Below are 138,804 nucleotides of genomic sequence, written 5' to 3'. Positions count from 1 at the left end.
ACTGTCGTCCTTATCGGTCTGGAAGCTAGCATCGGTGTAACCTCTTACAACGAGCTCTTCTTCGCCTCCATATACCAAAAACATCTCCTTAGTCCTTCGTAAGTACTTAAGGATGTTCTTTACTGCAATCCAGTGTCTTTCACCTGGATCTGATTGGTATCGACTCGTCATACTCAAAGCATACGAGACATCTGATCGAGTGCATAACATAGCATACATGATGGATCCAATAGCTGACGCATATGGAATCCTATTCATGCGGTCCCTCTCCTCTCGAGTAGAAGGACTCTGAGCCTTCGAAAGGCTTATGCCATGTAACATAGGTAGCGACCCTTTCTTAGAATCATGCATGCTAAAACGCCGAAGCACTTTATCTATGTATGCACTCTGACTTAGGCCAAGCAGTCTCCTGGATCTATCTCTATAGATCTTGATACCTAGCACATAGGTAGCTTCGCCTAAGTCCTTCATAGAGAAACACCTTCCCAACCAAGTCTTCACAGACTGTAAGGAAGGAATGTCATTTCCGATCAGAAGTATGTCGTCTACATACAACACCAAGAAGATCACTACGCTCCCACTAACCTTCTTGTAAACACAGGGTTCATCTTCATTCTTAATGAAACCAAACTCTTTGATTGCATCATCAAAACGAAGATTCCAGCTCCTGGAAGCTTGCTTCAGCCCATAAATAGACCGTTGTAGCTTACAAACCTTTCCGGCACTATGTGGATCGACAAAACCCTCAGGTTGTGTCATATACACATCCTCGAGGAGCTTCCCGTTCAGGAAAGCAGTTTTGACATCCATTTGCCAGATCTCATAATCATAATAAGCTGCAATTGCAAGCAAGATCCTTATGGATTTAAGCATAGCCACCGGGGAAAAAGTTTCGTCATAGTTAACACCATGAACTTGTTTGAAACCTTTTGCCACAAGTCGGCCCTTAAAGGTAATCACATTACCGTCCATATCAGTCTTCTTCTTGAAGACCCACTTACACCCAATGGGTTTTGCCCATTCAGGTGGATCAACCAAAGTCCATACTTGGTTAGTGTACATGGACTCCATCTCAGATCTCATGGCCTCCAGCCATTTCTCAGAGTCAGGGCCTATTACGGCTTCCGCATAGGTTGTAGGCTCATCATTATCTATGAGCAATACGTCATTGTCTTGAGTCACGAGAAATCCATATCTCTCGGGCTCATGACGTATCCTACTAGACCAACGAGGCTCCCGTGTCACCTGTGTAGAAGATTGTGCCACAACAACTTGTGGTACTTGTTCTGCAACATCGCCCGTCGATTGGTCAATGTCATTTTGTGGTAGAACTTCCCCAAGTTCTAATTTCCTCCCACTAGTTCCTTTGAAGAGAAACTCTTTCTCAAGGAATACCGCAGTTCGAGCGACAAACACTTTGCCCTCGATGGGATTATAGAAATAGTATCCTCGAGTTTCCTTAGGATACCCCACAAAGTAACATTTGTCCGATTTAGGGCCAAGCTTATCCGAAGACAATCTCTTCACATAAGCTTCGCAACCCCATATTTTTAGAAAAGACATCTTGGGACGCTTCCCATACCACATCTCATATGGTGTCCTTTCAACTGATTTCGACGGAGCATTGTTTAATATGAGAGCAGCTGTCTGTAGAGCATATCCCCAGAAGGAGTCAGGTAAGTTTGCATGACTCATCAAAGATCGAACCATATCTAATAAAGTTCGATTCCTCCTCTCAGCTACACCATTCCACTGTGGTGTTCCAGGTGGAGTCAGTTGAGATAAAATCCCACACTGTTTAAGATAGTCAGCAAACTCATAGCTCAAATATTCACCTCCTCGATCTGATCGAAGAACTTTAATGCTCTTACCCAACTGATTCTCCACTTCATTCTTAAATTCTTTGAACTTTTCAAAGGATTCAGATTTGTGTTTCATCAAATACACATATCCAAATCTACTGAAATCATCAGTAAATGTAATGAAGTAGAGATACCCACCTCTAGCAAGCTTGTTCACTAGTCCACATACATCAGTATGTATGAGAGCCAGATGATCACTAGCTCGCTCACCTTTTCCGGTAAAAGGGGCCTTAGTCATTTTCCCCATTAAGCAAGGTTCGCATGTCTCGATCGATTCTAAATCAAACGAGTCCAGTAATCCATCCTTATGGAGTCTAGAGATGCGATTCTCGCTAATATGGCCTAAACGACAATGCCAGAGGTAAGTCGGGTTCGAATCATTAGATTTGAGCCGTTTGGTTTCCACATTATAAATAGGCGTATCTAGATCAAGAACATACAGACCATTACTTAAATGTGCACTGCCATAATATACATCATTCATGTACATAGAACAACACTTGTTCTTGATAGTGAAACAAAATCCCTTCTTGTCCAAACAAGAAACAGATATTATGTTTCTACTAATAGCAGGTACATAATAACAGTCGTTAAGATCTAATACTAGCCCAGTAGGCAAAACTAAGTGATAAGTCCCTACAGTTAATGTAGCAACTCTTGCTCCATTTCCAACTCGTAGGTCCACCTCGCCCTTTGCCAACGATCTACTGTTCTTTAGGTCCTGCATATTTCCACAAATATGAGCACCACACCCGGTATCTAATACCCAAGATGTAGAAGTAGTAGATACATTGATCTCTATAACATGGATACCTGAAGTAGAAGTCTCACTTCCCTTCTTCTTCTTCAACTCCTCTAGGTATACCTTACAATTCCGCTTCCAATGTCCAGTGTTGCCACAATGGAAGCAGTAATCATTCTTTGCCACCTTGGCTTTAGGCTTCAACGCACCCAAGTCATACTTGGATGCACCTTTAGCCCTCTGGCCTTTACTCTTGCCCTTACCCTTTCTTTTGGTCCCCTGGACCATTAGAACAGACGTCCCCTTACTGATATCATGCTCAGCTGTTCTCAACATGTTAAGCAGTTCAGGCAATGGTTTATTGTAGTCATTCATATTATAGCTCATGATGAACTGACTATAACTGCTGGGCAGCGACTGTAGGACTAAATCTGTGGCCAACTCTTGACCCAGAGGAAATCCCAGTCTTCCCAGAGTCTCGACGTACCCAATCATCTTGAGTACATGAAGACCCACCGGGCTACCCTCAGTCAACCTTGCCTGAAAAAGTGCTTTAGAGATCTCGAATCTCTCATGTCGGGCCTGCTCTTGATAGAGCTGCCTGAGATGCACGATCATATCGTACGCCTTCATGTTCTCATGTTGCTTCTGAAGCTCCGAGTCCATGGTGACTAACATGAGACATCCGACGTTTACGGCATCATCATGATGCTTACTATAAGCATCTTTCTCAGCTTGGGGGGCATCGTCAGGTGGTGGCGCAAGAAGAGGTTGCTCTAAGACATATAGTTTCTTTTCTTGGGTGAGAACAATTCTCAAGTTTCGATACCAACCAAGGAAATTATTCCCTGACAGTTTGTCCTTATCAAGGACGGATCGCAAACAGAAAGTACTAGAAGTGCTCCCTGCCATGGTAACTACCACAAAAAAATATGCAAAATAAGTATTATGACACTACAATATTTAATGAGGACTCTATTAAATATTGCTCCCTCTATTTATATCAAATCAATGACCCTGAACATTGATTCAGAGAATATCATTCTCATAGTACTTCAAGATCCATATCTCACCAAGCTCTGAGTCAGCGAGGGCTGATTCACCCAAAACTGGCTATTTAGGTAGGGAACTCACTTTCCCAATTGCATCACATGCAACTCTTGATTAGTTGGGTGAATAACTCCTTTATTCAAATCTATCGTGTAGATCGATGCCCAACTACATGCCTCTGAACTCCTAATCCTATTAGGCTTGCTCAGTTAAGTCCGACCCACTGGTAAACACCACATCTTACTAGGATAAATGAGGGCATCATGCGAAGGCAAGGTCTACACACTCATCGATCTTGGTCTTGACGAGCGTTACATGGTGGAAGGATATGGACTTAATATTTTGAGGGATTTTATTAACATTTAATCGATCTCACCATACACTATTATGTAACAATTACATAATAGTCCAAACGCATAACTATTATACTAACACAACTAGGACATTGTCCATGTCTAACAGTCATGCACCGCAAATATCAAACATAATCACACGAGTACCAAGCATAAAATCATATTTTATGCTATTATCTACTCAGATTCTAACTAGCTAGGCTCTGATACCAATTGCTAGTTCCACGGGGCTAACGGAAGCGTAAAAGGAACAGAAATTCAAAATTTCCTACCCGTGAAACTAGTTCCAAGACCTACTAGAAGAGTAAGAGTAAATAAAAGCGTACCTGGAATATTTAAAGTTGTCGACCGAGCGTCCCACGCGTGACGCCTCTACTGGTATCCACACCGACTTTGTCGACGAGTTTTCGAGATCGGCGGTGCTAGCGACCAACACTCGAAAGAAACACCTCGATGCGACACCCGAAATTTATTAGACTAGTAGGATTAATTCAAATTGAACAATTCAACTTGAATTTCCTTACACTTATACACGTACACCCATATACATGTATATATATATATCTCTTATATCTAAACATGCATGCTGCCCCTTTTATAAGCAATATGGGGAAGACAAATTCAAAGCCCCACCGATGTGGGATTAAGGAGAATCAAGGCTCCAAGTGACATGTGTAAGTCTAGGTGACATCATTTAATTAGTCCATGTGTATAGCTAAGTGTTATCATACAATTGGCCCATGTTTCTTTCTATAATTGGCTCCAAGTGGTTCCATAAAAATAACCACTTAGCACACCATTAAATCTAATAAATCGGGTCTAATTAATCGGCAAATTTAATCTCATTAAATATCCGATTAATCGGTCGCACCATAAATCATCTAATCTTTATTAGACAATTTTGTTGTTTCAAAATATCTCGTCAAGTTAGTCGTAGTGTGTGACCCTGTAGGTTCCCAATTACGTTGATAGTAATATCGAAATCTCTATTTTAATATTACAAACAGTGAGCGGCATCTAGCAATGCATCACTGTTACTCAAGTAATCGGAAAGTCAATTTCTCGACGAACCTCGTGACCTATATTACCGTGTAATATAATCCATTGTCCTCTATATCTCTATTGAGCCCAAGGCATGGTCGATGACATCCTTGTATGGCTTAATATCTCTCTTTCTTGATTTACCGGGTAAGTCTATCAGAGCAAATGAGCTCGATATCATTATATCGACTCATTTGGGTATGCATACACTTTTAGACTTAACCACCAAGTGGCCGTGAGATATCGCTCCCGTTTCGTAGGAGGGACAAATCCTATCTTGGTCACTCACATTCTTTTCCATGCTTTGTGGCATACCCAATAACTATCTTTATAACCAACCAGTTACGGTGGCGTTTGACAGTATCAAAATTTACGACATTACACGTAGGAATCCATGGTGACCTCAAGTCAAAGGACCATTACACTATAGTCACTTTGAGATATGCTAATGACAGTCACGTAACAACCCATGTAGCAATCTCATGGTGGGTCAGTCCAATACACATTACACTTAATGTATACATGTGGTGTGATTTGATATCTCCATATCCATGACCTATGAGATTTGGTCATCAATCAACACTCACACTAGTCTAACCGTATTACCGTTGTCCTAATTAACGATAATACTTTGACTATGGACATTTAGGAATAATGTTCAGTAATTATAGGATCTCACAATCAAGTCACACTTGATGCCTATTGAACCTACTATTCCAAGGACATTATTGTGTAAAATCATATTTAGCGCAATCTACACAATAACAGATATGCCTCGTTTTATAATGAAATAGATATCATATTACAAAACTGATTATAGATTGCCTCTAGGGCATACACCAATTCCCAACAGAGGGTGACCAGGAAGGCTAAGGCAAAATCGTGCCTTTATGCTGCAGTATCAGCCACTCTTTTCACCAGGATTATGAGGCTTCAGTCAGCCAAGGCGATATGGGACTATTTGAAGACTGAGTATGAAGGAGATGAGAAGATTAGAGGTATGAAGGTTCTCAACCTTATGAGAGAGTTCGAGAGGTTGCAAATGAATGAGAGTGAAACAGCGAAACAATTTGCAGATAAGCTTGTGGAAATAGCAAATAAAATATTGGTGTTAGGGACTGACTTAAGTGAAGCAAGGCTGGTGCAAAAGTTGCTAGTTTCAGTACCAGAAAGATATGAAGCAACCATTGCTTCGCTGGAGAATACAAAGGAATTGTCAGATCTGAAGTTTGCCGAAGTTCTAAGTGCTTTACAAGCACCAGAACATAGGAGAATGATGAGGATAGAAGAGCCAGTAGAGGGTGCATTGCAAGCCAAAGTGAAGCAAGGAAATCTTGCAAACAACCAAGGGAGCACAAGTTCAGATGCTGGAGATGGCTAGGGCGATTCAGATCCTTGTAAGCATTGTGGGAAAAAGGGCCATCCTCACTTCAGATGTTGGAGGAGACCTGATGTAAAGTGTAGAAAATACCACAAAATGGGGCATGTGCAGAGGATTTGCAGGGAGAAGCATCATCATTTTGGAGAAGCACAGACTGCAGAAGCAAATGAGGTAGAGCATCTATTTGTGGCCTCCTGCGTTACTTCAAATGCATCTAGGGATGGCTGGCTTGTAGATAGTGGTAGTACTAACCATATGACAGGCAATGAAGGCTTGTTTTGTAAGTTAGACAGATCAGTAAAGTCAAAAGTGAGAATAGGGAATGGTGATTTCATTACTGTTGAAGGGAAAGGAGATGTATTGATTAAGGGTCCTAGTGGTACTAAGTTGATTACTGAAGTGTTGTTTGTGCCTCAAATTGACCAAAACTTACTTAGTGTTGGTCAGTTGGTTAAGAAAGGATTCAAGGTAGTGTTTGAGAAGCAAGAATGTGTCATTGCAAATGTTGATGGGCAGACAGTGCTTGTGATTCCTATGAGAGATGAAGGTTTTTTGTTCAATCCAATGGACAAAAGGCATGTAGCTATGGAAAGTCAGGTTGAGGAGATTGAAAAGAATGGGAAAGGTGCTGCACAGCAATTGCAGATTGCACCTTAGAACACACAATTTGAGAAGCATATTGAAGCATTGTATTTTGAGGAATTGGTAGATGATCCACCTATAAGAGGCACCAGATCACTAACAGAAGTGTACCAAAGGTGTAATGTAGCTGTCTTTGAGCCAGCGTGCTTAGAGGAAGCCAAAGAAGACCAACGGAAAGGTACAATGCGGGAGGAGTTGAGCATGGTTGAGAAAAACCAGAAGTGGGATGAAGGTTCTGTCAATATGTACAAGGCAATTTGGTCAGGGAAGTTGAAGGAAAACTTAAATTTTGGTTTAGAAGAAGCTGCTCAATTGTTTAAGGTGAAGTTCTACTATTTTGGAGAGGTGCAGCAACGTAGAGGAGTTAAACTGGTGTACTGCAAAAACAAGGACCAGTTGGCTGATTTGTTCACTAAGTCATCTCATTGTTACAAGGTTGAGTGGCATAAGGAAAATATTGGAGTTTTGTGGCAGTCTCTGATCCAAGGAGGAGTATGTTGGAGATTGAATCAGCACTGCTGTGCTGATGTGGATTAGATCAGATCAGCAGACAGTTACTTATGGTTCTATTATGTGTCCTTTAATGTTTGGTCAGGTTCCTATTTTTTAGTAGTGCAAGGCATGTGTAATGTGGCAGTTACTGGTGTGTTAGAGGCAGTTACTTACTGCTGTGTTGTCTACGTTTTTGTGTTTGTACTCTATAAATCTGTATGATAGATCTTTAATGTAAAAAATAGTTCCATTCTCTCATTCTCCCATTCTCCCTGTGTGTGTTATTCTCTCTCGTTTCAGTTCTCTTTGTTTTGCAATAACTTGCAGACTCGTGAGACAAGTATGAGTTTTTGATTCCTCTGGTGAGTGAGTTAAACACCAAGAGTGTGTTTGAACTAAAAAGGGGCATTTACCTAAAATGACTCATGGTTTGCCCGTTTTGTCAAATCTATCCTATGTTTTTTTTGGTCAAATCTATCTCATGGTTTACTTTTCGCATCAAATCTATCTCGGCGTTATCTCTTCCATCGACATCTAACGGCCGTGCTGACGTGGCGCCTACGTGGCAAGTGTGGCCCACTATCTCTCCACGTGCCACGTCACGGATACGTGTATGAGAAATTAACTTACGTGCATGGTTTGTCTCAGGTACCTTATAGAAGTGTGATTCATCCATCAGCCCAAGATATCAATATACTAAACAAGCTCGCCAAGCTGATGCATATGCAGACAAGGGTTTTCCTGGTTCACATGACTGCTTCGCTCGGGTCTCAGATATTCTTGCGCGCGAGAAAGGCAGGGATGCTAAATGATGAGACTGTGTGGATTGTGACTGACAGGTTAACATCATTGCTCGACCCAGTCGGGCATAGAGCGATTGAGTCCATGCAAGGTGCGATAGGGGTGAGGCCTCACCTCCCCATGTCGAAGCAGCTTATACGCTTCAAGAAGAAATACCCAACCAATGAGCTTATCAGTGGTCTTCAATCTTCTCTACAGTAATATATATATGTTCATCAAATTAATCTAAGAGTTCAGGCCAATCTCTTGTTGCAATGTCACTTGCAAGTGCATTACAAAGATTCTCTCGGATAGAATTAAGTGTTTCCTCCCTGATTTTATTTCACCTGTGCAAAGTGCTTTTGTCAAGGGCAGGGACATAAGGGATAATATCCAGCTTGCTCATGAATCGGTTACGGATTATAAAAGGAAGGATGTGAGTCCTCGTTGTGCTATAAAAGCTGATATCATGAAAGCGTTAGACTCTGTAGATTGGAATTTCATCATTACTGTGCTGGAAGTTATTGGAGTGCCTAAACAATTTCTTGCTTGTATAAGGGTTTGCATTACTGGTGCACACTGTTCAATCTGCGTTAATGGCAGTCTAGAGGGTTACTTCAAGGGACAGAAAGGAGTTCGGCAAGGAGATCCTTTGTCTCCCTACTTGTTTGTAGTTGCTATTGAGGTCTTAATGAAGCTGTTGCAAATAAGAGACTTGCCTATCACCTTTTCTGCTCTAGAGTGAATGCTACTCATTTGGGGTTTGTTGATGATCTCTTGATGTTTTGTTAAAGGAGAGCTGCAATCTATTAGAGCTTTGTTGGATGTCTTTCATGAATTTTATTTCTGGTCTGAAATTAAATCCTAGCAAAACTGAGATGTATACTGCTGGGGTTGATCATGAAGTGGTGAGGAGAATGGTGGGGATTAGTGGCTTTAAGAGAGGTTCTCTTCCAGTGGAGTTCCACTTGTACCTGGTAGGATTTCAGATAAGGAATGTAAGCCTAATGTTGAGAAGATTACTCAGAGAATAAACACGTGGACAGCTAAGAAGCTATCATATGCAGGAAGGCTACAGTTGATTCAATCTGTGTTGCACTCAACGATAAATTTCTGGTGCAGAGCGTTTATGTTACCTAAGTAGGTTTTGAAGGTTGTAAAGGGAAAATGCAAAGCTTTTCTCTGGAAAGGAAAGGATGCTACTGCAAAAGGATCAAAAGTTGCTTGGGAGACAGTTTGCCTACCTAAGAAGGAAGGGGGACTTGGACTAAAGCAGCTTTATGCATGGAATCGCGCGTGTATAGTGAGGTTCATTTGGCTTCTTATTAGTGGAGTAGGATCTCTATGGATTGCCTGGTCAAGAGCTTACATAATTAGATAAAGGAATTTTTTGGTCACTTAAAATACCAAATTCCTGCTCTTATGCTCTCAAGTGCCGGTCTCACAAAACGTTCTAGAGTTTCTGCTATTATAGAGGAGGATAGATGGATTTGGAGAAGTAGAAGATCTCCTGAGTTGTTTGCAATTCAGGAAGGGTTACAACACATTAGATCCTGTAGTAGTTTGGAAGATAAGATCATTAGGTTAGCTCATCCTAAAGGGAACTTCACAGTGGCAGGCTGACGCAGTGTACACGCGAGTAACTAGTCACAGACCCGTTAATTCGTGCACGAATACCAGAACTACGACCTTCTATCATCTGTTGATTCTACGAGTACCAGGGAATATGCATCAAACTCGAATCAAATCCAAGATTGGGCAAAGAGCACGAAAGCTCCAATTTTTATTAACTGATCAAAAGACAAAACGTTCTTAACTTAGGGCTTACAAAGCTTAAATAGGGTCTAAAGAAAACCTAAATTGCACAAAAGAAATAAACTAGTTTGGAGCTACCGTGCTCTTTCGCCCATTCTCAGATTCGATTTGAGTTGGATATCGATTTCCTAGGAATTCGAAGAATCAATAGGGGATTGAAGGTCGTAGTTCCGGTATTTTGCCGGATCAACGGATTTGTGACAGGTTGTTAGCGTGTACGTTGCGTCAGTTGGTATTAGAGTCGCGTTCGCTCTTGGATCAGCGATGCCGCCCCAAAGAACGGCTAATCAATGTCATGCTGCAGAGGAGGGCAAATTGGATCAGAGGATCGAGCAGATCATTGATACCCGACTGAAGGTGGCGTCGGAGCGTAGGCTGGACGTGATTGTGGATCGCCTGACTGAGAGGATGGAAGCGTTGATGGAGGCCCAGCAGGAGGTCGAACCGAGGCACGGCCGAGTCCCTAATCCGACTGTGAACTTGGAGGATGTCGAGTATGATTCCTATTCTGAAGGGGACGCGATAGAGTATGTTGGGAGGGATCGTAGGGGAGGTCGGTTGTCGACCGCAAAAATAGACCAGAGACAATGGGAGACAGACCTTAGGACTAGTATTCCCAAATTCCAAGGGGCTTGCAGTCGAAGGAGTTTCTAGATTGTCTAGCGACAGTGAAAGAAGTCCTGGAGTTCAAGGGGGTTCCTGATGACAAACAGGTACAACTCGTGGCGACTTGACTGCGTGGTAGGGCGACAACTTGGTGGCAGCAGGTGAAGCATACCCGTAGCAGAATAGGCAAACCTAAGATCACGTCGTGGGAGAAGATGAAAAAAACATTTGAGGGCTGCCTTTTTGCCTTATAACTTTCAGCGAATCATGAACCAATGCTTGCAGAACTTGAGGCAGGGCAGTAGGTCGGTAGACAAATACACCGTCGAATTTTACCAGTTGGTTGCTCGTAACAAGCTTCAGGAAACCGAGGATCAACTGGTGGCGAGATATGTTGGCGGACTGAGAGTGCAACTACAAGACATGATCAATTTGTTTGACCTTGTTAGCGTGTCTTCCTTCTATCAAAGGGCCCTAATTGTCGAGAGGCAGCAAAAGCGAGTGGGCAATGGGGTGACCAATGGAGATGTTGCCGTTGCAGGAACTAGTGGGGTCGTCCAGGCTGGCGGTGGTAGTGCTGTTCCTGGAAGTCCATCGAGGCCTGCCAATATTGGGCCGAGCAATAGCGGAGCAAAGTGCTTCAAGTATGGAGAGCCCGGACATCGGCAGTCTGAGTGCAGAAAGGGGGAAAAGTGGGCGATGTTTATTCAAGAGGATCCGTCTGATGACATTGTTTTTGTAGCAGGAGGCGATGGAGAGCCCAAGTTCGACGAGGAGGAGATTATGATAGGAGATAGGGAGCCCAATCTAGTGGTGAAGAGGTCTTGTATGACCCCGAATGCTGCGAACGAAGACTGGTTGCGTAACAACATCTTCCAGTCCACTTGCACCATCGAGAGTAAGGTTTGTCGTTTCATGATAGAGTTGGGTAGCTGCAAGAACATTGTGTCTGTTAAGGCCGTGCAAAAGTTGGGCCTGCGTACTACACGGCATCCCAAATCGTATAAGTTGGAATGGCTGAGGAAAGGAGGTGAAGTAAGTGTTTCGAAGCGTGCTCTGGTTACTTTCTCTGTTGGCTCTCGATATAAGGATACTATTTGGTGTGATGTTGTTATTATGGATGCATGTCACTTGTTGTTGGGGAGGCCCTCACAGTTTGATAGGAGCGCGAGCCATGACGAGAGGACCAACAAATACAGTTTGATAAGGGGTTGAAGATTATATTGGTGCCGAACAGGGATGCCATCGAGCCCCGACCTGCTAATCCGGTTACTGGAACCAATTTGTTGTCCCTTGCCCAGTTTTAGGAGGAGTTGCATGATGCGGAGTTTATGTTTGCTCTCGTGGACATGGAGGTTGTGGAGGAGGGCATTGCGTTTGTTGAGTCTTTGCCGATTTTGAAAAAATTCCATGATGTCTTTCTTGAGGAGCTGCCAAATGGACTACCACTTTTGCGGGACATCCAACACCATATCGACATTCAGCCTAATGCATCCCTTCTGAACAAGCCACACTACAAGAGGAGCCCGGCTGAGCATGAGGAGTTGAGGAGACATGTGGAGGAGCTGGTATCGAAGGGGTTTATTTGGAAGAGTATGAGCCTGTGTGTCATCCCAACGCTTCTAGTACCCAAGAAGGATGGATCTTGGTGTATGTGCTTGGACAGCCGAGCCATCAATAAGATAACGGTCATGCATCGTTTTTCCATTTCTCGTTTGGATGATCTACTTGACCAGCTGAGTGGTGCCAGGATTTTTACTAAGCTGGACAAGAGCGGCTATCACCATATTCGGATTTGGGTTTGTGATGAGTGGAAGATCGCGTTCAAGACCAGGGAGGGGTTATATGAATGGCTGGTAATACCGTTTGGGCTAACAAATGAGTCGAGTACGTTCATGAGAGTGATGAATCAGATTCTGTGGCCTTTCATTGGCAGGTGAGTGGTTGTGTATTTTGATGACATCTTGATCTATAGCGCCGACCCTGAGCAACATCTAACCTACTTGCGCGAAGTACTCTCTGTCCTTCGACACGAGAAACTTTTTGCTGCATTGAAGAAGTGTGTTTTTATGAGGTCGGAAGTTCTTTTCCTTGGTTATATTGTTTATGCTGATTGTTTGAGAGTTGACTCGTCTAAGATCAAGACAGTTAGACAATGGCCTAAACCTGCGAATATTACCAAAGTCAAGAGTTTTCATGGTTTGGCCTCTTTTTACAGGTGGTTTATTCCCCACTTCAGCAGTATTATGGCTTCCCTAACTGACTGCATGAAGAGCGGCAGATTCAAGTGGACTGAGGGTGTAGAAGCGGCATTCCAGGAGATCAAGGAACATTTGACGATCGCCCCAATTCTTGTCATGCCAGATTTTCAACAACCTTTTGAGCTGCATTCTGATGCATCGAAGGTGGGGATTGGAGCAGTCTTGAGCCAGAACAGCAGACCAATTGCCTTCTTTAGCGAGAAGCTAACTGGGGCGAATGTGAGGTACAACACTTACGACATGGAGTTTTATACTGTAGTACAGGCGGTGAAACACTGGCAGCATTATCTTTTCCACAAGGAGTTGGTTTTGTATACCGACCATGAGGCCCTGAAACACCTCCATAGCCAAGATAAAGTGTCAGCCCATCATGCATCATAGGTGGCTTACCTAGAGCATTTCATTTTCTTGATGAAGCATAAGATCATAGTCACTAATCGCGTTGCTGATGCTCTTAGTCGGAGGCGTAGCGTTCTAAGCAGGTTGACAGTTGAGGTACTTGGCTTTAGTTCTTTTGCTAAATTGCTTGAAGTCGACCCCTATTTTTATGTGGCACTTGCTAGAGTTCGAGCTGGAGAGAGAACGAAGTACGTGTTGCAGGATGGTTTTTTTTTTCAGGGGTAATTAGTTCTATATCCCTTACTGTAGTTTAAGGGCCCACGTTATTCAACAGCTACACGACGAGGGTCATGTGGGGAGAGATAGGACCTTGCATTTGGTCCAGACATCCTATTTCTGGCCTACGATTCGTAAGGAAGTGGGGAAGTACGTGCAGAGCTGTACGGTTTGTCAAGTGTCCAAGGGTAATGCAACTAACGCGGGGTTGTACATGCCCATGTCGATTCCCTCATAGCCATGGGCGGATATCAGTATGAATTTCGTCATTGGCTTGCCCCATACCCATCGAGGCAATGATTCTATATATGTGGTTGCTGACAGGTTTTTCAAGATGGCACACTCTATTCCGTGCAAGAAAACCACTAATGTTGTGCGGGTTGCTCAGTTTTATTTTCAGGAGGTATACCGTTTGCATGGTCTGCTTGTCTCTATTGTGTCTGACAGGGACACCCGTTTCCTGAGCCACTTCTGGCGGAGCCTCTGGAAGATGGTGAACACCCAGTTGAACTTCAGTACGGCTTATCACCCGTAGGCAGATGTGGTTAACAAGTCCTTGGGCAATATATTGAGGGGTTTAGTAGGGGAGCACGTGAAGAGCTAGGACCAGAAGTTGAGTCAAGCAGAGTTTGCGCACAATCATGCTGTTAATCGTAGCACCGGCTTCAGTCCCTTCCAGGTGGTGTACTCCGTTACTCCCAGGGGTCCCCTTGATCTGTTACCCGTGCCGGATAAGACCAAGGTCCATGGGAAGGCAGCTGACTTCATTCACGGGCTACAAGAGATTCATGAGGCAGTGCAGAATAATTTGGAGAAGGTTACTGGAAAATACAAGACCACTGTTGACTGAAGGAGAAGGCACGTGGAGTTTGAAGTTTGCGATTTTGTCTAGGTTGTCCTTACCAAGGATCTTTTTCTGTCGGTGACTACACAAGCTCCCTACCAGAAAGATTGGTGGTCTTGTGGAGGTCGTAGAGAAAATCAATCCGAACGTCTATCGGCTTAAGTTTCTTAGCCACATTCGTACTGTCGATGTGTTTAATGTGAAGCACTCGATTCCTTACGCAGGTAATAGCTCGGACGAAGACGATACGAGGGCGAATTTTTTCCACCTAGGGGAGAATGATGCGGCAGAAGATGTGGCAAATCGGTACCTCAAGAAAAACAAGTTCTGACGACCCTGTCTCGAGGGAAACGGCGGAGCACTACTCACCCCATCGGACCTGACTAGACGTGATTTAGGCCAAATTCCATTATTTAGGGTCTCAGACGGGCAATTTTATGTTATTTGGGTGTTTTTGCAAATTTTAGGGAAATGTTTATTTCTTTCGTGTAATTTCATTTAATCCTATTTAAGCAATGTAAGCCCTAGAGTTAAGGAGTTGTTTGTTTTGGATCATCCAATAAAATTTGGAGCTACCGTGCTCTTTCGCCTATTCTCGGATTCGATTCGAGGTGAACGCCGATTTCTTAGGAAGTCAAAGAATCAATAGGGGATTGAAGGTCGTAGATCCAGTATTCTACGGAATCAACGAATTTATGACAGGTTATTCGCGTGTACACTACATCAGTCATGTAGTAAGAGCTGAGGCAAAGAAAGAAGACAGTTCTGAGGAATGCCACGGCATATGACCCTGCAAAGCTCCATGTGAAGGCAATTCTGAAAGAGTCCTCCTGATGCTCTGGCGAAAGTGGTGGTGTTAACACCGATCCCTTCGAACTGTTGCAACTCGGCCCACATAGCAAGGGATTACCTTCATAACTCTGCCTCATGAAAGTTGCAAATTGATTTTTCTGCTCAAGTATCCGGCCTGACAAATTGTTGTAAGAGACACTGAATGTCGATAGATTATAGAGCTCTACCAATTGTGGCGGTATCTCCCCACTTAGATTGTTGTGGGAGAGGTCCAGAGACTCCGCTTGGTCTAAATTGGAGAATGTAATCGGAACTGATCCAGTCAGATGATTGTGCGAGAGGTTCAGGGAATGAATATGACTCAAATAGCCAAGTAGGAGGGGATGGATCCGGACACATTATTGGAAGAGAGGTCCAGCCCTGACACGTGTTCCAAAACCTGACCTTTATATGATTCCAATCTATACTTTGACGTGAACACCATTTCTTCAAGATTGTCCACAAAATTAGCCAAATCAAACTCAACAATTATAGGTGTTTTTTCACCATAAACGTTACCCCAGGACATCGAAAATGAAGTAGATGTTAGAAATATTCCATCAGGAACTTGTGAACTCCCAAAGGCCAATATACTGAAACATGAAGGAATGCTTCCAAAGAATTTATTGTGAGAGAGATCCATTATGCTTATATTGCTAAGCTGGCATAGTTCCTGGGGCATAAGACCTTCAAAAGTATTACCCTACAGTAAGAGAACCCTCAGTTCTGAAAGAGAAGCAATCCAAGAAGGAATTCCACCTAATAACAGCATCATTGCAAAGATTCAACGTCTCTATCGAGGAAACGGCTCGAAGAAACTGTGCTAATGGTCCTCTGAGATTAATTATTTTCATATGCAAGTGTCTCAGAGTTGAAACATTGAAACAGGAAGGTATGCTAGGACCAAAATAATTTCCCGATAGGTTCAAAACTTCAAGTTGTAGCTTACTTAAGCTCAACGGCAAAGTCCCCTCGAAGGAATTATTCGCCAGTGAAAGGAAACATAATCCTCAGAAATCTCCGATTCAGTCAGATATAGTACTTGATAAAATTGTTACTACTCATGTCCAACAAATTTAGGTGCGGGCTATTGAGTAGCCCTGATGAAACCTCAGAGAACTGATTGTCAGCCAAAGATAGATGAGACAAGCGTGACAAGTCTGCTGCTCTTGGTAGTACTTGGCCACTCAAACTACTGTTTGCCCAAACCATAGTTTCTAGTGATCGACAACCCATTAGTTGCTTCGGTAACTCTCCTATGAATCTATTACTCGACAGGTCAATCATCATCAACTGTCTGGTGTGGCACATTGAAGAAGGGATTCTACCTTGCAGGAAATTTTTGGACATATTCAGGGAATTCAAGTTCGGAAAGATGGGGAGCCAAAGTAAGAAGGGAGCTCTCCCTCTAAAGAATTGGAGAAGACATCGATCAGAAGCATTTCATCATTGATGAGACCAGAATTCAAATCGAGGTTAACCAAGAAAGAGTTAGCCATAAGATAGAAGCCTTGGAGCTTTGTGTTATTCTCCAGTAACCAACTCGAGAACTGCACACCTAAGTTGGTGTACCTGAGTTCAAGTACTACCAGGTCATGCTGCTGCATTAGAAAACTGGGAACAAAACCATGCGGTTTGTTGAAAACTCAATTTGATAGGCGAAATTCAATTAATTGATGTGACGAAGCATGTGGAGCATTCTCTGTTTCCAGTATCAATCTATGGCTGTTGTCTCTAACATCGAACACTTTGAGCTTAGAGTTATTAGCCAATGAAGCAAAAAAAAAGAGCCTTCAAAAGCGTTCCTGGAAAGAGAGAGATATTCAAGATACCTGAGGCTGGAGAAGAGTGAAGGTGGAATGACACCTCTGAGATTGTTATCAGAAAGGCTGAGTGTATAGAGGGAGGTCTGTTGAAAAGGCACTGTAGGATGCTGCCCACGAATTCACTAAGATTGAGATCCAACTCCTCAAGGCCCGTGAATTCACACAAGCTTGTTTTACCTGCCACGAGTTAGTTGTGCTAATTAATTATTTTAGTCCTCCATATATGCCACAACGACCTTTAATGCTGCCAAAGTTAAGACAGTATTTTCGGAATACGTGCCTTCAAATATTGAGTCATTCGGATTATTCCATCCGATTGCCAGGTGTTTAAGAGATGTCATATTCCAAAGGATCGAGAGCTCTGCTCAATTGATAATTTTCCGAAAGATCAAGTACCTCCAGCTTCAACCCTGTCATACATATACATGCGTGAACAGAAATTTTTTACTTTGTAAAATTTAAAATAAATAGTCCACATTTTTTTTTACTGTGACTAGCAAGGTACCTTTAAGATGATGCAAGTGCTCCAATAAATTCATGCGTGAATCTCCTTGAGAGAAGGTAGCCCATCTAAGTCCGGGACTTGCTTCAAGTAATTGGCACTTAAATCTAGTGATCACAGATTCTTCAATCTTAAGGTGTTTGTAAAACCTACATGTATATCTATATATTATATATAGGATAGACAAAAAGTTCACAGATGCATGTTATACTGTCAAAAGGACTAGAAAATCAATGAAGCAATATATGCTTAGTGATCCTGCAAATCCTGAAAAACCTCAATAATAATTTAAACTCATGAACTTAAGAATTTATTGTAATAATAATTTAAACTCATGCACTTAAGAAATGATTGTATTGCACATCTGAAGGTAAGAGGCTTATTCAGTTTTTATGGTTACCATTAGCTATTCTATCTCAGTAAAAGGCAACCTCAGGATAGATAAACGCAAAGCTGTACACTTGTAATCAGCAGACTGCCTGCGATGGAAATAAAAAAATGAACTGCTATATTCTTTTATGTATTAAGATCACTTGTAATCAGTACAATGTTGTTTCCCAAACATTGACATGATAGAAAAAGATCAAAAGACAATGATGCAGTCAGGATAATAAGTTCTAGCGGTCGAAATCAAAAGATCCGGTAGTGATTGACAACGCATTAGTTGCTTCGGTAGCTCTCCTATGAATTTGTTACTCAACAAGTCTAGAGACTGCAACCATTGGGTTGACGTTGGGCAAAGTGAGGAAGGAATTCTACCTTTGATGGAATTCCTGGACATGTTTAAATTCGTTAATCTTGGAAAGATGGAACCAAAGTAAGAAGGAAGCTCTCCTTCAATAGAATTGGAGGACATATTGATCGTCTGCATTTCATCGTTGAAGAGACTGGAATTCAAGTTGTTTAAGTTACCAGAGAAAGAGTTGTCCATAAGATTAAGACTTGTAGCTTTGTGTTATTCTCCAGTAACCAACTCCGGAACTGTCCGCCTGAGTTGGTCTAGCTGAGTTCAAGTACTACTAGGTCATGCTGCTGCATAAGAAAACTGGGAACAAAGCCATGCGGCTTGTCGAAAATGTAGTTTGATAGGCAAGAGTCAACTAACTGATGTGACGAAGCATGTGGAGCATCCCCCGTTTCCAGTGTCAATCTATGGCTATTGTTTGTAAGATCGAACACTTTGAGCTTAGAGTTATTAGCCAATGAAGCAAGTGAAAACGAGCCTTCAAAAGCGTTCCCCGAAAGAGATATATATTCAAGAGACCTGTGGCTGGAGAAGAGGGAAGGTGGAATGGCACCTCCGAAATGGTTATAAGAAAGGCCGAGTGTATAGAGGGAGGTCATGTTGGAAAGGCACGGGGGGATGCTGCCCACGAAATCATTTTCACTAATATCAAACTCCTCAAGGCCCGTCAATTCACACAAGCTTGTTTTACCTGCCACGAGTTAGTTGTGCTAATTAATTATTTTAGTCCTCCATATATGCCACGACGACCTTTAATGCTGCCCAAGTTAATTAAAACAAAAGTATTTTCAGAATGCTTGCCTTGAAATATTGAGTCATTCAGATTATTCCATCTGATTAACAGGTGTTTAAGAGATGTCATATTCCAAATGATCGAGAGCTCATCCTCACTGCTCAATGGAGGATCATTCTACGAAAGAACAAGTGCCTCCAGCTTCAACCCTGTCATGCATATGCATGCATGAACAAAAAGTTTTTGCTTCGTAAAATTAAAAATAGAGTCTCTATTTTTTCTACCGACTAGCAAGGTACGTACCTTTAAGGTGACTCAAATTCTCTAGTCTATTACTGTGTAAATATATTTCCTTGAGAGAAGGTAGCCCATCCAAGTCCGGAACTTGCTTCAGGTGATTGCCACTTAAATCTAGTGATTGTAGGCTTTTCAATCTCAAGGTGTTTGTAAAACCTACGAGTACATATATATGTATATGTACATATATAGGTAAACAAAAAGTTGGCGAGTCACTCCATAAGAAAAGGCTAATACTACATAATATTAATTTTGAAGGGTTGGGAGGATTTATCAAAATATTATATCATAGTCGTTCTTTGGAAAAAAAAAAGAAGATAAATACTTTCCCGGCAGTATCATCATTCCTACATTCCTCATTCAATTACTTTTGTCCTATTTTATTAAACTTGTAAGTATTAAACTAGCTTGCAATTACTTAGGTCATATATAGATGGATCAAAAGCAAACTCAATATGGGTGAAACAGTACTTATAGTGTCGTAACTTATATATTGTTGGGGATAGAGTGTAATAATGGATATATATATATATATATGGGAGAATTATAAAAATGCTCTGCTAAATTTGTCTTTTTTTTGAAATCGAATCTTATAAGTTTCAATTTAATTTTTTCAGTCCTAAAACATTTGTTCCATTAGACATTTATAGTTTAAATTGTAACTACCCATAAACCAATATCGACGTAGATGTAGACAACATCGAATATTAAACGAGTGTCGTTAAAATAATTACATGAAATATATAGAAAATTAAAAATTTTGAAATAGAAAAAAAAATCCACAAAAGGCCCGTGTAGCGGGGCTAGGTGGTTCTTATTATAATTACTTTTTATTCAATTGGAGAAAACACAGGAGACCACCACCCGTCATTGAGGTCGGCGGAGGACACACTGGTTGTCACGACTTCAATGAGGGGTATGGAGGTTGTTGGTTGTGGCCACCACCAGCCTGATCAAATCTCCTTATCAAGAAACACAAATATAATATGGATATGTGGCCTTTCTCAAGAGCGTCATAGTATATTATATACATGATTTGATTTGAGGTCCGCCGGCAGGGTAAGGGGAGTGAGTGGGTGGAATTTTCCCCACTCGCGGTCGCCCCCCCTTCCCTTTTTGTTTTTTTTTTTTGTAATTTTTGTATTTTTTTTTCAATTTTTCCCTTTTCTTTTGTGTTTTCACATTGGTTCCAAAAAATGTACCACGTATTTCGATCAACGCGTTATGTCAAAAAATCTGATTGTAAGGTCGACGTGTTACACATTTCTTGTGATTTCATATCCAATCCCAAAAAATTTCACCTAATTCGATCAATGTGTTAACGCCAAATGATCAAATCGTTAGGCTGAAACATTATATCTTTTTAGTGTTTTTAAATCTAAGTCGAATAAGCTACCACGTAATATCGTCGACATGTTATGCCAAATGATCCGATCACAAACATTTTTTTTATTTTTTTGTAATTTTCATTTTCTAAAATTTCTCCATTTTTTTTAGCCAGCGTTTTCAAATTCGATTCGAGTAAGTACCACGTAATATGACCACGCGTTATACCAAAAAATCCGATGGTAAGATCGATAAGTTAAACCCTTTTAGAATTTTCAAATCATATCCCAATACGCTGACGAAAAGTAGAGACAACATTGGAGTCATCAGTTATTTTTCCTCGTAAGTCTTATGAGAAAATGATAGATCTTGCATTATTGGAAAAAGTCATAGCGGACCAACTTAATACCGTTCATGGGAGTTATCGTGGAATTGTCTTCATTTGGTTGAGTTGAGGGGACATTAATTGACAATTGATGTTCCAGTCAACCATCACATTCGCTTGTGGAATAAATTGAATTCAAGAATATGAAAAATCAAACATATAGAAATATAATAAGCATATCCGTATTACACACGGTCTCTCGTAACAATTTTTCTTTATCTGTTTAAATTCTTTTTAAGTATTTCTTTCATAATTTTACAATACGTACATAGAATTTTTAGCAATTTAAAATGATCTTTAATAATTAATCTTAATTAATGAAATTGATAAGAATTAAAAAAAAAAAAAGAGGAAGAAATGGGGAGTTGGGCGTGGGAGAGAGCAGCAATTCGGATTTGGAACCACGAGGAAAAAGAGAGAAGAAAAGCGAAAAAAAAAAAAGGAAGGAAGAGGTGGTGAATGGGGTTGGTTATTTTTGTAAATTTATAATCATAATCTAGATTTTATGAGTGACCAATCAAAATTTATGGTGAATGAACTTGAATTCCTTATTCAGATTGATATCTCTCGACCGAGAAATACCCATGAGACCGGAGGTTCATCAATTTGAGAGATTGATAAACATAATTAGTGTCGGCTGATTGAAATATGGAAGAAAAGCAATAGGCATGTTGAAACTCTGCAGCTTTCGTTCGAGCAAAGAAAATGATCATAAACTCAACCCCAAAAGGAAAAAAAAAAAAAAGAAAAAAAAAAGAGTTGTTTGGCTGATCTTCCTAGTTGAGGACGAACTATGGAGTGGGGAAGCCTTTGAAAAATTTTAGTGCTAATCTTAATTAACTCCTTTTCAATTTTAATCTTGATATTTATTATAATATTAATTCATATTCTCACGCATTCTTGTAAATTAAAAGAAGGTGGGCATGGCCAGTGCATATGTCTCGTATACAACAAAATTGACCAAAAAATAAAATAAAAATAAAATAAAATAAAATAAAAAGGAAAATTGATCATGTTTGACTCCTCTCAACCCACGGACTTCACTCGTCATTAGTGGATGGACCTGCTGACCAAGATGACGGTCCTTGACAGGGGAGTTGCTGCAATGCGGAAGAGCTAGACTATAATCGACAACAAGGTTTCGATTTTGGGCTCCTTTGACCACTGTCGTCCCTCCGCCCTCGAGTCCGCCATTCGCCGGCTCAGTTGCTCAATTATATCCCCCCAGATCAGTCTTCGAACTGTCGAGGATGGGAAGAGTGGAAAAATTTTGACGAACCAAATGTGTCCCTATACGAAATCAATGGTTCTAGGTGACATGTGGCTTTCCTTTCATTCGCCGGCTCAGTTGGTCAATTAAATCCCCCAGATCAGACTTCGAACTGTCGAGGATGGGAAGAGTGGAGAAATTTCCACGAACCTAATGTGTCCCTATACTAAATCAATCGTTCTAGGTGACATGTAGCTTTCCTTTCATTCGCCGGCTCAGTTGGTCTTAAATCTCGCTTCGAACTGTCGAATGGGAGAGTGGAGAAATTTCCACGAACCTAATGTGTCCCTATACTAAATCAATCGTTCTAGGTGACATGTAGCTTTCCTTTCATTCCTGGCTACTCGCGTGGAAGAGTCATACGTATACATATAAATATTTCTATATTTAATTCATTCCCCCAAGTAAAAGCCAATGCCTAGCCTGTCGTTCACTGTTATCAATGCGCGAAGGTTCGTGGCATGGAACCGCCAAGTTCTTAAAACCCTTTCTGTACGTCATCAATTAATTGATTACGACGACTAATAATTAAACTTTTTAGTTTAATTAATTTGCTAATTGTGTATAAAAAAACCTATAGATTTTGTACAAGCTATCGTAGATACTATATATGCATTATATTATATATAGACACTCTCGAATTAATGGTCAAGTCAATTTGCTTGGTAACTTCCAATATTCGTTCTATTTCATTGGCATATCAATTCATATTGCGAAATAAAAATAAGGACGCAAGCTATATATAATTACACACACATATTTTCTGCTGTGATAGTTTTCGTAATATTCACATCACATATATCTTCCTCGTTCTGATCGATCGTATGACAACAATGAGTCGGAGTTCGACCTTGGCGATTTTCTCTTGCATCGTCGTGCTAGTTCTTAATTCGGGTGGACCGGCCATGGCAGCTGAAGGAGACCTGTCAAGGAAGGAGAGGGTGAAAGTGGGCCTGCTTCTGGATTCTAATGCCACTATGGGGAGAATCGCCTCGAGCTATATCAATACGGCACTGTCGGATTTTTATGAAGCCCATCCTAGTTATCGTACGAGGCTGTCTCTTCACTTCAGGAATCCTCAAAATGATGTTGTTCTCGTAGCTTCAGCAGGTATACGATAATTTATATTTTGCATTAATCAATCTTCTCTTGATTCTTTGGGTGCCATCAAGTTAATGGATTGATCGCTTTTTGCAGCATTAGACTTGATGCAAAATGAAGAAGTGCATGCTATAATTGGGCCGGCGTATTCCTCACAAGCCAAGTTTGTTATCGACCTTGGAATCAAAGCTCAGGTTCCTATCATATCCTTCTCGGCCACTAGTCCTTCCCTTTCACCTACCCAAAGCCGGTACTTCGTTCGGACAGCTTATGATGACTGCTCCCAAGTGAAAGCAATAGCTGCTCTCATCCAAGCATTTGGCTGGAGAGAGATCGTCCCCATCTACGAGGACACCGACTATGGCAACGGCCTGATTCCCTACTTGACGGATGCCTTCCAAAATATTGACACTCGAGTAAGTACTATATATCATCGCTCCGGGGCTAAATTATATTCCTTGTGATTTTCAATGAAAGCTTTTTTCACTCTCTGGAAATTAACTATTCCGCGTCAATGTATAGATTTCGATTGATATGTATATTATATAAAATATATACATATATATGCGTATCATCCAGAGATGAATCTAAAAACCGACTTATAAAATTCTTTTAACTTCTTTATCAGACCGAGCACCAGCTGAATCTGCTTGTTGATTGTGTGTAGGTACCCTATAGGAGTGCAATCCATCCAACTGCCCAAGATATTGACATCTTGAAGGAGCTAAACAAGGTGATGACCATGCCAACTAGGGTATTCCTGGTCCACATGACCGCCACACTTGGGTCCCGGCTCTTTGTCCTTGCCAATGAGGCCGGGATGCTGAACGAGGAGAGCGTGTGGATCGTGACCGATGGGCTGTCTTCCTTGCTCGATCCAGTCGGCTCCACGGCCATGAGCTCCATGCAAGGTGTGGTGGGCGTGAGGCCGTATGTCCCCATGTCCAAAAGGCTAAAGAAGTTCATGGAGAAGCAATTGAATACTTCTCCTGGAATCTCCACCTTTAATGGTACTGAGACAGTCAATCTCTTCAGCCTTTGGGCTTATGACACTATTTGGGCATTAGCCAAGGTAGCCGAAAAGCAATGGACATCATCTGATCAATTGCGGTATGTTAGGCCAAGCACGAACAGAAAAATGGCAGCACTCAACTTCTCGGACACTGGAACCTCAGAGATGGGCCCTAAGCTTCTACAAGGAATCATAAACCTCAGCTTCCATGGTCTTTCTGGGCTTTTTGAGATGGTTCACGGGCAGCTCCAACCCTCTGGATTCGAAATCATTAATGTTCTTGGGAACGAGGAAAAGATCATCGGGTATTGGACCTCGAAGCATGGCCTCTCAAAGGTGTGTGCTCCATCAGTCCCATATTAAAGAATGTAAATTCCGTATTTTCGACTCATTGTTTCCTAGCTAGTAGGCCCTAAAAGATTAATTTATCTACTGCAACTACACAGACTCTGAGCAATCGCACTGAAGAAAATCGAGAGTACTACTCAACTTCCATGGATGATCTAAAACCAATTCTGTGGCCCGGAAAAACCCAGAAGGAACCCAAGGGCTGGGTTATGCCTCCCCTGAAGGATACGAAGATGAAGATCTCAGTCCCTTTTAAAACTGGTTTCAGTGAATTCTTCAAGATACACTGGGACCAGCGCACGGGTGTTCCTTCCTACTCCGGTTTCTCATATGACATGTTTATAGCTGTGATGGACGCATTGCCTTTCTACATGCCATATGAAATTGTTCCATTTATGAATGCAAGTAGACAGTCTGCCGGAACTTATGATGAGATGCTTTACCAGATCAAACTTCAGGTAATAACTACTATTTTTGGAGCTGAGGCCAAACAAATATACGTCTCTGATATATATGAAAAAGAGGCCAGGCAGGTTCAATCTTGAAAATAACGTCTCTGTGCATTACAGAAAGTCGACATTGTTGTAGGGGACGTAATTGTTGTAGCGAATCGCTCCAATTACGTGGATTTCACGCTGCCTTACTCAGAATCTGGGGTGTCGATGGTGGTCGCAATCAAGGACGATGAAAGGAGGAACATGTGGATCTTCTTGAGGCCACTGAGCTGGGCCCTGTGGTTAACCATTGGACTATCATTCGTCTTAACCAGCCTCATCGTCTGCTTTCTGGAAGGCCGCCACCAGAACGAAGACTTTGGTGGCTCCAGGAGTGAGCAACTCAGCACCAGCCTCTGGTTTTCCTTCTCAACGCTAGTTTTTGCTCATCGTAAGATCTCCGGAACTCTCATCTGACCTCCCCCTATATATTAATTAACTCATCATTCGTAAAGTCATGCTTGGGTACCGGACATGGAAAGGGCATAGAGAATATATTTTCGTCATATAAAGGACGCGTGAACTTTGTCTTGTTATTGATTGATTTCGTTCCATTCCTTATTCATTCCCTCATACCGAATAAGTAGTTAAGTGCTGCCCTCTCATCCACGTTCCTTTCCATGCGGCCTTCTCTGACCTGATCAGATGCAATACATACCTAAGGATTCGGTGTGTTGTAACCAAGAACTCTTTACATGAAACCACTAGGTTCTGATGTGTTCGATCCTTATTGGGCTTCCTAACCGGGAACCTCCTTAGTTCCTTTATGTGTGGGCATTCTACCGGCCTGATCAGCGCTATAATTCCTCAGATAAATGGAAGCACTGACATGACCAAATAATTTGTGATAAAAACTTGAAATTGTTAAGTTTTATTGACCCAGGGGAAAAGGTGGTAAACAATCGGACGAGGCTAGTCCTTGCAGTGTGGATATTCCTCTTGTTGATCATAACGCAAAGCTACACAGCAAGTTTGGCCTCACTCTTGACAGTTGAACAGCTGCAGCCACAATACGTGGATGTGCAAGAGCTCGTGCGAAAACATTACCATGTTGGATACCAAAAAGGTTCCTACGTCCGGGAATTCCTTGTTCGGGATCTCGGCTTCGATGAGTCAAGGTTGATTCCTCTCAACTCTGCCGAGGAGTACCACGAAGCGCTGTCTAACGGGATCGGGAATGGCGGAGTTGCAGCCATCTATGAGGAGACCCCCTTCATCAAACTCTTTCTCGGGAAGTATTGCAATAAATATATGATGGTGGGACCGAGATATAGGAATGATGGATTTGCTTTTGTAGGTTCTCCGTTCCTCCCTGTTATTTGTATAACTTCCTCATCTTATGCAGAACAAACATATGATGCTGACTAAGTTTAGGATTTAATGTGCCAATGTACATCAACTGTTAGGCATTTCCACGGGGGTCACCCCTCGTCGCGTACTTCTCGAGGGCGATCTTGAATGTGACTCAAGACAAAACCAAGATGAACGAGATCGAAAGGAAGAACCACCTGAGACAGAGTTCATCGTGCCAGGGTGAGGAATCAAACCAAGGCGGGGCCACAATCTCTTCGCACAATCTTAGCCTCGGCGTGGGCAGCTTCAGCGGACTCTTCATCATCACCGGTATTGTTGCAGTGCTCGCAGTTCTAGCTGAGTTGGTGAAGGGGTTCAGGACTAAGCATTCTCTCCGGAAAGGTATAGAGTGGAAGAATTCGAAGGTAGTTCCATTAACAAGTATTGGACAAGGCGACCCCAAAACCGGCCCTGCAAATACTACTTTGTCTGCTGTATGAATTATGATACACTCCGTACCACGAACTATATATACACTCCGATATATAAGGATGAAGAAAGAGGAGATAACAGATGATCAGCTGTTTCCTTGTACAGAAAATTAATCCGGTAGATTTGTCCAGTATTAATCGCTATCTAATGGGTAAGCGATTGGTTATCCCACGAGACATGCCAAATAGATCCATGATGATATGAAAACTTGTTATTAACTTCCATTTTCAGGCTTTCTTGATTTCTCGTGGCCAAAGTTTGAACTGCAAAAGGTCGGCCCAGCGAATCTTGTAACCTGTATTTTCTCGATTTCCATTATATTGCATAACCCGTGTTTCTTAGCAAATGATTAATAAATTGTCTTAATTGAGCAAGAGAGTATAGTGTAATGTAGGGGTACACATTCTCGCCCTAAAAATAAAGAGATTTGAGGTTTGATTCTTGTCAGTATGACTACCGGTGCTTCAATTTATTTAGCTTTTCATATTATTGTATTAGGCATGTGGCCTCCCTTGTAATGAAAATAAATTATCTTAGATAATAAAAACTAGTTGAAGACTCGCGCGTGGCGCGGACGATAATTAAGAAGCTTAAAAATAGAAATCTTGAAATATCAAAATTTATTTGTATTATTAAATAATGTAAAATTTGATCTTTATATGAATATTATATATATATATATGATTGAATTTTATGTAAAATTAGGAATTGAAAAAAAAAAGAACATCGGAAATTAATTTAGTACTTTTTTCATTATAATATGTAGAACTTGCATGAAAAACGATTTATGATAAGAAAATTAAAAAAAATAAGTTTTAGTCCTTCCAAAGTAAGAATGCTCGTATAAAATATGAGATAATAAGTATATTCCTTTGTCACTTTTACTAATATACATATACAAAACTATATAAAGTGGAAATATATGAAATATCTTTTCTCAATATTATACAATCTAAGATAATTATTGGATCATGTATCGAATAAAGGGAGGTTGAACTCAAAATATATACTTATAAATGAAGTTGATTATTGATAGCAAAAAAGTTATCGTTGTTATGACTACTCAAATCAAACTTAATAAAAATAAGGGTTAATAACAAAAAAAATATAAACTTTTCACATTTTAACAATTCTAGCACGAACTTTTTTCCTTAACCTAAAAATGTACAAACTTTCGATTTGATATCAATTCTATCACGGCGTCAAATTTTTCGTTAATTTGGACGAAATCAATGCCATACAGGGCATCGATGACCCCAATCGGGGAGAGGACGGTGGCGACCCCAATCGGGGGAATAATGGCCAAGATCGTGGCTCCACTCGCCGGAATCGAGAGAATCCCCAATTTGAGGGTTCTCCCAATTTCGGAGGGTAGGGGCATTAATTTAGACCAACCCCCCCCCCTCCCCGATTGGGGTCGTCGGAGCTCTATATGGCCTCGATTCCGTCCAAATTAACGAAAAATTTCACGTCGTGCTAAAATAGTTATTAAATCGAAAGTTTGTGTATTTTTAGGTTAAGGAAAAAAGTTCATGCCATAATTGTTAAAATGTGAAAAGTTGGAGTTTTTTTGTTATTAACCCTAAAAATAAATAAATAAAAATATCGAACTTAAAATTGATGAATGTAAGATCTCAATTGAATTATTATAAAATAAAAATAAATATTGAAGGATCTTCAATTACTAAAGCAACACCATAATAAAACTCGAATAAAGGTTTCATTAATTTAAATAATCAATATCGAAATAATTAATTTGAAATTTGCATTAAAAATTGATTCTACAAATCAAAATTCAATCAAAGAATAAGAATAAATAAATAAAGTTACCGAGCTTGAAGTTCACGGAGAAAATATTTTTATTAAATTATGAAATAAAAATAGAAAAGAAAAATTTAAGGTATATAAATCATAAAAGTCTTACAGTTACTGATGCAACGTCCATATTGAAACTAAAATAAAGATTCTATCAAAACAGTCAATATCGAAACAATCAATTTTGAATTGGCATAAAAAAATTCAAAATTCAACCAAGAAAAAGAAAAACTTAGAGAATAAAGGGGAAAAAAAACATTCAAGGTATATATAAATCAGAAAAGTCTTACAGTTATGGAAACGATGTCCATAGTGAAACTGCAATAGAGATCATGTCAAAACAATCAATATTGAAACAATCAACTTCAAATTTGCATTAAAAAATCCATTCAATAAATTAAAATTCAACCAAGAAAAATAAAAACTTGGAGAAGACCGAGGAAAGGAGGTTTAGAATTATATATAGAGATACATATGTGTTTGGTTCTGCTACCCCTTTTGCTTCCCCTGTTTATACATATATATTTATAAAAGTAATATTATCTTATGGTGATATATATCAAGATTTCATGAAATTTGAAAATCACCGTTGATATAGTATATAGTAAATTACATGCAAATTATAATGCCCTTATTAGGCTATATTCAATTATATATAATCTATATGTTCGGTTATATTCCACTAGTATGCCCCTATTGAAAATATATTCGTATATTTCACTTTCCCGAATTTTAATACATATATATATATATATATCTACTGTATAATTAATGATAAAAAAATTCCAGTTATATTCCACTAATATGCCCCTATTGAAAATATATTCGCATATTTCACTTTCTCAAATTCATATATATATATATATATATATATATATTCTACTACATAATTAATTATAAAAAAATTTCTTAATATATAAGTGATGATGTGACAAAACGAGAGAGCTCCGTTTCTTATTTTTAATGATGTGTCGGCGTGAAAATTGGACTTGGACTTTGTTTTCATATATATATACCTTAACCAACTGCTCGACATGAAGCATGAATCTAGACACATCTATCTGATGTATGGTCCATCTCGTAACTATATATATATATATATATATATATCATCCTATTTAATTAACCATACTATGGATGGACCACCTCAAATGAAGATATCAATCACAACCTTTTGTTTTAATTAACTATAATTAATGAAGACTATTGTTTATGGAAAATTATTTTGACATTCAAATATTAATTTGCCCATAAAAGTCCTCGGACAAGACTAGCTAGGTTTGTACTTGATTCATTCGTGGCATATAAAATATGGAATAATATATATAAGCCTCTATCTACCCCAATAGACCGACCTGCCTGAACTGGATTAGTCAAGTCTGTTGAGATTCTGATATACCAGGGTACTCCGAAAAAAAAAACTATATGGTATTAGATAAACGAATAATATATCAAACTTGAGATGTTATAATTAAGCGCCTTAATTTAATTAATTTACATGAAGCTTTCCAAGCAACTTATTACTAGAATTCTCTATCTCCTCTATAAGTATGTAATCAAGTGATTTGGAGTTAACGAGAAGAAAATACAGCAGAAAATCTCTCCTCTGTTCCAACGTTCCCTCTTCTCCGTGTTTTTCCCTTGTCCTTTTGCACAATACAGAGGCTAACACTAACTAACTCTTCCCGCGGTTTTGGAACGGACCTTCTCAATACAAACTGATTAAATTTTCGTGCTAGGGCAGGCTTGCTCCACACGTTTGACAATTAAGCTCTGTTGTTATGCCAAATGCAGCCTTAGATTTGATGGAAAATGAAGAAGTGTATGCCATAATTGGACCGGAGTGGTCCTCACAGGCCAAGTTCATCATTGATTTTGTTCTTAGCCACGAGGTCTTCCCTTTCCCCGGCCCAGAATCAGTACTTTATTTGAGCTGCATATGGTGATAGCTTCCAAGTGCAGACAATTGCAGCAATTGTTCAAGCCTCTGGCTGGAGAGAGGTTGTTCCTGTCTATGAAGACACTGATTATGGCAGTGGCTTGATTCCACACATCACGGATGCCTTTCAAGAAATAAACACTCGGGGTAATTTGCAAAAATCAGTTTCTTTGGGGCAAAATAATGTTGTTTCCTGATACATGTATGAGAAATTAACTTAAGTGCATGGTTTGTCTCAGGTACCTTATAGAAGTGTGATTCATCCATCTGCCCAAGATATCAATATACTAAACGAGCTCGTCAAGCTGATGAATATGCAGACAAGGGTTTTCCTGGTTCACATGACTGCTTCGCTCGGGTCTCGGCTATTCTTGCACGCGAGAAAGGCAGGGATTCTAAATGATGAGACTGTGGGATTGTGACTGACAGGTTAACATCATTGCTCGACCCAGTCAGGCATAGAGTGATTGAGTCCATGCAAGGTGTGATAGGGGTGCGGCCTCACCTCCCCATATCGAAGCGGCTTATACGCTTCAAGAAGAAATACCCAACCAGTGAGCTTATCAGTGGTCTTCTGTACAATAACATATATATATTCATCAAATTAATCTAAGAGTTCAGCCAATCTCATGTTGCAATGTCACTTACAAGTGTATTACAAAGATTCTCTCTGATAGAATTAAGTGTTTCCTCCCCGATTTTATTTCACCTATACAAAGTGCTTTTGTCAGGGGCAGGGGTATAGGGCATAATATCCAGCTTGCTCATGAATTGGTTACGGATTATAAAAGGAAGGATGTGAGTCCTCGTTGTGCTATAAAAGCTGATATCATGAAGGCATCTCTGTAGATTGGAATTTCATCATTACTGTGCTGGAAGTGATTGGAGTGCCTAACCAATTTCTTGCTTGGACAAGGGTTTGTATTACTGGTGCACACTATTCAATCTGTGTTAATGGCAGTCTAGAGGGTTACTTCAAGGGACAGAAAGGAGTTCGACAAGGAGATCCTTTGTCTCCCTACTTGTTTGTAGTTGCTATTGAGGTCTTAACTCAACTTTTGAATTAAGCTGTTGCAAATAAGCGACTTACCTACCACCCTTTCTGCTCTGGAGTGAACGTTACTCATTTGGGGTTTGTTGAGGACCTCTTGATATTTGTTAAAGGAGAGCTGCAATCTATTAGAGCTTTGTTGGATGTTTTTCAGATGAGGAATGTAAGCCTCTTGGGGAGAAGATTACTCAGAGAATAAACACATGGGCAGCTAAGAAGAAATCATATGCAGGGAGGCTAGAGTTAATTCAATCAGTGTTGCACTCAACGATAAATTTCTGGTGCAGAGCGTTTATGTTACCTAAGTAGGTTTCGAAGGTTGTTGAGGGAAAATGCAAAGCTTTTCTCTGGAAAGGAAAGGATGCTACTGCAAAAGGATCAAAAGTTGCTTGGGAGACAGTTTGCCTACCTAAGAAGGAAGGGGGACTTGGACTAAAGCAACTTTATGCATGGAATCGCGCTTGTATAGTGAGGTTCATTTGGTCACTTAAAATACCAAATTCCTGTTCTTATGCTTTCAAGAAGATATTGGAACTCAGAAGAAGTGCTTATTCTCTAATCAAACACCAGATTGAAGATGGGAAAAGGACCTGGTTCTGGTTCGATAATTGGCATCCCCAAAGTCCATTTTATGAGATTTTTCAGCAAAGGGGTGTTTGTAGTGCTGGTCTCACAAAACGTTCTAGAGTTTCTGCTATTATAGAGGAGGACAGATGGATTTGGAGAAATAGAAGATCTCCTGAGTTGGTTGCAATTCAGGAAGGGTAACAACACATTAGACCCTGCAGCAGTTTGGAAGATCAGATCATTTGGTTAGCTCATCCTAAAGGGAAATTCACAGTAGCTGGCACCTGGGAGCATATACGGTACAAAGGAACTCAAGTGGACTGGTATAAGCTTCTATGGTCTGCGCCAATCATTCCAAAACACAATTTTATATCGTGGCTTGCTATAAGAAACATACTTAATACTATGGACAGAATTGTAAGATGGAAAAGTGATGTGAATCCTGTCTGTGTTCTTTGTGGTTCAGCAGATGAGACTCGAGATCATGTTCGACTCCTCGCAACCCACGTACTTCACAACTAGTCATTAGTGGACAGATCCGCTGACCAAGAGGGCGGTCCTTGACAGGGGTGTTGCTGCAATGCGGAAGAGCCAGACTATAATCAACAACATGGTTTCGATTTTGGGCTCCTTTGACCACTGTCGTCCCTCTGTCCTCGAGTCCGCCATGTGCCGGCTCAGTTGCTCAATTAAATCCCCCCAGATCAAACTTCGAACTGTCTAGGATGGGAAGAGTGGAGAAATTTTCTCGAACCAAATGTGTCCCAAGACTAAATCAATCGTTTTAGGTGACATGTAGCTTTCCTTTCGCTTTCCTTCCATTCTTAGCTACTCGCGTGGAAGAGTCATACCTATATATATATATTTTTCTATATTTAATTCATTCCCCGAGTAAAAGTCAATGCCCAGCCTGTCGTTCACTGTGATCAATGCACGAAGGTTCGTGGCATGGAATCGCTAAGTTCTTAAAACCCTTTTCTTTACATCATCAATTAATTTATTATGACGACTAATAATTAAACTTTTTTAGTTTAATTATTTGCTAATTGTGTATACACTTTCTTGGCCAACAAAAAAAAACCTATAGATTTTGTACAAGCTATTGTAGATACTATATATGCATTATATTATATATATACACTCTCGAATTCATGGTCAAGTCAATTTGCTTAGTGACTTCCAATATTCGCTCTATTTTGTTGGCATATCAATTCATATTGCGAAATAAAAATAAGGACGCAAGCTATATATAATTATACACACACATATTTCCCGCTGTGATAGTTTTCGCAGTATTCACATCACATATATCTTCCTCATTCTGATTGATCGAATGACAACAATGAGTCGGAGTTCGACCTTGGCGATTTTCTCTTGCATCGTCGTGCTAGTTCGTAATTTGGGTGGACCGGCCATGGCAGCTGAAGGAGACCTGTCAAGGAAGGAGAGGGTGAAAGTGGGCCTACTTGTGGATTCTAATGCCCCTATGGGGAGAATCGCCTCGAGCTGTATCAATACGGCACTGTCGGATTTCTATGAAGCCCATCCTAATTATCGTACAAGGCTGTCTCTTCACTTTAGGAATCCTCAAAATGATGTCGTTCTAGCAGCTTCAGCAGGTATACGATAATTTATATTTTGCATTAATCAACCTTCTCTTGGTTCTTTGGGTGCCATCAAGTTAATGGATTGATCGCTTTTTGCAGCATTAGAATTGATGCAAAATGAAGAAGTGCATGCTATAATTGGGCCGGAGTGGTCCTCGCAAGCCAAGTTCGTTATCGACCTTGGGATCAAAGCTCAGGTTCCTATCATATCCTTCTCGGCCACAAGTCCTTCCCTTTCGCCTACCCAAAGCCGGTACTTCGTCCGGACAGCTTATGATGACTGCTCCCAAGTGAAAGCAATAGCTGCTCTCATCCAAGCATTTGGCTGGAGAGAGATCGTCCCCATCTACGAGGACACCGACTATGGCAACGGCCTGATTCCCTACTTGACGGATGCCTTCCAAAATATTGACACTCGAGTAAGTACTATATATCATCGCTCCGAGGCTAAATTATATTCCATGTGATTTTCAATGGAAAGTTTTTGTCACTCTCTGGAAATTAACTGTTCCGCGTCAATGTATAGATTTCGATTGATATGAATATTATATTATATATATACATATATATGCGTATTATCCAGAGATTTATCTAAGAACTGACTTATAAAATTCTTTTAACTTCTTTATCAGACCGAGCACCAGCCGAATTTGCTTGTTGATTGTGTGTAGGTACCCTATAGGAGTGCAATCCATCCAACTGCCCGAGATATTGACATCTTGAAGGAGCTAAACAAGGTGATGACCATGTCAACTAGGGTATTCCTGGTCCACATGACCGCCACACTTGGGTCCCGGCTCTTTGTCCTTGCCAATGAGGCCGGGATGCTGAACGAGGAGAGCGTGTGGATCATGACTGATGGGCTGTCTTCCTTGCTCGATCCAGTTGGCTCCACAGCCATGAGCTCCATGCAAGGTGTGGTGGGCGTGAGGCCGTATGTCCCCATGTCCAAAACGCTAAAGAAGTTCATGGAGAAGCAATTGAATAGTTCTCATGGAATCTCCCCCTCTAATGGGACTGAGACAGTCACTCTCTTCAGTCTTTGGGCTTATGACACTATTTGGGCATTAGCCATGGTAGCCGAGAAGCAATGGACATCATCTGATCAATTGCGGTATGTTAGGCCAAGCACGAACAGAAAAATGGCAACACTAAACTTCTCGGACACTGGAATCTCAGAGATGGGCCCTAAGCTTCTACAAGGAATCATAAACCTCAGCTTCCATGGTCTTTCTGGGCTTTTTGAGATGGTTCACGGGCAGCTCCAACCCTCTGGATTCGAAATCATTAATGTGCTTGGGAACGAGGAAAAGATCATCGGGTATTGGACCCCGAAGCATGGCCTCTCAAAGGTCCTCTCAAAGGTATGCGCTCCATCAGTTCCATATTAAAGAATGTAAATTCCGTATTTTCGACTCATTATTTCCTAGCTAGTAGGCCCTAAAAGATTAATTTATCTCCTGCAACTACACAGACTCTGAGCAATCGCACTGAAGAAAATCGAGAGTACTACTCAACTTCCGTGGATGATCTAAAACCAGTTCTGTGGCCTGGAAAAACCCTGAAGGAACCCAAGGGCTGGGTTATGCCTTCCCTGAAGGATACGAAGATGAAGATCGCGGTCCCTGTTAAAACCGGTTTCAGTGAATTCTTCAAGATACACTGGGACCAGCGCACGGGTGTTCCTTCCTACTCTGGTTTCTCGTATGACATGTTTGTAGCTGTGGTGGACGCGTTGCCTTTTTACATACCATATGAATTTGTTCCGTTTATGAATGCAAGTAGACAGTCTGCTGGAACTTATGATGAGATGCTTTACCAGATCAAACTTCAGGTAATAACTACTATTTCTGGAGTTGAGGCCAAACAAATACACATCTCTGATATATATGAAAAAGAGGCCAGGCAGGTTAAATCTTGAAAATAACGTCTCTGTGCATTACAGAAAGTTGACATTGTGGTAGGGGACATAACTGTTGTAGCGAATCGCTCCAATTACGTGGATTTCACGCTGCCTTACTCGGAATCTGGGGTGTCGATGGTGGTCGCAATCAAGGACGACGAAAGGAGGAACATGTGGATCTTCTTGAGGCCACTGAGCTGGGACCTGTGGTTAACCATTGGACTATCGTTCGTCTTAACCGGCCTCATCGTCTGCTTTCTGGAAGGCCGCCACCAGAACGAAGACTTTGGTGGTTCCAGGAGTGAGCAACTCAGCACCAGCCTCTGGTTTTCCTTCTCAACACTAGTTTTTGCTCATCGTAAGATCTCCGGGCCTCTCATCTGACTTCCCCCTATATATTAATTAACTCGTCATTCGCAAAGTCATGCTTGGGTACAGGACATGGAAAGGGCATAGAGAATATATTTTCGTCATATAAAGGATGGGTGAACTTTGTTTTGTTACTGATTGTTTTCGTTCCATTCCTTATGCATTCCCTCATACCGAATAAGTAGTTAAGTGCTGCCACTCTCATCCATGTTCCTTTCCATGCGGCCTTCTCTGGCCTGATCAGATGCAATACGTACCTTAGGATTCGGTGTGTTGTGACCAAGAACTCTTTACGTGAAACCACTAGGTTCTGATGAGTTCGATCCTTATTGGGCTTCCTAACCAGGAACGTCCTTAGTTCCTTTATGTGTGGGCATTCTACTGGCGATCAGCGCTACAATTCCTCCAGTAAATGGAAGCACTAACATGGCCAAACAATTTGTGATAAAAACTTGAAATTGTTTAGTTTTATTGACCCAGGGGAAAAGGTGGTGAACAATCGGACGAGGCTAGTCCTTGCAGTGTGGATATTCCTGCTGCTGATCATAACGCAAAGCTACACGGCAAGTTTGGCCTCACTCTTGACAGTTGAACGGCTGCAGCCACAATACGTGGATGTACAAGAGCTCGTGCGGAAACATCACCATGTTGGATACCTAAAAGGTTCCTACGTCCGGGAACTCCTTGTTCGGGATCTCGGCTTCGATGAGTCAAGGGTGATTGCTCTCAACTCTGCCGAGGAGTACCACGAGGCACTGTCAAATGGGATCGGGAATGGCGGAGTTGCAGCCATCTATGACGAGACCCCCTACATCCAACTCTTTCTCGGGAAGTATTGCAATAAATATATGATGGTGGGACCGAGATATAAGAATGATGGATTTGGTTTCGTAGGTTCTCCGTTCCTCCCTGTTATTTGTTTAACTTCCTCATCTTATGCAGAACAAACATATGATGCTGACTAAGTTAAGGATTTAATGTGCCAATGTACATCAACTGTTAGGCATTTCCACGGGGGTCACCCCTCGTCTCATACTTCTCGAGGGCGATCTTGAATGTGACTCAAGACAAAACCAAGATGAACAAGATCGAAAGTAAGAACCACCTGCGCCGGAGTTCACCGTGCCAGGATGAGGAATTAAGCCAAGGCGGGGCCACAATCTCTTCGCACAATCTTAGCCTCGGCGTGGGCAGCTTCAGCGGACTCTTCATCATCACCGGCATTGTTGCAGTGCTCGCCGTTCTAGCTGAGTTGGTGAAGGGGTTCAGGACTAAGCATTCTCTCCGGAAAGGTATAGAGAGGAAGAATTCGAAAGTAGTTCCATTAACAAGTATTGGACAAGGCGACCCTAATACCGGTCCTGCAAATACTACTTTGTCATACACTCTGTAACACGAACTTCCCCGATACATAAGGATGAAGAAAGAGGAGATAACGGATGATCAGCTCTTTCCTTGTACAGAAAATTAATCCGGTAGATTTGTCCAGTATTAATCGCTATCCAATGTGTAAGCAATCGGTTATACCGTGAGACATGCCAAATAGATCCATGATGATATGAAAACTTGTTATTAACTTCTATTTTCGGGCTTTCTTGATTTCTTGTGGCCGAAGTTTGAACTGCAAAAGGTCAGCCCAGCGAATCTTGTAACCTGTGTTTTCTCGATTTCTTCAGCTATGATCTTCAGCGGATAAATAAATTGTCTTAATTAAGCAAGAGGGTGTAGTGTAATGCAGGGGTACATATCCTCGCCCTAAAAATAAAGAGATTCGAGCTTTGATTCTTATTAGTATGGCTACCGGTGCTTCAATTTATTTAGATTTTCATATTCTTGTACTAGGCATGTGGCCTTTCTTGTAATGAAAATAAATTATCTTAAATAATAAAAACTAGTTGAAGATCTGCGCATTGCACGGATGATAATTAAGAAACTTGAAAATAGAAATCTTGAAATATCAAAATTTATTTGTATCATTAAATAACGTAAAATTTGATCTTTATATGAATATATCTAAATTATATATATATGATTGAATTTTATGTAAAATTAGGAATTGAAAAAAAGAACATCAAATTGTAGAAATTAATTTAGTATTTTTTTATTATAATATGTAGAACTTGCGTGAAAAACGATTTATGATAAGAAAATTAAAAAAATTAAGTTTTAATCCTTATAAAGTAAGAATGCTTGTATAAAATATGAGATACTCATTATATTCCTTTATCACTTTTACTAATATACATATACAAAAATATATAAAGTGGAAATATATGAAATATCTTTTCTCAATATTATACAATCTAAGATAATTATCGGATCATGTATCGAATAAAGGGAGGTCAAACTCAAAATATATACTTATAAATGAAGTTGATTATTGATAGCAAAAACGTTATCATTGTTATAACTACTCAAATCAAACTTAATAAAAATATGGGTTAATAACAAAAAACAGCACAAACTTTTCACATTTTAACAATTTTAGCACGAACTTTTTTCCTTAACTTAAAATTGTACAAACTTTCGATTTGATAACAATTCTATTACGGCGTCAAGTTTTTCGTTAATTTGGATGGAATCAAGGTCATAGAGGATGCCAACGACCCCAATCGGGGGGAAGGGCACTGGCGACTCCAATCGGGGGATAATGGGGTCGTGGCTTCACCCGTCAGAATCGGAAAAATCCCTAATTTGAGGGTTCTCCCAATTTCAGGGTGTGGGGGCTTCGATTCAAGTGATCAACCCTCTCCCCTCCCCGATTGGAGTCGTCGGTGCCCTTTATAGCGTCGTTTCCATACGAATTAACAAAAAAATTGACACCGTACTAGAATTGTTATCAAATTAAAAATTTGTACATTTTTAGATTAAGGAAAAAAGTTTGTGCTATAATTGTTAAAATGTGAAAAGTTTGAATTTTTTTTTTGTTATTAACCCTAAAAATAAATAAATAAAAAATATCGAACTTAAAATTGATGAATGAAATATCTCAATTGAATTATTATAAAATAAAAATCAAACAATAAATAGTGAAGGATCTTCAATTACTAAAGCACCATAATAAAACTCAAATAAAGGTTTCATTAATTTAAATAATCAATATCAAAACAATTAATTTGAAATTTACATTAAAATGTTTATTCTACAAATCAAAATTCAATAAAAGAATAAGAATAAATAAATAAAGTTACTGAGCTTGAAGTTCACGGAGAACATATTTTTATTAAATTATGCAATAAAATAAAAAAGAAAAATTTAAGGTATATAAATCAAAAAAGTCTTACAGTTACTGAAGCAACGCTCATACTGAAACTGGAATAAAGATCTTGTCAAAACAGTCAATATCGAAACAATCAATTTCGAATTGGCATTAAAAAATTCAAAATTCCCAAGAAAAAGAAAAACTTGGAGAAAAGGGGGGAAAAAAAAGAAACATTCAAGGTATATATAAATAAAAAAGTCTTACAGTTACTGAAACGATGTCCATAGTAGAACTGTAATAGAGATCATGTCAAAACAATCAATATCGAAACAATCAATTTCGAATTTGCATTAAAAAATTCATTCAACAAACTAAAATTCAACCAAGAAAAATAAAAACTTGGAGAAGAAAGGGAAAGGAGGTTCAGAATTATATACGGAGATACATATGTGTTAGGATCTACTGCCTCTTTTGCTTCCCCTGCCTATGCATATATATATATATATATATATATATATATATTATAAAAGTAATATTATCTTATGGTGATATATATCAAGATTTCGTGGAATTAGAAAATCACCATTGATATAGTATATGGTAAATTACGTGCAAAAATATAATGCCCTTATTAGGCTATATTCTGTTATATATAATTTATCGATTGGATTATATTCCACTAATATGCCCCTATTGAAAATATATTCGCATATTTCACTTTCCTGAATTTGAATATATATTCTACTGTATAATTAATGATAAAAAAAATTTCTGGTTATATTCCATTAATATGCCCCTATTGAAAATATATTCCCATATTTCACTTCTCTATTTCTAAATATATATATATATACATATATTATACTACACAATTAATTATAGAAAATTTCCTTAATATATAAGTGATGTCGTGTGGCAAAGCGAGAGAGGTTCATTTCTTATTTTTAATAATGTGGCGGCATGAGAATTGATTTCATATATATATATAATCCTATTTAATTAACCATACTATACATGGACCACCTCAAATGAAGATATCAATCACAGCCCTTTGTTTTAATTAACTATAATTAATGAATACTATTGTTTATGGAAAATTATTTTGACATTCGAATTTTAATTTGCAAGTAAAAGTCCTCAACAAGACTAGCTAGGTTTGTACTTGATTCACTCGTGTCATATATAATATGGAATAATATATATAAGCTTCCATGTACCCTAATGGATCAACCCGCCTGAACTGGATTGGTCAGGTCCGTTGGGCTTCTAATATAGCAGGGCAATCCGAAAAAAAAAATTATATAGTATTAGATAAACGAATAATATATCAAACTTGAGATGTTATAATTAAGCGCCTTAATCGAATAATTAATTTACATGAAGCTTTCCAAGCAACTTCTATTCTTCCAAGTCTATTAGAAGGCTGACATCTACTTCGTTCAATTCCTCAATACTCGGTTTTTTGTTGATTAAATGTGCGTATGAATAGGTTTGTTGTGTTGCCAAGGAATATAGCAGGACCACGACTTAAAAACACATTTATTGACTTTGTTCTGGTAATAAAACATCTTAAATTTGCAAAGTAAACTCCTCTGCATGTAACAGGTATACGCACGCAAGGAGATGCAGTATTTCTGGAACTAAAAGTGCTTTTTCTTTTTTCTTTTTTTTCTGAGGATAATTAAAGCAATGATTATTTCCCTAATTATACAATTAGGTAATTTTGGACAAGGTGACGACCTTACGCTGCTATTACTACTTCATGCATATATATGCGCAGTATTAATGTGTGTGCGCTGCACAACATAATTTAAATTGGAGATCTACAGATAAAGAAAAAAGAAATAATGTATAAGCTCTTTCCTTGCATAGAGCCCCTTACTTCATTTAATCAAATGCTATTGGTAACTTGTACAGTTCACGTTGTTTGGCTCTACCCATCAATTATCTAGTCATAAACCTTTCACAATGAGATCTATCGATATAGTAATGATATTCAATTATGAAGATTAGCACAAGATAAATTTGCTGCACCACGTGACATGTGAAATCGTCATATAATAGAAAAAACTGGATATATGTAGTTCCAACGTAATTTCTGTTGAGAGTGAAAAAGTGAACAATTCCTCACTGGCCCCTAAAGCAAAATTCCTGGGATATATGATGATACTTGCCATTAATTATTTGAATTAGATACGGGCCAAACTCATATAAATATAATTATGGAAATTGAAGGGGGTAGCAAAGTGAGTTTTATGTGCCCATGTGAGCTCATACTACACTAAATCTAGTGCAGTTGAAGGGCATCTTAGAGTAATCCTCCTCCTTAATTTTCCTGGTTCCATGTACTGATACTGGAAATTCCAAATGCATATATTAGAGGTGCAAATGGACAACTTAATAGAAAGTCATATCTATGTATTATCATATAAATATGAGATTTTATACTTTGATAATTTGTAAATATGACAAGTAAGGTACATAAATAACGGTCGTCCCCAAAAATTTCACATATTCTTACGTTAGAATTGTCGGAATCGTCAGCCGTGATTCTCAAGTGAATAATTATATTTGTACTAATTCAGCGAGCCAAGGCCATTAACTGATGGTGAATGAACTAACTCAAGAATAATGGTCAGTCAATAGTCAAGGCTTACTCGACCGAGTTCGCGAGTTACATGGAGCTTTCCTAGAAACTTCATTTCCAACCCTATTGGACCCTAACAAATGTAAAACACATTTTTCCGATCGTCAACTCTTCTGTCATATCATGATACTATACACAACAGCATAATTTGCTCTTCCAACCCAATCGATCCACGGTGAATGATGGGCTATTTATATGTTTTTGGTAATATGCTTCTACGTCCCGCTTTTTTTAATTAACTACATGTGGAAGCAGCTGGACCGGTCTCACCGGAGGAGGAAATGGTGAAAGTTGGTGTCATCATCAACAGGAACTCGTCCCTGGGGAAAGTGGCTTCAACTTATGTAGACTTGGCACTGTCTGATTTCTATGATGAACATGCAAGCCACCGCATGAGGTTATTTCTTCGCTACAGGGGTCCTCCCTAAAACGACGCGGTTGCTGCGGCTTCTGCAGGTAAATATATATCAATAAAGTCTATCCTAATGTTCTACATGGTACTCACTATAGCTTGGTTGAGTTGAATCAAGGGGGGTCCTGTGTTTTATGTATTGTTCTCGGTCGGCCGTCAATTAGCTATTAACTCCCAAGGTGAATCCAAGAGGTCCTGCATTAAGATTCTTGCCCCTAGATCTTCATATATATTACAATGTGATCTTGAGCTTAATTATTCGATCGCCAAGAGAATTAATTCCATTTTTATTCAAATTTAAATTACTTTATAAAATTGGAGATTGATCAGATTCCCAACCAGGTTATTGGCCAGTTTATGTGGCAAGTCAAAAAAACAGAGAGCCCTAACTGTTGGCATTTAAACTTGTTCTTTGACTCAACTAATGTTCCTTGACAGTAGAAGTTTGTATCCTTGGGAAATTAAGAATTAAGTGTAATCCTTGAAAGAGGAGAAGTCATTAGAGATTATCACTAGAATTCTCTATCTCCTCTATAAGTATGTAATCAGGTGATTTGGAGTTAACGAGAAGAAAATACAGCAGAAAATCTCTCCACTGTTCCAACGTTCCCTCTTCTCCGTGTTTTTCCCTTGTCCTTTTGCACGATACAGAGGCTAACACTAACGAACTCTTCCCGCGGTTTTGGAACGGACCTTCTCAATACAAACTGATTGAATTTCGTGCTAGGGCAGGCTTCCTCCACACGTTTGACAAGTAAGCTCTGTTGTCAGGCGAAATGCAGCCTTAGATTTGATGGAAAATGAAGAAGTGTATGCCATAATTGGACCGGAGTGGTCCTCACAGGCCAAGTTCATCATTGATCTTGGAGCTAGAGCTCGGGTTCCTATCATATTATTCTTAGCCACGAGGCCTTCCCTCTGCCCGGACCAGAATCAGCACTTTATTTTAACTGCATATGATGATAGCTTCCAAGTGCAGACAATTGCTGCAATTGTTCAAGCCTTTGGCTGGAGAGAGGTTGTTCCTGTCTATGAAGACACTGATTATGGCAGTGGCTTGATTCCACACATCAAGGGTGCCTTTCAAGAAATAGACACTCGGGTAATTTGCAAAAATCAGTTTCTCTGGGGCAAAATAATGTTGTGCCCTGATACATGTATGAGAAATTAACTTACGTGCATGGTTTGTCTCAGGTACCTTATAGAAGTGTGATTCATCCATCAGCCCAAGATATCAATATACTAAACGAGCTCGCCAAGCTGATGAATATGCAGACAAGGGTTTTCCTGGTTCACATGACTGCTTCGCTCGGGTCTTGGCTATTCTTGCACGCGAGAAAGGCAGGGATGCTAAATGATGAGACTGTGTGGATTGTGACTGACAGGTTAACATCATTGCTCGACCCAGTCGGGCATAGAGTGATTGAGTCCATGCAAGGTGTGATAGGGGTGAGGCCTCACCTCCCCATGTCGAAGCAGCTTATACGCTTCAAGAAGAAATACCCAACCAATGAGCTTATCAGTGGTCTTCACTCTTCTGTACAGTAATATATATATGTTCATCAAATTAATCTAAGAGTTCAGGCCAATCTCTTGTTGCAATGTCACTTGCAAGTGTATTACAAAGATTCTCTCTGATAGAATTGAGTGTTTCCTCCCTGATTTTATTTCACCTGTGCAAGGTGCTTTTGTCAAGGGCAGGGACATAAGGGATAATATCCAGCTTGCTCATGAATTGGTTACGGATTATAAAAGGAAGGATGTGAGTCCTCGTTGTGCTATAAAAGCTGATATCATGAAGGCGTTTGACTCTGTAGATTGGAATTTCATCATTACTGTGCTGGAAGTTATTGGAGTGCCTAAACAATTTCTTGCTTGGATAAGGGTTTGCATTACTGGTGCACACTGTTCAATCTGTGTTAATGGCAGTCTAGAGGGTTAATTCAAGGGACAGAAAGGAGTTCGACAAGGAGATCCTTTGTCTCCCTACTTGTTTGTAGTTGCTATTGAGGTCTTAATGAAGCTGTTGCAAATAAGAGACTTGCCTATCACCCTTTCTGCTCTAGAGTGAATGCTACTCATTTGGGGTTTGTTGATGATCTCTTGATGTTTTGTTAAAGGAGAGCTGCAATCTATTAGAGCTTTGTTGGATGTCTTTCATGAATTTTATTTCTGGTCTGAAATTAAATCCTAGCAAAACTGAGATGTATACTGCTGGGGTTGATCATGAAGTGGTGAGGAGAATGGCGGGGATTAGTGGCTTTAAGAGAGGTTCTCTTCCTGTGGAGTTCCACTTGTACCTGGTAGGCTTTCAGATAAGGAATGTAAGCCTAATGTTGAGAAGATTACTGAGAGAATAAGCACGTGGACAGCTAAGAAGCTATCATATGCAGGAAGGCTACAGTTGATTCAATCTGTGTTGCACTCAACGATAAATTTCTGGTGCGGAGCGTTTATGTTACCTAAGTAGTTTTCGAAGGTTGTTGAGGGAAAATGCAAAGCTTTTCTCTGGAAAGGAAAGGATGCTACTGCAAAAGGATCAAAAGTTGCTTGGGAGACAGTTTGCCTACCTAAGAAGGAAGGGGGACTTGGACTAAAGCAGCTTTATGCATGGAATCGCGCTTGTATAGTGAGGTTCATTTGGCTTCTTATTAGTGGAGTAGGATCTCTATGGATTGCCTGGTCAAGAGCTTACATAATTAGAGAAAGGAATTTTTTGGTCACTTAAAATACCAAATTCCTGTTCTTATGCTCTCAAGAAGATAATGGAACTCAGAAGAAGCGCTTATTCTCTAATCGAACCCCAGATTGGAGATGGGAAAGGGACCTGGTTCTGGTTCTATAATTGCCATCCCCAAAGTCCACCCTGTATGATATTTTTCAGCAAAGGGGTGTTTGGAGTGCTGGTCTCACAAAAGGTTCAAGAGTTTCTGCTATTACAGAGGAGGACGGATGGATTTGGAGAAGAAGAAGATCTCCTGAGTTGGTTGCAATTCAGGAAGGGTAACAACACATTAGACCCTGCAGCAGTTTGGAAGATCAGATCATTTGGTTAGCTCATCCTAAAGGGAACTTCACAGTAGCTTGCACCTGGGAGCATATACGGGACAAAGGAACTCAAGTGGTCTGGTATAAGCTTCTTTGGTCGGCGCCAATCATTCCAAAACACAATTTTATATCGGGGCTTGCTATAAGAAACAGACTTAATACTATCGACAGAATTGTAAGATGGAAAAGTGATGCGAATCCTATCTGTGTTCTTTGTGGTTCAGCAGATGAGACTAGAGACCATATTTTCTTTGCATGTTCTTTCTCTGCTGAGGTTTGGAGGTGTATCCTGCCAATGAATGGACAGGGAAGGCGGTTTTTGCTGAGGAACTCAACAGAGCTGCAAAAGAGTATAAAGAGAGATCTTCACAAGCGGTTTTTGGTGGACTTTCTTGGCATGCTCACATTTATCATATATGGAGGGTTAGAAATGAGTGTATTTTTAAGGAAGTGGCTCCCCAAAAGGAGAGGGTCGTCGCAGGTATCAAGCAAACTGTGAAATGTAGTATTCTGGGGCTAAAAAATATTCAAAGAAGGATTGAGCCCTGAATTCTTTATGTTTCTTGTTATTGGTTTCATTTGTAACCCAGTATCAGACCAACTGAAAAATGATGTGAGCGCCTGTGCGCCCGTTTATTTGGTCTGCGAACCATTCGAAGGACCCCGTGCCTTTGTCATTGGGCCTGCGTGCCTTTGTTATTTGGTCCTGCGAGCCAATTTTATCTGTGGCCCAATCTGTAATTCGATCTAGTTTTTGAGGTGCAATAAAGAGCAAACGCCCTACAGATCGAAAATAAATTAATTTAAGAGACTAATATTATTCGGAACTTTCGACCGTAACACTAGACATAGCCATCTTATTTAGAATGACAATATTTGTTTTGCGCTTTGAATTGATTTGCAGGGACTAGGAATTTGAATCTCTTTGCCTTATGGGCGTACTACACCGTATCGGCATTAGCCGATGCAGTTGAGAAGGCATGGAATTCATCGAATTCTCAATCCCGGAAGAGGCCTAGCCCAAACGCAAGATCTGTACTGGACCTTTCTGCCATAGGAATCTCAGAGACGGAAAAAATATTCAGTGAATAATACACAGTCAGGTGGTTATGTAAAACTTCATCAATGAGTGACACGTGTATTTGGGGATCGGGAGATTGAGGAAGAAGTTGATTGTTTTTGGGAATTGGGATTCTTTTCGGCAAGGGATGAGAGGGAGAGAAAAACAAAGAGGAAGGATTTTTTTGTAAAGGACCAGAGATTCTCCGATGAATACGAAATTCCAGAGTCAATAGACTTACGGGACACTTCCAGCTGGTCACCAGTCATGGGGTACTGGACCACCAAACATGGGCTCCGCGACAATGTCCTAAACAACATCACCAAACAAGAAAAAAGGTATTCGAGTTTCATGCATGACCTGAAACCACCGACGTGGCCGGGCGGGACCCAACAGCTGCCTTTGGGCTGGGTGATTCCGGCAGTGAAGGGGAAGAAGATGAAGATTGGGGTCCCAGTCAAGGACGGTTTCACTGAGCTCTTCAAGATTGAGTGGGATGCGTGCACCGGAGTCCCAACATATTCTGGGTTCTCTTATGATGTATTTCAAGAGGTGTTGAGAAAGTTGCCTTTCGCTCTTCCGCACGAGTTCAAGCCATTCATGAACGCTAGTCGGCAGAGTGCTGGGTCTTATGATGATATGCTCTGCCAGATCAAACTGCATGTAAGAAAGATGCTATAAGGTTAAACCATGTTAAGATGCTATCGGGTCTCCCACTTATCCATCTTTTATTGTTGTTCTTTGTTAGTCATTATATGATTAATTTTGAACTGTTATTTGCAGGAAGTTGATGTAGTCGTCGGTGATACAACCATCGTGGCAAACCAGTCCGACTATGTGGACTTTGCTTTGCCCTACTCAGAGTCGGGCGTGGCAATGTTGGTGGAGGTCAAAGACGACTTGCGAAGGAACATGTGGATCTTCCTAAAGCCTCTAAAGTGGAACCTCCGGTTAATCACCGGCGTGGCTTTTGTATTCACGGGCTTGGTAGTTTGGGTTCTCAAACGCTGCAAGAATGAGGACTTTAATGGCTCCCGGAGCGAACAACTCGGCGTCCCTGGAGAAGTCTGCAATTCTTCGATGAGAATTGCAGCATAGTGAGAATTACATATGTTTGGTGGAATTCTCACTATCATAAGTAATTCTCACTGGGCTGCAATTCTTCGATGAGATCCCCTTCATCAAGCTTTTCCTTGCCAAGTACTGCGATGAATTCACTATGGTTGGACCAATCTACAAAACCGATGGGTTCGGCTTCGTGAGTAGATCTACATATCTCTCGCATTTATCGATCTTAATGAGTTACCAACACAAGCTCATTTTTCTTGAGTTTCCTTGAAATTAAATGCACACATTTTCTTTTTATAACCAATGTGGATTGTTCAAGCGGTTTGACACTTGTTCCGCTTAAATAAAATTTCAAGTTTAAGTCCTTGTGAATGTAGAAAATTCACGCTATAAGAGTTTTATTCCTTAGTAGGCCGACCTGGCTTGACTGAATTAGTCGGAGTCCAATTGAGCTTTCGAATACCATGACTCATGCTGAAAAAAAAAAATGCACACTTTTTTTACCCGAAAAATTAAATGCACAGTTTTTGCATGGAATAATTACGACATCCTCAGCCCCCAGCCATCTAATCTTTCTCCCTTACATATTCCTTACTGACTTTTCCTAGGCCTTCCCTATGGGGTCTCCATTGGCCTCCTACGTCTCAAGGGCAGTTTTGAATGTTACCCAAGACAAAGCTAGGATGGATGCGATCGAAAGGAAGAACTTTCTCAGCCAGACTTCGTCTTGCCAAGACGGGACAGACCAAGGCACCATAATCTCCTCAGACCTCAGCCACAGCGTGTACAGCTTCGGTGGGCTCTTCATAATCACCGGAGTCACTTCACTGTTTGCCCTCCTAGCGGAGCTTCCCTTCTCGAATCGGCACCGATTTTATTCCTCTTCAGCTTCAATTAGAGATCACCATCGTGGACCGTCTGTTCTAGCTTGGTCCAATTTCATAATGGAAATATTGGCAAAGAAATCTGGTAATATTATAGTTGGTTCGGTGAGATTATCTCGACAGAATGAGTGTAATTAATAAAAAGTCCAGCTGTGCTGATGAATTTACGATGGGAAGATATATTAAGTTGGAGCAAAGGACAGGCCACATGATGAAATGAAGGTAGGTGGGCGCATGTATGTATGTATATAACTCTGGACATCAAGTGCTCAACCGTTCCTGTGAAACTATTAACATCGACCATTAATGTCTCAGTCCCACTACACAAATTACAATTCCTCTCCTAAGAATAAATTTTCTATTAAATGCGTCTGCAATTTATGATGACCCAACAGAGCAGGCAGCCAGGCAGGTTTCTCAAAGCTAATAATTATATATGGTGTTAAATTTTTAAAAAAAAATGAATTGGAAAAAAAAAAAAGTGGGATTGCATTTCAAATTTGATTTCCCTTTCTCTGCATTTATTGTGCTAGCTAGATATAACCCTATCAAATCGGTCATAAATAATCAACGTATATAGTTGATGATCTAGTATAGATTAATGGACCTATATTCTTTGTGTTTTTCATCTGTTTATTTATAAAATTATTACATGCGGAATTGGCTCACTTCCATTAGGTACATCTTAGACTTTGCCCCAATTATTAGAGATTAATGGCTTGCCTTTCTTTCTTTCTTTCTTTCTTTTGTTTTTTTTTTCCCGGGGGGTGTTGGGGTTAAAGACGGTAAAGACATTAACATCATTAATCTCGGATTGTGTAATTAATTGATTTATAATAGTCATTGCCATTATATGCTCCACGATTTATGTGATTTCTATGTACATGCCCGCTTTAATATAAGCTGCATCCTCAGAAAGAAAATCTAAAATCAGGCAAGACAAAGAAAAGATAACCAATGTTACAGTAATTTAAATTTTAAATATTTCTTCAATGAGATCACAAAATACTCACTACTTAATCTTAGGAATTTTGTATTGAGGTTTCTTTCATAGTTCCTCTATTTTTTTGGATCGAAGAAATTAAATACTCACTACTTAATCTCAGGAATTTCGTATTGAGATTTCTTTCATAGTTCCTCTCTTTTTTCTTCTTTTTTTGGATCGAAGAAATTAAGATGAAAACCAACAAAGAAAAAAAAAACTAAAATTATGTCCTAGACCTGATCAAGTGATGAAGACGAGGAATGCCCGACCCTGTTCTGCGTCTGTCTCCCCATGAGCCAAAGCAGAGTCCTCCTGGTAAAGGACGGCGCCCTGTAACTGCTTGCCTGAGAATAATCCATACTGTTGCAGCTTCGTGTCTCTTCGTCAATTTCACTCCCGATCTCGATCTCACAGCTTATCCTGTTGGCCTCCCCGGTCTTGTTGCCACCATCCTTCGGTTCCCCGGCCTGACTGGCCGGGAACCGAAACGAGAATGCCCGCCTCGAGGACGTGTCCTCACTTGGGCTCGGCTTATTCTCCCCCCTTCCCCTGAGCCAAATCTTCGATATTGAAAAGCTGTCTTTCTTCCTCACAATCCCGCCACTGCCGCTGCTACTGCCGACGCCATTCCCACTGTTAGGATTCTTTGATTGGACATTGCCCTTGGTTGCTTCAAAGCCGTTGAAGTACCTCCTCGACTGGCAGTCATACTCCGACATTGCAGCTCGATACCCTGGCTTCAGGGGCATGGCCGGCTTCCTGCTCTTGCTCGACTGCTTCTTGATCGGTGTCCTAATCGGGACCTGGAGGACAGTGGTCTCGTCCATCACATACTCGAAAGAACCCATCGAAAAACACCTCCTTGAATCCACATTACTGCTTGCGACGGTACTAGTGGTAACGGAAGCAGTGGAAGTAGTCGTGGTAGCAGCAGTACTGCTCCCCTCTCCCCCATCGACATTCTTGAACTTCCCGAGCTTCACTGAGAAAACCTTTTCCGCCGGCGGCGGTCCTTCGGTCTTCTCCCCGAGTTCCACCAGCTTATCCATTCTAGCTGAACCTGGTTCGGCCTCCGGAGGTCCAACGGCTTCCCTATCATTCACGATCTCCCTCGAGCTGTCGCTCCCCGATTCGAGGACCAGGACGATGGGGGAGCAGCTGCTGTTAGGCGAGAAATCAGGGAGGATATTAGACCGGCAGAGGGGGCAGGTGGAGTGGGACAGGAGCCATGTGTCGATACACTCCATGTGGAATGCGTGGCTGCATTTAGGGAGGAGCCGGAGCTTGTCCTTGGCCTCGAACTCGCAGAGGCAGACGGCGCAGTCGAAGGGATCCTTGAGGCCGATGATGGCCTTGTAGTAGAAGACGGGGAGGGTGTCAATGAAGGACTGGTCGACGCCGGCGTCATGGAGGTGGAAGAGCTGCTGGAGCTGGCCCTGGAGGGCGGTGACGCTCTCGAGTTCGTCCATCTCCCTGTTGAGGGGCCTCATGAGGAACCTCACCAGCAGGTGGAGGAGGCCGGAGACGAAGAAGATGATTGCTAGGATTATGATGATGAGGAGAATGCTGGGGCTTACTCTGTTGCTCAGGCTGAACCCGCCGGATGCCGGAGGCGGTGGCGGCGGGAACAGGAAGAAGGGCTGCTGCGCCTGCGGAGGAGAAGGGTGAGATTCATGGAGGACCCAGACCATGGCTTGGCTTCCGGGGGGGAGTGAGAAAACCTCGCAAAGTTTGGAACTTTATGCAGGAATCCTCATTTTCGGAGTGCCCAGATGCATGATTTCATAAGCTCAGAGTGCAGAAATGAGACAAAGATTGAAACTTTTTTTACGGGGTCATCTTCTTCTTGTACTATTCCATGAAGATGAACGCCAATGTGGGTGATTCTCTGAGGAGCTGAGCTGCAAATGTGGCATATATGGCTTCGCCTGAACAATAAGGAATGACCTGCAAGTCAAACTGGTGTAGGGAGAGAGAAGGGAAGAGAGACAAAGATGGGGGGAGAGAGAGAGAGAGAGAGAGAGAGAGAGAGAGATTGATTGAGGGAGTGAAGAGGGAGGATAGAAATAAAGATGGGTCAGAAATCTACCACCAAGGCAAGAAATAAATGGGCTCAGATCTAATTGAGATTATATAAGTTTTAATTTAGGATCCCAATTCATTAAGAGATGAAAAAAAAAAAAGAAGAAGAAGAAGAGTTTGGGCCTTTGTGATGGGACACAGGCTGTCATATTCAAATTCAAGTCGTGGCAAAAAAATCTTAAATTTCTGGAGAGTGACATTAACGAGGATGATGATTTCATCAAAGTGCAGCGGAGCAAAACGCTCCCTCCCTCTTGGCCTCTTCTCTCTCTTTCTTGCTGCTTCATCTTCTTCCCCCATCCTGGAGTTGACTTCCAAGGAAACCCTTTTCATCATCCCCAATATCCATTTAATTTTGCCTTGTGCAGATCAGACTTATAATATATAATAATTAAAAAAATTAAATAAAAATATAAACAACTCAACATCTGTTTGCTTGGAAACGTAAAGCTGTTGTTTCCATGTACTCTACTTTTTTCCATGCCTTTTTTTTTTCTCCTTTTTCTGTGCGTGTTCTTAAGCTTTGTTTTCTCACCCCGATCACATTCCAAGGTTACTTCTGTTCTCCCTAAAATCTGAATAGCTTTGGCATAGGGACAAGACAAAAGGTGGTTGGAAGTCAAAGCCTCTTAACCTTGGATTTACCGGTAGGCAATCTCCCAACTTTTGGCGTAAACCTCCACTTTCTAACCCATAATTACACTTTTCACATTGGCTCAAATGGAGAATGAGAAGACACCCTACTTCTCTAAGCATCCAACGGTTAACGTTAAATTTGGATTTTCGACATTTAAGGCCCCGTTTGAATTGTTAGACCGATTTTAGAATCATGATTTTGATTTTAACTCAACACACTACACAACAAAAAATACACGTTTCCCGAGTCAAATTTATAATACTATCTCATTTGTCTTTTTCCACAATCAAAATCAAAATCAAAATCAAAATTATGATTCTAAAATCACACTAATAATTCAAACGCAGCCTAAGGCTTTTCAATTCTTTTCAATCTTTTCAATCATTCATAATCACATGAAATGTAATCTCCTTAATATGTAAGAATATTCACCACACAAATAACTAATTACAAAACTACTTAGCCAAAAAAAAAAAGACTATCACAAAAGTTTTTTGGTAAATAATATAACGAAAACTTTTAAACACATTTTCCTTCATTTTCTTATATATCTTTATCTTTCACTACTAAAGAGCCTCGTTACAAAATTTAAAATATACTAACTCCCCATATAATTGTTCAAAACAATTTATGCTATTACTATTTTAAGTTGTTTTAATAGAAATAGTTCGCATACCTAACTAAGCAGGGCAACCAGCAACTTTCATGATATCGAAAATCTTACAGAAAAATAACTCTCCTTTTTTACGTCTAAGCAAGTCTCGATTATTGGCAAGACGTGTGAGATGGATGTCAAGGTAAAGGTTGAGATGCGATTGCAAGAAGCTATCAATATGCTTTGGATGCTTCTCTTTTTCTTTCTCCTAGTAATAGTAATGATAAATAATTTTATAAGGGGGGAGGCAGTTAATGAGAGGAGTCCAGAACTCCATGGCCATAGCGGTGGACTTTCCTTCTTTCTTAATTTTTTTTTCAGAAATCTTTTTTGACTTCTTTTGCCCCATCAATAATTTTTTGCTCACTTTTCGTGCGTCCTAAAGGGAAGTCAGTGATGGAACAAAACACCCACATTGAAGAAACAAAGGTCCTCCCCCCACTTTCATGTCTGTTTTGTCCCGTAATATTGTTTTACTCGGGTATATTATATAATTTGAGAAAATAAAACTTTATCAATAATAAAACATTTAATCTGGTGGGAAATAATACAATAATTATTTTATGTAATTTCCAATATAACACATTACATCTCAATATATAGTAACAGAATTAAAATCATAAACTCCAAATTGTTAATCAAAGTTTAAATGTATTATAAATAACACGATAGAAAAGCTAACATCTCTTTATATTTTGTACAAATTTCATTTTTAGTAGTAGAAAAAGTAATTTTTTTTATTTTATTAGGTCACTTTATTCAAGCGATATTTATTAGGATATTGAAATATTAAAAAAATGCTTGATATTTCTTATAAAAAGAACACCATCTTGATATGGTAGAATATGTTACATAGGCAAACGAGTGTTACACAAAAATTGTAAATTATGCCGCAATTACAATATGATTAATAAATGAAATTCATGATAAAAATAGAAAGACAAAATATGATTACAAGATAAAAGTTTATGAGTACTTAGATAAAACGATTAAAATACAGGAAAAGTTATACAAGGAAGTGATGAAAAAATATGTACAGATTACTTTTTGAAACTATACACAGAAGAATACTTTTGATGGGACCAAGTTTCATGGCTTGTGTGCTTGGACATACATGTCTTGTGAACTTACAAGTTGGTTATATGCTTCAGGCAAAATCCAAAAATCCCTCATTAATAAAAAAAATGCATATTAAAAAGAAAAAGATGGAAAAGGGCAAGTTTCTAGAAGGAAAAAAAAAATGTTTCGTGTGGCGATGAGGACTACATGGACCTGTTTTAATATTTTAAGAGAAAAAATGGAGAAAATTAATAATAAAAAAAGGGGGGTTACGAGCTGTGATGAGAGCGACATGACCCCGTTTTAATGTTTTAAGAGAAGATTTTCGACAGTCATTTTTTTTGTTCAAAATCTATGTAATTGGAAGTCAATTATCAATTGGCAGGAAGACGACTAGGGCAACAAGTTGCTATTAACCTTATTTCCGAAGATTGAAGTCAAGACAAAGAAGATAAGCCAAGACATATATATGGAAAAGAAAAATCAGCCAAAGGCATGCCATGAAAATTCGAGGCAATGCTATGGAAGTCATGAAAGCTCGACTTCCTAGCCAGAAATTGTCTGAATATCGATCCTTAATTTAAATATAGCTTCTTCTTCTTTTGTTAAAATGCATTTTTCAATGAAAAAGTCTTTGTAAATTCCAAGGAAGAGAAAAATTGAGAATTAGGTTAGCAATTTTTATAGGAACATAACATAAGCCTCTAAATGTCATTGCCAAATGCCAACTCTATCACATCTCCAAACGGTTGCATTATAATCAGGACGTGAACAACAGATAATAGTCCGTATAATTATATATATCCTGTCTTTGATGGGGGTACTAACAGCTCCATTTCACGCCAACCTCTATGTGAAATGATCAAGAACCGACCCAGCTGGCCTTCGCGATAATCTCTCAAATCGGAAAATACGATATACCCATTGAGAGAAATCATGGGTAATCTGGCTCCGATCTAATAATTTATTATGGGTTTTCCAATTAGCATATGATGAACCCTTTAAGGGGAAGTATAATTAAATTAATTTATTGATTCCCGCCAGTTATTACGGATCCGTCAACGCAATGGCATTTAATTAGGAAAAATTATACTTTCAATCTTGTACTTTTGTCAACTTTTCTATTTTTATTCTTTTTATTTTTTTCTATTTTTTCATTCTATACCTTCCGTTGCTTTTCTATATTCGTCCTTCTGTTATTTATTCCGTTAATATGCTAAGTCGGATCTTTTTGGGTGCAATATAAATGATAGGTCAGCAATTTATGTATTATCCAAAAAAGAAAGAGCAATAGAGGGATGAAATGAAACTGGTAAAAAATTCAACCGGTTATAAAAGTGTACTTCATTTTTCACTACAATCTGATTTATCTCAAAAGAAGGAAAAATAAAGAAAATCAAAGAACACACAAGCAGTAGAAGAAGAAGAAGAAGAAGACGAACAGGAATCCAATAGGAAGGCCAAGTAGTAAAGTTGGATTTCTCATTTCAGTGCTGCTTCTATTTTATGCTCTACTACCAATTTATACTTTGCATTCCTCTCATTCATTTAGTATTCTCGTTCGATGAAAGAAAATTTTCATTGTTGATTCTGAGATCTAACAAAAAACTCTTCGAAAATTTACTTTGAAACTCCAAAGAGAAAGAGCCAAATTGATCAAAGCCAACAACAGATCTTCAAATTAAGAAATGACAATGAAAGGAGAATATTGAAGCAAAATTTAGGATTCGCTTGACTGCATTGGGGTTTTGTTAGTTTAGAAATTTTTCAAGTTGGTTTTAATTTGATTTCCCTTGAATTTGAAATATTGATTTTGCTCATGCTTTGCTTAGACTCCGCGAAGAAGAGGAACAAACTAAAGTCCCTCCCTGCTGCCGCTTGTTCATCCTCTTCTTTCTTTTTTCATTAATTTTCTTTTTTTCTTACTTTTTTTATATTTTAATAATTTGGAGTAGATTTAAAGTAGAGATGAATTGAATTAAATGTGCAAGTTGACGTGTAGTAGCCAATGGAGAATAGCTTATGTGTCGTTGATGGAGCACTCATACGAAGCTAACTTAACAAAGTTAATGAAAGAATTAGCGGAAGGACAACAACAGAAAAGTAAAGTAAGGTATAGGATCAAAAGAGAAAAAATAATAGAAAATGACAAAAATAAAAAAGTGGATAAAGGTACAAGACTAAATGTGTAATTTTTTTCATTTAATTATGTAGACAACTTATTTCGTTGTTCACGAAATAATAATAATAACAATAATAATCAAAGTATTTTTTACTCCAAAAGTCAAGAATTAGGTTTTATTTCTTTATTTTTTTGGGTGGAAAAAATAGGGGGTAGCGCATGCTTACCTTTTATTTGTTTTGCCACTGCCAACGGGAAAATTAGTTCACACTGTGGGACGGTGGAAATATTGTCGTCTGATATATAATTGCATGTGGGAGATTTAAAGCTTTGCGTGTACATATGAAATTTCCTATGTATAGAAATAATATATACTATTGCCCCTGTGTATGGTTGGTTTTCCTGAGAAAATTATTGACTTATAGCGTTGTTACAGTTGCTGTAATCTTGGGAAGAAATTCTGAAAAAAACGATTTCAAGACTTTTTGAAATCGTCATGGACGATCTAGCCAGCTCTAATCTTTAATTATCTAAAAATTTATTTCAAGATTATCGCATTTATAATTTGGTGAACCCCGGCAGAATTCTTTCTTTTTCGTTTTTTGCGGAATTCATTTTGTGGAAAAAGATATTAAAAGCTTTTTTTTAGCGCGGTCTTATAATTCCCTTCATACATAAGTGGTGATGAACCCTTAGAATCTCTTCAATTATATTGAGTAAGCAAGAAATATATCAAGAAAGAAACTGATTTCTTTAGGGAATTACCAAATTCGATTAATAGCTTAATTAATCGGTCTTAGTAGCTTCATGTGAACTAAACATTTTCAGCATCATCAGATCCAAGGACTTCATCGGAGACCGTATGAAAGCGAAACATGATAATTGTCACTTTCATATATTTTATTATTTATTTATTATATTTATCTATTGCCCTTTTTCCCACACTTCTAGTAGCTACTAGCTACGAAGAATTAGAAATTTCTATTCGTTTGTCTCTACTTGTACATCTCACGAAATCCAAAAGCCCTAATCTTCCGGAAATTCAACCTTTTTTGCCAAATTATATGTTAATTAATATGCATTCTTAAGGACGAATTAATGGATTATTTATCTATTCTTTTGGAGCTTCTTGTTTATAAAAATATCTTTATTTGAATTTTTTTTCCCATTCTTTAAGTAGATGTGAGAAAACCTCGATCATCAAGTGTATGATCAAGATGCCATATGAGGAGACATTGTCGAGCTATAATTAATTTTCTTGCATGCGGGAATAGAGTAACTACGGAATACTATATATATATATATATATAATATTCCTGTACACATGTGTGTGTATATATGTGTGTGTGCCAGTAGTCCATCGAAATATATATATATATATATGTGTGTACTGCAGTAAAACTGAATTAATCAAACAAAACTGCATGCGTATTTGTTGAGAGAAATTGTCCCACAAGAAAAAATTAAAGAGAAATTCACGAGTTTATAAGAGATTAGGTTTCATAACCTATTAGCTCGAACTTTTAAATTAGAAATGACTCTAATTGCTTATAGCTCAATGAAATTTTACAATATGTGATAAATATAATTTGAAATGTTCTACAATGTGATGTCACTTATAATAGCGATTCCTAAACCAACTGTATGTGTTATGAGATTTGATTTCGAATAGAATAAATAAAACGATTAGCATTGACCCCGTAATTAGCCGTTTTCCTCTTTATAATATGCATCTTCATGCAACGAAGTGGCCTCTTAATAGGTCCCCACATATCTTAACTAAATATTAAAAAAAAAAAGGAATTGCTTAAATCATTCATAAGTTGTTTTGCAATATTTTTATAAATACATATACATGATTAATTAACGGAAGAAGCCCGTTGATGAGCAATTTCCAAGTACTTGGATGAAGAAGGCACTGCCAAGGGACGCCGTGACAAGAAGGTCAAAACATTTTTCATTTGGGACCACTCTTGACCTTTCGGGATAACACGAATAGCTACACCAAGAAAATGCTGCTGGTAATTTCAAATTGCACCTCAAACCTTTCCTATCCGTATCAAAGTGGCCCATCTTATCTAGGATTCATCTCGATTGTCTCAATATACCTTATGTTATAGGATATCCGGATTGATGTTGTGGGTCATCAGATAAACACATGAAAACAATAGAAATTACCCTATGATCAACTCGTCTTTCAAATTGATGATTAATCAAGTACCTCTAATTAACTAATTAAAACTTTTGGGAACGGTCAAAGTTTGATGTGCCGCAAGATGTGTGAGTACTCTAGCTAGCTATTGTGGCTGGATTTACAAAAAAAAAATGTTATTAATAATTCAACCGGCTTAATTAACTATTCTGCAAAACATAATGAAAGAACTATACGTTGAGAGGAAATTTACTAAGTGATACAAAGGGGCGGTTTGACACTGCAACAAAAGTTCTGGGGTACAACTTGAGATTAACCCAAATAAATTTACCAGCCTGAGCCATCGATCGATCTTTGGTCTGGTCTGAGGAGTTTTGGCTTTTTATTCAGAGTCGGAGAGAAGACATGCACAAATAAAGCAAGTTAAGTACGAAGGACAATCTAATAACAAGAGATCCAATTCCGGACATGCCCCTGCAGAACGGCTGGACTGGATTCATGAGATGATGACGCGTGGCAATCATCTATCTATTTGACCCTCATGAAAAAAAAAATGATTATTATTATTATCATCATCATTCTGTTAACAAATTATTAAATTGAATAAAATCAATATAGAATTGTTGAAAAAACTTAATTGGTGAGATGATCTTTTACAGAGCCGGCAGATTAGCTATAAACCAGTACTTTTTTTTCCGATACATTATCATTTTGTAACGTTTGAGTACATGATATTGAAATTTTTATTTTATTATATTAGATTTATAGATCTCTTTTCTTACAAAAGAAAAATAAAGAGTACAATAATTAATATTATTTATCTGCTAAAAATAAAGTCGAGTCGCTCTCCTAACTCGCAATCAAGAAGTTATCAATTAATGAGACCCTATTGTGTTTCTTTTCCAAACGTTCTTCTATCTTCACGTCCTTTAGTATGCATGCCGACTGATCGGTCAATATGTTCTAATTCACTAATTTAGTAGTTGCAATCGATCCTTGAAGTAGAAATGTCTCTTTCTTGCTATTAGTTGAAATGCACAAAAATGTCAAGACAAGTAGAGAAGTAGGTGAAACCATTGGTTTGCACCGAAGTGAAGAAACCGTGTGTGAACGTTGAATAAGAAGTAAGTGCATGACCCCTTCTGGTTATTAAAAAAAAAAGGCAAAATAAATAAAGATCTAGCAATGTAAACATTTTCTACTCAAACCATAACTAATCCGAATGGTCTTTCTAACTTCTCCTCCGTTCTGTCCTGCATTAAACAACTCTCTCTGTCCCATTTGCATTCAATTTTTTTTTAATAAAAGTAAAATGGGGTCAGGGACTATTGGCGTAGGAATCTTCACATTGCATAACTAGATAAACGTAACCAATTACATGTAATATTATCTCTACCCAAAGAAACCAAGGAAGAAACTAAGGGCAAATCCAAAGATTTTTTCCTACATCAAATAATCAAACCAATTGGCTTAATTATGATAGTCACCAAATACAATCAAATCGAGTACGAGTGAATATGAATTGGTCAAACGCGCGGGGAATAGTTAGTTAGTTATGCACAGTGAAAAAGATAAAAATACACATAAAGAAAGAAAGATGAAAGAAAGACCAAATAATAATAATAATAATAATAATTACCTCTTATGTGGGGTTGCCAATCTTTTCATAAAATGTCAACGCCTGTGATGACCGAAGGAGCCTTCCCGTTGGGGTTTGGACATTTTCCGAAAGAGATTTCCGTATTGTTCGAATCCGAACAGCAAAACCTCATGCGATCTGAACATTTGTCCTTTGCAAAGGAAACAGACAGAGAACCATCAAAGAAAAGGGCAAAAAAAATTTAAAAAAAGAAGAAAGAAAGACACACACACACACACACAGCCATCTGAAACAAACGGTAAACTCCAAACTCTGATGAACGTCCCACGGTTGATAGTCGCCTCTCATAACATTTTCTCTGACTCTCCCCATCATTTTGAATTTCGAAAACCATTCATATATATTAGGCTCGGTTCCACGACATGACTCGGAGATGCTATTCCTCAAACGTGAATCCGACCGATACAAAACTGGTTGGGCATTGTGTGAGCGGAGTGGCTACGCAGGTTAGGCTGAACTAGCTAAGCAGATATACGAGATCTCCATACATGATATTCCGCAATACATCGCAAAAGCCAATGATGAATGTCTTAAATTGATTGATATATTGTGTAGTTTCGCATAGAAGGATGCACATAAATCATGGAAAATTACTGTCTTTAGGAATCGGTGTCAGTCACGTATGCTAAGAATACCCGTGTTATGTTCGAAAATATATATATATATATATATTGTCTACGAGGGGCTTGGTCTGGCCTAATGAGGATGTGATTTGAATATTGAGCAATTACTGATCAGGGCGTAATTGGTCCGAAGCAAAGGCCTTTCTTTTATTTGGGCCACCTTCTCTCTTTCTTTTGGGCTGCATGGGCCGGCTTAGTTCAAAAAATATATATTAGGACATGCTTAGTCAAAAAAAGATATGTGTTGCAAATCAAGTCTCGACACATCATGAAAATGAAATTTCCTTTTTTTTTCCTTGGATAAGTCATGAAAAAGAAATTTATATCGCATATTAATATCTCTAAATATCTCTCGGATAATAAGAAATTCCGGATCGAGTCGAAGCAACTCCAAGGTAAAAAAACAAAACGTGACGACAATTCTTCTTTCAATATAGTGGAACTAATAGTTGGAATTAGATTTGTATTCCATTAATTAAATCTAATGGCGGGTCATGACATTATAGCCATAAATTAGTAGACAATGAAATATTTTAAATAATATTAAATGCAAATGATAGGAACATGGCATAATCATTGCCTTCATGTTGCTTCCTGTGTCCATATATAAAATTCTCTACACATTAATATTGCGTTGGCTGCGGCTGTGACACATAAATCCGTTCTGCTTTTTTTTTTTCTTTTCTTTTCCTTTCAATTTTATTTTTTAGGATCTTATTTTTAATTGTCAACTATTTAATTTTAAGATATTTTTCTTTCACTATGCGTCGTTTTAAATTTCTTAACTATAAAATGTGCCTCCTCAAGCATGTCAAAACTAATTCATTAGCTGAAAAAGTAAATGCCCCTTTAATTATTAGTTTCAAATCTATCTCGCAGGACCTTAAGACTAATCATCCACTTAAATCAATTCTAATACCAACTTGGCAAGAACTCGACATATATAGTGAGATTTATGTTCGACGCGTTATAACTTTAAAACGAGTCTAATCCCACTAAATTATGATCTTATTCACCTACAAGTCTACCTGCTCGGTAAAATAGTTGAGAAATGAACATGTCACTCAATCTTACATATTACTTTTCAATTTCAGCAAAAGTATCTCTTAAATATAAATCTATTTGCCAAAGAGACAGATGACCAAATAGGCTTCTTTTATTTTTTTCAGTGACAGCTCGAGACAAAATGTAAGTGCTTCTCGAAACCTATAGATGAGAAAATTCGAGATCTTATTTTAAGCGGAGAAAATTCTGGGCCCCGATTAAACATAAATCTGAGTTTTTCATTTTCACTGTGAGTTGACGTAGATCAACTGCATATATAGATGCGGACTAAGACTAAGGTTTCATGTGTACGGAGAGCTTCTGACCACAACAAATCGGACAAGGGATCTGGTCGGATCTGTAATGCTGCTTGTTCCTCGCATGCTGTAAAGAACCAGAGAGCAATGATAGTAATCCAACGTAAAGAACGCTCAATCGGCGGGGTCAACTTGGGATAAATTTACCGAATTGCCCGGCAGAGAAGAGGAGAGAGAGAGAGGACTCTGTCCTCTCCTCTCCTCTCATCTCAACCACCGCGTTGACTGCCTAATAATATGTCAGGAACACCCTAATGGTGAAGGCACAGCCAACCCTTTTTCAAGCGGGAAGGGAAGGGAAGGGAAGGGATGGGAAGGGGGGAGTACTATTGTTAGTTTGGTTGGTTAAGAGCCGAGCGTGGCAGCGAAAGATTGTCGCTGTCCCCTCCCCTCCATATGTTTATGCTGATAGAATTAAATATTCACCGATACCCCATCTCCCCATTTCGCGAATTTCCTTCCTTTTGCTGTAATTTTAGTACCCTGTCCTGTTGCTCTGTCACATTCAATCACCCAATTCATTTCACCTTTCCATCGATCGATCGGTCTCCCTCCCTCCCTCCCTCCCTCCCCCATCCTCCCGAGAAATTGCAGATTGTTAGCCTGTAAAGCCGCGACCTTTTTTGGTGCTTTGACCTTTTTGGAGGAATCTTGGGAGTGGGCAACATGATGGGGTGAGGCGGGGCTTCAGGTGTTTTAATTAAGGCGCAAATTCAATTCTTGGATTTGGGTGCCCGGGGGTTTGGTTCCTGGGAGCTGAATTCTGATGGGCCGGGTTGGGTTGAAGCTCTGTGCTGTTCTTGGGAGGTTCTTGAATTTGGGGCGTCGGACGTTGTGATCATCTTATCTGGGTGCAGAGAAGAGGCTCCCCGGAGCTTCAATTTGGGGCTTTATAGGTTGCTGAGTTGCCGGGTTCCTCGTAATTGACGAGATTAATATGTAAAACGAAGAGGGCGACATCACAAAATTGGAGTTTTTCTAGGTGAGTTGGGGGGGAGGGGTTCTTGATTTTCCTAGGATTTTTAAGGTTTGGAGGGGATCATCGAGCTCTCAGATTCTGCTCGTTACACCTAATTCTCTGTGTTTGGTTGTTGTTAGTTTGGTGCAGAAGAAAAGAACAAAGAAAAAAAAATTCCCCTGCCTATTTTCAATTTTCAAATTGTATTGAGGTTGTTCAAGGCTATGCCCCTTTGCTTAGTGTCTCCTTCTCGGTGAACCTTCCCCTTGATGGTTTGTTGATTGCACAATTTGGGGAAGATTGTCAATAGAGCGATAACGGGGAAGATTCTCGACCATTGAGGGCCATGAGATTGTTGAACCTTGTGGGGAATTCTTTCGGTTGCTCTGCTTCAGGGGAACGCCTGGTTTCGGCTGCAAGAGATGGTGATCTTCAAGAAGCCAAGGCTCTCTTGGAATATAATCCTCGCCTCGTGAGGTACTCGACTTTTGGGGTTCGGAACTCACCACTGCATTATTCTGCAGCTCAGGGTCACCATGAGGTACAATCTTGTTGATCTTTGCGGACATTTTTTGTCAATTCAAAACCTTGAGTTGTCTATGTGATTCTGCTTTCAGTTATGGTGATTGGTTTGGTCTCTATGTTTAGATAGTTTCTCTGTTGCTCGAGTCGGGGGTTGACATAAATCTCAGGAATTATCGTGGACAGGTGATGTTCGTGGCCTGAAAGTCGTAGATTTTGTAAGTGATTAGGTTCTTATTGTTTCCTAATGAAAACCTTTTTTTTTAATTGCAAAAACAGAGTGCTTTGATGCAAGCTTGTCAGCATGGTCATTGGGAAGTCGTTCAGAATCTGATCCTTTTTCGAGCTAATGTAAGAATCTTTAGGGCCATTTTGGCTCTTTGGGATTTTCCAGCTTTTCATTTCTCTAAATTTAAAGAAACTAAGGAAAAATGCATTAGATTGTGCTTCTTGGACCATGTCCAATATTTTCTTTCCCTAAGTTATCTTCTTCAGTTTCTTATAAAGGAAAGAGAAAAGTCAAAAAGCTGAAAAATTTCTCCTCCTAATCGAAAAAAATGACGTCTATTTCAAAGATCAAAATTAATCCAAAATACTAAATTTCTTTATAGATCCACCGAGCAGACTACCTCAATGGGGGAACAGCCCTTCATTTGGCTGCTCTGAATGGCCATTCTCGGTGTATCCGACTTCTACTTGCAGATTACATTCCCAGCGTCCCCAATGTTTGGAGCATCCTAAGGAAACAGCCAAATGATAATAATGACTCTTCCCCTGAGCTCGAAGGGTAATAATGCTTTGATGGGTTCTTTTCATTCCCGCAGTTCCTACAAAATTTTCTCTCTGTTTTGGCCATTCTTTGTTGAATTTCACTTCTCGGTATTTGTCAGGAGCAGTGCCCTTTCTCAGGTGATCAACAAGCCCGCTGATGGAGGCATCACAGCCCTTCATATGGCCGCTCTTAATGGACACATGGAAAGTGTCCAGTTGCTCTTGGATCTTGGGGCTTCTGTTTCCGAAGTTACTGTTGAGGACGGGACGACAATTGATCTTATAGGTGGATCTTTTCCTTCCAGGCAATAGTATTTCGGTCTTCTTGTGATACATTGTTGGACTTCTTGTTAAAGCTAAATATTTCTTGGGATATTTCAGGGGCGGGAAGCACTCCTCTCCACTACGCTGCTTGTGGTGGAAATGCGCAGTGTTGTCAGGTACCTTTTTTCTTATTTCCTGGAAATAAGTCAATGAAAGGAAGTTCGAAGTGCCTTTGCTATGATTGCTGACCGAATCCCTATCTATTTGTTTTATGGATCAGATCCTAATAGCAAATGGTGCGAGTCTCTCAGCTGAAAACTCTAACGGGTATCACATATCATCTATCCGCATCTATGCCTTTCTTTTTTTTTGTAGTTTTAGTCAAAATGTAATCATATTCTCAAATCAAGAAGCCTTATCAGTTTTGTTCAGCATCCTCGAATTTTATGGCGTATGGACAATGCTGTAGATGAGCCTTATTTTTAAGATATATTTTTTCTGCTTATTTGGGTTATATGACTGATACTTGATCGACGGGAAGAAAATGAATTGACATGTTTCCTCAAGTAAAGTCCTAATTACATATAGAAAAGTGTTTAGAATCATCAAATTAATAGATGTCTTCTGATCTTGTTTATATGTGTATACTCGCAGATTGACCCCATTGATGGTTGCTCGCTCGTGGCATAGAAACTGGCTCGAGGAAATCCTCACCAAACCACCGGAAGAACAAGGACAAACGCTTCCTTCTCCTTACATATCCCTTCCTCTTATGAGCATCATCAAGATTGCTAGGTGAGCATTTCTTTCCGCTCCCTGTCCTTCAAAACATTCCTTTTTTTTTCCTGATAGGTACAAAACATTCTTATTATCTGTCTGTTTATAGCTCTCTAATAATTCAAAGCCTTGATATATGAATTTTTCATCGCTTGCAGAGAATGTGGGTGGAGAAGCAATGATTCCCACCCAACATGCCAGGATACATGTGTTGTTTGTTTGGAAAGGAATTGCACTGTGGCCGCTCAAGGTTACATATGCTTTTCAGAACCCCAATAGACTTGAAAAACAAGATTATTAAAAAATTACATTATGTAACTTGTTTTTGGGATATTTTCAGAAGTTCGGTTGGATCTGTGGACTGATGATGCCATGGCCAGTCTATTTCCAGTCTTTCTGATGTCTCTGATTGTAGAAGTTAAAAGAGTCGTCTCAATCAAATAAATGGTCGATATTACTTGTTGCAGGTTGCGACCATGAATTCTGCACTAAGTGCGCCCTGTACCTCTGTTCGATGAATAGCTCAACAACCACCCATGGCCCTCCAGGCTCCATCCCATGTCCTCTCTGCCGCCACGGGATCGTCTCGTTCACCAAACTCCCTGGGACGAGGCCCATCCCCAAGGAGATTGCCAGGACGAGCCTCTCGCTTGCATTCTGCACATGCTCAGGGGAGATCCCTGAGCCCACAACCCTCACTACTCCGCTCTGCAAGCCTGGCGATTCTCACTGCACGAGGATCTCCCCGCTTGGGTCCTCGTTCCGCAGCCTAAGCTGCCAAAGATTCCCATCAGTCAAGCTCAACCCAAGCCTCTGCATGGGGGCACCTGACACGAGCCCTTCCCTCATACCCTGCACCGCGGACCGGAACTTGAGGAGCTACCTTGCTCGGTGTTCAAGGTCAAGCCTAAGACGTGCAGCCTCTCAAACTGAGGGCAGGAAGTCCTGGTTCTCCACACTCAATCAGTGTGTAACCACGGGTGGCGGGTGCTGAGAGTAACATCTCCCAATCCTGGGTCCGGCTTTGGCTCCGGCTAGCCCTTGGTACAGGGAGAGAGATGCGTCTTCTCCCACGATTTTTTTGTTCATATATATAAAGACAGATGATGGTGATGATTCGATTTTTCATCTTTTCATTTCTCGTTGTAAGATCTTATTGGCCTTGTAAATAGAGAAGACAGAATGTATTACTGCACAGAGTGTGATTCATCCAACGTCATGTCTTCCCTTGTTGTCGGAATGAAGCAAACTGGGGCGCCCGTCTGTAATTTTTTCCCGTGATTTCTAATAAACTTCTGGTGCAATATCTACTAATCAGTATAACGTGCATAAAAACAAGACCGCTGAAAACTCTAAACCAGTACATAAAAACAAGACGGTTGAAGATACCAAGCCAAACAGAGGGGGATATCTTATTGCATAGGAAGGAGATAACAAAGAGAAGCAGCTGCTCTGCCGAGGAGATTGCAGGAACAGAGCGAACACCTTATTTATGCAGAATAAGAACGACATACAAATATCATCCCTAGGAATAATTCCCATCTTCAAGAACATTTCGCACTCATGCGGGAGATCGACAGACGTTCCCGAACCCTGTGGCTACTCGTTATCATTATTGGAAGATTACTGCATACACGATGCAGGTGGTTCATTCGGTTGGTCACCTTTAGTCGAGAGGAGTGGGAGGCAGGAGATTGTGGTTCTGAGGAGAGACGCTTTGAGTTCAAGAAAGGAGATGTAATCTGCAATCAGATGGAACAAGGTCGTGGAATCCATGGCAAACTGCCCGTCGCAACCTGGGATGATCCTCTGCAACTGCTCCATCTTCCTTCTGGCCGGACTCTTCCTCGCCCTTTTCGACTCCTCTGTGCTCCTCCTCTTCCTCCGTAGCTGCACTCTCCCCTTCTTTCTCATTGTGCGAAAACTCAAGGAAAGACGCACAAAAACAGAGTATATATGAGCGAAGATAGGTGAGCTTTGTTAAGGCTCTTGTAAGTACAATGCGTTTATATAGGCAAGTCCTAGTTTTCATGTCACGAGTGTCCGAACAGTCGGTCCAGGGAAAACACGAGTTACGGAGAGGTGTTGCGAGATGTCCCGTCAAGAGTCAGCTAGTCGAGACGGAAGCAAATGTATTGATTAAAACTTCAATCAAAATGGTTTAGTGATATATTCGTGTTTTCCCCTTCTTCTTCTTCTTTTTTTGTGTTATGATGATTATACCACAATGAATAAATTTTGTACCTGTAAGCAGGCATTATTGATCAATAACACATGCTCTAAGCGGCCGATTTGGTGCCGTCCTGTTTGATTTTTCAAAGGACAGTTAATGCTAACGAGTCCTTTCTCCACAAGTGGACAAGACGGGAATCGAATGATCTTCCATTAGTTTTCGTGCTCACGGACTTCATCGTTCCCGTTAAGACCCGAGGCATTATCAATCATGTTTCTTACGTACAGCGACCCATTTTCCCAAATGGGTCCCTGAATGTATACACCACCAACTGTTGCAGTGTAACGATGAACATCATATGAAAGCTCTCTTTGCTACAATAAAATCATTTTTCGGTCTAAACATAACATCAATTTATGTCCCACCCGCACGTGGACTGAATTCATCCAAACCCATGCAAGGACAGTCGAGACGGGACCATATTAGACTTAAAAGAGAGCCTGTGCAACTTATCCATTTTGTTTTCTTGCGCCTGAGTCAATAAGGGTGAGCATCCTGATGGAGGACGAGGAAAGCAACGCCTATTCAGGAACTATTCGAGAAAAAGCATTACCAGCTCAGAGAACATGAGGCAACTGTAATTGATCTAACATTTCACATAAGAAACATTAGCCCTTCTGTTTAAACGTAAGAAGAACTGAGCTGTCTCTGCCCCGAAATGGCCAGTCTATTACGAATAACATCACAAGAACATGTCAAACACATGGGAATTAACCTTCTTACTTCTCCAAACCGACATCAGAACAATCCTGATCTATCTCTATGGCGATTAGCTTCGAAATGACACTGCAACCCCCTGATCAGTCCGACTAATTATTAGGGAACAAAGACGCGTGTTTGCTTGATAACCAGACGAAATGAAACACAACCACTAGATATCTTCGGTTCGAAAATCAAGAGAACACAATCATTAGTACAACAAGTCTATACAGACGCTAACTGGAGGCCGTGTTTTACCTTACTGGTTACATCATATTTACCAATAATACTCACCGTCCTCAGCCCACTAGTCTTCTTAGTTCTCGGCTCATCGACTCTGTCCCTGCGATTCAGAATGTATGTGACAACAATAGTTATAGTGATAAAATTGGAAGGTTTTAGCCATAAGGTGCTCTAGGGTACTACCTGAGGGCAAAGAGGTTCGACAGTTACGATAATTATGATTCACTGCCTCCCTATGTCCTAAACCACGCCCTTCAGGAGCTGCCGTTTCAGGAACAGTATCCCCTGGTAGCAGCCTCCCAATAACCTCTTTCACGGTCATCACGGTCCTAAAAGCGGCCACAATTACCTTTTCGGCTTGGTGGACGGACCCTGAAATTACGGACAAAAGCTCTCTTGATCTGAAACCGGAATCGTCAAACAGGCAGTCTAAACCTTAAAAAACAATTGTTCAAATCGACAACTACGACGTCCTCTCCTCCACAGAAACAGATCACTCTGTCATCTTCAAGAACTAATCTTTGTACAGTATATAGCTCATGGACCTCATTTCCATAACTTTGCAGTCACCCCTAAAATCCAGTTAAAGCAATTACTTTTACCAAATGATCATCCTTCACGCAAAATGAAGATTACTACCAGAAGCAGGAGCAGGGGACGCGCTCCCGACATCAACCACGGAAGCATACATGTGGGAATCAGATTTCAGATACTCCGAGATCTTCTCCAGCAACCTCTTCTCCTTCCCTTTACTGGGCTCTCTTGCTTTCACTCCTTAAACGGTCCCATAAACAAATAAAGCCCTGTGAAACCATTTCTCGCAAAGATAGCGTTAAAAAAGCTTATCTTTTGGTGGCCAGAAACAGTCACCTGTGTCGGAAGAATGGAGGGTCTTGGGAGGGATGAGACTGGACGGCGAGAAACCGACCAAAGGACCGTAAAGGTGGGAGTCGGCCTTCAGGTACTTCGCGAGACCGGTCTTGGAGAATCTCCGGCGTTTCCTGCCTGTACGCTTGGTCGGCTTCGGCTTCTTCTCGGGACCCCGAGGGAGCGCTCTCGTCTTCCCCATTGCTGTTCGATAGCTTCTCTGGCCGACGCCTGTGTGAAGAAGTTCGGGAGTTCTCGGCGGTTAACGGCGGCGGGGCCACGCGGCGGACGCAGGAAGAGCTGAAGTGTGCGTGGGTGCACGAGAGTCTGACACGTGGCTACATGTCGGCAACTCAGATATTCCAATGAATTGGACGTCAGGCCCATCTTAAAGCCCAATGCCCTGTCCAATCCAAGGCTTTGGCAATATATATACATATATATCGATAAATACCTTGTCAATGGTTTTGATCTATGTACCATGTACTGTTGAGAATGAATTTAGATTTTACAAACCTCCGCCTCCTATGACATTACAAGGGTCCCTGGTTATCGTGCTATATATGAACTGCTAATCTTCATAAAGTGTCCAGCTGTCCCGGTTGATCGGGGATACTTTGGGTATCTTAGGTTGCTTCATCGTTCAGGTGGATTTTTCGGGTCTTGTTGCCGTCTCATGAACTGGCCAACTGGGTGCATTTCGAGAGCTATTCTATGGAATCTTCCAAAAGTGTTCCTGTGTGGTCAGTTTTCCCTAGCTTGGTCAATTATGGTCAGCTTGGTTAATAGGTTCTCTGCTCTTAATTGCAGGATGCTATTTTTTTGGCATTATGGCTCCTGCTGCACGTAGCCCCCACTCTACTGATGCTAGTCGTCCTTAATGCTCTTGTCTTGAGAGGTGCTCGATAAATTTATACTGATAATTCCAGGATCGACCGTTAGCTGATTACCTTGTCAACAAACAGTCCAAACCACATCTATATATCAACCCAGCGTACGGAGGGACCAGACCAGTACCATTTAGAGTAACTCTACCCCCACTGGGGAACTCGTGACTGCGTGATGGGTGCAAGCGGGACCATTGGAGACAGATATACGAACACTTGGAAGTGGAAGTGAAACTAGCTTAACAGTCAACATGTGTGAGTGTGTGTAAATATCTAAGAGCCCCACAACGAAAACCGAAGAGGGATACTAGCGAGTGAAAGGAATCAGAATGGATGAGGGAGGAGGACTCAAGCATGTAATGGTAATGGTGGGGCTTCAGTGCATATATGCAGGGATTGCTATCTTCTCAAAGGAAGCATTCCTGCAAGGCATGAAGCCTCCGATCTTTGTTGCTTACCGGCAGGTCATTACTGCTTTGATCATCGTACCTCCTGCCCTTTACAATAGGAGGTAAGGTTCCGGTTCTCCCATTTTCCTAGTCTCTTTTTTGTCATTCATCGATATCCATCAACCAGATAATGCAGAAAGAGATTCACTAGAAATGATCACCCGGAAAAATCTTCATAAGCCAAAACTCGAAGGACAGCTATGACATATTGGAACTTTACTAGCATTTTCTCTTTGGCAGGAGAAATTCATTGAGCTTGTGCTTGGGATGGAAGATCTCTGGATTGACATTCGCAGCCGCTTTTCTCGGGTAAGAGCTCTTCTGCATGTGATCAACTATGAAGATTTGAGCACAGAAACTGGGAACTTGTATTCAGTTCAGGCGAAAACAACAGGAGTAACTGGAAGGGAAAGGAAACACATACATGCCTAACTATTCTTTTAAAATATGGAAGAAAAAATGGTAAATTACACTGGTAGTTTAAAAAGTTTTATAAATATTTTAATATGGTACAAAAAAAAATTTGCCACTTGATGGTACCAAATGTTTCAAGTTGTTTCAGTATAGTACAAACTATCATCTCGCCATTGACGCCGTCAAGCCAACGATGATGGTGCAAAATCAATTTTTGTGGGACGTTATATGATGGTGCAAAATGTTTTGAAGTTGTAATTTAATACTACAAAATGTTTTACGTAAATTACATAATTGTGCAAAATTTACAGTCTTATAAATGGTGGGACGTTATATGATGGTGCAAAATGTTTTGAAATTGTAACTTAACAGTACAAAATGTTTTACGTACGTTACATGATGGTGCAAAATTTACAGTCTTGTAAAAGACGGCTTAACGGCGTCAATGGCAAGATAATGGACTGAAACAACTTTGAAACATTTTGTACCATCAAGTAGTAAAAAAAACTTTTTGTACCATATTAAAACATTTGTAAAACTTTTTGGACCATTAGTGCAATTTAGCCAAGAGAAAAACTCAAAACCGTGTCTCATACTAAATGTAAAGATCTGACATCACTTGCTCATGGTCTCTTCATTTCCGTAGGATAGCAGTTAACCAGAACGCATATTTTGAAGGCCTCAACTTGTCCTCGGCTACCGTAGCCACTGCCATGGTCAATCTTCTTCCTGTGTTAATCTTTGTGATGGCAACTGCACTAGGGTAATCCCGTGATCTCTTTGACTAGTCTTTTTCTGCCTCTATTAAAGTAGAACCTTGCAAATGTACTGAGAATCTCTCTGATGCCGGAGTTGGACTTTAGATTGGAGAAGTTTAATTTCCGGAGCATGAGAAGCATGGCAAAAGTTCTCGGGACGGTGGTGTGTGTTGGTGGAGCTGTTTCGATGGCACTCATCAAAGGCCCAGAACTGCTGCAGAGCAAAGGAGAATATATGCAGACAAGAACGTTGTTGCAGGGATTGCAAATACAGAATTGGTTACTGGGTTGTCTGATTCTCTTCGGAGGCTGCTGCTGCTGGTCATCTTGGCTTATGCTACAGGCATGTTCAATTCTCTGTTTGATAAAGATTCGAGCTTTTACCGTTTCCAAGTCTTCTGAAACTTACATAACCAGTATTGCTGTTTCATTGCTACATATGTTGACTTCACACATAACAAATCTTCATTTCTGCTTCTAAACAGGTACCAATATCAGCAAACTGTCCAGATGACTTGTATACAACAGCCTGGACGTGTTTCTTCGGGATGCTACAATCTGCAGCTCTTGCACTAGTATTGGAGAGGGAATGGGAAGTTTGGAGAATTAACACAGTTCTTGAATATGGTGCTTGCTTGTTCGCAGTTAAGTTCTCAAGCATGAAAGATATTCAATAATATGTGCACACCGACTTCCGATAAGAGTTCCTGATATTTTCAGAGATGTCATCTTCGTTTATTTGATAGATGATTCGATTAACGCAGGGTGTGGGAGCTGCATTCGCATTCTTCGGTCAAGCCTGGTGCGTTTCACGAAGGGGGCCAGTGTTCACTGCAATGTTCAACCCTCTGAACACTGTCCTGGCAATCATTTTCGCATACATATTTCTCCATGAAGCACTATCCGTTGGAAGGTACATATGCTGGAAATGGACTAATATCGGCCATTCAATTTTTAGATCCTTTTGCTCCTATGGAAGAAAATACCTTCACTTGCCCGTTCATAAATGCTTGGATCGGCGGAATGGCCCCATCAGCATCCTACCCAAGTGGTCCAGACACATTAGATACGAATGTAACATGGACAAGAAACTCACGTTTGCCGCAGGTGTGAATTTGTCTAATTATTTTTTTTTTCCCCGTTTGGTGAATTTGATCAGCTTGTTGGGTGCTGGGGCAGTCATTGTTGGGCTATACATAGTACTGTGGGGAAAGGCCAAAGATCAGAAGGACACCAAGCATGAGCAAGAAGAGGTTCCCGCAGGAATATCGACATGTGATGATATTCCCATCCAAAGCAATAATGATCATCAAGTCCTTGCAGATGGATCACCCAAGAAGACGACGGAGAAGAATCCCGCTATGCATCTGCAAGAACCGTTATTGTCCTTGCATCGTCACAACACATCAAATCCTGAAGAGCCTTGAGAGCTTCATTTCCTTGTTTCAATTGGGCCAGCCAAGTTATTTTTTCTGAAAACTACGCTAATGCATATCACGGTTCTGTCCTCCATTATAACATTTTGATTGCATTGTTTCATGTCTTTTGCTTTCTTCTCCGTAACTTCATGTCTTCTGATCAAAGATTCGCAGCATTGTATTAAAGTCTTACTTAAAGCTAGCTCCCCTAAAAACTTTCCGCCTTTTCACGTGGGGAAAAAAAGAAAAAGAATATTCTTGAAAGAGGAAAACACTTCTATTCAGCAAAAGCGAAGAACAAAGGAGAGTGTGACGCTAGCTTGGTTAATAGGTTCTCTGCTCTTAATTGCAGGATGCTATTTTTTTGGCATTATGGCTCCTGCTGCACGTAGCCCCCACTCTACTGATGCTAGTCGTCCTTAATGCTCTTGTCTTGAGAGGTGCTCGATAAATTTATACTGATAATTCCAGGATCGACCGTTAGCTGATTACCTTGTCAACAAACAGTCCAAACCACATCTATATATCAATCCAGCGTACGGAGGGACCAGACCAGTACCATTTAGAGTAACTCTACCCCCACTGGGGAACTCGTGACTGCGTGATGGGTGCAAGCGGGACCATTGGAGACAGATATACGAACACTTGGAAGTGGAAATGAAACTAGCTTAACAGTCAACATGTGTGAGTGTGTGTATATATCTAAGAGCCCCACAAGGAAACCGAAGAGGGATACTAGCGAGTGAAAGGAATCAGAATGGATGAGGGAGGAGGACTCAAGCATGTAATGGTAATGGTGGGGCTTCAGTGCATATATGCAGGGATTGCTATCTTCTCAAAGGAAGCATTCCTGCAAGGCATGAAGCCTCCGATCTTTGTTGCTTACCGGCAGGTCATTACTGCTTTGATCATCGTACCTCCTGCCCTTTACAATAGGAGGTAAGGTTCCGGTTCTCCCATTTTCCTAGTCTCTTTTTTGTCATTCATCGATATCCATCAACCAGATAATGCAGAAAGAGAGTCACTAGAAATGATCACCCGGAAAAATCTTCATAGGCCAAAACTCAAAGGACAGCTATGACATACTGGAACTTTACTAGCATTTTCTCTTTGGCAGGAGAAATTCATTGAGCTTGTGCTTGGGATGGAAGATCTCTGGATTGATATTCGCAGCCGCTTTTCTCGGGTAAGAGCTCTTCTGCATGTGATCAACTATGAAGATTTGAGAACAGAAAATGGGAACTTGTATTCAGTTCAGGCGAAAACAACAGGAGTAACTGGAAGGGAAAGGAAACACATACATGCCTAACTATTCTTTTAAAATATGGAAGAAAAAAACTCAAAACCGTGTCTCATACTAAATGTAAAGATCTGACATCACTTGCTCATGGTCTCTTCATTTCCGTAGGATAGCAGTTAACGCGAATGCATATTTTGAAGGCCTCAACTTGTCCTCGGCTACCGTAGCCACTGCCATGGTCAATCTTCTTCCTGTGTTAATCTTTGTGATGGCAACTGCAGTAGGGTAATCCCGTGATCTCTTTGACTAGTCTTTTTCTGCCTCTATTAAAGTAGAACCTTGCAAATGTACTGAGAATCTCTCTGATGCCGGAGTTGGACTTTAGATTGGAGAAGTTTGATTTCCGGAGCATGAGAAGCATGGCAAAAGTTCTTGGGACGGTGGTGTGTGTTGGTGGAGCTATTTCAATGGCACTCATCAAAGGCCCAGAACTGCTGCAGAGCAAAGGAGAATATATGCAGACAAGAACGTTGTTGCAGGGATTGCGATTACAGAATTGGTTACTGGGTTGTCTGTTTCTCTTCGGAGGCTGCTGCTGCTGGTCATCTTGGCTTATGCTACAGGCATGTTCAATTCTCTGTTTGATAAAGATTCGAGCTTTTACCGTTTCCAAGTCAGAAACTTACATAACCAGTATTGCTGTTTCATTGCTACATATGTTGACTTCACACATAACAAATCTTCATTTCTGCTTCTAAACAGGTACCCATATCAGCAAACTGTCCAGATGACTTGTATACAACAGCCTGGACGTGTTTCTTCGGGATGCTACAATCTGCAGCTCTTGCACTAGTATTGGAGAGGGAATGGGAAGTTTGGAGAATTAACACAGCTCTTGAATATGGTGCTTGCTTGTTCGCAGTTAAGTTCTCAAGCATGAAAGATATTCAATAATATGTGCACACCGACTTCCGATAAGAGTTCCTGATATTTTCAGAGATGTCGTCTTCGTTTATTTGATAGATGATTCGATTAACGCAGGGTGTGGGAGCTGCATTCGCATTCTTCGGTCAAGCCTGGTGCGTTTCACGAAGGGGGCCAGTGTTCACTGCAATGTTCAACCCTCTGAACACGGTCCTGGCAACCATTTTCGCATGCATATTTCTCCATGAAGCACTATACGTTGGAAGGTACATATGTTGGAAATGGACTAATATCGGCCATTCAATTTTTAGATCCTTTTGCTCTTATGGAAGAAAATACCTTCACTTGCCCGTTCATAAATGCTTGGATCGGCGGAATGGCCCCATCAGCGTCCTACCCAAGTGGTCCAGACACATTAGATACGAATGTAACATGGACAAGAAACTCACGTTTGCCACAGGTGTGAATTTGTCTAATTATTTTTTTTTTCCCCCGTTTGGTGAATTTGATCAGCTTGTTGGGTGCTGGGGCAGTCATTGTTGGGCTATACATAGTACTGTGGGGAAAGGCCAAAGATCAGAAGGACACCAAGCATGAGCAAGAAGAGGCTCCCGCAGGAATATCGACATGTGATGATATTCCCATCCAAAGCAATAATGATCATCAAGTCCTTGCAGATGGATCACCCAAGAAGACGACGGAGAAGAATCCCGCTATGCATCTGCGAGAACCGTTATTGTCCTTGCATCGTCACAACACATCAAATCCTGAAGAGCCTTGAGAGCTTCATTTCCTTGTTTCAATTGGAAGGTAACAGTTCAGTATACCACATACCGAGCATATTGCGAGGCCTGAATGGTTTCATTTCTCATGCATGTCGAATTATACATGATAATAAGGATTTGTCCAGCAGTTTTCCCGGGCAAAATGGAAATTATTTTCTATCAATAATTTAAATAAAAAAACTGAGAAGCAATGCTGGCTCTCTTCCAGTCAGATATTCGGGTGCTTGGTTGTACCCGGTAGACTATCTGATAGAGATTGCAAGCCTCTAATTGATCGAATCACTAATATGATTGATGGTTGGACAGCCAAGAAGCTCTTCTATGCTGGCAGACTTCAGCTGATTCAATCTATTACTCATTCTCTTTTGAACTTCTGGTGTAGAGCTTTTGATTCAATCTATTACTCGTTGCTGGCCTACCCGGACCCATTGGATGCTTGCTCAAGACCATTATTTTGTCCACGCATGCCCGTAATAGGCCTAGTAGTGGCCCACTGCAAGCCCATTAAAAGCCCATTTGCACCGCCAGTAGCCCACTCAGGCTTGTTGGTGACCCAACCAAGCCCTCCAGAAGCCATTTTTTGCGCCTACTCAACCCTGTCAAAAGCCTTTTTTATGACCCAGTCAAGTCTGCAAGTGTCCCATTAGTAGCTCATTGAGGCCTGTGATTGTCTACCTAGGCACTTTGGATGTCTAGAAAGCCCTTTTAGTGGCCCACACAAGCCCGTTGGTAGTTCAGTCATGACCATTAGAAGTTTGCTCAAGCATATTATTGGCCCACTCATTTCTGTAAGAGGCCCGATAGTGGCCCTTGCAGGACCATTAAAGCCCAACTTGCACCTCTAGTGGCCCACCCAGTCCCATTGGTGGCCCAACCAAACCTACAAGAAGCCCTTTTATGGACGCACTCAAACCCACAAGAAACCATTTTACGGCCATTCAGGCCTCCAAGTCGCCAGTTGAATCCTGTAAGTGGCCTTCCCAAGCCCATTGGATGCCTAATCAACGTTTAGTGCCCCAATTTGGTCCATTGTTGGCCCATTGAGGACACTCATGACCATGAGAGGCCCGATAGTGGTCTACTACATGCCCATTAAAGGCCCACTTCCAGCAGCGCACTCGAACTTGGTAATCCCACAATAAGCCTTATTGTGGATTCACTCATGCCTGCAAGTGGCCCTTTGGTGGCCCGTGAGTTGCCTACCTAAGACTGGTGGATGCCCACTCAGCCATGTTAGTGGCCCAAATATATCCATTACTGTCTCATTCAGTCTCGCTGGTGGCCCAGTTGAGCCACCATGGTGTGAATATGTCTAGTTAATTAATAGTTATTTCCTTTTGGTGAGTTTGATCAGCTTGTTGGGTGCTGGGGCAGTCATTGTTGGGCTATACACATAGTATTTTGGGGAAAGGCCGAAGATCATCAGGACACACAAGCGTAAGGAAGAAGAGGCTCCTGCAGGAATATCGACATGTAAAGACATTCCCATCCAAAGCAATGATGATCATCAAGTCCTTGCAGATGGATCATCCAAGGAGAGGACTCCCCCTATGGATCTGCAAGAACCCTTCTTGTTCTTGCATCGTCATAGCACATCAAATCTTGAAGAGCCTTGAGGCCCTTGAGAGCTTCATTTCCTTATTTCAATTGGGCCAGCCCAAGTTCAGTTTTCTGGAAAATATGCTAATGCATATCAGGGTTATATCCTCCATTATAACATTTCAATTGCATCGTTTCATGTCTTTTGTTTTCCTCTCCCTAACTTCATGTCTTCTGATCAACGATTCACAGCATTATATTAAGGTCTTATTTGAAGCTAGCTCCTCTTAATAGATCTCCTATTCAAAGGAAAACATGGGAGAGGAAAACACTCCTATTCAGCAAAAAGGAAAACACTTCTATTCAGCAAAGAGGAAGAACAACGGAGAAAGTGTGACACTTTTATGGAGGTCAAAGCGGAAACTCATAATTCTGTGCTCAATAGATCTTGTCTGGTTCTCAGACTCGAGCTCTCTATTTGTCTTGGTTGTTTTATGGCTATAAGGCTTGAAGCGCCAATTATTTTGATGTTTGACCATTTTATCAGAACATCTAGTGTTGTTGTCTCCGAATCTCCTCAAGATATGTATTGCTGGGACGGATCATACTAGACTACATATCACTGTCATAGGGGAGGAAGAGGAGGAATACAGAGGACTCTAGTTTGTTGCTTGCGTCTCATCGGTTAAGATGCTCTAGTCACTGCCCAATTCCTGCAATGCTCAATCCTTGAATCACTGCCATCATGGCCTTCCTCACTTTTGTTCTTCTGCTCATAGAGGTACTTGCTGGAATGTAACAATTCAGTCTACCAAATACCGAGCATATTGGGAGGCCTGATTGCAAATAGAGAACTGGGTACTAGGTTGCCTGTTGCTCTTTGGAAGCAGCTGCTGCTGGTCGTCCTGGCTTATATTGCAAGCACGATCTCTGTTCAGAAAAGATTCTCGGCTCTCACCATTTCTAAGGCCTTCCGAAACTTACAGGCAACTAGAGTTCACAGCGTTTAGGGGCGGAAATGAAACAACACTGTGGATTTGATTGCTGTTCCTATAATTATTACTGCCACCTATTTAACAAATCTTCCCATTTTGCTTTTAGACAGATACCGATATCAACAGACTGTCCAGATCACTCGTATTCAGCTGCCTGGACGTGTTTCTTCGGGATGCTACAATCGGCCATCCTTGTAATTTTCTTTGAGAGGGAATGGGAAGCTTGGAGGATAAAAACAGCTCTTGAACTCGGTGCTTGCTTTTTCTCAGTTAAGTTCTTAAATATGAAAAAGTTTCAATAGCATTCACCGACTAAGTATAAAATTTCAGATCTTTTCCCAAATGCCTTTGCTAACTGTTCCCTCTTTTGTGGCTTATTCTCTGGGATTTGATCAGCTTGATGGGTGCTGGGGCAGTCATTATTGGGCTATACATAGTTCTGTGGGGAAAGGCCATAGATCACAAGGATACAAAGCACGAGCAAGAAGAGGCTCCTGTAAGAATATCAGCATGTGATGATGTTCCCATCCTAAGAAACGATGATTATGATGTCCTTCCAGATGGATCATCCAAGAACACGAAGAAGAAGACTCCATCTACTGACCTGCAAGAACTGTTCTTGCATCACAAGACATCAAATCCTGAGGAGCCTTGAACTCCATTTTTCCTTTTTATTTATCCATTCATACGACGTAACTTTCATTTCGGGCCACCATATATTATATCGGCCCTTGTTTTATCAAGTCTAATTGCCTGTAAGTATTTGGATCGCACTGGTTCGGCTCATATTTAAAAGGACGGTTCATATTAAATTATGAGAAATGGCCAAGGCCAACCCTTTTTTCTTTCACCTTGCAGGCTTATCATATCCAATTCTCTTGGAGCATAGTCCGGCATCGGGCCAATCAGATGCTCACCTTCGTAATGTTGCTAAGAATAAGAGGGAGTCATTCAGTTCTTACAAGCATAATTCCATCTCAAGTTGCATACCCGTCGCTCCAGCTGTAGTTGTTTCCCCCTTTTTGATATCATCCATTCAAAAATCAAAGACCTAGTTACCATATATAACCAGAAAGAACACAATAATCAGTCCAACATGTCTATACAGACGTTAACGAGAGGTTGTATATTACCGTAACTAACCTATGGTTATGAAATTTCAATAGCTTCCTTTCTCATGTCTTGTCTTGTTCTCCTCTCGGTAACTTCATGTCTTCTTATTAGGTGCAAGCGGAAATGAAGAAATCGAACTAGGGAGCAATGAAAAGGAAAGGGAAGAGAAGGCCAGATCCATTTAGGTGACCAAGAGGGAAACAACCACGGGTAAAGGACAAGCTTCGATTTTCACTAATTATCGAACAAGAGTCAAGAAAACAAAGGGAAAATGTAGAAATCCTAACCCCAAAATACAAGAGCTCTCGCTCACAAACTCTCCCCAGTTAGCATTATTTGGGTACGAGGCGAATGGAGCAATAACTACACAGAGAGAACCAGATATAAGTAGTTCAAACCAAATAAAACGAGTCGGGTTCAAGAACAGGGGAAGGGGAGCAATCGGACATTGGTTCCGCGACACTTGGGTGAGTATGCTGCGGCTCAAAACTCCAGAGCTGAAAAACAGAACGGTGCCGCGGCATAAAACTCCTGAGCCTGAAAACAGAGTAATGCCACGGCACTGGGGTGAGTTGGCACCCTCGCACAAAACTCTGGATGCCTTCCAGTCTGGAAAGCCAAAATACGAGACTTACTCGCAACATTATGAAATATTTAAAGCATATAGGCCTAAAGTCTATTCAGGATCACCTCTTAAGAGTTTCAGTCTTTTCCACGGGAAAGAAAGAGCATCCATGAAAGAGATGAACATTTTTATTCAGAAAAATGAAGCTGAACTACAAGAATCGAAGTTAGGTGATTTAGATAAAGTAGGAGTCATAGGCCCATAGCACATCTGCCATTCTCAAGAACCAACGCGGAAAACTTAAGTAAGTCTCTCCATCTAAATCCTCGATATAAACAAGACTTCCGAGCCAAGACCATCTAATAATAGCCTGGCACTATCCAATCCAAGGTCTTGGTAACTATTTTGAACTACACCAGCACATCCTAAGAATCAACTGGATTTTGGAAACATTTGTCACCCTTACGATATTACCGCCGACCCTGGTTGTTGTGATGTGAAGTGAACTCTCCAACCCTCACTAGCTGTCAAGCAGTTCCTATTGTTCGTGGATGTCTTGGGTGTCATAGGTTGTTGCTTTATTGTTCGGGAGACTTTTTGGTGTCTTGGTGTGTTGTTCTCTTTTACTGAAAAGCAGCTGAAAAAGAAGAAGCAGAGTAGAGAGAACGCAAAAAAAAAAACAGTTCTATTTTTGAGGAAGAAGAATAGGATATACTTTCATTGATTAACTGCATTATATAAAAACAAATGAGCTGAACAACCTCAGCTTTCTTTTCCCACTAACTTAGCAACAACTTAACTGCTTCCTAAATACATGGCCTAGTGCTATGACTGATTCAACTAAAGCAACTGAACATTAAAACAAAAATATCAAAAATAGAAATTACAGCCTTGAGACATAACTGACAAACTCCTCCTGGATCAAGAGCTGCAAACACCCAACTTGTCCCTTAATGTTTTAAAACGACCAGCACTAAGGGACTTAGTAAATATATCTGCAATTTGGTCTTCTGAGCTGCAGTACAGCAGCTTTACTTCACCTGTCTGCTGCATTTCTCTAAGAACATAATACTTGATCTTGAAATGTTTGGTTCTTCCATGAAACACTGGGTTCAATGAGATGGCTAAGGCAGCTTAATTGTCTACAAACACTCTTGTGCTTCCCTCTTGCTTTAAATGCAAATCTTCCATCAGTTTCCTTAGCCACACTGCTTGATTCACTGCTGATGTAGCTGCAATGAACTCAGCTTCAGCAGTCGATTGGGCAACCAATTCTTGCTTCCTTGAGCACCAAGAGAAACATGCTGACCCAAACATAAAGCAGTAACCAGATGTGCTCTTCATGTCATCTAATGAGCCACCCCAATCACTATCAGAATAACCGAACAGCTCAAACTTCTCAACTCTGCTGAACTTGATCCCAAATGCAAGTGTTCCCTTCAGGTATCTCAATACTCTTTTTGCAGCAATCATATGAGTTTCACTGGCACAATTAAGAAACCTGGATAAAACACTTACTGAGTACATTATGTCTGGTCTAAAAGAGGTGATATACATCAAACATCCAACTAAGCTCCTGTACTGCTTCCCATCTGCAGGGTCTCCTCCATCCATCTTCTGAAGTTTCTCCTTCTGGTTCATTGGAGTGCTCACACTCTTGCATTCCTCCATATTGAACCTCTTTAGAACCTCCTTTACATATTTCTTCTGGCATAAGAACACCTCATTCTGTCCCTGCTTGATCTCCATGCCCAGAAAATAATGCATCTCACCAAGATCAGTCATTTCAAACTGATCCATCATGTCTCTCTTGAATGCTTCAATTAGAGCAGCATTACTTCCCGTCACCAACATATCATCAACATAAAGAGAGACTATAACCAGTTCAGTTTCAGATTTCTTCACATAGAGGGTGGCTTCACTTAGACTCTTGATGAAGCCTAAGGTCAGTAGATAATCATCTATCTTACTGTACCATGCTCTAGGGGCTTGCTTCAGTCCATAAAGAGCCTTCTTCAACAAATAAACCTTATCTTCTTGGTCTGGAATAATGAAGCCTTCTGGTTGTTCAACATAAATTTCTTCTTCCAACACTCCATTCAAAAATGCTGATTTTACATCTAGTTGAAAGACCTTCCAATTCTGCTGGGCTGAAATGGCTAGCAGCATTCTAATTGTATCTAATCTAGCGACAGGTGCAAATGTTTCTGAAAAATCAATTCCCCATACCTGAGCATATCCCTTCACCACCAATCTAGCTTTGTGCTTATTTATCGAGCCATCAGGATTGAGCTTTGTCCTAAAGACCCACTTGACTCCAATTACTCTTCTATTAGTAGGCTTCTCAACTAGCTCCCAAGTCTGATTCTTCTCAATCACGGCCAATTCTTCTTTCATGGCTTCTATCCATTTTTCATCATTCTTAGCTTCCTCAAATCCTACAGGTTCTAGAACAGCCACATTGCACCTCTGGTATATATTAGTCAAAGATCTCGTACCTCTAATTGGAACATCATCCACCAGCTCAGTAGGGTCAAGTAGAACCTGTTCTTCTCTGGTCCTCTCCTTTTCTGTCCAGTCCCACTTCTCATCTTCTAAAAATTGAACATCCCTGCTGATAACAACCTTCTTCGTATGTGGATGATATACTCTATAGGCCTTAGATATCAAGCTGTAGCCTACAAAGATTCCCTGCTCACTCTTCTCTTCCAGCTTGTTCCTCTTGACCTGTGGAACATGAGAAAAACATAGGCAGCCAAATACTTTCAAATTCTTCAGATTTGGCTTCCTATCAAACCAAGCTTCAAATGGTGTCTTTTTCTCCAATACTCTCGTAGGCAGTCTATTTAGCAAGAACACAGCAGTATTTGCTGCTTCAGCCCAGAACTCCTTTGGTAGAGACTTCTCATGTAGCATACACCTCGTCATCTCCATAATGGTTCTATTTTTCCTCTCACTTACTCCATTTTGCTGCGGTGAATATGGAGCAGTGAGCTGATACTCTATCCCAGCTTCCTCACAGAAATTATTGAACCTTTGAGAGGTGTATTCAGTCCCATTATCAGATCTAATGACCTGTATCTTACAGCTACTTTGATTCTCCACCCAAGTCTTAAACTTGAAAAACACTTCAGCAACTTCAGTCTTTTGCTTCAAGAAATAAATCCAACACATTCTAGTGAAATCATCAATGAAAATGATGAAATACCTGCTACCATTCAATGAGGGAGCTGATTGAGGTCCACACAAATCAGTGTGAATGAGCTGCAACTTTTTAGTAGCCCTCCAGGTTGAGTTTCTGAAAGGTAACCTGGTCTGCTTGCCTGTTAAGCAAGCTGTGCATGTTGATCTCGGCTCCTCCTGTCTTGGTAATCCCATTGCCATGTCATTCTTCTGCATGTATTGCAGTCCTTTGTCGTGGAAATGCCCCATTCTCTTATGCCATAAATCAATCTCACTAACCTGACACTTGAATGCCACTTGCTCTTCTTCTAATGGATTCAGCGAGAAGCTCTTCTTTTTCATCTTTATTTTGAACAATTCTTGACCTTTTGAGTCGAGAATCAAGCATTTGCCCTCTTCAAAAAACACCTTGAATCCCTTTTCTAACAGCTGCCCTACACTCAGCAAGTTTTGATCAATGTGAGGCACAAATAGCACCTCTGATATCAGCTTAACTCCTGCACAACTCTCTATAGCTATTGTCCCTTTGCCTCTTACTTCCAGAAATTCTCCATTCCCAATCCTCACTTTGGACTTTAATGATTTGTCAAGATCCCTAAAGAGCCCTTCATCATTAGTCATATGATTAGTACAGCCACTGTCGACCAACCAACTGTCTGATAAGGTTGCTGATGAGAAACATGAAGCTACAAACAACTGATCTTCTTCTTGTTGAGCTGCAGCATGAGCTCCACTTTGTTGTTGTTGCTTTCCTTCTCTGCAGAACCTTTCTATGTGTCCCATTAAATTACACTTCCTGCACTTCACATCTGGTCTTCTCCAACACTTGAAGTGTGGATGATTATGTTTCCCACAGTGCTTACAAGCAGAGATCTTGCTCGTATTCCCTGCACCACTGTCCTTTGCAGCAGCTTCTGAACCACTACTGCCTCCATTCTTCTTTCCCTTTCCTTTCTTATCCTTTCCCCACTCATTCTGCTGCCATTTGGCCTTCAAGGCTCCCTCACAGCTCCCTTCTTGCCTCATTAGCCTCCTCTGCTCTTGTGCTTCAAGTGCACTTATCAGCTCCATTACTTTCAGTTGGGAGAGATCTTTAGAGTTCTCGAGAGAAGCAATAGTTGCCTCATATCTTTCAGGCACAGAGACAAGAATCTTTTGCACTAATCTACTGTCAGATAAATCAGTGCCAAGGATCCTTACCTGATTTGCTATCTCGATAAGCTTGTTTGAGTACCCTTTGATGGACTCAGACTCCTTCATCTGCATTCTCTCAAACTCCCTGATTAAATTCAGCACCTTCATACCCTTGATCCTCTCATTTCCCCTCTATTCAACCTCTAGAAAGTCCCAGATCTCCTTAGCTGAACCAAGAACCATGATCCTTGTGAAAATAGCTGGTGAAACAGCAGTATACAAGCAAGCTTTTGCCTTTGCCTTCCTGGTAACTCTCTCTTTGTGAATCTCAATCTGATTGATGGTTGGGTTATTGGGAAGTGGAGCCACTTCGTAGTCTTGCTCGACTGCTTCCCAAAAGTCACACCCCTCCATGTAGGCTTGCATTCGAACAGCCCAAGCATGGTAATTTTCTCCATCAAACACAGGAGGAGCAAGCGCAGACATGGTGCTTGATCCTGATTCCATCTCACTCAAATTCTCACGTGTATCCCTCGGGTTCACTCGGTGTTTTTGGGTCTCTCATTTCACTCACTCACAGGTCCCTCAAGAAGTAAAGCTCTGATACCACTGTTGTTCTCTTTTACTGAAAAGCAGCTGAAAAAGAAGAAGCAGCGTAGAGAGAACGCAAAAAAAAAAACAGTTCTATTTTTGAGGAAGAAGAATAGGATATACTTTCATTGATTAACTGCATTATATAAAAAACAAATGAGCTGAACAACCTCAGCTTTCTTTTCCCACTAACTTAGCAACAACTTAACTGCTTCCTAAATACATGGCCTAGTGCTATGACTGATTCAACTAAAGCAACTGAACATTAAAACAAAAATATCAAAAATAGAAATTACAGCCTTGAGACATAACTGACATGGTGCAGTCTAATGAACTGGCACCATTCCAAGCACCATGCTATTGTTTGGCACCATTATGTCTTCCCCCATATGTCTTTCTTCATTCTCGACATTCCATGCTGGTAACTGTGTCAATGAACTTTCTGGACCACGTCTACTCAACTGCATTGACATGTTTCTCGGAGTACTGCAATCGGAAGCTGAAGCTCAAAACACCCCTCAAGTTTGCTTCTTGCATCTTCTTGGTTAAGATGTTCCAGCCTCCAGTAAATGTCCACTCCTGTAATGTTCAATCCACGAGTCATTATCATCGTGAACTTTTTCACTTCTATTCTTCTGCACAGAGAGACACTCATTGGTAGTTAATTGAGAATACACTTACAGTTCAGTGTACCACATACCAAGCATATACAAAGGCCTGAATGGTTTCGTTTCTAGTGCATATCGAACTATAGATGATTATAAGGATTGTCCTGCAGTTCTTAAGCAAAATGGGAATTATTTTTCTGTCCATAATGTATAGAGAAAACAAATTCAGTTGGTTCTGTCGTTGGTATTGGTACCACCACACGTCTTCTACTTGCCTACGTAACAAATTAGATGGTCCATGACAGGCAGCTTCTTGCCTTTTCCCTCATCAATGTACCAAACGAGGTAGTCCAAGACAAGCAACTTCTTTGACTTTTTCCTCATCAATGATTCAAATCGAAATATGTGTTTTTGTCGAATCCGCAGAAAAGATAAAACGATATTAGTCCTGTCACTGGAGAATGGCTGATCTTTTTGTCAACAATGACTATTTTTTAGTTTTCAGCTTTTAATTAAATGAAGAAATATATACTTATGAAAAAAAAGAAAAAGTAAAAACATATGAGGAAGAGGTCTTAATGCAGTGGTCAAGACTTCGATTCGAAACCAAGAGGTATTGAGTTCAATCATCGCCAGTGGAATTTATATGTCCCTTTATTTCACTTTATTTTCTATTATTGTACTAGGCCCGTATACCTCCCTTATAACGGAAGAGGAAAGGACTAAAAAAAAATAAGACAGAAAAGAGCTTCACCAGGCATTGTTTTCACATACGACTGTTGAACCCTTGGTTTATTTTTCAGTCTATCCATTCATTGTTCTCGTTAGGACTATATGATCAAGGACCATGAGCAGTCCCCAGCTGTGATTAAGGACCATCTGGTTGCTAACACTCAATTGTATCTGGATCTAGGAATCGTTGATGCCTCAATCTCAAAACTCTATATTGGTCCAGCAGTACGGAGAAATGCGCAGTCCGCACCATTAAAAAACCTCAACCCCTGCTGGGAAAACATCGCTGCATAATGAGCGCGAGTGGGAAAACGGTCAGACTGGAGATCAATCTAGCTTATCAGTCGGCATGTCTATATATAGTATGAGGCTCAAGAGGGCACCAGAAGAGGGATGCAAGCAAGCAGATGAAATGAGAATGGCTGACAGGGAGGGACTCAAGCATGATACGGTTTGCATATATGCAGGGATTGCTCTCTTCTCAAGGACAGCATTCCTGCAAGGGATGAAGCCACCTATCTTCCTTGTCTACAGGCAGGCCATTTCCATTATGATCATCGCACCTCTTGCCATTTATAATAGGAGGTAATGTTCCCGTTTTTCCATTTTCCTCCTCCTTCGTTTGTCATTTGTTTATATATGCCAACCAAATAATGCAGAAAGAGTTTCACCATAAATGATTTCCGGAAGAAATTCTTCATAGGCCAAATCTAAAAGACAGGACAGCTATGACCAATGAAACTTTACTGGCATTTCTCTTTGGCAGGAGGAATTTATTGAGCTTGTGCTTGGGGTTGAAGACCTCCGGAATGATATTTGCAGCCGCCTTTTTTGGGTGAGACCTCCTCTGCATATGATCACCTACAGAGATTTTTGGTGGCAGAAAAAGTCAGAAAATGGAAACTTGTCTTCATTTTCAGAGAAACCAAGGGGAAATGGGAAATGAATGCTACTCTATTTAAATATGGAAGTAGAAAACTCGGAACAATTTCTCATACTTAATGTGAGGATCTGACTCACTTGACCATGGTCTTTGCATTTCTGCAGGACCGCAGCCAATATGAACTTGTATTTCGAAGGCTTGTACTTGTCCTCGGCTGCCATAGCCACTGCCATGGTCAATCTGGTTCCTGTGGTAACCCTTGTGATGGCAACTGCAATGGGGTAAACCGTGATCTCTCTAACTCGGAATTATCTTATACATGTACTGGAAAAATCTCTCTGATGACCGAGTTATAATTTAGACAGGAGAAGGTTGGTTTCCTGAGCATGAGAAGTATGGCAAAGATTCTAGGGACACTGGTAAGTGTCTGTGGAGCTGTTTCAATGGCACTCCTGAAAGGCCCAAAGCTGCTGAACGATAGAGACTACGTGGATGAGAATGTCTTTGTTGGGACTGCCAGCACAGAATTGGGTACTAGGTTGTCTGTTGGTTTTCGGAAGCAGCTGCTGCTGGTCGTCTTGGCTTATCTTACAGGCATATGATATTACAGATCACAGCTGAGCTTTCTCCATTATAGCCTACTTAACAGATCTTCCTGTTTTGCTTTAAACAGATACCAACATCAACGAACTGTACAGATCACTTGTATACAACTGCCTGGACGTGTTTCTTCAGGATGCTACAATCAACCATTTTTGCACTTTTCTCGGAGAGGGAATGGGAAGCTTGGAGGATAAACACAGCTCTTGAACTCGGTGCTTGCTTGTTCACGGTTTAAGTTCTTAAACACGAGAAGTTTCAATGATATCCACCAACTGTTAGAAGTTCAGATCTCTTCAAAAATGTCTTGCTTGTTTGATCAATAATTGGATTATTGCAGGCGTGGGAGCAGCGCTCACGTTTTTCCGTCAAACCTGGTGCATTTCACAGAGGGGGCCTGTGCTCTCAGCAATGTTCAGCCCTCTAAACACCGTCCTGGCAACCAATTTCGCATCCATATTTCTCCACGAAGAGATAAACATCGGAAGGTATGTATGGCTTGAAGTAACTGTGTCAACCACTCAATTTGCAGATTCCTGTTGCTCTTACGGAAGAAATTGCAAAAACTAAAAGCAGACAATTTGGTTGGACTGTTCTTCATAAGTGCTTCAATTGATGGTCCACTAACCATCCTAGTCAATGCTTCCAGACAGAGTACATATAAATGTAACACTGACAACAAACTCAAGTTTTGGCCATGGGTGCGAATTTGATCAGCTTGTTGGGCGCCGGGGCAGTCATCATTGGGCTATATATCAGCATGTGGTGATGTTCCCGTCTGAAGCAATGACCATCATCAAATCCCTGCAGATGGATCATCCAAGAAGACAAAGAAGAAAACTCTGTCTACGGACCTGCAAGAACCACTCTTGCATCACACCACATCAAATCCTGAAGAGCCTTAAGCTTCATGCCTCTGTTTTATTAAGTCTATTATTCATTGGACATAACTTTCGTTTGACCGCCATATATTATATCGGCCTTGTTATGTCAAGTGTAATAGCATGTAACGGAAAGGACTTGGGGTCGCACTGGTTCAACCCATAATCAGGAGGAGATGTCAATATATTAGATTATGAGAAAAGGCCAAGGCTAGCCCTGCTTTGCTTTTATTTTGCAGGGTTATCATATCTTATTCTCATGGACTGTGTCACCGCATCGGGAATGAGATGTTTGTGCTCACCTCCAAGATATCTGCTGAAATCGGGTAATTCATTCCTGAAATGCACATTTCCATCTCTAAGTTGCGTACCTATTATCTCTCCTGATGCTGTTGTTTCTCTTTTAACCAATACGGATGGTGGCACTGGATACGGGAAAACAGGCAATTTCGAGAAAGAATGAGAGTGGATAACTACATAGGAATGGTGTGACTGGATATGGAAAATTGAGAAGGTAAAATAGTTCCGAATAAGATGTCTACTTAAACCAATCTTCGGAAAATGCCTTGATAAGCCGTAGATCAGTTCCAAATAGAAGACACTTCTGATGGTCACGGCCTAGAATGTCCATGCTAGCATTTTCCTTGGGCACTGGCAGGAGAAGTTCACTGAACTCGTTGCTGGATACAAGTATTGACTACCACCACCATCGTGATCAAGTCCTGGATTTCATCCAAGAATCCCTTTTCGGGTTGTGCCCACTTTGGGCTTTTGTCCAACAAAAAGTGCGCTCTCCAAATAAGGACCATTGGTCCTAAAGGCAGGCCCATCAGAAAAATATGTCATGATCCGCTAGCTTCCCTCAATCCGAAATTAGGAACAAGCTAGCTGGACCATTTCGCTTTTACATATACGGCAACGGCGTTTAGAATTGGTATGGACAGGTACTCCGCTTCATAGTCGACCCTATTCCAATCACCAAACCAAGTTCGGATTCCGAGGGTCTATGCACGTACATATCCATTTCATTGTTACTTGTACTACGGTATTTTAACCACTAGCTCTCTTGAAAGCATCGCATGCCGAGGAAGTTCCGAGTTAGGCCTTATCCATGTTTCTTCTCCGTAACTTCATATCTTTTATCAAAGATTCAAGGCATTACGCCCAGCTAAGGGCTCATCAGAATCTCCACTTTAGACTTTCATCTTTTCACAAGAAGGAAAGAAGAAAAGAAAAGCTGGGAGAATCAATCCGAGTCCCTTTTCCAGCAGCAATTATAATCACCAACCTTTAGGCTCGGAAAAAAGGGTTTCTTCAACCACTAAAACTACTTCACCTAACCTGAAAAGCCACTTTTGAGTTACCATTAGCATATGGTTCATTTGACTTGTCGATTAACGCTCGAGGTCTACAGAATATCATGAAAGATAGACAACATTTCAATTCAGCAAAAGGAAGAACAAAAGAGTAGTGTGACAGAGAAATTGGATAAGACCAAAACACAAATAGATGAGTATTGATTGAACTGCAGAAAACCAGAGGGACAGGAGCATTGATTGATATTAGGAAAAGTAGATGAAATAGGAGTCATCACAGCGCATCTACCATTCCCAAGAACCACCCATTTTCGCCAACGATCTCGAAGAATCTGGATTTTGCTTAAAAGGCAACCAAGAGCAATCTATCATGAAGCAATGAAGTAGAACGAGATCGTATATGTACTCAAAACAACATATAGTAAGCTAAGCTCCAAGTCGAGCATTCAGTAATATGATGCCATAGCAACATAGGAAATCCTAACAATACTCCGAGTGTAAGCATAGAGAATCCTATACAAGAAGCATAAACCAAATAGCTGCTAATCAGTAATCATCAGCTAACCCTACACGACCTACTTCATCCCGAACCAAGCCCGTCCATCTAGCTCTCACGGGTGGGGCCGCCTCTTCCAGAAGGCGTTATCCTCTCGGTTGTTCCTGAAGGCGCAGCAGCCCACGGAGTACACGATGATGAGGAAGACCAGGAAGATGATGTTAATGATGGCTACCTTCTTCCAATCGCTCTTGATGTTGTCGAGGAAGCCGGCCTTGCAAGATTGGCAGTTGTAACAGAGCACGTCCGGGTTGTTGTTCCACAGGGTGCAGTCCGAGTTGTTAAAGGTCGTCGTGTCCGTGGTCGCGTTCCACACGATCGGGCTCACGTAATTGAAGCCGCAGTCGTCCGACGGCTTGCAGCATCCCGACTGTTACAGTTACAGAAAGCAATTTATCATATCAGTACAACACGACAGAATCAATCATCAATCTTTAGTCTGCCCAACAAATCAAAAGTTATGCCCTAAAAATTCCAACCTGCAAGCAGAAAAAATCCCAAAATTTCCAAAAAAAGAATGAAATCTGCAGAATGAACAATACCTGAACTGCGGAGAGGTGCTCGCTGTAGAACTGCTCGAGGGTGTCGTTGGCGGTCTTGTCGGCGAGGCTGGAGCAGACCTTGCTGTCGATGAGGCAGCTCTTAATCTTGTTCCAGTTCTTGGTGTTGTTAACCCTCTTCTGGAGCCAGTTGGAGTAGTCGCCAAGCCTGTACTCCTTGTACCCCTTGTCGGAGAGGACCTTCCCGGCGCCCTCGTTGGTGACGACGAAGGCGAAGATGGTGAAGCCGAAAAGCAGGACGATGAGGAGGAACATGACGAGGAGGTAGACCCAGAGGAGCCAGGAGATGCCGCAGCAGGCCCCGATGAGGCCGGCGAGGGAGACCACCATGAGGAAGACCCCGAGGGCGATGACCGGCTTCTCGAGGAACTTCTCACAGTCGGTGCTGGCCCTGCGGGCTAGCCAGATCCCGGCCCCGAGGATGGGCACCGACAGCAGGAACGTCACGAAGTTGAGGATCCCGACGAGGTTGTTGCTCAGGCGAAACATCTTCGGACCAGCAGAAAGATTCAACCTTCACAGCCGCGGAGAGACTTCCGAGATGGGTTATGCGGCAAAATGCGAGCTTCCCTTCCCCTCGTTTCAGCCCAGAGGAATCAAAGGAAGATGGAGGTTATGAGTGAAGAAGGAATGATGAGCGCTCGCAGAGAGAGAGAGAGAGAGACTGTCCGTTGCAGAGGTGGGGGAGAGAAGTATAAATAAATTGGAAGAAGAAGAAGAAGAAGAGGAATTAAGAGGTAACTGCACGCGCTGATACGCGTAGAACGGACGCGTGGGGAGAGTCGGCCGCCGGCGTACGTGGCGGTTCCGGGAAAACTGTCTTCGTCAACTGGCCGGTAACCGTAAGTTTAGAAGAAGAATAGTCGTTAACGTCCCGGACAATGAGGGAGAGACCACCCACGTTATCATTCCTGAGGAATGGCACAGCTGGAATTTTCATTTTTAAAATTAATTATTACTAATTTTGGGTGGGAAATTATCAAATTACAATTTCGAAATTAAGAAATTGGGGTAGGGTAGGTGCCACGGCGTGCGAGTGCACATGACATGTTCTAATCATATCCTAATTTTGGGTAATCGTTTGCACTGCAGAATTAATTGCAAGGCGAAATCAGATGCTTAGGATTTAAGGATTTCTATTAGTTGATGATGTCGTGGACTTGAAGCAAGCAACTGGTAAATATATAGTTCCAATTCGGAAACTTCAAATAACCATTATAATGTATACATCCCGACATGATATTATAATCGGTCCATTTGGCTCGGCCGAAAAGTTTAAGCAGTATTATTCTTCGGCCTTTTCCGGTCGAAGATCGGGGTTCGTTGTTGTTTACTGGAGTTTGGGCAATAGCATATATTAACGGCTATAACTTATTATATAATTCTTTAATTAATCCCCCCAGGACGAAAAGGATGGAATGGCTGAATGGTGCGATTCACGTGCCTTTTTATTGTGATGATAATTCAATATTTAATTTAGATTGAGTTAATTTATTATAATTCTCCCATAATAACTGATCGCTCAAGGAGCAAAACGCTTTTCTAAGGTATTAGAGTATGGGCATCCTTCTTTCTTTCTATATTATTTTTTCTGACTTTTTTATTTTATATTTGTTAGGAATCTAAAAATTAATCCGACCAATCCGATTTAACATATCATTTTGGACCCAGAGATGGAGCCAAAAATATTACTCGGGGGGACAATATACCAATAACACACTTCGTAGGCAGGATCAAGCCGACACCCTAACAAGAATGGTCTCAGTAATCGATCGAGAGTAAGCACAGTCTCACAAATAAAAATTGACTTTAGATATAAATTGCAAGTATATCTTCTATTGTATTAGATTTAAGTTTTAAATTGCTGATAATTTATTGAAAGGGATAATTTTCTATCTTACAAAAGGATAATTTAATATCAATCGTTGATTTTCTTAAAACTTAATATATTCTTTCCATCTCAATTAACGAGACAAGTACAAAAAACTTTATTAGGACTTCTAAGAGATTATTGGGGGAAGGCAATTAAGAAGAATTTTAGAGGGGGCATTTATACTTTTTAGGGGCTATAATTTGAAATTTTAACAATTTATACTTTTTAGGAGAGATTAATTTATTTTTTCGATCATACGCCAATTAATCTCTTTGAAATTTGATTTTTCAAAAATTTATCTAAAGATTTTAGTTTTTCGATGTAAATCACCTTATATTTGGAAGTTTAACGGATTCAACTAATTCAATTCCAATTAAGCTAGTTCACTAAAGGATAAAACTCTTTTAATTATGGATTGTCTCTATTCACAACACTCGAATCTAAGCCTTTACTTAACAAGAAAAGATGTCGAATCACCAAAACTAATCTATGTTAGTAAATGTGAGTTTTTTTCCATGACAAGGCAGATCCATATGCCCATTACAACAAAATAGAAATCCTAATAATTAATTAAAAAGCGCGGATAATCTTATCATGAGAATTGAACCGGTAATCTATTGATTGGTATGCGAGAGAATGCGTCGCTGCACTATATTCTCTATTGTAAATCTAAGTTGTGTAGATTGTTCTCATAATTGGTTCTATTAATACATTTTGTGTGTCTATATGTGTGTTTGTGTGTGTGTGTGTGTTCGTGTACAAAATTGAATAGATTATTGTACGTAAAACGTGCACGTTCAAAGCGAAAGCGTGTCTCGAGTCAAATAGTAATAATAATTAATATGAATATAAATATGAGAAAATTCTAACAAGACATCGAGTTACGATGAAATACTCAGTACTTCAGTTCAAGTATTTAGTGCTTTTGTTATTTTTTATGGATTATACAAAATAATAAACATTTCAAACGTAATACTAAATACTTAAATTTGAAGTATAAGTAAAAAAACTTGTATTAATCACGATTACTGAAAATACTAAACAATTAAACTAAAGCATTAGAGTTTGGTAAAGAAGTTAAGTTTGATTTAAGGTGATGAAAACAAAAGTAATTGATAAAAGTATGTGAGAGAATTTTAAAAAATAAAAATAAAAATATTTATGTTATTGAATTAAGGAAAAATCGGGAAAAAAAGTGTTGAAAAATTGATAAAAAAATATTGAATAGTTGAAATAATTTAATATTAAAAAATTAATTGTAATAATAGATAAAAAAAATAACATGAAAGAGAATTTGAAGAAAAGATAAAAAGTAATGATTATATTGTTGAATTGAGAAAAAAATTAAATTAAATTAAGTTAAGTAAAATCAAATTTTATTTTTAATGTTGAAGTGAAAATATTAAATGTGTTATGATAATACAATGTCACGTTGGAAATATCTATAAATATGAATATGGATAATGCCCGTCGCTGTTGACGAATCATCAACCATCCATCCATCTTCTTACACTTCATTATCGACGGAATGAAAAGTCCGATTGCTTTTCTCCGATTCTGTCCGTAGTCATCCCCCTGCCCACGTGGCTCATCGTGGCTGTCCAATGACAACATATGCGAACGTATGTCTTTGAATGTGGATGCTGTCATCAAAATTATTGCATCGGGATTATAAAAGTTAGAATTCATCGGGAACATCCCATAATCATGAATAAATTAATATTCGATGAGTAAGAAGGCTTAGCGCAGGAATATATATTGTCGACTCGAAATTATAGGGTAAGATTATTTTCAATAAAATTTTCATGCCCTTTTACTTTTTGCTATTTTTATACTAAGTCATTGATGGAAATCTGAAGAGTAAATCATATCTTGCCGTTTAAGAAGGGAAAAAAAAAATGTCGGATGAATTACACACGATATGCTGAAATTTTCCTGCTTGGCGTTGTCTTAATCGGGTGGGTGAGAGGATGTGTTTGCCTGTAGCAAAGCCGTGTCAACTTCTATATATTTAAGCACGTGGAATAATCGCAGCCGTCCATGTACTACGTAAATCAGTTTAATACGGGCGTAAAATTTATCTGAAGCTGATAATTATCAGCTCATTGGTCTTCTTTAAATGATTAAACCGTGTATAAAAGAGAATGCGCCCACGCAGGCAATAACAACGAGCCTGAAAAAACACTATATATGTATTATGTATTAATTACAAGACGAGGGAGTATGACATGTATTTATAGAACGAGATTCGTTAATCGATTGAGCCAGTAGTTGATTTTTGTCGGCTCGAAACTTGCAACCAAATAATGAAAAGTAATAAGATGGAGATAAGTATAAAGATTCACACGAACAAGGTGGTGGTTCTTAAAATTTAGCTCGCGTCCTTTTCGGATTTGTACGCATAAAAGAAGCCCAGGGACGCAATGTTTTTTTCTTGGGGTATATTCCAATTTCAGATACTTTATCTTTTCCAGGTTAATAATAATATTACAAGACAAGAGAGACAATAACTATCAGGAACGAACAGTTTTTTTTTTTTTTTTTTGTAGCAGGAGCTACCGCGGTGACTTCGAGTAAAAGTTACATTACGGGAAGAACGGGTAACTTGGAAAGAGACCTGGGCTGGGCCCACACATCCCACAGAAATTAATGGGCTGAAATTGTAATCCAAACTATTATCAGTCCCAAGTACCATTATTTGGGCTTCATCTCAAGGCCTACAACAACCTAACTGGGCAATCCATCTCCCGATCCCGAGCCCTGACCATTGCTCCAAACATCAACGCTGTCGAGAGGACTAATTTTACTTGATTGAAAACATCTGTTCTCTAGGGTGCACACACACACAAATATATATATATATATATATATATATATTCCTCAGGACTTAAAAAGTAAAGATTGGGAGCTCACTTAAAAAAAAAAGAAGAAGAAGTGAAGATTGGTAGAGAAAAGAGATGCCGTGTAATGGTATAAGTTGCCGATTTGGAATCAAGGAGGAGGATTTTGACCGTAATTAATGATTTTGACCGTAATTAATTATATATCAGAGAAATAAAAAGTGAGATCATAGAAAGGGTTTTGACATCATACAATATAATATAGATACTGGATATGTAATAAAATGCTCAGGAGTCACATGATGGAGCTTGGATAAACATGTATAGCAATTAAGTGACAAGCAAATTAATCAGTGAGCCAACCAGTACACTGCCTGCCGGCCACAAAGCGCTGAGTGAGTGGGGTTGGTTCATGGTTGGATCAAATATTGGGCCGTCTACGGCTCAATCACAAGCCACATGTCGAAGCCCTTCGACCCTCTTATGAACAACCTTAATTTCTAGCCAAAAAATCATCCGAAACAAAAGGCCACGTCACCGTTTCCATTATTCTTTCCTATGGCATAAAACTAATTTCGTCGGAAAACGACAGCTATAAATTGGTAGCATAGTTTGGCATTCACCATGTCATAGGAAAGAACTGCACAATACCTAAAACATAAACTTCTCGGGGGCATCATTTGTTTTGGGATGCACATTAGTTTGAATCTCACAACCAATAAGGTTCCTTGCCATCCAAACAAAATAGAGTAGACTTCCACCGTCGCCATCCACTTATTCATTAGTCACCGCTTTTACCCCTGACATATTTTTGCCACCAATTAGCCCCAAACGTTGGCATTTCGTCTACTATTTATACCCTTCCGTAATGGAAAAGGTAACGCCATCCATGAATTTTTCGTCACGAAAGTTAACGGAAGAGTATAAATGGTAGACGAAATGCCAATGTTTGGGGCTAATTGGTGGCAAAAATATATTAAAGTCAAAAACGGTGGCTAATGAATAAGTGTGTGGCGATAGTGGTATTCTACTAAAAAATTATCTTGTACGTCACTGTGAAGTGGTAAGCAATAGCAATTGCACTGGTCCTTACTGCCTCATCACTCGTCTCCAAGTGTAGAGTTGCACGGAAGGACTTGGGAATGGATCTCGGCGATATTGGGCTCGGCATTGGAGCGGGCCTAGGGCTTGGCCTAGGAGGCGGGAGTGGCTCGGGTTTTATGTCAGGTTTAGGATCCGACTCTGCCTAAGCGTTAGGGTCAGGGTCAGGATTGGGAGCAAAGCTCCGAAGCGGGTTCATATGCTGGGTCCTATGCTGGTTCTAGGGCAGGTTCGGGAGAAGGGTCCGAGGCTGGTTCATATGTCGGGTCCTATGCAGGATCTAGGGCCAGCTCAGGATCGGGAGGTCGAGGTCGAGGTTCGGGATTTGGGAAGAGGAGGTGTCTTAGGATCTGGTGGAGATTACGGTGAATGCCGTGGATATGGAGAGGGATATGGAAGGGGAGATGGCAAGTGAAATTAGTCCTAAAGGATTCTTTGCGATAAGCTATATAGTATACGTACATAGATGTATTTGGTCGGGAACGATATATCTATCTACATGCTAAAATATAATGGGGTTAATAGCGCCATATAGCTTAACGTTTAAAGGAATTATTAGTTATAGCCCAAACTTGATTTTTTACCTGAGATATCCCAACGTTGACGTGTTGGCTTCAAATCTATCCCGACGCTAACTTTCTGTCCAAAATTGACGGAATTGCACACGTGGCACGTTAATTTTACATCCATCCCGACATTTGTTACAAAATTAACGTGCCCCGTATGCAATTCCGTCAATTTTGGACGGAATGTTAACGTCGGGATAGATTTGAAATCAACACGTCAATGTTGGGATATCTCAAGTAAAAAATCAAGTTTGGACTAAAACTAAGAATTCCTTCAAACGTTAGGGTATATGGCGCTATTATCCCAATATAATGAATAACATGACCAGGAGTCAATAAAATGATCGTCACTAGCCTGTGATATTATGAATATATAATAAGTACGTGATGATAACTCTGTGCGACGTACATTATATCAGTTTATGAACTCTAATAAGTGTATGCTACTGTTACCTATATATGTGTGTTTGTTTTCTCGATCGATGGATATTTGTATTTGGGTTATAGTCATATAGAGTGAAACCGTCGTCACAAAATCTCTAATTAACCGTTGTGCAGTGCATTCCCTTATTGGCATGGCCAATTAGCCATTGAATCGAAGCTTTACTGACTTATATATCACCAGACCTCAAATTGGAGATGACAAAATGGAATAATCATATAGAGTAAACAAATTTTATTGGAAGGCCAACAGAAGAAAATTAAATAAATAAATAACAATAGGAATATTTATAGGAAGGCCTCCATGAGACTCTTTTTTTTTTCTACAAAGGAAAATCACGAGACTAATATAAAAAAATAGAAAACTTAATAAAAGGATAAAGGTAATTCTATAACGAGAATTAAATCTAAAATCTCGAACATGTGCAACTGCGCTAAATCTCGTTTCTTCAATTGTGAATTTTCTATATTCATCGTTAGTGTACACAGTACTTGGCAATAGTCATGTTAAATACATTATATGTCTATTTTAAGAAAGGGGTCAATGCGGTTCTCTTTTCAGAGCCCATCTTCAAATGGAGAATTCCAGAATATGCACAGACACACCGGCATATAGTGTCTTTATATCACATGCATGCAAACTCCACTAAAGGCTTCTCAGTGGAATTTGACGGTACAGACACTCCACTATCAGTGGCCTACGATCGACGACACTGCCTCAGCTCCTCCAAATCATTTGTGTACTGTATGTGGGTAGACTCCTGGATCAATATCGAATGTGTGTGAAAAATATAAGCCAGAAAGGTCATTGTTTATTGAAATAGGGATTTAAAAAGTCAATATCTAAGTAATATTTACTTTTATAGTTTTATGTCAAATTCAAATTTAATTTAATTTTAAAAAATAAAATTAATAAAGAAACTTACTTGAATTAATTTATATAGGTATCTTTACCCTCATTTTGGAAAATTAATTTTTATTTGCTAGGTCAATTGTACAATCTATAAACGAATTAAAACTTATAAGGACAAAGTTCAATATATTATTAGATTATTACAATACAAATATCCTACCATTTTATATTTATGTTAGAAAATTAATTATTGAAACTAAAGTTTATATTATATATGACAAATTAATTATTTAATGTGCATAAAACTACAATTATCTATATTTTAGATCATGCATAAACTTTACTTGAATTAATCTAGGTAGGTATTTTTGCCCTCAATCTTAAAAATATTATTTGTAAAAAATTAATTTTCAAATAATAGGTTAACTGTACGATTTATATAAACGAACTAAAACTTATAACTACATATTTCAATATATTATTAATATATTACAATACAAAACTCCTATCATTTTAAATTTATTATAGCAAACAAAATTTATATTGTATATATCAAAATAATTATTTTATGTGCATAAAAAATTAAATTATATGCAATAAAAATTATTTTATTCAAAATGAATCCATAATTAAATTTGAAAAACATAAATCCTCTAGGGAAAAATAAAATTATAATTACATTCAAAGCAAAAAGTTCACAAAATCTACGCAGAAAAACTATTGTGCAACTAGTTTTATATATATATATGTATGTATGTATGTATGCACGTCGTTAATGTGAAAGGTCAACGTAGAGAAATATGTATATATATTCAAGTAATGGCATTAGTGCGGTGGCCATTGAAGTCTCGAGTCACTACGGTAGATATGTACATATATATATATATATATATATATAGGCTCAACAATCAATGATTGTCCATTGATAACAAAAACGAGTACAAGGAGAAATATTCAGGAGAATATTACAAAAACAAATAAATACAACAGATCACCTAGATTATTATAAATAAAAAATAACATGTTAAAGCACAAACAGTAAACAAAAATATAATTATAGAAATTTTTCTAGTTATTATATGTTTGTTTTCAACCTCTTAGAGCTAAGCTATATATGGTCCCAGCCAATGCTAGATAACTGAGCCAATTGCAAACCATAGAAAACTGCTACTGTACAGAAACAAAGAAGCAGAGCCAAGATGAATTTTGAACCGGTACTCGGCATAAGAATCATTCACGGGTCAAAACTCTAGATCTAGTCAATCGAACCGATTCCTAAACAAACTCATCCCTAGCTAGTCAAACCAAGCAATCACACTTCTTTGATCGATTCAAACCGGCAATTATCAATCAAGACAATCAAATCAAATTAGTCAGGATACTTGATCAGTTCGAACTAGCAACTAATATAAGGGAGTCGAGACTTTGCATAAATTTGACAAATAGGCAAGCCACAAAAGGTCAATTTTGCAACCTTTTGACGTGGAGGGCGGGGATATAGTCGCAGGGGAGGCGGAGGAGCCGAAAATGAGAAGCTGCCACCTGAGGTGAAGAGGAAGACCGGACCGTAAGATCGGTGTTGAGGGCCAGTCGAGGGAGGATAGTCGGGTCGAGTCTGATCAAGCCTATCGGGACTTCTCAATCGAACCGGTACGATTTGCTCTACCACCAATCGAGACAAGCGGCGATCTGGCAGTAGGGGTCGCCTTCGTTCCAGAACTTTGTCAAAGAGCAAGCCACCACCGCTCTCTACTACAGGCCATGGGTTAGGGAGAGGCACGAGTCACCGAAGGAGAGAGGAAAACTACCTCTGCAACCTTAAGGATGTCATCTTCACCGCCCCGACCGCCAAAGAGGCAGCCGGCGAAACTATGGTGGAGAGGCCCACAAACACAGCCGCCGGGAGGAACACCGGGTCTATGGTGGACAAGGAGGAACGTCGAGAAGAGCGGCCCAACACAGAAAGGTAGAGATTGACCATGCAAAGAAGATCCAAGGCTAGCAACTAGATCGATAGGCACCGACGACACATAGCAGCTCCATAACCTCCATTATTGTTTAGGAGAAGGAAAGGGGGGGAGGTATAGGAGAAGGGAGAAGAGACCACCGGGATCGAAGACAACTAGGGGGTGGAGGATGGCCATGGCTTCCCGATCCTTAGTGGCATGACGCCTGGCCAAAGCCGGATGCGCCGATAACCGGGGGCTATTTAAGAGTTTCTTTGCTTTCGGGGGAGAGAGTAGGAAGGGGAACGGGGGACCTACTCATTTTGCTTTAAGGGGATGTTATTCTTATTATGTGATACGTACATATATATGAGACCGTAATACATATATATTAGACCGTAAGGAATTCGAACTCTCCCAATCCCAGCAGAAATACTATGTTAGATCATCATAAAAGTTATTCGAGAGTTGGAAAATTATTATATATTAAATTATTCTTGAATTCCAATACATGTGCATGTCCGAGTTGGCAGCTGCTACGTATAGGTCATTAGCTTAATCATCATATATTATCGTATATAGACTGCAACCCCATATTAGATTCGCGCAGTAGACAAATTATGGCCTTATCACATGAATGAAACATTCAAATATGCAATGAGAGCGTGTACATTCATTATGTTTGCAAACCATTTACAAAGGATACAGGCATAACCTAATGATCGATATAGAATAGGTTATTTTGAGTCTCTTGCATCCGTTGTTAATATCTTGCTACATGTCATGCATCCTCTAGGAAATTAGAAAAGGGGTCGAACATTTCAGCCATAGCTATCCAAAGGAACTTTTGGGCGGTCCTCCATTATGCAATCATTTGATGTCCCAAGGCCGATAAAATGATTAAGGCAAAGCTAGCTAGCTAGCCCCATATATATTGCAGGCGCACGCATATGTTTTCTTCCACTACTTATTTTATTTTATTTTTTTGTTGGGGGTCACAGTACACATGCTATAGCTTGTACACGCTTATGCTTTCCTCTTGTAATGCACTACCCTACCCTCCTATATATCATATTCAATCACCTACCTCACATGCGAAATTCTATAAATAGGTGCATTCCCCATTTCTCTTCTTCACAAGCATCTTCTCATCAAAATCAACCATATATTTGCTCCCTATAGAAACACACACATAATAATATACATAGGGATCACTTGTCATATATATGTTCTCACCGGCCTTAGCTTTGACAAAGTTCTTCCAACCTTTGGTTAGCTAGCCAGGCATATATCTCCAATTCATCGTGGCCATGATGAAGGGCATGGCACTTGTTGGTTTGCTCTTAGCCGCGTCTCTTATGGTGTCCGAGAGCCGCGTCGCGAGAAAGGACCTGGGCCTGGACCTGGGTGGTATTGGGCTAGGGATAGGTGCTGGAATAGGCATCGGTTTAGGTGGTGGGGGCGGTTCAGGAGCTGGAGCTGGTGCCGGCTCTGGATCTGGTGGTGGATCTAGTTCGTCATCTTCTTCTTCATCGTCGTCTAGTTCCAGTTCAGGCTTGGGTGGTGCAGGGTCCGAAGCTGGCTCCTACGCCGGGTCGTATGCTGGGTCTGGGACTGGGGGAAGCCGAGGAGGAGGTTCAGGCTCGGGATACGGGGAGGGTCGTGGTGAGGGGTCCGGCAAAGGTGGCGGATCGGGAGGCAGATCGGGCTATGGTGAAGGGGGCGGATACGGGAGAGGAGGTGGGCATGGAAAGTGAGACCATAACAGCACATAATGTCCTTTTCTACACATTAGTGAATGGGCAGTCCATGGTAGCCTTAACTAAATTATAGTATGAATAAATAAGTGTGCTTCTATACATCTTATGTCGAGTGTGAGTCACATATATTAAGTAAGTAACTTTCTGAGCCGTCGAAAGTTGTGTGCTTGTCATTTTGGGAATGCTGCGGGCCAAAAAAAAAGTATGTGCTTATAGTCCCCCTTATATATTACCTAGCTATATATATTTCTATATTTTCCATGATGTCTTCATACTAAATTAAATAATAACGTAATTTCTCACATTACCACCATCTCCACAACCACAACAACAATAGACTGGCTCAATTTGGTTCTTTTAAGTTCGATTCAGGTTCTGTGGCTCTTCCTCATTGTGGAGGTTTGACATGAACTGTGTTTTGTACGGTTTTTGGTCGAAAACCCTCGCGGCTGATATAGCTAAGTAAACTGCCTGCGAACTGAAACCAAGTCAATACCGACCATGCGACCCGATAGAACTGTTTTTTTTCTTTCTTTTTCTGTTCCATGTTCTGGTTCTATTCTGGTTTTCCCTGGGTCATCTTTTTCGCTTGCTTACAACCTGGAGTAAAAAGGCCATGCTTACTGGGCCTATTTCCCATTGTCTGATAATTGGGCCTCGGACTAAGATATGATCGGGAAATTTTGACAAAATAAATGTAAATATGGGCTGGACCGACAAGTGCTGATGAAAGGTACATCTCCGAGAAATATGATATCAGGCATAAATATAACTACATTTTGGCATTCTTAATAAAGTGCGAAATTCTAAAAATAAAAGGGGATAAAAATTCATAGGGAGTCAGTCACGAGCTGCTGGTCTCATCGGTTGTATTTGACCCCATATTTATTTTTATATAGGTCTCATTGACCTGACCAGCATTTAGATCCATCGAATTAGAGGAAACAATAATAACTAATTAATATGGATGGCCAAAATTCTAATAATTAACTTATCAATAGAAGGAAAAACGTTCGTCAAGTTCACCTATGCAAAATGCTTCACAAAAAAGTTATAGAGATTGGGTCGAGATGAATACGAGGTGACAACTTGAAAATATGCCCCAGTTTGAGGTCAATCGACAATATGTTTTTATCAGTTTAGCTATATGTTTGGCAATTCCTGTGCAAAAGATCCATGTGACGGCATATGGCATACGTTTCTTATATGAAAAATTTACTCTTTTTTTTTTTAGCTGATGACATTTTCGATTTGTCAATATAACTGCATAAAAATTGGTTCAGCATGACCCAACCCCGAAAGAGAATAATAATAATAATAATAACGAGCACGTCGAAATCTCCCAAATTACATACAAACCTCACAACAATTGGCAACAATCGCCTAGTTTTTGAAAGTCAATGGCCAAATGAATAACAAAATATTCCGTTTTTGACTTTTTAAGCTTAAATATATGCATCACTAATCTTTTGAGGATTATTTTTTTTCTCCTCTTAAAAGCAGCATGTCGAGCATGATGTCGGTATAGAAGTTGTGCTCCCATGTAATCTATTCCCGGTCCAAGAGGTATATATAATTTCATGTATAAATTATAAAACCAAAAACGTCACCATATCCCATAATTTTTTTAACTTAGGAATTGATATGATGCTGATATGCTCTTCATCGGCATCATTTATTTTCCGATGGCACCATCAGAAATGAACTTCCTTCCCTCGTTTTACCGGAAAAAGAAAAGAAGATAAATATTAGGTGTACCATCAAGACATTTGGATCGATTCTATAAGGTCGAGATTGTCGGTATCTATATATATAAATATGTGTATGTAATGCATGAAAAATATATATATATATATATATTTTCTGTATATGAAAAGATCCAAGTCGGGTGCAAGATTTTATGTTCTTACGCAGGCAGTCAAAAGCCACCAAGGACAAAATAAGAGACAAAATGGCCAAAAAGAGCAGAGAGTAGGATTTTGATGAAATTAAATAAATCGAAAATTAATTCAATAAATTAGTAGATATCCTCGAAAGTTCCACAGGGTGTGAAAGTTGACAACAGTGCACAACAAAGCAGAGTGGAGAGACAATACAATCCAAAATTAAATAATAAAAAAATCAAAGAAAGTGTAGAGTAATGACGCACGATTTTATATGATAATTAAGAAATTTTAAATTTGATATTCGTGGAGTGATTATCTGTAATTTTTTATTAATTATTAGAAATTTTATTTTATTGTACTTATATAAGAATATTTTTGTAATAAAAAAATTATAAAAATAAAAGGAAAAAAGAAAAGCAGAAAACAATGGGAAGGGGGTCGCGTTAAAAGGACGTGCCAGCCAATCTTCACTACGATGTCGACACTGATGAGTGAGAGGACTTCTTATCCCTATGAAGTACTACTCATCCTCTTCCTCCTCAGTGGGCCTCACCACCGCTATTATGACAAGCTGGCAAAAAGACACCAATAATATTATATCATTAATTTTTTTGTATCTACCGAAAAAGAAAAAGGGTAAATAGATTTCTTCTAGCTATTTTCTCTTTTTGCTAAAAAAATGTAAAATATTTGTTACAGCCGTGAACGTGGGAAACCTCAACTACATATTTCTAACTCGTGGGAAAAAAAAAAACTACATTCTAAATTAGATTAACAACATCTTTAACTAACACATCCAAAGGCAAAGCTCAACGCGATCTATACCAGACCAGGCCTCTTGCTTGTAATCGCTCGGAGTATGTTGCAGTTCGTTTGGTAGCTATTTGCTCATCTGAAAAGCGGATGGTTAATTTGAAAGCACGATTCGACTTAATGGATCTTTTCGCGTTCACTTTCGACTGAAGTCTTTTACGAAATTATACAAATGGCCCTATTAAATCTGCATTATAAAAAATTTGACTGAATAACGCATCATAAGAATTGAAAAATAAATATGCATAGTATGATTATCCATATTACAAAAATATAGGTGAAAGGTCTTCTTTTCATATTTTGAACAGTAAATGGGTGCCACTAAAACGGTAGAAATCGTAAAACAGGATAAGGAAGGGTGAAAATGAAAACGATTAGGAAGGGTGAAAGAAAAAATTAACCAAAAGTAGGAGATAAATTGTCAGAAAGTCAAAGGGAAAAAAGCACACAGTAATTACTTATTAACTGATTTAACAATTTTTTTCTTAAATTATCAATTGTAAAATCGAAATTGTTAGAGAGAGAGAGAGAGAGAGAGAGAGAGAGAGGATAGGACAGTCCAATTTAAGGAGCACCGCCCAATTTCCCCACCGGCTTCGCCGGCTACTCCCTGTTTTCTCGGCAAGAAATGAGTTCTCTCTTCGCCTCAATTTATCCGAGTTGGGCTTAGGGATCACTGGTCGCAACCGATTCTACCGGTGGCTGGTAATAACGGTACATTCTCTTCTCTTCTCCCCATTTTCTTCCGCTTGTCCCCCCCTCAAAATCTTCGAATAGTTTCTTTCCTCGATCAAAAAAACTGCAAGAGGTCGGGTTGGTTGAGATGATTAAGCAATTTTCTGCCCATTTTCTCCTCCAAGTCCAGTTCGAGCCGAAGCTAATCGAAAGAAAATCGGCATACAAGAATAGTCAATAAAATCTATTTGTAACTTATTCAGCCAAAAAAAAAATCTATTTGTAACTTCAAGAGGTTGGTTGGTTGAGATGGTGATGCATGAATGCTCATTTTCTTATCCCAAGTCCAATTCGAGCATAAATTAGGGTAAGAATTCCCTTTCAAAAATCTAAATAAAATGAAATTGTACAGTACGTTACGTTACGTTATGTACATATCTTAACAATGAGCTAAATTTACAAATTTAGACGCGCGTGTTTCGTGTGAGTACACCTAAAAAATTGATGTATGGCTATAAGAGTTTGTGCATCAACTTATTTCTCATAAATTTACCTGTTATAAGACTCGATTTAGTTTGTATTGCATAAACGAAACTTATTTTTATTTGGACATTATTATGCAGACCCAATTGATTAATTATATTATCAATTTTTTTTTATATATAGGAAAAGCCACCCAACTCTCACATGTTTTTTCTATTGCTTGAAGTGGGCGCAAGTGTTTAGTCATTTTTCAATTTAAGGGAACCATCATTGCCATACATGTTAGTTGACACACTTCTGGGAAAATGGCTAGTTCACCTCTAAATTGACACATGTCCATGTCAAAGTTTGATAATTTTTTCCCGGTGCACGTAGTTCTAACTCTCTTATGATGTTCATGTACACTCCATGAACAAAAAGGTAGGCGTGACCACACCAATGTATCTCTTTCGGGTGCATTAGACATCTAGTGATAAAACCGAAACATTGAGAGACATAGAACTTGGAAGAAACCTGCAATAATTAATGGATTTCGCAAAATAAAATAACGTTATGTAATTTTATATTTAGACGCACATCACATGTAATGTAATTATTCAAAAATTTCAATCAAAATATCCAATATAAAATAGAGAGGAGCGATAATAATTCATCGTGTTTTCAAATATCTCGACACTCCAATAATACCCATTTTGCTTTGCTTTTCATAAAGCTCTGGTTAGTTGGAATGCTCTATAATTGCAAAATCTTTAGACTTTTGCTCTCTTAGACTCTCGTATTCCGTGGCTCCCCCGTAGCATTAGTACCTACATTTTCTCCTCTTAAACCAATCCCCGTCATTATCAAATTAAAATCATCTCCATCAATATACGTAACCAAAATACCATGACGTAACAATACTTGTGCTGCCGTGCCACAACATCAATCAAGACTCGAGATCGGCCTCTTTTGAAGACTATGTACATTAGACCGCAGATTTATGCTTGTGAATAAAGAATAAAGAAACTGTCAACTGCACTCGTAAGATTGATTGCACAGTCCTACTATACCTAATTAAGCAATTTACTAATCCAAAATATATCCAATCCCATAAAAAAAATTGATCCCACTTTTTTTATATAATATGAAAAAAAAATTAGGAAAAAAAAAAAGAAGCCCCCCCACCCCTCCCTCTCTCTCTCTCTCTCTCTCTCTCTCTCTCTCTGTCTGAGTTACAAGCTGGCCGTCCATTAACGCGTTCACGCGTATTATTGTCGCCTTCCTCTGTGGCCCCGACCACTATATATGACCTCTCTCACCTTCCTTCTCCTTAGCAGGTGCAGAAAAAAAATAAACCTTTTCTCTCATCATCTGCATCTGTTCTCCAAAAAACAGATTTTTATTTTTCTCCGCCAAACCAAAATCCAAAAAAACCAATCTCCAAATCATACAGAAATTGGAAAAAGCTCCAGTTTCCAATCAAGACAGCAAAAGATTTTTTTTTTGATTTTTTATCCCTAAATTTTCCAAGAAAACCCACCCAGCAAGTGATTCCATTTCCATTCCAGATCAACACGGACAATGCCCTCGATACAGGATGAGCTGCTGCCGTCGACGCCGGGCAAGTTCAAGATCGACCACCGGGGTTCCCACCACCGGCAGCTCCACCGCTGCTTCGCCTCCACCAGCACAATGTTCCTATGGGCCCTCTTCCTAATCGCACTCACCGCCTCCTACCTCAGCTTCCAGAGCTTCATCGACACCGGCAACCGCTACTTCGCCGCCTCCTGGGGCGGCATCCAGTGGGAGCGCCAGGTCAGGAACTCCGCCCAGATCCACCGCTCCGGCGGCATGTCCGTTCTCGTCACCGGCGCAGCGGGCTTCGTCGGAACCCACGTGTCCCTCGCCCTCAAGAAGCGTGGGGATGGCGTCGTCGGCCTTGACAACTTTAACAGCTACTACGATCCGTCACTAAAGAAGGCCCGCAAGGCCATGCTCCAGGACCACGGCGTGTTCGTCGTCGAAGGGGATATCAACGACACCCGCCTCCTCGCTAAGCTTTTCGATGTCGTCGCCTTCACCCACGTCATGCACCTCGCCGCTCAGGCCGGTGTTAGGTACGCGGTGCCGCCTCCCCCCTGAAACTTTTTCCCCTTTTAACTTTATTGGGTTCCCGTTTTCTTTGCTCTTGCGGATTTCTTTAGTTTCTGCATTGGGATTAAACATTCAAGCTTGATTCTTTATTGTGATCTGAGGATGGATTGAGCTTTGAATTGTGGCTTGCTGCTGTAATGCTGTTCTTCGATCGGAAAGCAACAGGATAGCTTCTTTTTTTTTTTTCCCGAAATCTGATACTGGCGAATCTGTAAGACAATGCTGGTGATTGTTTAGGACTAAAGATAAAGATAGTCAAGAACATGCGTAGATTGTGAAGGAAGATTAGTTTGTAGTCTAGTTTATATCGGAAGCGTCCCGGTTTCCGGATTACTTCATTGTTTATCTGTTTTAGATTCATTTCATGTTTACGAATTGCTTAGAATTTGATTTCTATCACTGCTGCAGGTATGCGATGGAGAACCCGAACTCGTACGTGCACAGCAACATCGCGGGTTTGGTGACCCTGCTGGAGGCCTGCAAGTCAGCTGACCCACAGCCCGCGGTTGTCTGGGCATCGTCGAGCTCCGTCTATGGCCTCAATGAGAAGGTGCCCTTCTCCGAGTCGGACAGGACCGACCAGCCAGCGAGCTTGTATGCCGCCACCAAGAAGGCTGGGGAGGAGATCGCCCACACCTACAACCACATCTACGGGCTGTCCATCACGGGTCTCCGCTTCTTCACTGTGTATGGCCCGTGGGGCAGACCCGACATGGCCTACTTCTCGTTCACCCGGAACATCCTGCAGGGGAAGCCCATCACAATCTACCGGGGCAAGAACCGGGCGGACCTTGCAAGGGACTTCACCTACATTGACGACATAGTGAAGGGGTGTATCGGGTCGCTTGACACCTCAAGGAAGAGCACAGGGTCCGGGGGCAAGAAGAGGGGGCCTGCGCCGTACCGGATCTTCAACCTTGGGAACACATCCCCCGTTACGGTCCCGACCCTTGTGAGCATACTTGAGAGGCATCTAAAGGTGAAGGCGAAGAGGAACATAGTAGACATGCCTGGGAATGGGGACGTCCCATTCACCCACGCCAACATCAGCCACGCGCGGCGGGAGCTCGGCTACAAGCCGACGACGGACCTGCAAACGGGGCTGAAGAAATTTGTTAAGTGGTACTTATCTTATTATGGATACAATCACGGCAAGCCTGTAAATTGATAATTTTTTTTTTCATTTCGCTTATTTTCTTTTTTTTGGTAATTTCTTCCGGGATTTTCTTCTTCTGTGATAAGTTGGGGGGAGGAAAAAGAAAACCTGGAAAATGGAAAACGGAAAACGGAAAATGAGGGAGAGGAAGAAAAACAAAAGAAAAAGAAAAGAAAAGAAAGAAACAAGAAAAGAAGAATGTTTTAGATTCTTTTGGATAGGGAGGTCGTAGTGGGGGAAGCAAAGGGAAGAAATGAAAGCCTCTCAGTAATTTTTTGTTTTACCGGACAAATTTCTTCTCTTTTGTAAAGGAAAAAGGTTTCAGAATTCAGTCCCCTTTTGTTAATGCTGATGATTGATTTTCGTTTCCCCTTTTTCTATTTAATATTCAATCTTTCGGAAAGTAAAGTGTGATTAGAACAGAATCCAACCGGAAAGAGGCAAACACGGTATGTGAAATTCCTCAATCTAAGCAAAATCCTCTCAATTGCCAGTGGTTTGGTTCCTAATCCGGGACCAGCGATGCCATTTCGACGATTTTCTTTCCCAATTCTCGTGGAGTAAATTTATGACCGTACGACATCGAGGTTAAGAAAATTAACCTAGGATTTATTACCCAAAAGAAAAGCCTAGGATTTCGTGGATGCTAGTAATCTAGCAGTAGGATATTGAGGTAAGATAATTAACCTGGCCGTGTAGCCCGGACAACTGCCATCAAGCCAATGTAATGGTGAATTAATTGCTAAAGTACGGAGAGTCTTGGTCTCTTTTGTGCCAAGGGATTATGTTAAAAACGGATTTTCCGTTTTTTTTTCCCCTGCATGCAGAAATAGGAAAGGAAAAGCAAAATTAGAGAAAAAGATGGAAAATGATAGGAGACAGCTAAGATCGATAAAGACGTGTCGTTTGCGGGGGTGGGACAGCTCAGTGCGTGATAAACGGTTAGATGGGGCCCATCCAGGGTCCATGGATGTACGGACGCCGTCTGATTCGGCGAGATGTGGGGTTCAGATTGGCCAGCTGTAAAAGAGTCGTGGGCACACCCTGTTGCATGGGATAATTTTATCAAAAAGATGCTAAATCCACCGCTGCCGACAGGAGTTGCGAGCGGAGAACGAATTCCGGAGCTCCTCTGCCAATGGAAAAACATTTTCTTGTTTTCTGGAAGAGCATTATGGTGCGTTTGGTTTCAGAGTTCAAGTAACTTTAATTTTGATTGTGCAAAAAGACAAACGATTGTGTAGTGTGTTGAGTTAAAGTTAAAATTAAAATTTTTGACTTGGAAAATGTGTATTTTTGCTGTATAATGTGTTGAGTTAAAGTTAAAGTTACAATTTTTGTGATTTTAACTGCGAAACCAAATGGAGCATTAATAACTTGTAATCCAAACAAGCCGTAAATTATATCAACGTTATGGACTGATTGCATATACCTCTCAAAGAAGTTAACATCCTTGGGAATCCATCCGTCCATCCATAGATCCATATGTGAAATTGACTCAACTTTGCATTAAATAGGATCATATTTAGTATGATTAAAATGACCAATTTATAATTAGATAACAATGAAATATTTGATTAGATATAATTAAATAACTTATATTGAAAAATATTACTGGATCATATATAGGACTAAATCATAGACTATTGGCATGTGAAAGAAATTAAATATGTGAAATTGAGTATAAAAATAAATAAGTCAAATTTATAAGAGAAATTTCAAAAAAAATACTAAATAAGTTAATTAGTCCAATTTTATCAAAGGTTATTATTCAAATATTGTTGTGTGGATGTTTTTATGATTCTTAATAAGCAAATTATATTTAAATTATATATAATTGTTATGTAAATGAAATAAAAGTATGGAAAAATGAAAACACGCATAATACAGAGATAGAATACTTTAAAAATAATTAATTTTTCACATAAAATTTCCCAAAAAAATAATAACAAATCACTATTCGATGAATGTACGGTCAAATAACTAAAATTGAATGCTATATTGATAAATGATCTCTCATTACTCATTTGGGAACAAAATTTTTAAAAGTTTAAGACTGTTGATTTAATCATGTGAATTTCAAATACTTAAGTGGATATTAACCTAATTTCTATTATAAGATTAAAATTGTTTTTATTATTAATGAACTAATGGTAATATAAAAAAAGGGAAAACTATACATTTGGTCCTCTAGATTTGGATGTTTTTCTATTTTAGTCTTTTTTCTATTTTTTTAATTGTTTAGGTACTTTACTTTGAATACTTTTCTGTTTTAATCATTTTTCTTTTTTAGTTTGTTTTCATCTAATAACTTTGATTACTTTTCTATTTTCGTCATTTTATCAAATTTTTAATTAGAGAAGATTTTAACTTTGCTCCAAAACGTTTTAAAATTATTCTTTTATCCTAATTCTTTTTTCGGTTCAATATGTTCTTAATATTAAACGTTTTTCCTTGTACTTCTACCCCTCAAATTTTCACAAAAATGCCTACACAATATTTTGAAATTTATAAAAAAAAATTTATTATTTGAAATCCAAAAGTAAAATAAAATCTATCAAAATATATTTTGCAATGGAGGATAGTAAATTGAGAGAGAGAGATGCGGCAGAAGCCAATAGGGACGAAGTAGCACTACCACTCTAGGGAATGTCACCCTAAGCCTATACCTCCATCCACGATTACATTTGCAATATCACTCCCTCCATCAAGGTTTACCATGTCCTTGCATAGTGCGTCACTACCAAGCTCACAAGTGTGGTTTGTGGCTATCGAACCACATTTGCCTTTTTATTTTTCCATTTTTAACGCGCAAATTTGACAACTGATTCTTTTAGCACAAACCGCCTTACCCCTACCAAGATTGTCTGCCACCTAAACACTCGTTCCTGCTCATTCTCTTGAGTAGGTTCACGATTTTTGTTTATTATTTTGATATATTTTGTTTTATTTATTGAAATTAAAATAATAAATTTTTAAATTTAAAAATGCCATGTGGCCATTTCATGAGTATTTTGGGGGTATAAGTATAAGAAACAAAGCTTTTAATATTAAAAAAATGAACAAAATGAAAGATTCAGGATAAAAAATAACTTTAAATGATTAAGGAATCTTATCTAGTAAAAAAATCTGATAAAAGGATGAAAATAAAAAAAGTAATTAAAGGTATTGGATGAAAATAAATCAAGAAAAAGGAAAAGGGCCGAAACAGAAAAGTAATCAAAGGTATAAAATCTAAATGATAAAAAAAATTAGAAAAATGACAAAAATATAAAATCATTCAAACCTAAAGGACCAAATGTATAATTTTTCCAAAATTAAATAAGGATGTCACAAAATTTGCATATCTAAAAGATGGGTAGTGAAATATAAATATATATGAACTTATAATAAGGATATCATCTATAACAAATCTCTATAACATACCTACTATTAGATAAATATATAATATAACGCTTATTAATTGCAATCATTCATTACGAAATATATATTAAACAATGCAAAATTAGTCTAATTTTATTATTTAATTATCACAATAAATATGAAATTAATTATTAAAAATATTTTATTGCGTTAAGAAGCCAATATATTTTTCAAAATTCAGAATAATTGTTAAAAAGAATGATATATGTAAATGTTTTAAGCTCATAAATTAAAATAAAATTTTCAAAAAATTATATGGTCTTATAAATAAAAAATATTATGATATAGAGCTATGAGTTTAGACTTATAAGTAAAATAAAAAAATAAAATTTGAAAAATAAGAATATCATGCATATTGTTTAAAAAACGAGCGCAATGATCTTAATTACTAAACTTAATATATGTCAATCATCAACAATTTGAAAATAATTAACTTTCTATGTGGCAAAAAACTAATTAACTTACTTTAATTTTTAACAAAAATATGTTAAGATAAATATTTGAAATTATAATTAATAATTGAAAATTTTATATAATTTTTATAAAAAAATTTGTGTTTCAAAATGTAAATAGTACAATAAGAAATGGTATAAGAATATATGAAAACAAATTCGTGCAACGCACGTGATAGAGTACTAGTTGATATTTATAGTTAGATCAACGATTGCTTTTTCGATCAACTAGTTGAATTCCAAGAACCATGTGTGCTTTTTTTTTCCTGATATTCCAATGTTAGTTAGATTATGAAAAAAATCTTAAATATCATGATGATGTAGGGAGAAAAATCATTTAAAATATTACAATTAGCAAAATCTATGACATATTACTCATAAGATTGCCATTCATTTACCTATTTCTTATCGAAATGGTAATCCTTACGGCATGTGACAACCCATAGCTATTTAGAATTTCTCCGATTATAGTGATGGTGACTCATCAATATCGTCTTAAATTTCAGAGTCACTGTGGATTTGAAAGACGAACAACGGACTAATATTAGTCCAATCCTCATCATGAAACTAGGGAGCACCTTCACATCACACACACTCATATATATATATAAAGAAAGAATTTTACAGATACTAGATATATAAAATTTAGGAGAAAGAATCCAAAGCTAGAGAAGGGAAGGTCTAAGATATGGCAAGCTAGCGTACGTGTGTCTACTGCGAAGATTCCACCGACAGGGCAGTGGGCCTTCTGATTTCGATGGTCAGCATGTGGATTGGTTCGTATAGATTGATCGATTGGCATGTCTTGCTTAAGGTTAATTGGGGAGGAATTTCCGTTTAGAGGATAATTAATTAACCATCAATAGAAGAGACAAAATTTTCTGTATTCACAATAATTTAATAAGTAGATCAAAGAGAAACTATTTTTGACTATTACAACCTTCATATTATATTCAGGGCGAGATTGATATATTCAGAGCACAGCACATGATGCATCCCGCTCGTTTTGTCGGGATAGTCAGCTGAGTCACGATCATAGAAGAAGCACGTATTATTATCTATTGTTAATTGTCTTCTCTGAACCTTTAATTAATAATTAGATAAACATCAATCAATCATAATAAAATACAATCATTAAATTCGAGAACCGAATTTGATATCACTGAAATCAATATCAATATTTAGATATTAATTTAACATAATCGGGACGTGTGATCCACCGACAGGTTCTGTGGGGCCACGAGCAAATGGCGCAATACCACGTGGGCTCCATTTCTTGAAAAATTGAGGTTAAGACAAGACTTCGAAGCAAAAACATGGAATGGACATTGTATGATAAAACGAAATGACTTTTAAGTGCTTGGATGGATTGGAGTAGTCGCTATCTAATTAAGACTTTGGAGTGACATCAAAGGTTGCCTCAAGTGTGCATATATATATATAGAATTGGGGTCCAAGAACCTTCTAACGGAGAATAATTATATGACACATAAGGCTAGTTAGCTAGCTAGCTAGCTAGCTTCAACTCATTAATCATTTTTATACAATATCTTAATTCCATGATTTCCTCGATTCTATTCTGTCTCACCACGTCCGAGATTAGAACACTTTTTAACTAAGTTAGATGAATATACGGTAAGTCGTAAAGTGTAAAGTGTTTCCCAAAAGAAAAAATTCCTTGCATGAAGGGTCATTGCTCTCTGTATAATTTGATCCATCTTATTTTTATTTATTTATTAGAGCATAGTGTGTCAAACTAGTCGACGAAAAGAGTAAGTACACATTCATACCATTTAAATATCTAAAGTATAAGATAGTTTTGAAGAGCTAGTAAGAATCTATAAGGCAACTCATATATATATATATATATACTCATACGAAAGAAATGAATATTCTTTAATTTAGATAGTTCAACGCTTATTTGTTTTAAATGAGATCTTTGATTCGAGTTTTATGAATGGATTGAATTTAAATTAGGATAGTTTTAACCATTAATGAGACAGTCTTATCTCATATTGAATTAGTTAAAATTCATTAAATTTTAGATACAATGATAATCATATATATATATATGTACGAGGCAGCAGTGGTCGGTGATTCCAAGATTTGAAACCAATTGACAAATGAAGTTACTTGGGGTCAATGTAGTCTTGCAATGATGTTATTGGGGCCGTATTACCTCTCTTTTTCACGGCTTAATCTCTTTTTATTTATGGCTCCAGCTTCGTTATTCAGTGGAAAGGTAGAGAAAAATGAAAAAGCAAGGCTGTGACTTTTGTGAGCTGAATGAACGGTGATTTTAAGGAATTTGAGAATACTTTATTTCATTGTATTAAGCCCATAATCATTTTTATTATAAAAAAAAAAGGAGGGGGGCCGAGGGCAACCGACTAAGGAGCTCGGTCAGGATCAAGCTAGTAGCCTAATTTCGAGGCCCATAAAAGCTAAGAGGCCTAAGTTTGTTGACATTGGTCGGAAGGGCCTGAGGCTGCTCCACTGATTAATGGAACTTTGGTTAGGCCCGTGTACTATATGGACTATATCGTGGCCTATTGAACCAGACAGATCCTAAAGCATCTCATCTATTCCAAGTATAGCTAAAATCTTCATCACCAGACCTCGCTTAACATGTTCTAGGTTCGCAAGAGTGGGTGATAATATACCTCTTTGTTCGATGAGGCCTGTTTCTTCGAGACTCGCCTCGGGATTTAAAGGGAGCCATTATTATTATTATTTATGCCTAAAATGAAAGTTCTTATGATTTGGTGTCTCTTTCCAGCAAAGTATGGGGGGCCGTCCGAGTTCCATGGAATTTGCTTGCAACTGGTCTTTGTTTTGGGCCTCTTATATGCATACGTAACAATATATGGAAGTGATAATACGGTTGGCAGCTCACACAGTCATACTAATGTGTTTAAAGCATGGTCATATGCTCCCTCATCTTCGTTACGAATGCAGTGTCATTCTTTACTTATTGGAAACATGAAAATTTATCGAATAGAAATCATCAGTTATTGTCGGAATAGATCGAATCTCACTATTATCCTATCAACGAATATTACTGAACGTTGACTTGTCCGTCCGTCGATTCATTGAATATCCATGGACGGACGGCCAGGATCCATTCGATCATTCGGAGTCAGAATCCATGCCAAGCAGCATATACTGATCTCCCGATTTCTCCCACTTTTTTTTTTCTTTATACATATATATATATATATATATATATTTTTATTTTATTTTATTTTTACTTTATACCAGAAAAAGTACCCAAACCAAAGCTCGAAGTATCCAAAAAAATTAATGGAAAAAAAATCTAATGATAAATTTTAAAAAATTAAAGCAGCAAGAAAAGAAACAAATCAGCTCAAAAAAATGTGGAGTGGAAGCCGAGCTCTGATCCTCTGCAGACCGTCTCCGCTCGCCTTCCTTGCTCCCACGTTCATCCCCTCCTCCACTCACTCCCGCCGCCTCCGGCTACCCCCCTGGGCTCCCTCCCGCCTCATGGCCTCCACCTCACCCCCTTCCGTCGCCGGTAGCGACGCCATCGATCCTCAGAGCCACGATAACGGTGCTCCTCCTGCTCGCTCTCCTTCCTCCTCCTCTACCTCGCCTTCCCCCTCCGCGGCCTCCGCTGTCGACTTTCTCACTCTCTGTCATCGCCTCAAGGTTTATCTCCTGACTCTCTCATGCTCTTCATCGGCTTCCGCTATCTTTCAGCTCGCGATAAAGTACCGAGAAATATGGGGGGAAAATGATTTTTTTTTTAATTAAATTTTTGCTTTCGCTGACTTGCGAGCTACTTGACAGCTGCTCTGGTGTTGAAAACTTCATTTTATTCTATCTCATATTTCTTGTCTGTTCATCGGATATATGTTGGTATTGATTAGCTCAGTTCTCATCGATTTAATAATGTTTTCATGGATTTTCTCCGTTAATAAATGCTAGAGCTGTGGCTTAAAAATTATAGTCTTTGGAATGAAGCAGGCGACGAAAAGAGCTGGGTGGGTTAAAAGAGAAGTTAAGGATCCGGAGTCTATAGCTGATCATATGTACCGAATGGGAATTATGGCTCTCATTGCTTCGGATATGCCCGGCATTGACCGGGACAGGTCGGTATTCTTTTGCTTATCCGCTCATGGTTTTCACTTTCACTTGTTCGTCTTTCAACGAGTTGTTGTTCCACTAAATATTGTTTGCTGATAAAGATTTAGATGGAGATTTAATCTACTATATCTTGCCTTTCAGGTGCGTAAAAATGGCGATTGTGCATGATATTGCCGAAGGTGATTGCCCTTTATGGCTCATTTATGTTTGATGACTCTGAACATTGCGTTCTATGAGTTTTCTTGCTCTCATAGATTGTAATCTTGCCGTCCCTTTTTTTTTTTCTCCCCTTTCTTTCTTATGAACAATCATCAAGCCCAATCCTTTCACTTGTAACATCTAGCTTAGAGTGTATTTTCAATGTTTGAAATTGGATCATCAGGGCTGTTTGAATGCATGATTCGAAGGTTCTAGTTTTTACTAGTGTCTTTTTATAAGTTAAAAGCAGAGTATTTTTGTTTTTTTCTCTTTTGGCTTTTCTGCTTTTCTAAACTCTGACATTCTGGAGCAGCTATTGTTGGAGATATAACCCCTACCGATGGGGTCCCAAAGCTTGAGAAGAGTCGAAGAGAGCGAGAAGCATTGGATCACATGTGCAAATTGCTTGGTGGAGGGCCAAGAGGTATTGTCCTCCTCCTTCCTTCCCTCATTCTTTAACGCACCCTCTTGGATTAATTTAACATGTAAATTGCAGCGAAGGAACTAGAATCATTGTGGATGGAATACGAAGAGAACTCCACACCAGAGGCTAAGGTTGTTAAGGATTTCGACAAGGTAACTACCTGGACTATAATTTCTCTCTCTCTATTAATTGTATCACCATGCATTTAGCGTTTCTGTCCAAGTTCTTTGGGTTAAAGTTAATTCAGAATTTCTACCTGTGTTCTCTCTCTCTCTCTCTCTCTTTTTGGTGGTGGGGGTGCTTGTAGTTCAGTGCTGAACTTTCTCCATAACTTTCTATGTTCTTCTGGGCATAATCAAAGTCATTCGTGTAATTTATTCGTCTACTTTTCTGTTTTAGGTAGAGATGATTCTTCAAGCATTAGAGTATGAAACTGGTAAGGCCATTTGCTGTAACTTGTGCTCTTATATCTGTGAGTTTAGTTCCAATCGGTTTATTTGGCCAACAGGAATGGATAGAACTAAGTAATATTTGGCTTTCTGCAGAGCAAGGGAAGGATCTTGAGGAGTTTTTCCAGTCAACTGTTGGTATGTTCTCTTCAGCCCTCATTGGAGCTATAATTCAAACGTATTCAAAGTCGTTTGTTGCTTGTTCTTTTCTCGGATACGAGTGAAACTGAGGGAAAGTGAGGGCAGGTGAGGGAAAGTAGTCCGGGATTTTCAAAAGCTACCATACAAAATCCCTTCCCTTCCCTTTCCTTTCCATCCGTTTCCCTTGATCCAAACGGAGGGTTAGTTTTATAAAGATCAATGTTGAAAACTTTCGCTGTTAATAGACGGTGTGTTATAGTTGGACATGAAATGTCCAATAGATGTTAGTACACCATTTGATACACTTAGTTCGAGCTGATCATCTGATGTATACGGTACTTTGAGGCTCATGTTCCCTGTCTTTGTGGTTCTTACAAAGGATTATGGTGTCCAACGGAGAAGATAGATTGGGAGTCTTATTATGTTTCTTTACCAACATAGAATAAGCTCAAAGAATATTGATTGACTTCTGATTCCTTAATGTGTTCATTATCAAATCATTGGGCATTTAAGGACGAAAGAAGAGCGAATGGTCACCTTCAATTAAAGTGAACCCATCACATAAAATGTTCTATCGATTTCGATTCTTCTCATTTTGCACCTCAAATATTGCACTTGTGTTAATGTTCACGGTGATCCATATGCAGGGAAGTTTCAGACGGATGTAGGAAAAGCTTGGGCTTTGGAGATAGCATCGAGAAGGAAACAGAGGTAGTTTTATCGGGATTCCTTTTTTTTTTTTTTTTTTTTCCGCTTATTGGCAGAACTTAGGATTTCCTGAAGAAATGAAGGGTGGGTTAACCTAATCGTAACGTTGGTTTATGTGATTCCACAATTTCGCCCGAAAAGTATTTTATCAGGCGGCTTCTTAGAGAGGGTCGATGAGAATCACTTGCTGTCAAACCATCCTACTAATTTACGGGGAGAATATGTCCAACTTCATGACTTTAGTTTTCATTCGGAACTTTCTATCGGGGGACGCACATCTTTTTATAGGTAAATGGATGGATCTATCTTTAATCGATCTTGAGATTCCAACGAAGAGAAACTCATATGATTTTTCAGATGGTCTCTTTGAGATTGGACCGATCGAAAATCACGCTTCAACCGATGAATTATTACAAGCACGAACTAAAATGCAACATCAAGATCAATCCTAATAAGCGGTTCCTTCGACCAATTTGCTCAATTTCTTAGTCCTCAGCCTCTCAGCATACGGTTCATTCCCTTGGTTTTCATAGCTGTGTATAATACATAAAAAGACCAATTAATTACTTCAGGATTCATAATCATCCTCGAGTAGGGCCTTCACGCAAAAGATGAACTCGATTTAACAATTCACCTTGGTGGCAGTGAGATCAGAGGGCTGAGCCTCTGCGCTAGTCGCATGGCCTCCTCCTCGGTGTTCACCACTTGGTTGAAGCAGAAGTACCTGCCCCGGGTCGACTGATCCCGGAATGCCTTGATATGTACATCGACCATGAAGTCCACATCCACGATTGCCAAGACTCCATTCTCATACATCTCCGGGGTTCCTGCTCATCAACGATTCAAGATGTATTAATAGGAAATGGAACTCGACGGTCTGTCTAACTTCGTGTAAAGCGTTGATCACAAAAGACATGCCTAATATTAATCGTTACCTTTGAGATAAGCCAACGTGGTCTTAGGGTTCTGTTGGGTGACTCCAGGGCCCAGGACGAGTCCGCTGTTGATCGAGACCATGTTTACAGCTCGGTCCATAGCCAGAGCCCATGCTGTCTGCTCCGATAGCGTCTTTGACAGAGCATACCACAACTGCAAAAGGACGCCAATTCTAATGAATATATCATCAGCGGGGCATAAAAACTGAGTTGTCGATGAGCTTCATAGTCTCCATATTACATCTAATGGTTATCGCATTTGCATAGGTAAATATTCACAGCACCTTGAGCTTCCTGCAGAAGTCTTGGTCGCTCCAAGACCTCTCATCGACATCGTTGTCGGAGCCTATGTTGTCCCTCCATATTGCTGCAGCCATAGAAGAGCTGAACACGACCTTCTCTATCCCCTCTGTTTGGGCGCACGCCTCGACTACGTTGATTGCCCCTCTCGCCTCAATGTCCACATTCCTCTCCTGCCGAACAGCACCTAATTATACTCTCCGGGTCCGATTCCCGAAAACCAAAACTATGACGATTCATTTGAATGTAAGGAGAACGAGGGCATACTTACGTCATATCCGTCAGGGCTGTCCAGGCAACAGAAGAGAGCAGAGCAGCCCCTGAGGGCCAAGAGAATGCTGTGGTAGTCAAGAACATCCACACTGGACACCTCCAGCCTCTCCTCAGCTTTCTCCATCTCCCTTATATTCTTCAGTATCTCTCCATCTCCTGCAGCAAAACCAGCCATCCGAATGTACCCACCCACGTTAGAAATCCCGCGCCGTGTTCTTTTTATTATCACGATATCATGTCACTGCCGAGCGTTGTAACTGCTCGGACAGAACTGCATATGTCTCGAGAATAAATGAAAGAGAAGACAGGGTAATCCGAAAGACTTGCCGTTCTTCTGGATGGCTGCACGAACCGCATACCCTTTGGCAAGCAAGCCGTTGAGGATCCAAAACCCGACGTAAGTCGATGCATCGAGCACACAGACGGTAGCCTGCTGCTTCTCACGATGATCATCCATCGAAGTGCCAGTCACTTCCGGTTCTTCTTTCATTCTCCTCTTATGCCTTCGACTGATCTATGAATGAGATGATTAAACTAATTATGCTACCTGAATCAATGTGCGAGCGGCGCATCTTTAAAGGAGCTTAGGGGGTAGGCGTTTTGAATGTGGGAGGGACGGCTGTAATAGAGGAAGAGTTGGTGAGCTATTTTGCTTCACGTTCCCATCTACTCACAGCCTTTTGCTTTGCCCAAAGTCTTCTTTTATATACAACCATATACGAAGAATAAGTCGTAGTCATGCATGATGCATCCGTCTTTAAACCATCTTTGCGAGACGAGTAGGTTTTCCTCGTTTGTAAACCGAACTCAGATCTAATCAATGTAACGGGAAACTATGTATTTATTCATGATAAAAATCCTTAAAACGAGCATTTCATGATATAGCATATTCAATCCTTTGTCGCGTTTTCCACCAATTCTGACGCTCTGCACGAGCTGTTTGATCTTTGTAGTGTACAAAATGTCTAAACGTACGTACATACGTGCTTCGAGAAGATAAGGGGAATTCAAGAAGCATGATCGAAGAGATTGGGGAGTAGATTGCTCAGTTCTATACGCATTTGTTTGGAAGCTACAAATTTGTAACAGCTTGCTTGTTTAAGTAGGTAAGAGTACGCCCAACAGTTAATCTTAATACCCAATTCATTCAAGGCAAGTTAATAAACTCAAATCAAATCAATTACCCCGGCAACTCTTATCGGATTAACTGGGCAAAGTAATTGGTCCTAACACCCACCAGTGACTCTTCGGTAGCGTAATCTGTAAAACTATACTGGAAAGGCTGCGATGCAGACCGATGGCCACTTTCATGTCATACGTCGAGAGCAAACTGCATCTGAGGTAGATGCCGTGAATATGATGACAGACGAGAGGGGTAGTAACTAGAAGTTTCTCAAACCAATGGGGCAATTATCGGCGCAAAATACATTCAAAATTACAAGATTATAGAATAGCAATCAACTTATCATTCCATCTTAAATACTCAAAAAGGTATAAAAGTTGTGGGTCATCAATTCCTTCTTATTAAACTATCGTATGTAAGCACAAATCACCAGAAATGGACTGTACAAATGGGAATCCCAGATTATTTCATTACTCATATCTTCATCTTCGTCATCATCATCTTCATCAATATCAATAAATATTCTACCGGTCGACAGAGCTCCCTCTTTTCCATGTTCGGGCAAGCTCAGCCTCGGGAACATGACTGCAGGATTCTCACGATTTCTGCTGACAAAATTAACGTTTGTTTGCTTCTATTTCATGCACGGACGGCATCTACTGTCGAACTCTCTTCTGGGATCTGCTTTCCGGCTACCGTTGCAGCATGGTGCCCCAGATACTCTTTGCTGTTCATTTCTGTTAACCTGCAACGAGTCAAAAAATTATTCCACTCTGCATAAAAATTAGACAATGATACAACACGTTTCATGAATAAATCCAATAAGAGAAGATTCTGGCCGGATCCATTTAGATCCAGTCATTCACAACTGCTTAATGATGTGGATTCCGTGACAATTAGTGCAGTACCCGCAGCGATTCATTAGTCGTGTTAAAAATGGGGAAAGTGGCTGCTCAGGAAGCGCTTTCTGAAAATCGCATGCAAAATATTTCCCTAGAGTTGGAAAGTTTGCAGCTTCTTACCTACTAATAGTACGGTCTTTTGCGAAACCCAGCTCGTTATCAACACAAAGGTCGAGATCATCACTCTTCCGCGATCTCGAAGAGGTCCTTGGGGCCATCTGCTGGGCATCAGAAATTGTCACGACTCTCTCAAACAGCTGGTAAGGGCTCCCTTCTGCTGTACACAATAGCCTTGCCTTGTTCTCGTACATGACCTAGTTATGATCAAATAAGCAGAAAGTCATTATCTCTAGACATTCCTGAATCCAATTAAGTAAAGATGTCAAGGAAATTCCCAACCTTACGTAGGTCAATTTTGGGAGAAAAAGGAGTAAGATTAGAAAGAGAGTACAAGACACGACTTACGTCGACTAATGTAACGAACCGATATGCTGAAGTTCTGTTATGGAGCCCGAAGATGGGTACACCGTCAAGTGCCAGAGTATGGAAACTCTCTGAAGATAAAATAAAACGTTTCAAACATAATGGCTGACAGAAATGAATTGAAAGAAGCCACTTTTTGTCCTCTGGCTTATCTAAATAAGCGACTTACTGCAGAGCCCAAAATAATCAGCAGCACCAAGAGGCCGGTTGCAGAGTTCCTCGAAAGAAAAATAGGCACATCCATTTGCACCAAGTGGGACCTAATCATGGCGAAAAAATCATAAACAAAGGAAAATGGTGTTCAGCTATAACTTATGAGGTTGCTGACGAAACCTTTAATGTCCGTCCCATTACGACTTCCACCTCTTGCGGGACCGGAGCAGAGTCTCCGACCAATTCTTGAAACTTCTCTTTGAGAAAATCCGATAGGTCAGTACCCACAAAGTAAAAGCCTTCCTTAGCCTGAGATCAGGGAAAAACAGGGGAAAGCAAATTATTGACTTTCAACTTTCAGGAGAATAAGAAAAAACTAATTAGAGACAGAGGGAGAGAATTATACCGATGTCTTCTTCCGATAGTCTACCGACGACCCGATTTCATGAACTATACATCTTTCCTGAAATTCATGGGGGGAAAAACCAATATTACTTTTTCCTTGTTCTTTACCATGAAATGTGAAGTTTCAGAAAAGAAATGGGTAGAGGTCTCCATAAATGAACCTTTAAAGTGGAAATGAAGGGCAGGAAGAGATCCCTCTGCAGTCCTCCTTCGTAGAGATTATCAGGAGCACGATTCGAGGTGGCAACAAGAACCTAAACTTTCATCACATTTAGTTTTCAGCAAATAAAGCAAATGACACACAACAAATCATGTACAGGATTAACTTTTGATACTTACAACTCCATTGGCAAAAAGTTGTCTAAATAGACGGTTTAGGATCAGAGCATCAGCAACATCAGTTACCTAGGAAATTCCAAAAAGAAACACAAGTCAGGCAGGAAATTGGAAAAAATCATGTAACATCAGTTACCCAGGAAATTCCAGAAAGAAACACAAGTCAGGGAGGAAATCGGATACAATCATGTAAGATGATGACTCTGAATGAATATACATGCATGTACCATAAATTCATCGAGACATAATAAGATTGACTCATCGGATATCTCTCCTGCAACAACTTCGAGAGGATCCGCCACACCCCTGTGTTTCTGCATAAGATAAGGTTCTTGTGTCAGTCAAATAGGAGCAATGCAACTTAGAGAAAGTGTGATCTTCAAACCTACTTCAAAAAAGATTTTTTTTTTTAACAAATTGAAAAAAGAAATAACCAAAATTCTCACTTGCAGGCGGCTGTGGACATTTAACATGAAATCATGAAAATGGATTCTCTTCTTTCTCCAGTTGCAAGGCCTAGAATTCAGAAACAGTCAACTAGAAAATAAATCGCACGCAGCAAACAGTTGTGGAAAAGGCAACAAAGAACTGAAAGTTGCAGATCATAAATTTTAGAATTCTGAACAGAATAAACATATGTATTTTGACTAAAAGAAACAAACTTACAACTGATCAAAGAATAAGTCCATCAACATAGTTTTCCCAGTACCCACACCACCGTATAGATAAAGACCTTTGACCGGTGAACATGAAGTCTGTGGTATGAAACGAGACCACAACCATCTACTCCTGAACCACAAAACAAAGTGGCAAGCGGCATTCGATAAGATTTATCTTGAATGGTAAAAAGATGCAGGAGAAGAGACTAGAAGATAGCAGGGGGAGAAAAAAGGAGTACCTTCCAGCTTTTTCGGAAGTAGCATAACGATCTAACCTACAGGCATCAGCTGACTCAACAAGCTCGTCATAGAGCCTCTGCAGCTCTCTCAAGGTGCCTACCTAAAAGATCCCAAGACTTTCTTCAATACTGAAACCAGAGATGGTCTTTGGACAGCTCACACTTCTCACAAAAGCTATCCAGTAACAGGGCAAAGCGACATGCTCACAACCACTAGAGCCATCATGTTTAACCAGGTGAAAAGAACAAGACATTACTATCTTTTGGCTGATTGGCTTGGCCGTGAAAAACATGCAGATAAATATTGCGAAACAAAGATCTGTATTCACTGGTCTTAGAAAGCAGAAGCAGCTTTTTTTTCGAATCCTTTACAAAACTATGCAGAAGAAAAACAAATGAAGAAATGTTATTTGCCTCTCTAAAGCTCATAAAACAAGTAGTATATGGTGATTAAGTGTTGGACAGCAATTCCGAAAGTGTGTTAAGCATGAATAATGAAACCTTGTCTTTGATTACTGAAAAGATTCAAGGAGAAACAGAAACTTAAAACACATTTTTCAAACTAGAAAAAGAATATCTGAGTTGTTTATCGGAACAAACAGGAGAGTTTTCACACCTGGCAAAGGTCACCATCCACGAGCTCACTGGCAGAGATTCTGCGTTCATACTCAACAAGAGGCCCTGCTCTGCCTAGGTCTGCCAATACCAAGTAACTTGAAAATTAAGCAAAATAATGCATCCTACTAATCGAATAATAAGCGCAACAGGGATCAATTTGGCGGAGCTTTTCAGTGTCACGAGCATTTCTCATTGACAACTTTTCCGATGATGGCTTTTGGCCAGAGATTTTCAAGGAGAAGCCTACACCCAGAAATCCATTCCAATGAACTTTTCATACTTCAACACTCTCTCCCATCATATACAGCACTGCCAAACTAAGACTTAGAACTACATAGGCAAGGAGAAGGACACACCCTCATTGTTACTGACTTTGGCAGCACCAGTGGAAAGAGCCCTTGAGATCAATAAAGTGGAGATCGCATATCTACCGAAATCGTAAGTACAGGCAGGCCTACGAGTCACACTAAGATTGGAATCAGCCAAACAGTTTCTCCTCCTGGAAATATTAGACAAATAGCTGCTGCACTCGTGCCGAAAAGCTGCTCGAATTTGGCGAACTGGTTTAACCGCAGTTCTCATTCTCAATAGAATAGGGACCCGTCTGAGAAAACAGTATACTGAAATCGGAGATTCAGAATTGGACCACTCTCTGAGTCTCCAATGTATAAGTAAGATCTCCAAGAGTGGCTCAATTCAACGTCCCAGAGTCATGCAAGAATCCCTGAAACAAGTAGTGCATAAAAATTATTAAAATGTTGAAAAAGCGAGAGAACAAAGAAGATTCTTGGTTCCTTGAGCAAACAGGAGGCAGGCAAGCACACAATGAACCTCTCACCATCGCTACTTCGAGGAGAATCAGAATAAACAGATTAAAGCAATTCATTCAAACACAAACTGGCCCAGTCACAGAACTTGGGTCGCTTTCAGTAATTGCAATGAAGCTCAAAAGCACTCGTTTGATCGACCACAAAACCTCAGTCTTTAGGAAGACAACTACACAAAATAGCAGATACCTTTCGACAAACCTCGATAAATGCTAAAACTACAGCTCAACAAAATTAAACAATCTACCTCGAACGACAGAAGCAGAACGCCACCTGCTTCGAGAAAGCCCGCCCAGAAGAATCGTCTAATGACAGGGGTTATCAATGGAAAAACCCGATCTTTCGAGAGGAAAAAGGTCAGTTTCCTCCTTCCTCGGAGGATTAAGCGACCCAGAGACACCAAACAAGGAAGATTGTGTGCGAGAAAAGAGAAAAAGCTCTTTGCTTTGATGTTGGGAGCTGCAAAGACACCACCAAAGTTTCCGGGCCGACCCTCGGAAGGGATGACAGAGAGAGAGAGAGAAGGTAACCGGAAAGTCTCCCAATTGTTATGAGGTTTGGTTGGGAATCTACACGTTGGTGTTGGGGTTGTCGCTGTGCTGTTTTTGACTCAGAATTGCATTACAATATAACTTCGTTTTCCTCATCCCAGACGCCATCAATAGCGTTTCTTTCCCTTTTTTTTTATTATCTTTTTCTTATTTTGTTTCGTTTCTTGGAGATAATAATGATTGTCCTTTTTCCTATTTTCTTTATCCTTTTGGGTTTGATATTTATTTGATGCCAGTTCAGAATCAAAGATATAAATACTTCGTTTAGTTTCGCAATCGAATTTTAAAATTTTAACTCTAACTTTAACTCTACGCAATAAAAATCAACTTGTTAACTTTAAAGATGAGATCCATATATAAATTCACATATACCTCCATTATACTCAATTCAATTTTTAATACTGAATTCTCTCAACTATTCATTACTTTTTCACACTTTTCCTCATAATTCAACAAAATAATCATTACAACCCAATTAAAATAAAAAAATTAACTCAACTCAACTCTAAAACCAAACACACTTGAAAAATTGCAAGGAAAAAAAAAAGAAAAAAAGAGATGCATTGCTAAATAAAGGGAAAAAAATTCAAGCATCTAATTCTGCGTCGAAATGAAAAGTCATATAATCTATCCAAAAGATAGTTTAAAACGGATATATTATCCTTAACATTTAAATCCCATGCAACTTACTATAAATTATAATGATAGAATTTCATCGAAATCTTTCATTTATTTATGGGCATATTCATAAAAAAAAATATTTATGGGCCTTATATCAATATATATTAATTATTATTCTCATTGTCATGAGAATCATCCTCGTAACTATAATTATTTTTATTTGTCAAAAGATTTATCATTATCATATATAAATAAATCTAAAAAATCCAGCAAAATAAATGGGGAAAAAAAGGAAAACATTAATGAAAGGTTTTAGGATTTAATTAGGGTTTAATCTCGGGTTCTACAAATCGTAATGCTCTGTTCAGGTGGGGGGACCCACGACCACGTGCAATCTTAATTTGTCCCATACCATACCATAACGTAAGCCCATCGCCACAAACAGAAAGGTGGGACCCACCCATCTCCCCTCGAAATATTATAAAGTTGACCAGAAACCTATTGGTAAATAAATTGAACGGCTGATGTTTCATCTGACGGAGCCATCAAATGTAAGTGCGTTGGGCCCGCAGGAGCAACTGTGGCGCACGTTAGTCCACAACACCATATAAATGTTCTCAACATGGGACCCAAAACAAGACAAACTTTTTTCTTTCGACAATTTTGAAAAATAAAGACGGGATAAATTATTCAAAAAAAAAAACAATTTTGGGATAAGTACTATACCTATAAAAAGAAATTTTGTAAATAAAGTGTGATCGCGATGTCAAAATGAAAAGTGTTGTTATATTTTATGAATAATAAACTTAAAATTTCTACTAATTTAAAACTTCGATCACGATAATGTAAATTGCAATTCATACAATATTTACAGGTTATTCAAAAAGTATGAGCGCATTTTGGATTAGGAAGAACTTTTAAGCACGCTAGATTTAGCGTTTTTGTAAAATAAATTGCGAATGGTATATAAGAAAGGAGAATGGAATTCTGAAATTTATTTTTAAAAAGAGATTTTTCCTTTTTAATTGGGACATGCGTGGACACCAATTGGCCTTTTCCCAGTTTTGTTCCTTCCTTTATTATGGCTTATGTTTGAAAACATAATTGCGATATATTAATTTCCCTCTTGTTAAGATATTTTTGTCAAAATTATTTTCCTATTCCGCAAAAATCTATTTTTTTGGCATGTAATATAATATTAGCGACATACGATTTTTTTTTTGCCCCTGATATATGATGCACGTCGACTTCTTTCTGTTCGAGATGGATTCACTGTTGGCGAGAAATAATTCGTCGAGTGTTGTAGCTCCATTGAATTTACGACATCTCATGGAGGATGGACCGCTTGACCGGGACTCCGTGTAGAATGTAAAGGCCATGAATTTTCTAGAACATGTCCTTTTAGTGCAATGGTTTGTATTGGTCCCAATCAAGCAAAAGGGAAGGGCAAGTTCTAGATAAGGTTGTGATGGGTTGGAGTCAGGTGGCTGATAGTTGATGTAATTGATACCATTTTGAGTTTTGACATGAAATCCCACGACTGTCGGACATATATGAAGTGCCGATGGTTTTCTTATCAAACAAGGACTTAATATCCACAACTTCATTCTCTATACATCTCAAGCTTATCGCCAAAAAAAAAAAGAAGAGTGATTTCGGTACGAATTGCCACTAGTTTTTTATAGTTGTTTTTGATAGTTTAGATTATTTGAAATTCTAAAATGACATGTAGAACGAAAATTTACCCTATTCTTGTAAAATACCCACATGGGCCTACACGGACTTGAGCCCATCTGCAACCCAAAAGGCTAAGCTAATAGGTTACTGGACCCAAGTCTCATATAAGCTTGTGGTTTCTTTCTCAATTTTTCGATGTGGGACAACATATATCAACAATCGCCCTCACGTGACAACGTGTGGTCCAACACGTGCCACGTGCCTTAAACACGGGCCCTTAACAACTGACCCGAGCCGAGTATCATCTTCCGTGCTCGGATAAGGGGGGACAAATACCAAACTAGCCTCGAGCTCCACACTCGGGCCTAACGAGGCGCACCTTTAGCTACCTCGGAACTAGACCGGACCACTCTTGGACCTGATTAACATGAGGCGCACTCTTGGCTACCTCGAAATCGAATCTGGCGTGGTGTGAGTCCACATGAGTGCGCGGAAGCATAACCCGCTCTGATACCATGTAAAATATCCACTTGAGCCTACACGGACTTGAGTCCATCTGCAACCCAAAAACTTAAGCTCATAAATTACTGGACCCAAGTCTCATATAAGCTTGTGGTTTCTTTCTCAATTTTTCGATGTGGGGCAACATATATCAATAATTCTCGGACGTGACATGGCCGAATCTATCGGGGACTCTCGCATATCAACCTGCTTTATTGTTGTGATGGAGTTTATCCGGTAATAATTTTGCTTATTGAATTCAAGGGATACGTAAAGGGAGGCAATCGCTTCATAATCAAAGGCGAATATTCTAAAGGAGTCATGTCGCATGAGGTTTTTGGGATCATCAAATTAATATTCTGTCTCCGGTCAAAGCACATGCCAAGTTGTCATATTTTAAGAAAACCTTGCACAGTTTCATCTAAAACGCATCTGATTCTTTTTATAAGTATAAAAAGAATATATATATATATATATATTTATTTATTTATTTACAGGGACATATTTGTCCACATTTTCCAAGTTCCTAGCTAATTGGATCCTAATGAACCCAATTAATTAAAAATATAAAAATTGTTAAACATAGTAAACCCTATAATTTAACAAAGGATAAAGGCAATCATGACTCATGACACCCACACGACGTATTTCTTAACATTTTATGATGATAACATGTAAAAACTAGCCGAGTCAAATTAAAATTACTTCTCGTTTTAATTTTACATTTTTTGGACATGATGTAGCCTCCACCGAGACCGAGTTTATATTGGACCGAACCACGGCCACACTAACGGAAACACGTGACATCGAACTAAAGACCGAACATTTCGAACAACTAAACCGGACGGGGATCAAAGACTCGACCTCTATAGTCCATTGATTCTTGAAAAAAGTTTCTGATCATGGATTATGTGGACGTCAAGTCGGCCTCTTAGGCCCAATGGACGATGCAGTTGAGGAATGATGGACGGCCCATGATGAATCTGAACGTGCGGAACTACCCTTACATGGGCCTCCATCAAACTAACAAACTTCTGCTTTATACTGATATATCAGGATCGAGTTTCACATCTCACGTAGCCATGAGCAATAATGATTTCGGATAAATCGTTATAGCCGACTGTCCTTTCGATTACAAGAGAGGTCTTTAAGCCTAGCATAATAGATAAAATAAAGAGTCATGTATAATCTCATTACGAGAATCGAACCTACGCTGCGCTACATTCTTTTTTCTCATTGTAAGCAGCTGTCTTAATTCATAACTTTCACAATATTTTATTTTTTTAATTATAACCGTCGCTCCTTATTACCAGCCAAAATTGTATCGTCTCTTCGGTCGGATTGGAGAAGTCTATCCCCATGCAACAAAATATCTAACCCAACAGTTGATAAGGGTCTCAGGTACCGTACAATCGGGATCGATAGAAACTCTCATGACATATCATAAGCATAAGGGTCTCAGGTACCATACTATCGGGATCGATAGAAACTCCCATGACATATCAAGAGCGCTTCCCGACAGCATTCGGGTGATTTCTCTCCAGCAGTCAAAAGTGACAGTGACACTTCCAAAGCATCACTTCTTCTGCAGCGTACAGTCACTGCAACAGTGCCCACACCACAACCGTACCAATGCTTTGTATTGTAGTCGATACAAAACAACGGTTCGAAAAGAGACCATCACAGCTGTATATATACAAGAAAAGAGGGGACAGCACACTTTGTCTGTCTAAGAGCTTGGGAACACAGCATGTCATGTCCCTTCTTTCCCTTCTTCCCCCCATGCCACCACCCCAAAACGAAACAAGCAAACAACCAGCAAATCCTCAAAAGGGATGAAACAAGAAGAAAGAGACCTAAGCAGATCAGAAATTTCCCAAAGGGAGAGGAAGGTAAAAAGTAGCAACCTTTCTTATGTACATCATTGAATTGTGGAGAAAAACCAGATGTCCTAAGCCACGCCCACCTAGTCCTTGATTAGTTTCTCGAAAAACAACAAAGAATTTAACCTAAGCTTTCATCATCTTTTTCCTCCTTTTCCCTATATTTCCTAGCCTTTTCCTTCTTCTTTTTTTTTTTTTCCTTTTTTAAATTACTTTAGCCTTCTTTTTTCCTTGGCCCCCCCACTCGCTTATCTCGGACCCGAAAGTTCCATGGCATAGGTATCCAAGGAGTGGTCATCGTCGTCATCATCACCCTCGCCCACCACCGTGCTCGACCCATCATGATGGCGGCCATTATCATGACGACGCTTCAGGAGGCTCTTGTTTGCATTGTTGATGAGGGAGAAGTTCAACGCGGGGTCGATGTGCTTGTGTGCTGCCGCCCATTTCTCGGCAAGGCCATCGCCCTCGAGCATTCTGACCACCTCAGACATTTTTGGGCGGTGGGCCGGCAAGTATTGAGTGCATAGGAGCGCCACTTGGAGCATCTCCCCGACCTCGATGCGGTCGTAGTTGCTGCCAAGCTCTCGGTCCACCAACACTTCGAGCTTCTTCTCTTGCTGTATTTGCTTCGCCTGTCACCATCATTTAAGTTCAGTATCTGTCCTCACCACTGTTAAGCATATAAGAAATCACGTCCATTGGTGTTATGACTTCTTCGGAAGAATAAACTTACCCATTCAAGCATTGCCCCTTTCTGATTGACCGATTTTCCAAACTCAAGGGCCCGCATTCCAGTTATAAGTTCCAACAAGAGAATTCCAAACCCAAACACATCAGTTTTCTCAGATGACTGGCCTGTGGAGAGGTACTCAGGCGCAATATGCCCGACTGTGCCACGGACAGCAGTGGTGACGTGTGAGTCAGAATGGTCCAAAAGCTTTGCTAAACCAAAGTCACCAACAATAGCCTCGCAATCGTCATCTAACAGCACATTAGCGGCTTTTACATCCCTGTGTATTATCTTTGGATCACATTGCTCATGAAGGTATAGAAGGCCACGGGCAGCTCCAATGGCTATCCTCTTTCTCGTGTTCCAATCTAGAGCAGGTTTTCCTGCAGGACAATCTTTTAGCTCAACGTGGGTTCAATCATCATATCTCAATCTAGAAAATCGGAGCAGTTTGCTATAATGGTCACAGAAATCCCTATACAAAAGCAAGATTTAATATTGGTTACCAGAAATATTTCAAGCACAAACCTTTAAGCCGAGAAGCAACACTCCCATTAGACATATAGGGATACACGAGAAGCCTCTCGGTTGAAGTTGCACAGTATCCAATTAGTCGCAGCAAATTCCGGTGAACTGCCAAGCTGATCATTTCCAGTTCCGTCCGGAACTGGGACTCACCAGTGGTACCCACAACATCCTTCAGCCGTTTTACCGCCACCATCATTCCATCCCCGAGCTTCCCCTTGTACACGTTCCCAAAACCTCCAGCTCCAAGAATGTGCTTAGAGCTGAAATTGTCTGTGGCTGATTGAAGCTCTTTGAAAGTGAAAGCTCTGAGGTTACCCAGGTTAATTAGACCCTCCTCTTGCTTCTCTGCAGAAACATATGCACATGACAAACTAAAAATGTCACTTTACTAGTCAAAACCTTTGAACAACTGCACAAGTCTATTTCAACATTTGGCTACTCTGTGAAATGTTCCTTAAGCCTGATTTCTCATTTATTCCTGGGCTAACAATCATCCCATGGCACATAAATTTTGACGACAAGGGAAATAGAAAACCCGGGTAATCCAATGCTGCATGTTACAATATATACATGTATAAATAGTTTCTAGGAAATCCATAAGACAAGTAGTGACAGGGATTATTGCATTTCACCCTTCAATAAAACTTTCTAAGGTGGATATTTCAGATACAATAATAGAAGTTACTAACCATTAATGTTAGGGATGAGATGGGTTTTCTTCTTCTTTCTGTGCAAAAGGAAACCAATCACTAAGAGCATAAGAGTTGCAAAGCTAAGGCTGACGCCAAGAGCAATTGCCAATTTCTGGGACTTTGGTTTATCTGAAAAACATGAAGATTGAAAGATAAATCATGTCAGAAGAGGGACATTGATATAGACAGGAGTACAGAGATGGAGATTTGAAGAACTGAATTACCGGGAGATGATTTCAAGGCGAAGGAAAGCGGGACAGGGAAAGCTGAACCAGAGCAGCCTTCGGTGGAGTCTCTACCACAAATTAGCGGATTTCCGATAATGCTACAGCATACAAGCACATCATGGAAAGGCAAAACATGTTAGAGAGCACCGAGCATAATTTACCATCAATTACCTTCTTGCGGTAAATGTTTCATATATTAGGTTTATCATTATCCTCCAATTCAAACATTATTTAGATTAGCAGACAGTTTATCACTTGCAAGATTTCTCATGTTTTAACTGCCAAAGATCATTCTGTATAACTTATAACCAAGCATTGACATGACATTCTGAATCTTAAAGATAAATGAAGCTGAGGGGCAGAGAGAGAGAGATAGCGTGTATACTTGAAAGTTCTAGCCGGGAACTTAGGTACAGGTCCGCTCAGATTGTTATATGACAAGTCCCTAACAAGAAAAGAGCACCATCATTAACTAAACGAGGAGCAACTAGCAAGTCTAACAAGACATTGCAGGGGGTCACTATTTTCAAGGCAATGACTGAGCTGTAAGAAAACAGAGACAATAAGAAAGCCATACTCACAAGAAAGCAAGCTGAGGGATTTTGGCCAAGGACACAGGAAAAGCTCCAGACAAGCTATTGTTGTTTAGCCTTCTAACCTCATCATTACATGACAAAAATGGCACAGTGGTACATCATCTCAATATGGTAACAGACGTTCACAAAGTAACAAACTCAGAAAGTTTTAAAATTATAATTTAGAGTATATAACAATATACTTACAAATATTGGAGTGTACTCAGCTCACCCAGAGACTCGGGTATCAGACCGAAGAAATGGTTGTTAGATAGATCCAAAGTCTGCAACCTTGGTAGAGAACCAAGCTCTGGAGGTATGTTTCCTGAGATATTGTTGTTCTGCAGTAGCCTATAAGTTCAAAAACCAAATAAATTGTATATCCAAAAATCGGCCGGAAAGACCGGAACTTGTTCATTTGCCTATAATATATATATAGGTTTCAGTTTCCAGTTCTCGAAATTACAGAAGAAAAGATGTAGCAGCTGGAACTATATACATATATATGATAGAATTTAAGAAGTGTTCTTTTTTCTTTTTTTAAGGGGGAAGAAAAAAGAATTTCCACATAAAAAAATGAAAAACTAAAAGATTCTCAGTAATGGACTGTTAACAACTTGATTCTTGTTTGGGTGCTGGGGAAGGTCAGCACAGCAGGAATTTTATATCTTTCTGGGAGCGAAAGCGATTTCGCCATCCGGGTCGATTCATTTTGCTTCTCTTGTCAATTGAAATTTGCAAACAAACATCAGGATCCCATAAATAGAGAGTTGAAGTTCAAAATTTGCATACACTTGTCTAAGGTTAGTGAGGTTTCTGATAGTAGCAGACAAAGTTCCTGATAGAGACTGGCTTGGTGCTCCCCTACATAAATACACAAAAACGAAATAACAATTGACTATTGGAAATTTCTGTATCCGAATAATATATCAATTAAAAAGTAACTGACAAAAATTTGCAAGAGAAAATAAGCAAGAAATGTCAAAACTTACAGGCCAATGACAAGGTTGTCGTTTGAGCAAGTGATCATAGCCCAACTGCAAGGGTCCACAGAGTCTTCATCCCAATTGTTCAAAACTCCATGAGGATCATTCAGCTCCCTTCTTATTCCAATCAGAGCTTCAACTGCACAAAAATGACAATTCCTAAAAGCCCCAAAAATGAAAAATTAATGTGTCAAAAAAAAGAAGCTGTAACCCAGTATTATGCATCCTTTATTTTACTTTTTTATTTCTCGGGGGTTGATTTTTTGTTTTAAGATAAGAATTGTTGGATAAATGAGTTTGACAGAACTCTGGTCATAGTCGAGTTTCAGGGGAACCAGCTGAAATGAAACGGAGATATAGAGGTGGGAAGAGCGAAAGCTGAAAAATGTTATACCGACATAGGACTATTCCGGCGGAGGAAAACACGGAAACAGTCCAAAGAGAAAAACATGCAGAAAATGGGAGAACAAAAATAAGAACATGTGAAAGTACTGTGTCGTGGGAGTACTGAGAGTGGTAGGGAACCTTCATGGTTTCTCGGCTCATAAGAAATGCTGGGGACGAGACAAGGCATAATGCAGAACAGGAAAAGGAAGAGCTTGAGACTGAAAGCCATTTGTGGTGGTGGTGGTGGTGTTGTTCTTGTTCTTGTTCCTCTACTACTTCTTCTTCTTCTTCAGTTGTTGATACTATAGAACCATTCTCCACCAAACCGTTCAGAGATGGAAATCCACAGAAGGGGTGAAGAATGAGCTCAAATCTCTCTCTCTCTCTCTCTCTCTTACTCTCTTTGTTTCTTTCCTTTCCAATGTGAAGAAGCTTTGGTTAGGACGTTCTTGGGTTTGTGGGGGGAGGTGGCTCTTTACAGCTTTTCCTTTTTCTCTTTTGTTTTTTGGGGTCGCAGATAATATAATACACACAAAAACCCGGAAAAGAAAAAGGGAAAGGAGAAGGAAAAAAAGAAGGAAAAGATGGAGAAAAGAAGGGACGAAGAAGCAAAAGCAAAAGCAGCAAGTGGCCCGGACACCCTTGTTATCAGTCAGAGAAAAAAAAAAAAAGCAGCAGCAGGTGAGTGTGTCTGTGCTCTGTGGTTGGTTTGTTACAGAGAGAGAGAGAGAGAGGATGATACGAACAGGGAGGGGGAGGGGGAGGGGGGGAGGGAGGGAGGGGAGGAGGAGAGGAAGGAAAGGAAGGGGTAGGTGAGTGACCAGAAATTGAGAGGGACGTTAGTGGGGTTCCCTGATTTTCTCTAATATTTTCTCCTTTCCCGATGGATAAGAAAAAATTAATAATAATCGAAATATCCAAAACATGTTTTTAATTATGTTGTTCAATCGATATGTCCGAACCGGATACGGTCTGATTCCCATATGTTACTATAGGCCGATGAATGTCGGGTGGCATAATGAAGTCCATGGTGGGAGTCGAGTTGTGAGTGAGTCTGCTGAACAATTCGGGACCATATCCTAAACAAAATCTTAATGATGTGTTTGGTTTTAGAATTAAGTAGAGTTGAGTTTTGATTTTAATTTGTTTGTAATGATTGGGTTGTTGAAATATGAGAAAAAATGTGAAAAAATAATGAATAGTTGAGAGAAAGTAATATTTGTATTGTTGAATTATGAGAAAAGTAATGAATAATTAAGAGAATTTAGTATTAAAAATTGAATTAAATAGTTAAAAAAAATTGAGAAAAAGAAAAAAAGTAATAATTGTGTTGTTAATTTTTATTGTGTAGTGAATAGAGTTAAAATTTTAAAAACATGTCTCACAAATCAAACATAGTATAAAAATCAATGTCTAATGAGCCTTCATGGTATAAGGTAGTGAAATATCTTTAGATAGGGACCTTATCTCCATTCACCCTGTTGATCCTCACTTCTGGCTCATTTTTTTCTCTTTTTCGTTTTTTTTTTGGTGTCGTGGGGGAGGATGTAATGTATGAAACAACCTAGCACCGAGTCGCCCCAAAATCGGGTCTTCGTAGGAAGCAGGTTGACACATACAACACAAGACATTTTCGACGTAAACTACAATGATCGAATATGAGCAGTAGGATCACCAATATTTCGAGAAGCGAAGCAAACATGGCTATGGCAACTAAAATTTGCGGGCTTATTGGGTTCCTTTTTTTTCAAAATTTCTTCCTTCAATTACTTGTTCCAGCTAAAACAATGGAATTCAATTCACCCATAAAAAAGGAATTCAGTCAAAACTTCCATGACACAGAATCAAGAAACATAGAGCAGCTGGGGATTGTTTTTCGTTCATTAATCAATGATTGTCTCTATTAATATAACAACGAGTATAAGATAAAATATTTGAGAAAAAAATTATAATGACAGAAAAAATACAATAGATTCATCAAAATTAATGCAAATTCATATTTATTTATATTTTCTATTTTCCTTCAATTTGTATGTATAGGCTATGACTCTACAGTCTGTTCTGTATATTCTTCTTCTTTTGAACCTTATGCTTGTTCTCAAGGTATGCTCTGAGCTCTCTGTTACACTCGTCATCATTGACTTTGTGAATCCTTCACCCACAGCCCAAATAAAAAAGAAAATAATTCAAAGAGTTTGAGAGGAGTTGAAATATCCATCCGACCTCGGATTCGAAACTCTTTGAAGCCAT

The 138,804-nt window shown here is 39.7% G+C and overlaps 17 protein-coding genes, 1 long non-coding RNA gene and 1 pseudogene across 35 annotated transcripts; 11 read left to right on the top strand and 8 right to left on the bottom strand.

The window, feature by feature from the left end:
• Positions 1-5,973: 5,973 nt before the first annotated feature.
• On the top strand, positions 5,974-6,429 carry LOC116199388. Its single transcript, XM_031529722.1, has one exon. The coding sequence runs from the start codon at positions 5,974-5,976 to the stop codon at positions 6,427-6,429; it is 456 nt and encodes a 151-aa protein (XP_031385582.1).
• Positions 6,430-15,110: 8,681 nt separating this feature from the next.
• LOC116199382 lies at positions 15,111-17,558 on the bottom strand (annotated as a pseudogene).
• Positions 17,559-23,050: 5,492 nt separating this feature from the next.
• On the top strand, positions 23,051-27,586 carry LOC116202096 (glutamate receptor 2.1-like). 3 transcript variants are annotated; one of them, XM_031533620.1, is made up of 7 exons: positions 23,051-23,509; positions 23,597-23,916; positions 24,168-24,848; positions 24,959-25,318; positions 25,430-25,745; positions 26,238-26,647; positions 26,729-27,586. In XM_031533620.1, the coding sequence occupies exons 1-7, from the start codon at positions 23,224-23,226 to the stop codon at positions 26,810-26,812; spliced, it is 2,457 nt and encodes an 818-aa protein (XP_031389480.1). In that variant the 5' UTR covers positions 23,051-23,223; the 3' UTR covers positions 26,813-27,586. The 3 variants fall into 3 exon arrangements, with proteins under 3 accessions (XP_031389480.1, XP_031389479.1, XP_031389478.1); XM_031533619.1 differs by having other exon boundaries at positions 23,056-23,509; positions 26,346-26,647; positions 26,761-27,586; XM_031533618.1 differs by having other exon boundaries at positions 23,057-23,509; positions 26,761-27,586.
• A 6,208-nt stretch (positions 27,587-33,794) lies between these two features.
• On the top strand, positions 33,795-37,972 carry LOC116199098 (glutamate receptor 2.1-like). The gene is made up of 7 exons (XM_031529395.1): positions 33,795-34,130; positions 34,218-34,537; positions 34,790-35,482; positions 35,593-35,952; positions 36,064-36,379; positions 36,871-37,280; positions 37,394-37,972. Exons 1-7 carry the CDS (start codon positions 33,845-33,847, stop codon positions 37,781-37,783), a joined length of 2,775 nt encoding a protein of 924 aa, XP_031385255.1. The 5' UTR covers positions 33,795-33,844; the 3' UTR covers positions 37,784-37,972.
• A 2,525-nt stretch (positions 37,973-40,497) lies between these two features.
• On the top strand, positions 40,498-48,702 carry LOC116199381 (glutamate receptor 2.5-like; the record flags this gene model as incomplete). The annotated part of the gene is made up of 14 exons (XM_031529710.1): positions 40,498-40,521; positions 42,515-42,656; positions 43,434-43,753; positions 43,846-44,190; positions 44,279-44,558; positions 44,652-44,718; positions 44,846-44,975; positions 45,594-45,702; positions 46,007-46,180; positions 46,604-46,788; positions 46,856-47,422; positions 47,543-47,856; positions 47,906-48,017; positions 48,436-48,702. Coding segments are annotated over exons 1-14 (3,036 nt in total), but the record flags the coding sequence as incomplete, so codon positions are not given.
• Positions 48,352-51,780, bottom strand: LOC116201639 (RING-H2 finger protein ATL13-like). The gene is made up of 2 exons (XM_031532930.1): positions 49,933-51,780; positions 48,352-48,793 (listed from the first exon to the last, which is right to left on the bottom strand). Exons 1-2 carry the CDS (start codon positions 51,385-51,387, stop codon positions 48,767-48,769), a joined length of 1,482 nt encoding a protein of 493 aa, XP_031388790.1. The 5' UTR covers positions 51,388-51,780; the 3' UTR covers positions 48,352-48,766.
• A 10,508-nt stretch (positions 51,781-62,288) lies between these two features.
• Positions 62,289-66,615, top strand: LOC116201011 (probable E3 ubiquitin-protein ligase XBOS32). 2 transcript variants are annotated; one of them, XM_031532071.1, is made up of 10 exons: positions 62,289-63,546; positions 63,654-63,713; positions 63,807-63,878; positions 64,139-64,314; positions 64,424-64,584; positions 64,680-64,738; positions 64,843-64,889; positions 65,217-65,357; positions 65,498-65,589; positions 65,807-66,615. In XM_031532071.1, the coding sequence occupies exons 1-10, from the start codon at positions 63,352-63,354 to the stop codon at positions 66,331-66,333; spliced, it is 1,530 nt and encodes a 509-aa protein (XP_031387931.1). In that variant the 5' UTR covers positions 62,289-63,351; the 3' UTR covers positions 66,334-66,615. The 2 variants fall into 2 exon arrangements, with proteins under 2 accessions (XP_031387931.1, XP_031387930.1); XM_031532070.1 differs by having other exon boundaries at positions 62,294-63,546; positions 64,418-64,584.
• A 103-nt stretch (positions 66,616-66,718) lies between these two features.
• On the bottom strand, positions 66,719-69,772 carry LOC116201014. 3 transcript variants are annotated; one of them, XM_031532076.1, is made up of 4 exons: positions 69,385-69,772; positions 69,154-69,288; positions 68,698-68,886; positions 68,222-68,614 (listed from the first exon to the last, which is right to left on the bottom strand). In XM_031532076.1, the coding sequence occupies exons 1-4, from the start codon at positions 69,581-69,583 to the stop codon at positions 68,571-68,573; spliced, it is 567 nt and encodes a 188-aa protein (XP_031387936.1). In that variant the 5' UTR covers positions 69,584-69,772; the 3' UTR covers positions 68,222-68,570. The 3 variants fall into 3 exon arrangements, with proteins under 3 accessions (XP_031387937.1, XP_031387935.1, XP_031387936.1); XM_031532075.1 differs by having other exon boundaries at positions 68,220-68,886; XM_031532077.1 differs by lacking the exon at positions 69,154-69,288 and having other exon boundaries at positions 66,719-68,886.
• Positions 69,773-69,901: 129 nt separating this feature from the next.
• LOC116201013 (WAT1-related protein At4g30420-like) lies at positions 69,902-73,409 on the top strand. Its single transcript, XM_031532073.1, has 7 exons — positions 69,902-70,779; positions 70,958-71,026; positions 71,778-71,894; positions 71,995-72,232; positions 72,375-72,533; positions 72,654-72,802; positions 73,049-73,409. Exons 1-7 carry the CDS (start codon positions 70,598-70,600, stop codon positions 73,314-73,316), a joined length of 1,182 nt encoding a protein of 393 aa, XP_031387933.1. The 5' UTR covers positions 69,902-70,597; the 3' UTR covers positions 73,317-73,409.
• A 194-nt stretch (positions 73,410-73,603) lies between these two features.
• On the top strand, positions 73,604-79,612 carry LOC116201012 (WAT1-related protein At4g30420-like). 2 transcript variants are annotated; one of them, XR_004155787.1, is made up of 9 exons: positions 73,604-74,246; positions 74,425-74,493; positions 74,716-74,832; positions 74,933-75,170; positions 75,310-75,468; positions 75,589-75,737; positions 75,985-76,281; positions 77,611-79,059; positions 79,187-79,612. XR_004155787.1 is itself a non-coding variant. In XM_031532072.1 (7 exons), exons 1-7 carry the CDS (start codon positions 74,065-74,067, stop codon positions 76,250-76,252), a joined length of 1,182 nt encoding a protein of 393 aa, XP_031387932.1. In that variant the 5' UTR covers positions 73,604-74,064; the 3' UTR covers positions 76,253-76,399. The 2 variants fall into 2 exon arrangements, 1 of the variants encoding a protein (XP_031387932.1); XM_031532072.1 differs by lacking the exons at positions 77,611-79,059; positions 79,187-79,612 and having other exon boundaries at positions 75,985-76,399.
• Positions 79,613-80,100: 488 nt separating this feature from the next.
• LOC116201461 lies at positions 80,101-80,936 on the bottom strand. Its single transcript, XR_004155883.1, has 2 exons — positions 80,594-80,936; positions 80,101-80,440 (listed from the first exon to the last, which is right to left on the bottom strand). It is a non-coding gene; the product is annotated as an uncharacterized LOC116201461 (long non-coding RNA).
• Positions 80,937-86,578: 5,642 nt separating this feature from the next.
• Positions 86,579-89,283, top strand: LOC116200105 (WAT1-related protein At4g28040-like). 10 transcript variants are annotated; one of them, XR_004155660.1, is made up of 7 exons: positions 86,579-87,301; positions 87,483-87,551; positions 87,764-87,880; positions 87,961-88,171; positions 88,273-88,431; positions 88,540-88,687; positions 89,010-89,283. XR_004155660.1 is itself a non-coding variant. In XM_031530811.1 (7 exons), the coding sequence occupies exons 1-7, from the start codon at positions 87,066-87,068 to the stop codon at positions 89,092-89,094; spliced, it is 855 nt and encodes a 284-aa protein (XP_031386671.1). In that variant the 5' UTR covers positions 86,579-87,065; the 3' UTR covers positions 89,095-89,283. The 10 variants fall into 10 exon arrangements, 7 of the variants coding, with proteins under 7 accessions (XP_031386671.1, XP_031386667.1, XP_031386668.1 ...); XM_031530811.1 differs by having other exon boundaries at positions 87,961-88,018; positions 88,273-88,414; XR_004155658.1 differs by having other exon boundaries at positions 86,580-87,301; positions 88,917-89,283.
• Positions 89,284-90,606: 1,323 nt separating this feature from the next.
• Positions 90,607-92,202, bottom strand: LOC116200106 (tetraspanin-8-like). Its single transcript, XM_031530815.1, has 2 exons — positions 91,495-92,202; positions 90,607-91,322 (listed from the first exon to the last, which is right to left on the bottom strand). Exons 1-2 carry the CDS (start codon positions 91,999-92,001, stop codon positions 91,008-91,010), a joined length of 822 nt encoding a protein of 273 aa, XP_031386675.1. The 5' UTR covers positions 92,002-92,202; the 3' UTR covers positions 90,607-91,007.
• A 10,055-nt stretch (positions 92,203-102,257) lies between these two features.
• Positions 102,258-103,194, top strand: LOC116200107 (glycine-rich protein 5-like). The gene has a single exon (XM_031530816.1). The coding sequence runs from the start codon at positions 102,443-102,445 to the stop codon at positions 102,887-102,889; it is 447 nt and encodes a 148-aa protein (XP_031386676.1). The 5' UTR covers positions 102,258-102,442; the 3' UTR covers positions 102,890-103,194.
• Positions 103,195-108,047: 4,853 nt separating this feature from the next.
• Positions 108,048-110,407, top strand: LOC116200036 (UDP-glucuronate 4-epimerase 1). Its single transcript, XM_031530700.1, has 2 exons — positions 108,048-108,845; positions 109,291-110,407. The coding sequence occupies exons 1-2, from the start codon at positions 108,310-108,312 to the stop codon at positions 110,048-110,050; spliced, it is 1,296 nt and encodes a 431-aa protein (XP_031386560.1). The 5' UTR covers positions 108,048-108,309; the 3' UTR covers positions 110,051-110,407.
• Positions 110,408-117,239: 6,832 nt separating this feature from the next.
• LOC116201181 (HD domain-containing protein 2) lies at positions 117,240-120,201 on the top strand. Of its 2 annotated transcripts, none has more exons than XR_004155827.1 (8): positions 117,240-117,582; positions 117,901-118,025; positions 118,162-118,199; positions 118,532-118,642; positions 118,715-118,794; positions 119,046-119,078; positions 119,188-119,229; positions 119,880-119,926. XR_004155827.1 is itself a non-coding variant. In XM_031532316.1 (8 exons), the coding sequence occupies exons 1-8, from the start codon at positions 117,289-117,291 to the stop codon at positions 119,945-119,947; spliced, it is 795 nt and encodes a 264-aa protein (XP_031388176.1). In that variant the 5' UTR covers positions 117,243-117,288; the 3' UTR covers positions 119,948-120,201. The 2 variants fall into 2 exon arrangements, 1 of the variants encoding a protein (XP_031388176.1); XM_031532316.1 differs by having other exon boundaries at positions 117,243-117,582; positions 119,042-119,078; positions 119,880-120,201.
• LOC116201180 (cinnamoyl-CoA reductase-like SNL6) lies at positions 119,963-122,115 on the bottom strand. Its single transcript, XM_031532314.1, has 6 exons — positions 121,776-122,115; positions 121,447-121,604; positions 121,160-121,348; positions 120,876-121,029; positions 120,575-120,767; positions 119,963-120,473 (listed from the first exon to the last, which is right to left on the bottom strand). The coding sequence occupies exons 1-6, from the start codon at positions 121,936-121,938 to the stop codon at positions 120,389-120,391; spliced, it is 942 nt and encodes a 313-aa protein (XP_031388174.1). The 5' UTR covers positions 121,939-122,115; the 3' UTR covers positions 119,963-120,388.
• Positions 122,116-122,850: 735 nt separating this feature from the next.
• On the bottom strand, positions 122,851-127,805 carry LOC116201267 (AFG1-like ATPase). Of its 2 annotated transcripts, none has more exons than XM_031532435.1 (15): positions 127,441-127,805; positions 126,723-127,090; positions 126,365-126,444; positions 125,749-125,849; positions 125,517-125,639; positions 125,297-125,366; positions 125,078-125,164; positions 124,854-124,919; positions 124,676-124,768; positions 124,516-124,572; positions 124,320-124,418; positions 124,126-124,216; positions 123,939-124,027; positions 123,594-123,787; positions 122,851-123,316 (listed from the first exon to the last, which is right to left on the bottom strand). In XM_031532435.1, the coding sequence occupies exons 2-15, from the start codon at positions 126,946-126,948 to the stop codon at positions 123,211-123,213; spliced, it is 1,482 nt and encodes a 493-aa protein (XP_031388295.1). In that variant the 5' UTR covers positions 126,949-127,090; positions 127,441-127,805; the 3' UTR covers positions 122,851-123,210. The 2 variants fall into 2 exon arrangements, with proteins under 2 accessions (XP_031388295.1, XP_031388294.1); XM_031532434.1 differs by having other exon boundaries at positions 124,290-124,418; positions 127,441-127,804.
• A 4,571-nt stretch (positions 127,806-132,376) lies between these two features.
• Positions 132,377-137,212, bottom strand: LOC116200083 (probable LRR receptor-like serine/threonine-protein kinase At2g23950). Its single transcript, XM_031530760.1, has 11 exons — positions 136,693-137,212; positions 136,174-136,306; positions 135,974-136,045; positions 135,389-135,532; positions 135,188-135,259; positions 134,992-135,051; positions 134,604-134,704; positions 134,377-134,508; positions 133,688-134,032; positions 133,163-133,542; positions 132,377-133,061 (listed from the first exon to the last, which is right to left on the bottom strand). The coding sequence occupies exons 1-11, from the start codon at positions 136,781-136,783 to the stop codon at positions 132,675-132,677; spliced, it is 1,917 nt and encodes a 638-aa protein (XP_031386620.1). The 5' UTR covers positions 136,784-137,212; the 3' UTR covers positions 132,377-132,674.
• Between the last annotated feature and the right edge of the window lie 1,592 nt (positions 137,213-138,804).

Source organism: Punica granatum, chromosome 3 (assembly GCF_007655135.1).
Source record: "Punica granatum isolate Tunisia-2019 chromosome 3, ASM765513v2, whole genome shotgun sequence".
NCBI classification, from domain to species: domain Eukaryota; kingdom Viridiplantae; phylum Streptophyta; class Magnoliopsida; order Myrtales; family Lythraceae; genus Punica; species Punica granatum.
The sequence above is the reverse complement of the archived record's forward strand: the minus strand, read 5'-3'. Positions and strand labels throughout refer to the sequence as shown.

Coding starts and splice junctions, on each gene's coding strand:
- LOC116199388 (XM_031529722.1), top strand. CDS start 5,974: ATGAGGCTTCAGTCAGCCAAGGCGATATGGGACTATTTGAAGACTGAG.
- LOC116202096 (XM_031533618.1), top strand. CDS start 23,224: ATGACAACAATGAGTCGGAGTTCGACCTTGGCGATTTTCTCTTGCATC. Junction 23,917..24,167: donor TCCAAAATATTGACACTCGA/GTAAGTACTATA, acceptor GATTGTGTGTAG/GTACCCTATAGGAGTGCAAT. Junction 24,849..24,958: donor CGAAGCATGGCCTCTCAAAG/GTGTGTGCTCCA, acceptor GCAACTACACAG/ACTCTGAGCAATCGCACTGA.
- LOC116199098 (XM_031529395.1), top strand. CDS start 33,845: ATGACAACAATGAGTCGGAGTTCGACCTTGGCGATTTTCTCTTGCATC. Junction 35,953..36,063: donor TTTACCAGATCAAACTTCAG/GTAATAACTACT, acceptor TGTGCATTACAG/AAAGTTGACATTGTGGTAGG. Junction 37,281..37,393: donor AGAATGATGGATTTGGTTTC/GTAGGTTCTCCG, acceptor ATCAACTGTTAG/GCATTTCCACGGGGGTCACC.
- LOC116201639 (XM_031532930.1), bottom strand. CDS start 51,387: ATGGTCTGGGTCCTCCATGAATCTCACCCTTCTCCTCCGCAGGCGCAG. Junction 48,794..49,932: donor CGTCTTCATCACTTGATCAG/GTCTAGGACATA, acceptor TAATATTACCAG/ATTTCTTTGCCAATATTTCC.
- LOC116201011 (XM_031532070.1), top strand. CDS start 63,352: ATGAGATTGTTGAACCTTGTGGGGAATTCTTTCGGTTGCTCTGCTTCA. Junction 63,714..63,806: donor TCAGGAATTATCGTGGACAG/GTGATGTTCGTG, acceptor TTGCAAAAACAG/AGTGCTTTGATGCAAGCTTG. Junction 64,315..64,417: donor TCTTCCCCTGAGCTCGAAGG/GTAATAATGCTT, acceptor GGTATTTGTCAG/GAGCAGTGCCCTTTCTCAGG.
- LOC116201014 (XM_031532075.1), bottom strand. CDS start 69,583: ATGGGGAAGACGAGAGCGCTCCCTCGGGGTCCCGAGAAGAAGCCGAAG. Junction 69,289..69,384: donor CCTCCATTCTTCCGACACAG/GTGACTGTTTCT, acceptor GGACCGTTTAAG/GAGTGAAAGCAAGAGAGCCC. Junction 68,887..69,153: donor GTCCCCTGCTCCTGCTTCTG/GTAGTAATCTTC, acceptor CCGTAATTTCAG/GGTCCGTCCACCAAGCCGAA.
- LOC116201013 (XM_031532073.1), top strand. CDS start 70,598: ATGGATGAGGGAGGAGGACTCAAGCATGTAATGGTAATGGTGGGGCTT. Junction 70,780..70,957: donor CCTGCCCTTTACAATAGGAG/GTAAGGTTCCGG, acceptor TCTCTTTGGCAG/GAGAAATTCATTGAGCTTGT. Junction 72,534..72,653: donor ATGGTGCTTGCTTGTTCGCA/GTTAAGTTCTCA, acceptor CGATTAACGCAG/GGTGTGGGAGCTGCATTCGC.
- LOC116201012 (XM_031532072.1), top strand. CDS start 74,065: ATGGATGAGGGAGGAGGACTCAAGCATGTAATGGTAATGGTGGGGCTT. Junction 74,494..74,715: donor TTCGCAGCCGCTTTTCTCGG/GTAAGAGCTCTT, acceptor TCATTTCCGTAG/GATAGCAGTTAACGCGAATG. Junction 75,171..75,309: donor CATCTTGGCTTATGCTACAG/GCATGTTCAATT, acceptor GCTTCTAAACAG/GTACCCATATCAGCAAACTG.
- LOC116200105 (XM_031530807.1), top strand. CDS start 87,066: ATGTCTATATATAGTATGAGGCTCAAGAGGGCACCAGAAGAGGGATGC. Junction 87,302..87,482: donor CTTGCCATTTATAATAGGAG/GTAATGTTCCCG, acceptor TCTCTTTGGCAG/GAGGAATTTATTGAGCTTGT. Junction 88,415..88,539: donor AAACACAGCTCTTGAACTCG/GTGCTTGCTTGT, acceptor GGATTATTGCAG/GCGTGGGAGCAGCGCTCACG.
- LOC116200106 (XM_031530815.1), bottom strand. CDS start 92,001: ATGTTTCGCCTGAGCAACAACCTCGTCGGGATCCTCAACTTCGTGACG. Junction 91,323..91,494: donor AGCACCTCTCCGCAGTTCAG/GTATTGTTCATT, acceptor TAACTGTAACAG/TCGGGATGCTGCAAGCCGTC.
- LOC116200107 (XM_031530816.1), top strand. CDS start 102,443: ATGATGAAGGGCATGGCACTTGTTGGTTTGCTCTTAGCCGCGTCTCTT.
- LOC116200036 (XM_031530700.1), top strand. CDS start 108,310: ATGCCCTCGATACAGGATGAGCTGCTGCCGTCGACGCCGGGCAAGTTC. Junction 108,846..109,290: donor GCCGCTCAGGCCGGTGTTAG/GTACGCGGTGCC, acceptor TCACTGCTGCAG/GTATGCGATGGAGAACCCGA.
- LOC116201181 (XM_031532316.1), top strand. CDS start 117,289: ATGTGGAGTGGAAGCCGAGCTCTGATCCTCTGCAGACCGTCTCCGCTC. Junction 118,643..118,714: donor GCTTGGTGGAGGGCCAAGAG/GTATTGTCCTCC, acceptor TGTAAATTGCAG/CGAAGGAACTAGAATCATTG. Junction 119,079..119,187: donor AGCATTAGAGTATGAAACTG/GTAAGGCCATTT, acceptor GGCTTTCTGCAG/AGCAAGGGAAGGATCTTGAG.
- LOC116201180 (XM_031532314.1), bottom strand. CDS start 121,938: ATGAAAGAAGAACCGGAAGTGACTGGCACTTCGATGGATGATCATCGT. Junction 121,349..121,446: donor ACAGCCCTGACGGATATGAC/GTAAGTATGCCC, acceptor GCTGTTCGGCAG/GAGAGGAATGTGGACATTGA. Junction 121,030..121,159: donor ACTTCTGCAGGAAGCTCAAG/GTGCTGTGAATA, acceptor GTCCTTTTGCAG/TTGTGGTATGCTCTGTCAAA.
- LOC116201267 (XM_031532434.1), bottom strand. CDS start 126,948: ATGAGAACTGCGGTTAAACCAGTTCGCCAAATTCGAGCAGCTTTTCGG. Junction 124,769..124,853: donor AACTTTTTGCCAATGGAGTT/GTAAGTATCAAA, acceptor ATGAAAGTTTAG/GTTCTTGTTGCCACCTCGAA. Junction 124,419..124,515: donor ACTATCGGAAGAAGACATCG/GTATAATTCTCT, acceptor CCCTGATCTCAG/GCTAAGGAAGGCTTTTACTT.
- LOC116200083 (XM_031530760.1), bottom strand. CDS start 136,783: ATGGCTTTCAGTCTCAAGCTCTTCCTTTTCCTGTTCTGCATTATGCCT. Junction 136,307..136,692: donor TGAGCCGAGAAACCATGAAG/GTTCCCTACCAC, acceptor ATTTTTGTGCAG/TTGAAGCTCTGATTGGAATA. Junction 134,509..134,603: donor CGCCTTGAAATCATCTCCCG/GTAATTCAGTTC, acceptor CATGTTTTTCAG/ATAAACCAAAGTCCCAGAAA.